The following is a 107906-nucleotide window of genomic DNA, read 5'->3' as shown; positions in this document are numbered from 1 at the left end:
CGCATAAGCATGATAAACGACTTTAAGTGTCTCAATAGAAACACAGTTCCTTAAATGTATGAATAAAGATGATATCGACATAATTTTAGTTTGTAAATAATTCAAATGTGAATCCCATTTAACTGTGTCATCTTCATAAACCCCTAAGAATTTATGAGCTACAACTAAATTAAAAGAACAGTTTTCCACATTTTTGTATCTAATAGAAAATTAAATAATATTTGTTTTTACACATTAAGTTTTAATCCATGTTCTAAAAACCATCGATATCCTTTACCACACATTGCAGAGAAGAAAACATTTCAGTTGTATTATTATTTTTCCTACAGTCACCCGACAAAGTTGGCTTCCTTGTACTGTTCATAGTACAGAAAGCTGCTAATTGCTGCATATTTATACTTTGCCGTACGGTTTATACTTTGCCGTACGGTTTATACTTTGCCGCACATCAGGATTCCAACGAAACAACACAAAACAGTGTGGTTCTATTATGCACGTAATCCGTGTACGCTTGGAAATAGGTTGGCAACACTTAAAGATAATAATACTATGAGCAGCTGATTGACTATTATAACTACGATTTAACCTGTCATTTCGTGTTTATAGTTTCGGTATTTCTGAACTTTCTGGACTTTTCTTTTAAACGTTTTTAAAACATTCCTACGATCTTAATAAACAAGAAAATACCTTTAAAGCATTTTTTTTAGGCGCGGAAACCATTTCAAATTACAAAAACATACGGAACTATTTTCTCAAAACGCGGAGCACATTTCTTGCCGAGGACAAATAGCGGAGTAATACGGACCGCGGGTACTACTTTCTCTAGGGCACCATTTGTGTTGCCAGCTGAACCTAAAAACGTGTTGTATAGTGTTTGAAAGACTAATTATTTATATGCTTTATAGTGACTGTAGGAAAAATATAATGTGTAACACGAGTGAAAAAGGCCTTTGCTGCACTCGAGATCATTCCGCACTCGCCTGCGGCTCGTGCGTAAACATTGCTCTCGTGTGCAGCAAAGTGCCACTTTCACCACTAGTTACACAAATAACTATTTTCCTACAGTTACCTAACAATGTACATGTTCTCTCACTGATTTGAGAAAGCAAAGTGGCCAATTCGCTCATCAGTGAGACAATGTTAACATTGTCTCACTCCAGATTTGCAACGTGAAGGCACGAAATAGTGAGCGCGTAACCTGCAGGTAACGTCGTATGCGAGCGGATATCACATAATTCAACAAATCGCGTCCCTTGTTCGCAAAATCGAGGATATAGTAAAATATTTTATTTTAAGGTCCTAAATATGTTAAGCGGTATGTATTCTTGAGTTTTTAATAAAAAAATTGCATATTTATGTGATTTTGTGTTATTTATAGGACCAAAAATACCTCCTTTTTCCCGGCCGTCCCGTGTCCCGATTCACGTTTTTGACATTTAAAGCTGTATAAAAATCACTTACGGCTTACTAAACCTTCCGAAACGAAATATAAAATGGTCCAAAAACATTGTAGATTACTTTTTAGGATGAATCTTGCCAAGTTTCTATCCTATTTAGTGGTTGTGTCAGTGCAAAGTATGTCCCGACAGTTTTTGTTCCCGGCCGTCCCGGCAACTGTTTTAGTCCACGAAACGACCGTAGGGCAGCGCTAGTCCCCACTCAAGATTTATTTTGGTAGAGAAGCGAGAAGCTTGCCATCTTGACTCTGTGCTCTGCTCTGTGCAGTTGACAAAACAGTTTCGTGTAAATGTTGTGTTTCCACTTGAGGATAAGTTTTCAAAAAGGTAAGCGTGATTTTATTACAATCCAGACCGTCCTGTGTGTTATTTTAAGTAATAGTAACAATTGTATGTAGATTTGTACGTGTATCGATTGTAATACATCACTTTTAAGTAAACTCCTCGCAACCGGCATTTCGTTTGAGGTTAGCCATAGTTTTAACCAAAAACGATGTTTCAATTCCAGACCGTCCCTTCAGAATCAAACCTTGTTGGGGACTGGAATGAATTAGGACGGCCTTGAATCATTTTGCTTATATCGTATATCTTATACAGGGTGTCCCGGAACTCTCTACCAATATTTTAGGGCATTGCTCCTGGGTAAGAAACATACCTAAATATCATATTTAAATTGTCCGGAAGTCCTTAGTTACTCACACAGCCGCCATTTTGTTTTTTTCAGTAATTAATTGTTTTCTAAAGAATGGTTAAACTTACGAAATTGAAACTTTGCACAAACATTTATGACAACTAGACAAAGCTACCAAAAAATTATGACGATTTTTTCTGTTCATAAAACGAAATGGCGGCCATTTAAAATTTTGTTTCTTAAATAACTCAAAAACCATTGATTTTACAAAAATTTTAAATGGCCGCCATTTTGTTTTATGAATTGGAAAAATCGTCATAATTTTTTTGTAGCTTTGTATAGTTGTCATAAATGTTTGTGCAAAGTTTCAATTTCGTAAGTTTAACCATTCTTTAGAAAAAAATTAATTACTGAAAAAAACAAAATGGCGGCTGTGTGAGTAACTAAGGACTTCCGGACAATTTAAATATGATATTTAGGTATGTTTCTTACCCAGGAGCAATGCCCTAAAATATTGGTAGAGAGTTCCGGGACACCCTGTATATTTTGCTTATATTTAATATCAATAAATGTGAGTAATGTTATATTATTATGGTTGCAGTTTTATTTAACAACGCTTAGGACTAAATTATTTATTTATTATTTTTCTTATTTAGGCCTAGAATTTTTTATTTGTAATTTTTTTTTTTATTTTTAAGGTACGCCCGAAAGGTCGTGTGTAGCCTTCTCAATTAAAACTTCTTGTTTGTCTGTGAAATGCTGATAATGATCATTGATAACGCTCGTGGTCGAATTTTGTTTATTAAAAAAAAAATCAAATCACTACGATGACTTTTTTGTGGCAAATTACATTTGAAATCACAATTAGTTAGTTTTTGACGCAACTTTACATATCATTGCAAAATATTTACCGGTAATTGGTTTTATTCAAAGTTATACGCTTATTTACATTAATAAAAAAATACCTATTTGCTTGGATTAATTTATCAATATACTTTTAATACATGAGCAGATTTTTGTGTGAACTTCAAGTTTTTGGTGTGATTGGAAAGAGCTAAACATGTTGTTTTGCAGAAACCCTTTTATATAAAGAAATAATTTTAAGGTAATCCAAGGGCTCCTAAAAGTTAGTTTTCCCCATAAGCTTGTTATTAGGAAATAACTGCAGGTTTTAAGCAAATCAGCTCAATAGATTTAACACAGTAAATCAGCGAATATTGAATATCAAATAGTATCTCTGCAAGACAATAACAATAAGATGATTCATTTATCAATAATGCTATTAATCACGAGCGTCCGCGACAGGCTGATTAAGTATATTAAGTCATACATACATGTTTTATAGGAACTTTCTTTCAAAGATAATATGTACAAATTCAATCATAAAATATTACCATAGTTGAATCCTATGCAGGGTATACTTATGTTTCAGTTTTGAAGAATGGAAAAAGAACCATATCCATTATGCAGTATGCCTAATCAGGCTAATGATTCGGAATTTAAACAAAAATTAAAAAAAGATAGAATTGAAGCATGGAAAAGAAATAAGATTAAACTACAAGAAAAAAAGGAATTACAAAAAGAGAGGAGACAGTTGCTAAGAATAAAGCTTAAAAAAAATAAATGTGAGGGCGAAAATAACTAAAAAAGATCAAACCCAAGTTCATAGTAGCTTAAATGAAAAAGTAGACAGTTTGAAGACCACTGATAACACTAATAATAAAAAGGAATTAAACAAAAAGAAGAATTTGAAGAGTAAAACGCCCCAAGAGAGAAAGGATTATGAACTAGAGAAAAAAAAGAAAGCAGAGGGAGAAAATAAAGCAGGACCCTCAACGTTTAGAGGCACAAAAAACATATGAACGTGAAAGAAGTAGGAAAAGGAGGGAAGAAGGGAAAAAACCTTACATTGGCCAAATGAAACCACGTGAAAAAAGACACCAAAGAAAACTTTGGCGGGAGAGCAAAAGGAGGGCCAAAGAACGAGCGCTGGCTGAGAAAGATTTTAATGACATGTTAGAGGAAAACAGTCCTCCGCCATCACCTGTGCTTATACCACCCGTAGTACGGCCTCAACAAGTAAGTGGGAGAAAACGTCTGAGACGTGATAGAGCAAAAGCAATAAGAAGCTTGGAAAAAATTAAGAATGATCTTAAAAAAAGTGAGGCATTGAAAGAAAAGTGGGAAAAAAAATATTATAGGATGGTTGAAACTAAATCTCCTACCCCCAGAAAAAAGGCAAACCTTATAATACGTCAAGGAATAAAACATATTAAGAAGAAACTGATCTTCGGAGAAGCACTCAAATCTCAATTGAAAGAAAACATTTCAAATACTAAGAGCAATGAAGAAAAACAATTGTTTTACAAGTGTGTTGCCGGAGGGAAATTAAAAAAATATAAGATGCTGGGGGAAGCCAGTGAAATTCTTAAAAGGAGTAGTGAAAGAAAGTACAGAAATAAAAATGATGATAGGGCAAAGGCTCCGAAGATATCATATGACAGACTACAAAGGGGGCTTGCTACAAGTATTAAGAAAAAGAAAATTGTCACAGCATTTTTGGAAAATGAAGAAAATAGTAAAATAGCTCCTGGAAAAAAGGATGTTTTAACAAGAAAAAAGGTTAGAGTTCAAAAAAGGTTCCTCTCTGACTCCTTAAAAAATCTTTACAACAAATTTTCCGTGCAATATGGAACAAACTTTTTATCATACACGACTTTCTGTAGGTATAAACCATTTTACATAGTTGAACCAAAATTGTCAAACAGAGATACGTGTCTTTGCATAAAACATGAAAATATGAAACTTCTTGTTGACAGATTGCTGAAATGCAAAATAGTAGAAAACAAAAATCTTGATATTATATTAGATAAGATTAACTGCAACTCAAACAATTATGACTGTGTCTATGGATATTGCAGGAGGTGCCAAAACAAGGCCATACAATTTGATGATTGCAAAGATCAAGAGACAACCTTTTTCTTCCAATGGACGAAAAAGAAAATCAGTCACTGGAAAAAAAGGGGACAAAACCTCAAACGTTACGATAAAAGAAAAGATACAGTGTACTGTTCAGCATCTGAAAAAAGAATTCAATGCACTATTGCCTCTCTATAACAAACATGTTTTCAACATGAGACACCAATTTCAAAGCCTGAAGTCACTAAAAAACTCTATTTCAGAACACGAGTCAATAATTATCATTGATTTTAGTGAAAACTACGAAACAAAGTACTCAAAAGAGGTACAAAGTGTTCATTTTGGGGGTTCTAAAACCCAAGTAAGCATACAAACAGGTGTTTGTTTTTTTGTTAATAGTTCGACAAAGAAAATCTGCATTAAACAATTTGCTACCGTTTCGGATAATTGCAGCCACAAGGCCCCAGCAGTCTGGGCCCATTTGCTTCCTGTTTTAAAATGGGTTATGACTAACCTCAACCCAAACATCAACACAATATACATTCAAAGCGACGGCCCTACAAGCCAGTATAAAAACAAAATAAATTTGTTCCTTATGACACACTTTGCTGAAATTTTAAAGTTATCAAGCTTTATTTGGAATTTCACAGAACCCGGCCACGGGAAAAGCTTAGCTGATGCAGTAGGAGGCCAGTTAAAAAGATTTTGTGACCAGCAAGTTTTGTATGGAAATGACATATTGAATGCCAAGGATGTATACAACAGTGTTAAATCTAGCGCACAAGTTAATGTTGAGGTTTTTTTAATTGGTAGCAAGGATATAGATGATGTGGAAAAACTAGTCCCAGGTGCGCTGAAGCCCATTCCCAACACACTTAAACTGAGGCAAGTACTTTGGAAAAACGATAAACAAAATAGAATATTTCTAAGACAACTCACCTGCCTCCAGTGCGTTGAGCTTTGCAAACACTATGCCCTTCCTTCCCCACACTACTTCAAAGAAGCTGATCACTGTATCCTTTAACAATTGTATTTTAGTCTAGGTGACTAGACTGTGTTTTTACTCTTATTTTTCAATGGGGCTACTTCTAAAAAAAATGGTTTGGACACATTTAAAAATTGAATATGCAGATAATAAGAAATTTTCAAATTACTTGCAGTTTGAATTTAAGAAGCAGTTTTTTATTAACGTTTACTTTAACATTGTTCTCAAACAGTTGAAGAGAGTATTTAATTTTTTAACTAAAAAAAAATTTTGTTATGGCATTATTTGCATTTAATTTTTAGAGAATATATTTTTTTGTATTCTATTCATCAGGTATTGAGTGTGGTATGATCGACTTTAACTTTTGGTTGAAAAATTGTTATAAAAAAATACTTAGATTTGTGTACTTTCCTTAATATTGGTTTTCAGCTGTTGCGACCACATCAAGGGAAAGACTTCACACATATTCAGATTATGATGAAGATTCTACTCTTGAGCCTATTACACCATTGCCTGATGTCATTAATGATCTTTCCGTCGGGGATTTCATCCTTGTGAGATTTTCCTCAAAAAAGACATTTAAACTCTATGTTGGCCAAGTTATCAGCAAATATGACGATGGTGACTTTGAGGTTAAGTTTTTGCGGAAAACTGTAGGAAACAAATTTGTTTTTCCACAAGCGGAAGACATTGCATCCGTGCAAATCCAAGATGTAATTCAAGTTTTAACAAATTTTGAAAAACATCGGGACATTTATTCTTTTCATGATTTGTCAGTAAACTCTAACATTTACTAATTGTAAATCTTGTAAACAGCCTTTTTCATAATAAAACTTTCTCAGTTTATTTTTTTTAATCATTTTACTCATAACTAAAAATCGTGCTCATCCTTTATACTCCAAATTGATCATGTTTCCAGGCCGTCCCTTCCAAGCCGTCCCTTACCTCCAGACCGTCCCCTTCAATTCCTGACCGTCCCCCTAACTAATATCAACAATTTAAATATTTTAAAGCAGCTTAGGTACGAAAATCATTTTTTTCAATATTGTACTATATGTAGGCTTACTAATATAATGTAATTATGTAACTTTTTCCTTGGGTATTATTGCAAATTAAAAAAAAAAAACAAGTTTTTTTTTCAATTTTAGCTGTGGCACAGTGTCAGTGGGTAGGTACATAATAGTTTTACTTAATTTTTTAAAATTTTAAAGCTAATACACTGTCAAACTGGACCGAAAGTAATATTTAAAATGTTTTAGGGAGAGTATTTACTTAAAATAATATCATGGGAGCAACTAAGCTTGCTGGGGACGGCCTGGATTAATTTGTTACTTTTCTTTCCTTATTAATTTTTTAAGCTTATTCATCGACATGTACTGCGCTGCCCCTGCTATTTTGTAAAAGTATAGTAAAATACCATTCCAAAAATGTATATAAAGCTATGGTTAAGAAAAAAAAAATTCTGGTTTTTAATTTCTCAAAATGTTGCATTATGTGATATTGGCTCATGCGCGCAAAATACATTGGCAGCACTGGCTGTAAATCAGCTGGTCAGCTGTTGTACTGTTGTATTTGTCACTTCACATTAAATGTTATATTAAAAGTTCACTTTTGTGTAAAAATAGGTTATGTTTCTTCACAAATTTATTTGTTTTATGGTAACTGTAGGAAAAGTATAATGTGCAACTCGAGTTCAAAGTACAATTGCCTCACTCGAGAAACCATTCTCTAAGGATTTCTCTCGAGTGTGTCAATTGCTCACTTTTCTCACTAGTTGCACAAATAACTATTTATCAAAGCAGTAGTGTCATCGGCAAAAAGAATTAGTTCTTTATTAATAGCTTTTGGAAGATCATTAATGTTAATAAGAAAAAAGTGGGCCCAATACTGAGCCTTGGGGAACACGTGTGGATATAATTTTCCATGGTGAATAATGTTTGTTGTTATCTTACTAAATTAAAGTTCTTTGGTTTCTTTCAGAAAGGTAAGATTGTAGAAAAGCAACTTCCCCCAATCCCATAATCATTAAGTTTCAGCAACAGGAGTGAGTGATCAACACAGCCAAAAGCCTTAGACAGGTCACAGAAAACACCTGCTGTGGCCCGAAACCCGAAACCTGTCTAATGCCTCTGCAATCTCATTAACAAACTGAGTGAGAGCAGAAACTCTACTTAAGTTTTTTTTTCAGAAACCAAATTGTTTATTGTAAAATAAATTATTACTTCCAAAATAATTAAGTTAACTAGTTTATAGCTTATTACTTTTTCAAATATTTTAGAAAAATTACTTAATACTGATACTGGACGGTAGATATTAATATCTGATTTTGAACCTTTCTTAAAAACGGGAAAAATTTGGGAGTACTTAAGTTGAGTCTGGAAAAACACCATTCTTTAAACACTGATTTATAATAAGAGATAAGGGTTCGGAGATAATGGCAGCAGCAGGTTTGATCAGTTTAATTGAGATTTCGTCCCAGCCTACTGAAATTTTGTTCTTTAGGGAAAGGATTACCTTTTTTATTTCATCTCTATTAGTGAGATTAAGATTGCACAATGAAACCCCACCATCATTGCAGTATGATTTTACAGACAAATGAGTACCATCGACAGAATCCTGTTTACAAATGTCTACAAAACTATACGTCTAGAAACTTGTGAAGACCCTTGACACATATATAAAACATCTTAAACTTGTTACTTATGCTTCTTTATAACTACAGTAGAACCTCTTTAATCCGAACTAATTGGGACCAGGGGTAGTTCGGATTACAGAACATATTGTTGTTTTTACATAAGACTAGCTAAAACATGGCTAAAATTGATCAACATTATTTTGGGAATAGTGAAAAAATGTTTTATAAAGTAAAATACAGTGTTTATTGGTATTTACTCAGGGGAGGTATAGAAGAGGCTACGATGACAGCTGTGGGCTTCTTATTAGCTGAGGGAACGCCATTACCGTAACAAAACTGTTGATAGCCATCGGCCTCGGTGGTCTAATGGTTAGCGTGCCGGGCTGATATTCTGTAGGTCCCGGGTTCGAATCCCGCTGGTAGTGTTAACTTTTTGTCCAAGATTTTTTTATTATCAGCAAGTTTGGTTGGTTTGGTTCGGTTATTACAGTTTAATTTTATTATTAAGTCATTATAAAATTTTAATTGAGCAATTTCTAGTTTTATTTAATAAACAGAATTATTTTTCCGATTACTAAACTTTTGTTATATTATTTCTTTATCAGCAAGTTTGGTTAGTTCGGTTAGGTTATGATAGTTAAATTTTATAATTAAAAAATAATAAAATTGAATTTGAGGCATTTATAATTTTATTTCATGAACAGAACTATTTTTGCGATTAGTAAACCTTCATTGCCAAAGTGCTCTCTACTACAGCGCTGTTCACGGAGGAATTTTGAACTAAATGCCTCATTCGTACCTCCCCTAAGTCAGACCCGTGTTTATTTAATACAGTAGTTACCATGGTGAATAAACAATATTGTAAATTAAATACAGTATACAATAAAGAACTGCTGTACTCTGTATAGAGTACAGCAATAAGGGGTTCGGATTAATGGACGTTCGGATTAAAGAGGTTCTACTGTACACCTTTTGAAGATTCCTGTAAGGGCCATGTCATAAGGGCAGCTTTGTTGTGGCAGGTTTTTCATCTTGTATACGTCAAATCATGGACGTCAAGGGTAATGGACTTTTGGAAGTTATACAAATGTTTTATCTGTTGCAACGGACCCTGTAAAGTCAGCATGAGCGTAAATAACGCATCCAGACCGGTAAACTGACAACAAATATGTGGCAGCAATGACGCCAGTTGCTGTTATACGGGCAGCTTTAACCCGGCAGATCATCACTACCCCTCCACCACCTCCTCCAACCACAACCCGCCCTTGCGGGGCATTTTTTAAATTTGATAGATAAAATAATACTACACAACTATGTCATTTTGTAGTAATATTTTTTTATTACTGCCACAAATTCTGAGGGGTTTAGCAGATAAGCACCTATATTTTGTTTATCATAGACTGTTCTTTTATTATAATGGTAAGAATGTTAATTTAAATGTGAACAGCTGATCTTCCAGTTGAATGTTTTTCTAACACGTTTAAAACCAAGGCGCTAGGAACAACTATTTTTGTTATGAGATTCCAAGGTCTCATATCGTACCTAGCCTGTAGTGCGGGACCCATAATTTGGCTTTTCCCTTAATTTACGACATCGATAATTCGGCTTACAGTTATCATAAAGAAATAAAACTTGTACATACGTATGCATTTTTATTGACAAAACAGCTAGTAAACATGAAATGAACGAGATAAATAGATCTTGTAAGGCACTGAGGTAAAAAATGTTTCCTTTATTATAACACGAGACATCTGGATCTCGTATCAAGAATAGTTGTTCCTAGCGCCACAGGAGGCTTATGAGGTGATTAGTAACCATGTCAACTTGTTGAATGTTAGGATGAAAGGAAACCTAAGAAAGAATGGAAGAATAAAGAGAAAGAATGCCAATACTTCTTCATTGATTTCCATTATGTGTTCTTGATTTACCTTGATATTGTTCTTGATGTGTTCAAATCGGGGTCACCAATTTTAGTGGAAAGAACCACGTTTAAATAGGAAAAATACCTGAAATAAAGTCTACAGATTTTCACTAAATATGATTGTTTTATTTAACATAAACTAGCTGTAACCCGTGAGCTTTGCCCCGTTTAACTTCTTAATTTTCAAGATTATCTCGTTCGCATGGCTCAATCACGTCCTGGTTTAAGTTTTTTCACTACGCTCACTCACCTTTAGGTTGGAGCTCGTTCGCTGCGCTCACTTGCCTTCAGGTTAGCTCGTTCGCTACGCTAACTCGCCTCCAGGTTGAAGTTCGTTCGCTACGCTCACTCACCTTTTAGTTGCAAATTAGCTGTTGTCATAAATGTAAAAGAAATAATAGTGCTGCACCCTGTTGGTAATCCTTGTAACTTTAATGCTATTGAACATCATAGAACAGAACCAACTTGTTTAGTTGAAACAGCTGTTAAGATTCAATAATTCCATTTCTCATTAGGTTAACATGGGAAACTCCAGAGCCACTGGGGCGGAGCCCGAAAGGATTTTTGAAATAAGAATATGCCTATATGTTAATCGGGAATGTGAGCTATCATCATGCCAAATTTCAGCCCAATCTGACCAGTATTTTTCGCGTTCACTTGTCACAAACATACATCCATACATCCATACATCCATACATCCATACATCCAAACTTTCTCATTTATAATATTAGTAGGATAAAAATGAACCACTTTTGTTGGAAAAGCTTAAAAGAATCCTCTTGTTTATTTTTCTCTTCTTAGTAACCAAAAACATCTGTCAGCTGATAAATCTGTCAGCCCACTACAGTATTGTCTAAGCAACATAGTGAGATAAACAGAATAACGCATGTACTTATTCAATTAAAATTACATGTGCATGTAATTCATAACCAAAGACGCGTAAACCTACTAACTTAGTAAGACTTCGCTCAGAAAAAAAAAAAAACGTTTCCCCGGTAACACAGGCAATGGAAATTCCTTCTGGACGAGGTTTTCAATAGGCCTACAACGGAATCATAAAACAACAGAGGTTTCTAAGGCTAAGTGGCACACTGAGCACTTCAGCGAATAAATAGTTTACCAAGATAACTATTCCTTACTAAGACAGCAGTGTCAATTGAGAAAAAGTACAAATTAATGTCACCAAAAATGTAAAACTAATTCTTTATTTGATTTATTAAGAGAGAGAAATAAAGACAACCAGGCTTTAAATAACCGGTATTATCAATTTGTATTTATTTATCGATTGAACATGTAACGGTAGTTAACTCACCACTGTTCATAATATTTGACCCTCCTATTACATAAAAATGTTAATTAATTCATTCTTTAAATGGTCTGAACATTTCTTTTCGGAGAATTCTAATTTAACTATTCTATCAATACCACTTCCTTAGCTGTAATGAATTGTTCAAAATGAGTTTTTGCAAGAAGATTTCATGTAATTCTTCAATTATTCAAAATGTAGTAGCTAAATATAAATAAAACATTGATTTAATTGAAGAAAATTAATAAAGGCCTAATATTTTTCATATTTTTCTACTTTTGGCTGTGTGTTCTTTGTTCTCATATTCCATACAGTTAAGAAAATTGATGCAAATTTATATTCACTGTACTGTATATAAAAAATATCGATTGAGAAACAAATAATTACACGTAATAAAAAATTAGCACTCCTCACTAGTCCGCTGCATTGTGATAGCTGAAAATCGTTGGAATAAAAACCGCCGCTACAAGATACAGTAGTTGGTAAGCATGCAGCGGCTTCCACAGCTGCGCGCGCTGCCGCTTTACACATCCCCACCTAAAAGACGACCAAGTGGGTTGTCGGTCGGGTCAATTGTCGACTAGTTGGATACTCATATTTAATAATTTAGTTTGACAGGCCGGTCAAGGACTGACGATGAAATAACTTGTGAACGTACAGGTTTTCCGTATTTATCTATTTAATTAAAAAAGACGGTCTAGTAATATTAGGCTATAAGAAGAATGACGAAGCACCTGTGCATTTATCTGTAACCTTTGTACGTTATGTGCTAATAAACATGATTTGATTTGATTTGATTTGATTAGTGGCCAAACGACCAATTATCTTGTCGATCTACTGGTAGGCTCCCTCAGCATCGATGTTTGATTTATTTGAAAAATATCAGAATATTACAAACATATTAAAATACACTGAAAAAGGTAAACTGAAACATGGCCACTTACCAAAGCCAAGACGCGACAACCGTCTAGTTCAGTGGCAGTGGACTGCTGCACAATGGCACTGTTACATGCCATTGGTGCAACCATAGAAAAATTTGCTACGTAAAATTTAATCGTAAAGTTCTTCACCGGACAGCAAAACACATTTTGTATGAAAGTAGTTTTACTGTCCAAAAACTAGCTGTTTGTTTTAGCCTTGACCTTTAGACCAACTATCAAGGACAGCCGGGTCTAGTTTTGGATGCATTGCACGACTTCCAAAACTGTTGTGTTATGTGTGGAAATGCGTAAGTAGTTTTAAACATTCATTTCAGATAAAGTCTCGTGTAAATATTAGGGCCAAACTTCAGTTCTAAATAGTTATAAAGTTTCTCAAAAGATAGTGTATTGGACTAGATATTGAATTTACAAAAAGAAATCATCCTCACAATCTTAATTTAGTTGTGTGTTTTGCAGTGTACATGATAATATTAATGACTTTATAATTATAATAATAGATAATAATATAATTATAATGATAGCCTATTAATATTTATTATTTTATAAGTGGGTCGCAAGAAAAATCCTAAGATGGCGGTGGGTCGCCAGACCAAAAAGTTTGGGAACCACTGCAATAGATAATAATAACACAAGTTTAATTGATGAATAGCACAGTGCAGTATTTATTTATTTTTTAAAATATAAATGTATAAAAATTACCTTGTTATTTATTTTTGTGCTCATACCAAAAGAACAGTTGTTATTTCAATCATAAAATAAGCCCTAATATTTGGGCAAATTGTGCTCAATAATTATTGAACATAACATTTAAAAGCTGATCAAATAAATACTTAACAATAACATATACACTTGCAGTAACAAATATGACAAGGATAATTGTCAAATCAATAAGACCGGTGGAATGAAAAGTTTAGACATTTTTCTTGGTGTTGTAATTGACTCAGGACTAGAGAGGTTTGAATGGAAGGTTCATAGATCACCACCAGAAGACTTCCCACTTCCTCCGCTACTTAAGTCAGTCGTGTGGTCCTCCATCTAAAAAAAAGAAAGTGACCTGATATGAGAAAGTAATAGTTATTGTGATAACTATGAAGAACACAATGTATTTAATTGGAAAAAAATGTCCGTACCAAATCCCAGACAATATTAATTATCAGCAATGGCAGATCCTGCTGTGCAGAGGATTATTCAATAATTTTATTTACACGGCATAAGTCAGTTTACAAAATGAAGACTTAATTTAGTACAAGCATCTTTGCAATGGACAAGATAACAAGTATACATTCAGATTACAAGTAGGTACATTATAAAACAAACAATAACTTTATGACAATTGCAGGATTTAACACTCTTAAAATACAAATATGAGGGATGTTTTTTAGGTGTTGCCTTCCGGATTACTTTTAACAATATTATTCTAGAGGTTCAAAACCTTTTGGACAAAATGTCCGTTCATTTTAAACGAGATATGAGGAACGCCTATCAAAACCATCCATCCTCAAACCCAAGTCTGCACTTGCTGATCATCTGATAAATAATAACCACGATGTCTCAAAAATTTACGAAACCATCGATGTGTTACATTTTAAAAACGTTTTTATTAGCTCGCTTTCTTGTCCGGTACAAATTTTTCAATCAATTTTATACTAACTTCCCGATGAGCTAGAGACTTGAAACTTGAAACATAGCTCACAAATGGATGACAATGCAATATTATATAATTTTATTTTAATATTTCCCTTGGGCTACGCCCCATGGGCTTGTTTTTATTAACTCGCTTTCTTGCAAATATTGATACTTCCCGATGAGCTACGGACTTGAAACTTGAAACATAGCTCACAAATGGATGACAATGCAATATTACATCATTTAATTTTCATATTTCCCTCGGGTTACGCCCCATGGGCTTGTTTTTATCAGCTCGCTTCGGCTTTCCTACAAATTTTGATATGAATTTTATACAAAGTTCCCGATGAGCTAGAGACATGAAATTTGAAACATAGCTCACAAATGGATGACAATGCAATATTATATAATTTAATTTTCATATTTCCCTTGGGCTACGGCCCATGGGCTTCCAAATTTTCCATGTTTACATCTTGAAAGAATGTAAATATATCAATTAATTTAAGTCAGCTGTAAATACTTAAATTTGACAGTTCAAAGAGCAGAGGTTAAGAGGTACAAGTTATGCTCCCAAGAGATTCTTTATACAAACAAACATATCAAAATAAAGATGAACAATCTGATTGCAGATATAAAGGTGTTTGTTAATAATGTCAATTGTTATTTATTTTGTATTCTATAAATTAAATAGATTGATATATTTATAGTTAGTAGGTTGGCCGTACATTCAATCTAATACATAATTATATGAAAAGAAACTCAGATAGACCATAGATTTCCCACATGTTTTTTGTTTGGATGCTTCAAATAGATTTAACACCTGTGATACCTGATCCACACACATTAACAACTAAAAAGTAGAAAATAATTTATAAATAAAAAACTTTTTTAAAACAAAATTTTTTAAACGTACTAAAAAGTAGAAAATAATTTATAAATATGTGGAGAGTATAAATACTTTTAAGATTTAAAACGAAAAACGTGGGATGCATGCAATTGATAATAATACATTAGTTCAATAGGTGAAGATAATTCTAAATTATCTATTTCATGCACCCCACGTTTTTCGTTTTAAATCTTAAAAGTATTTATCCTCTCCACATATTTATAAATTATTTTCTACTTTTTAGTGCATTTAAAAACATTTTGTTTTAAAAAAAGTTTTTTATTTATAAATTTATAAAAAAAGAGGTATTTTCCTGCATACAATTGGAGAGTGAGATTTTCAAGGCCGGCAAGAAATCCTCAGGGCCAAATTTAGTATTTTGGTGCCCCTAGGCCCAATAACTTTTCCACCCCCTAGTCTGGTTAAAGTTACATTGTTACATACGCTAGAAGTTGTCAGATTATTATATGGAGGGTTCAGAGCAACATAAGACCAAGTCAATTTTTTATCGATTTTGAGGTAACCATGACAACACATGTCTAAATTCATGTTCTTTCAGTGCCACAACAAACCAAGTCCATAGTAACTCATTTTGCCACTAGAATGCGCACTAATCTGTTATTGCACTGAATTAGATTGCAACATTGTTTCAGATAGAGCAACAGATGACCAAGTGCGGTTTTGAGGTTATGTCAATGTGTAGGCTTGTTTACCTACATTTTGTTTGTACTTATACGTTATTTTAAACTGTTAGTTGATTATTATGAGTGTTTAATTGTATAACAATGGCTTCAGACAGTGAATGGGTTCCTTCTGGCAGTAATTCCAGCTCCTTAGAAGGTAAGTTTTGTTTTAAAATCTTTTGTAACAGTATACAATATCATAGGCTATCCTAATCTTTTGTCTGTGTATTTTTATTATTAAGGTAAACACAGCACCAGTTCTTAAAAGTTATTATAGTATAACTTAGTAATAACTTAGTAGTAGTTATTAGAGTTAATTTGGGGTGTATGCTATTTGCTACACTGAAATTAATACCTTATTGCTCTTAAGAAAATGAACGCTAGCTAATCCCTTAGTATCATATACCTGCCTAATTTTTATAATAATATTGTATTACTGGATATGTTACTTGCTTGATTTTAAATTATGATATTAAAATCAAATATAACATAACACATTAAATGTATAAAAATTAAAACTCAGTGCTTTTTTACAGATGATGTCGAACTTGAGGACGAACTGTATGAAGGGCTGCCCCGGCAATACACTTCCAAATTACCAGTGTCTGCTAAGAAACCACCTAGGCCTAGGCAGCATGACTTGATACCATCTCAGCCCAATGAAATACTACCAGAACCACAGTATGAGGTAGCCGAGAGACCAGATGAACCACATGACATCCCATTAGAACCACAGGACGAGATGCCAACTGAACAGCAAGTCGAGGGATTAGCTGAACCTCAAGACATAGACCTACTACCAGAACTTCAGGATGAGATGCTAGTCGATGACCCTCAGGAACACTTCCCAGAAGGTACCTATCAACCTACCTTTATACTTCGTGGTTAAGTTTACTTACAGTACCATCCTAATTTTAACCTAATCCAATCCGATATCTTAACTTTATGGTAGGCTTATATTTTTTTTAACATGAAAGTAAATTTTAAATACCATTCTTACGAGGCCGTCAACATGAGATACAGTACAATCAGTTAGCCCAATTAATTAATTAATGATCAGCAATATTTTGGTTTGTACGCAAGTAATGTTATGTGGGATTTCTAAAACATTTGTTTTGTTTCAGAAATCCCACAATTGGAGTCGCCTCAAAAAAGAGGTAGAAAGAAATTAAGAAAAGAGAATGAATGGTTGAAAACCAAAGGAAGAAATTAAGAAGTGAGGGCAAATCCTACCTGTCAAGTAGGAAAAAAGTAGTACCTGAAAATATTTTTGCAGCTGTAGACTGCAGTTGTCGGATGGGATGCCTACAAAAGTTTGATGATCCCAAAGTATTGGAGGATTTTTTTTAACACTTTCTGGAAGCTAGGTGATTATTCAAAACAAAACGCCTTTTTGCGGGGGATGGTTGGTAAAAAAGTGCCTTTGAGGGTTCGACCCAGAGATAACAGTAGTACGCCAAAATCCACTTTATTTCAGTACTTTATTCCAACTGGTAAGGAGGACATCAAAGTATGCAAGAAGTTTTTCCTTTCCGTATTAAAAATAAGCTGGGGTCGTCTTTACAAATGCCTCACCGCACAAGAGGCTTTTGGTGTGCTTGATGGTAGAGGTAAAGGTAAACCTATCAACAAGATTGATGATTCAGATGTTGTAGCTCATATAAAATCTTTTCCAGCATACCAGAGTCATTACACTCGAAAGGACAATATTAATAAGAAGTACCTCAACTCTGACTTAAATGTTAGAAAAATGTATGATTTGTATGTAAAAAAATGTTCTGAAGAACACAAGGAACCTGTCAAGCTAAAATATTATTACCATGTTTTTTCTACGAAGTTTAATCTTCATTTCAAACCTCCTGCTAAAGATACATGTAAGGATTGTGATGCATTGCAAATTCAGATCAATGCAGAAACTGATGAAGCAAAAAGCCAGGATCTCTTAACTACGAAAGAAAATCACCTCGTTTTAGCTGAAACTGCCAGAGAAGAGCTAAGTAATGACAAGGCAGCTGCATCGCATGACACCTATGTTTGCACATACGACTTACAAAAAGCTCTTCCTTTTCCAAAATTATCAACTTCAGTCGCGTATTATAAACGCAACATGTACATGTACAACTTTGGGGTGCATAGCTTCAATGTCTCAACAGCCCACATGTATGTTTATGATGAGACCGAAGGAGGAAGAGGGGCAGAAGATATTTCAAGCTGCCTTACTAAGCATTTAAGAGGAAATGCAAAGGAACATAAAAATATTGTTCTATTTTCAGGCAGTTGTGGCGGTCAGAACCGCAACATAAAAACTTCTTTAACCATGTTGAAACTTGTGCAGGATCCAGCGATTAAAGCAGAAAAGATAGACCTAAAGTACATGGTTCCTGGACATTCATTCCTCCCCAATGATACAGATTTTGGGATGATTGAACGAGCCAGTAAAAAAAACACCAAATATGGGAGCCACAAACAAAAAAAAGGGCTACTGATGGTGAAATTGTCAACTGGTTGAAGCTTCGATGGATGAGGTTTGAAAGAAGTAAACCTTTTGAAATACAGTTCAAGTATTCAATCAAAAAGGATGCACCGTTTAGAACCATAAATGTAAAACAAGTAGAAGGAAATAAAAAAAGGAAGAACGCTAAGCCTCAAAAAGGACTCAAGATGAAATCACTTTTCGAAGTAAAACAAGAACCCCTCTATCTTAATCGAAGAGCGATTACTGTTGCAAAGAAGAATGACATGCTGTATCTTCTACAGTTTATCCCAGGACGTCATCATGGTTACTTCAAAAATCTTCCGGTTGACGTTGCAACACGATCCCAACGTCCAGCAGACATCAATGAAGAAGATGATGATAATGATGAAGTTATATATGAATAAATTTACTGAGTTAACTTTTAGACTTTAGTTTTAATGCAATAAAACGTCTTTTTCAACTAAAATGTAGGGTCTACTTAGTTCTTGAACTTATAAAGAGGCCATTTTAATTTATTTTTATGGTATTTAAATGTTTACGTCTTTTTATAACAATAAAAATAAGTTTTACAAAATTTATTGTTTTTATTTATAAACAATAACATTATAAACCCACATGAACTCTCAAAGCAACAATAAACCAAATCCAGTACCAAAATATATTCAGAGCAATAACGGACCAAGTCCTGCATACCAAGATTATAACTTTTTTTTAGGCTGTATTTTTTAAATAAAAATGTTTTTTTATTTTGTAAAAACCTAAGTTAAGGTATGAACAATATTTCCTTTTTTAGATAATTTCATTATGTGTTGTCATGGTAAAGTAATGAATTTTTAACTTTGAAGTCATTTTTCTCAAAACTTACTTAGTTGGACTTGGTCTGTTGTTGCTATGAACCCTCCATTACAGCTAGTGAAATAATTTGAATCAGCTGTTATATATTTTTCACCACACTATGATGTTTTTGGCTGTATTACATACGTTAATTTGTGGCTGAAAGTTACGTTTTGCTGGCCATGCCAGCTGTCATCGTAATTTGGGGACCGAGCAGGTTTTTACAGGCCGGGGCCGCAAAATCAGCTGTCCGCTTACTTACTTAAAACATGAATGCATTTTAAATACACAATCAAAATCTATAGCATTGCAATAGAATTGTGTTATTATCACCGTTGCCTAGCAAATTTTTATTTTGCTGATTCCTCAAATTATTTCTTCACATAACCTTAAAGTTGTAGATGTGTTGACTATATTATAGTCGTGAATAGTGGTAATAGGGTATAGTGTGGTGAAAAATAGCGTTCGTACCACGGGCCGAAATGGTTTTGCAGCTCTCGATCGATTTAAGTTCGAGACGAAGTCGAGATAAAAACTATCTCGAGCCGGCAAAACCTAATTTTCGGCCCTAGGTACGAAATATACTATTATTCTCTTTGTACTTGATGTTTCATTGGTAAGATACAGTTATGGTTTAAATGCTTATTGTTGTGAGTTCAAATTTGTAAATTAAAGTGTGTTGAAAGTAATAGCTATCTGATTTAACGTTTTTTAAAGCTTTTACCAACATACATAGAATTTAATCTAATATTGACGTGAATTCCAACACTTACCTTTGATAAAATCATATCATGTATATATGTTAATTGCTTAAACACCACTCCACAATGCAACTAATTGTATAATTGTAAGTTTTTTTTAATTACATGGTTCTGGCCTCAACCAAATGGCGTCTTAAATACTTTTAAGCAGTTTTATGTATTAAATAGATAGCTTAAGTTTGTGGTCCACTGAATTAAAACGATCTTACTCGCAGAACATTCCTGTAACAATAGGAGTCATTGCTGCTGCGGCAGTGGCTTAGAATTTCAGGCCCAAAAACATGAACTCCGTACAGTATGTGATATCGTTGATTAAACATATGTGGTGAGTGCACCAAAAACCTGTTTAACTTAACACCAGCTGGACAATGGTTTATTTTTATTAGTATAACTGATTTATTTTTGTTTCCATAGTTACCAAATGAGTTCATTCCTGGTTTATGTACTTTTTACACTGATGTTTTTTCATTCCAATTAAATAATATTTTGTGTAAGTTTCTTTAATAATTTTATCGAAAAAGTAATTAACATAGATAAAGAAGAACCTACTTCTTTAGTGGTGACCCCGACGTGATAATTTCTTACCAAAATTTAGCAAAATTACAATACAATGTCTACTCAAGAAGGTAAATCCCTAGAACAAATTACTGTAAAGATTCCACAATTTTGGCCAGCAGATCCTGAGCTGTGGTTTGCGCAGGTCGAGACCCAATTCTCCTTGGCTCAGATCACTTTTGATGAAACAAAATTCTTTTGTTTGTGGAAACCTGGATACTAAATACGCTGCTGAAGTGAGATATTCTTACTAGACCACCAGCCAAGGGGGAATACAAAAAACTAAAAGCAGAATTAGTTGATACAACGCCTAAGCTCTTCACAGGAACAGAAGACCGGATGTCTCCTAAAACATGAAGAGATGGTAGATCGAAAGGAAATACGAAAAACTAAAAGCAGAATTAATTGATACAACGCCTAAGCTCTTCACAGGAACAGAAGACCAGATGTCTCCTAAAACATGAAGAGATGGTAGATCGAAAGGAAATACGAAAAACTAAAAGCAGAATTAATTGATACAACGCCTAAGCTCTTCACAGGAACAGAAGACCAGATGTCTCCTAAAACATGAAGAGATGGGAGATCGAAAGCCCTCGCAGTTCCTCGGACGTCTTCACTAAAGCCATATTAGCAACACAAATGTCATCTGAGCTTGATGCACTAGCCGAGTTGGCAGACGCCGTGCTTGAAATCAGCCTGCGCATCAAGTTACAGAAACAGCTGTCCCTACTAACAGTCCCAACTCCATGGAAGCAATGATGGAGCGACTGACGATCGTGATGACATCTAAAATGGGTGAATTCGTAAGCACTCTTCAGCACTACATTTCAACCATCAAAGAAGATCTGCGGAGTAATCAAAATCGTCACCCAATATGGAGTTCAAGTCTGGTTCGGCAATCAAGATCACGCTCCAAGAGCATGACAAGAGACGATGTATGCTGGTATAAAAAGCGATTCGGTAATGCAGCAACTAAGTGCACCAGGCATTGCAGTTTCCAAGCCAACAACTCGGGAGTCTCTAATGGCGGCCAGCGACTCCTCCGATCTACAGACATCTTGCCGCCTCTTCGTCACAGAAGAGGTAACAAAACAACAGTTCCTCATGGACACTGGAGCAGATGTTTGTGTCCATCCTCGAGAAATGCTTTCAGATAAAATAATCAAATCTGACTATACAGTTACGCAGCAAACAACACTGAAATCGCCACTTACGGTTTGTATACCTTATCTTTGACCTAGGTCCACGTCGAGCTTTTGTGTGGTGTTTTATTCATAGTGGATGTTGCCAAGCCTATTATTGGGGTTGACTTTTTTCATCACTATGATCTATTAGTGGATATTCGGCGTCAGTGTTTGATTGATCAGGTAACTTCTCTTGTTTGCACGGGTCACACAACATGCTCCAATTTGGTAAGTGGTATTAAAGCAATAAATGCAAACCAACCAAATGTCTACTTGCAGCTCCTCCAAATGCATCCCTCATTCAACCGGCACGTAGACCTGTTCCTGTTTAACACCAAACAGAACACCATATCCAGACAACTCCAGGACCACCAGTCTTTAGCAAACCCCGTCGTCTAGCCCCGGGGCAGCAAACCCCGAACAAGTTAACCCCTTCACTACCAGGTCTCACAACGCCTCTCATACAACTGAGTGTGAGGGCCGGTAGGCAACGTGTTAACCCCTTCACTACCAGGTCTCACAACGCCCCTCATACAACTGAGTGTGACGGCCGGTAGGCAACGTGTTAACCCCTTCACTACCAGGTCTCACAACGCCTCTCATACAACTGAGTGTGAGGGCCGGTAGGCAACGTGTTAACCCCTTCACTACCAGGTCTCACAACGCCTCTCATACAACTGAGTGTGAGGGCCGGTAGGCAACGTGTTAACCCCTTCACTACCAGGTCTCACAACGCCCCTCATACAACTGAGTGTGACGGCCGGTAGGCAACGTGTTAACCCCTTCACTACCAGGTCTCACAACGCCTCTCATACAACTGAGTGTGAGGGCCGGTAGGCAACGTGTTAACCCCTTCACTACCAGGTCTCACAACGCCTCTCATACAACTGAGTGTGAGGGCCGGTAGGCAACGTGTTAACCTCTTCACTACCAGGTCTCACAACGCCTCTCATACAACTGAGTGTGACGGCCGGTAGGCAACGTGTTAACCCCTTCACTACCAGGTCTCACAACGCCCCTCATATAACTGAGTGTGACGGCCGGTAGGCAACATGTTAACCCCTTCACTACCAGGTCTCACAACGCCTCTCATACAACTGAGTGTGAGGGCCGGTAGGCAACGTGTTAACCCCTTCACTACCAGGTCTCACAACGCCCCTCATACAACTGAGTGTGAGGGCCGGTAGGCAACGTGTTAACCCCTTCACTACCAGGTCTCACAACGCCCCTCATACAACTGAGTGTGACGGCCGGTAGGCAACGTGTTAACCCCTTCACTACCAGGTCTCACAACGCCTCTCATACGACTGAGTGTGAGGGCCGGTAGGCAACGTGTTAACCCCTTCACTACCAGGTCTCACAACGCCTCTCATACAACTGAGTGTGAGGGCCGGTAGGCAACGTGTTAACCCCTTCACTACCAGGTCTCACAACGCCTCTCATACAACTGAGTGTGAGGGCCGGTAGGCAACGTGTTAACCCCTTCACTACCAGGTCTCACAACGCCTCTCATACAACTGAGTGTGAGGGCCGGTAGGCAACGTGTTAACCCCTTCACTACCAGGTCTCACAACGCCTCTCATACAACTGAGTGTGAGGGCCGGTAGGCAACGTGTTAACCCCTTCACTACCAGGTCTCACAACGCCTCTCATACAACTGAGTGTGAGGGCCGGTAGGCAACGTGTTAACCCCTTCACTACCAGGTCTCACAACGCCCCTCATACAACTGAGTGTGAGGGCCGGTAGGCAACGTGTTAACCCCTTCACTACCAGGTCTCACAACGCCTCTCATACAACTGAGTGTGAGGGCCGGTAGGCAACGTGTTAACCCCTTCACTACCAGGTCTCACAACGCCCCTCATACAACTGAGTGTGACAGCCGGTAGGCAACGTGTTAACCCCTTCACTACCAGGTCTCACAACGCCTCTCATACAACTGAGTGTGAGGGCCGGTAGGCAACGTGTTAACCCCTTCACTACCAGGTCTCACATCGCCTCTCATACAACTGAGTGTGAGGGCCGGTAGGCAACGTGTTAACCCCTTCACTACCAGGTCTCACAACGCCCCTCATACAACTGAGTGTGACGGCCGGTAGGCAACGTGTTAACCCCTTCACTACCAGGTCTCACAACGCCCCTCATACAACTGAGTGTGACGGCCGGTAGGCAACGTGTTAACCCCTTCACTACCAGGTCTCACAACTCCTCTCATACAACTGAGTGTGAGGGCCGGTAGGCAACGTGTTAACCCCTTCACTACCAGGTCTCACAACGCCCCTCATACAACTGAGTGTGAGGGCCGGTAGGCAACGTGTTAACCCCTTCACTACCAGGTCTCACAACGCCCCTCATACAACTGAGTGTGACGGCCGGTAGGCAACGTGTTAACCCCTTCACTACCAGGTCTCACAACGCCCCTCATACAACTGAGTGTGACGGCCGGTAGGCAACGTGTTAAAGCTAGGCAAAAAAGAATTTGAGGTTATGGTTCAGTTAGGTATAGCTAGCAAAACAAAAGATTGGTTAATAACTTTTGTTTTGTGAAGTGAGGGTGGTAACAGTGTCTTGGCAATAACATTGACATGTGCATGCTTCCCTATTAATTGGCTCTAATCACTGCCGAGCAGTAGCTTTGAGCCGGCATAGTGGCAGTGGTAACACGATGTGTACCGCTCGAAAACACCCCTCCAGCCTTCTACCTTGTTTAAGACCAATGTTGTAACAAAGTTGATGTGTAGGCCTAATGTTGAAAATAGTTTAACTTAACCAAACAATTATTTCTTCTAATAATCTTCAAAATTAGAATGCTTTATCAACCAGATTTTTTTCAAAATCAATTCGCAAAATATGTTAGGTTTTGGCTATTAATTTTTAATTCTAGATTTCCCCCCTTAACAGTGCGCCCCCTGGGGACTTGCGCTCATAGGCCCGGGCCTATTGGGAAATCCGGCCCTGGAAATCCCCCCAACACATTCTCAACAAAAACATGTCGTTGAGTCAGACATAATTTACGAAGCAGCCTCATTCATAGAAAGATTATCAGATGACAATGGAGCTGATAACAATGCGATGGGTAGGAGGGGAGGGGAAGAACAATGGTCAGTCTAAAGGCCTATTTTGTTTGGAGCGACGGTAGCAATAGTCGCGCAGCGATTATTGCTCAGCTACTATCGCTGTTTTGCTTAGAGCGATTGGTTTTTGGCTGCCGCACGATTTTTCATAGTTTACTTGAACACCAGCGCTCACAATAGTGTAGTCATGAGTGTGTGTTGCAACCTTTTAGCGAATTTCCCATATAGGGAATAAGCTATTACCGTAGTACTCATGGTAAGACCTGGACGCGGGACCGATTTTTTTTTTCGTTTTGAGGTCCCTAGAGGCCAAAAACACCATCCGTTCAAATTCATATATATATATATATTTATATATATATATATATATGTGTCCGTTAGCACGATAACTCGAGCAAAAATGATCCGATTTTGATGAAATTTGGTATAAACGTGTAAACCTACGTTTATTCGAACGAGTTCGCGATCCAGCATGATCGGACCATGGGAACGGGGGTTTACGGGGGGTTTTATGGGGTAAAAATAGGTTTTTCCCATTTTTGACCCAAAAAACATAAAATTTAGCAATTTCTTTCCAAACCATTTTGTAGAGCTTAAAAAAACAAATAATTTAGTATTTTGAAGCGTTATTATGCGCCTAATAGTTACGGAGAAAATTCCAAAAAATTGTAAATTGAAAATTCCCATGTTATTCTTATGGAGAATAAGTAAACTGTTGTAGTTTGCTTGTTTATGAACATATTTTGATCAAATTTGGAAAATGTTTTTATTTCTTACTAACTATTAACATTTTACAAAAAAAAAACATTTTTACCCTCTCTGATGCAGCAAACCTAAGTACTTGTTAAACTAATTCTATTTAAATCGGGAATAAATGTTATATTTGTAAGTAGACATTTCAGTGTAACAAATCAAATCAGTCAAATGGAAATTCGCTTAGTCTGCAGGTTTGCTGCGGCGGGGGTATTAAAATATCTCCTCAGTGAGGAGTTAGAAGAGGAGGCTCTACTCAAAGTTACTGTTCCAAGAACAGTCAAACATTCTATATTTGAATCTCGAATAGACGAGTGATATCTAAAAAAATTAATACACAACCATTTGCGCAACAATAATGCAAAGTTTTCTGAGTTTTTTTCGAATAGATATGCTGCAGTAAGTGTAGATTACAACGTTGTTAAGAATTGAAAAACCTATAAAATGATGTGCCACTTGACATATGTTGCTATTTAAAAATTAAGAAAAATGGGCATTTTAAAATTGTCTAAAATGACATTTTTGGGAATTTTTATTATTTAAAAAAAAACTTTATGTGTAGCATATCACAGTAAAGCTAATTTCATAACGAGTAAGAAAATTCAATCGGAGAAGGGCTAAGTGCATTGGTATAGGAAACACATACCTAGTATTAACAAAATAGGCCTATTGATTTTGTCCAAAAAAAAAAACTGCCTCCACACGCCTATTAAATACCTTTAAAAAATGGTTTATCACATGACATATTATGTTTAGACTTGAAAATTCCGAGATTCGAACTAGTGACCCTCAGTTTTTGGCACACCCTGTGTTAATGAAAAAAGTTTAAAATATTTTTACATAATGTAATGATTATTCCTTGGGGTCGATTTAGTGGAAAATAATTTTATTTAATCCTTGTAGGTTAAGCCGTTTTTCCTTAATCAATTTGAGACACCTCTCGTGGGACACCCTGTAATCGCACCAGTCGTGGCGTGATTATCGCTCAGACTGGTACCTGGGGCAGTCTTTCGCGACTGTAGCTAGCGACTCTTGTGATAGTCTCCAAGCAAAACAGGACAACGCAAACTCCGTCAGAACTGTGCCTGGCTACTATCGCCACACAATTATCGCTGCAATCGCTCCAAGCAAAATAGGCCTTTAACCTACACCCTGATTCCGCAGCTGCACTGTGATCATTATTGTTGTTGTATGGGCCAAACTGTGTTATTCGTGATTTCTGAAAATGTATGTTCGTGTCTCGTGTTTGTGTTTTGAAGACTTCCTGACGACCTCCTAGGAGCGACAACACGTCTTAAGGCTTGACAATGAAACCTTGAGTGTCAAAACCGGTCACTATCCAGGCGACCAAGGGATTACGTTGGCAACAAAAAGGTATTTAACCTCTAAAATAGTATTAAAGGAGTGGTATAAAGGCGATAAAAAAAGAGAAGTACAAAACTGTTTAAAAGTAATGCGTTTTCTAGACGGAAAAAGAAAGTATTAAATAATTTGCATTTGTTTCTAGAGAAAACTGAACATGATAATTATATTTTTACGTTTCCAAATTCCCATAATTTTATAATTAAGTGTCCTGAACACGTTTTGGTAAAAAAAGTGTTCCAAATTCCCATTTTGATTTATTTTTAACTTGCGTGTCCACCAGAATTATTTTTACTAGATATATTGTTGTGATTATACTATTATGTTGACTAAAGTATGGTTTTACAATAAAAACTAGTGCTCAATTGATGAGTTGTTTCATGGGTTAATAGCTGCTTTAGGACTAGGACTACCTGTTGTTTGGTGGTTTATGTTTTTTGGGAATAAAATCCATTATTTAAACAACCATGCACTCACCCCAACAGACATTTCTTCCTCTATTTCACTTCCACTGCCAGAACAAGATATGTTTGTACCTTTGCTGGCTTTTTCACTGCCAGATGGGAGGAAATCTTCTTCATAGTTATTTTCTGTACTATCTTAAACAGGTAAATGGAAAAAATAATAATAAAATTAAATTCACTATAAAATAGATTTTGGTTCTTGTGAACTTGAATACAAAGCAACATTTCTATAAAATATGTCAATAATGGTTAACAGTTATTGTACCCTAGTAACTAGAAGAAAAAAAGACATTTTCTTTTGGCAGTGGCTATTCGCACGTCAGACGTGCGCCGCTACCACGCACGTCTGCTCCAAATGACGTCACATTACGTTCCTAATCTAGTAACTGTTATAGCTGTTTGGGAACAGGTTGCACAAAAAGATATCCTAGTACTGTATTAGGAACAGGGAGCGAGCTGGAGTAGTGGTTAGAGTGCGGGACTTCAGTCCCTGAGGTCCCGGGTTCAATCCCTGCCAAGTCACCAATGGATTTTATACAAGTGATAATGCCGCAACCCCTAGGTCTAGCCTGAAGTAATGTGAAAAACAATCCCAGGCTCGTGTCTAGCGTCCTAGGACAAAAAAAAGTATTAGGAACGGTAACGGTAGTAACTTACCTCATATTAGCCGGAATCGAAATGGATGGGATCAACTTCGTAAAGAGAAAGGTAAACGAGTTTAACAGAGCCAAAGAGGTTATAAGCAATCAAAAATATAGGTGCTGGTCAATAATAAGATGTTTATTAGAAATACACATTAGAAGATTCAATATAGGAATCGTAAAAGACTTAAGCCTAGCCTGATGTTAGCCTACTTTACCTTTACCAATCAAAGGCTAGGCATATAAAAGGTAGGGCCTAATATTGGTAGACCTATGTTGGCCTAGATATCCCAGAAGTAGGCTAGGCATTGGGATAAAATATTAATAAGTATTAAGTTATTTGACAATTCTAATTGATCAAGTCTACCGACTGGTGTCTACAGTCGTATAACGATAAGTACGCTAACTTACTCCCATAACTTATTAGGTATTTATTCCGTATAGGTGCCTCCAAACAAATTTTTAATTTTGATATCTTACTTTATTGTTTTTTACCTCCTGAATCCAAATATACCATTATTTTTCACCGCTGATGAATATTTCTCAAGATATCACCGTAAAAACAAAAACATACAACATTACAATAAACAAGGTAGGATGGATAACATTAACAAGTGGAATGAACTGTGGGTAACTAAGCCTACAGCTGACTATTTTCAACCACACGACAAGCAAGGTCAAGTGAAGAGAGTAACATGGTTGATGAGAAGAAGAACACCGTTGATTAAACATGATAACATCGTTGTAGAAACATTTCAAGTGATTCTATAGTCAATAATGTTTTCTATAATAGTAATTTCGTCACATTATGGAGATATATATGGACACTGGTGGACTAATTACATACTGTAGTTGTTATTTAGGTATGTCAGGGTGGTAGGTCGTGCTGTATGTGAATTGGTGACTGCATTAAGTGTTTTGAAGTTAGGTTGGATTAGGAAGGTAAAGTTTAGGTTATAATGTATCGAGTTGTTAGTTTATGTCGCCTGCAGACTGTTTTTGTAAAATTAAAATCCTGAGAAAAACACTTCAAATAACTATTTCAAAAATGCTTGCATTATTAGTGATTTTGGTTTTCTTTATGTCAATGTTTATGTTTCGTCAAGACCTGTAAAATGATACCAAACTCGACTATACTTGTAATTTGAAAATTTTGAGCTACCCCCTACCCCCGCTACCCCCCTAAGGGCAAAATTTTCAAAATTGACCATAATTATTGTAGCCCCTCATATCTAAGAAGGTTGCCGCAAACCGATTTCAATATCTCAAATGGTTGAAAAGTTAAGTGGGGGTGCAAGTTACTTTTCAGCCACCCTGTATATACCTATAAACAGAAAACCATAAGGTTTAGTACATATAATTATGGAAACTTTTTGCTTATTTTCATATCATGTAGGCCTATATTAAATAACACGTTATGATATCGGACGGTTTTTCCAAACAACCTGTAAAATGGTTAATGGATTGCAGTTATTTATTTTATATCTCTAAGTTGATAAAACGAAACTCTATTTTATGACAATATTTTATTACCTTATTATTAACTTATTTTATCACTTAGGAAGAGTGTTGTACTCTATCGTGTTCTATCGACTGTCAGTTTATTGGACATGTTGTGGAATCGAGTAGTGCGGTTGAGTAATTAATGAGAGATTTTAAGGAGTGGGATAAAAAAGTGTTAGGCTAACTTAGATTAATATCATGGCAATCATGGTGAAACGGGCAAACAATTCACAGTGAAGCGAGGGAAATGATAAGATCAATAGGCATGGTGTGTTGGTTTACGCCTTGGGTTTACGCATCCGCTGGGAGTAGAAGTAGTATAGACAACATTTTTAGGGCGACTAGTAGCAGATCACCAAGCACCGGGCTGTGGTGGGGGCCCCTCCTGGCCGTGGAGGCGGTGGAGGGGCCACGCGCAAACAAGTCGTGCGCTTACAGTAGTTGATTTAAATCTAATTAATACAATAACCATCTACTTAGTACAATCGGACCAAGGGAACGGGGGTTTATGGGGGGTTTTATGAGGTAAAAATGGGTTTTTCCCATTTTTGACCCTAAAAACATAAAATTTTGGAATTTCTTTCCAAACCATTTTGTAGAGCATAATAAAAGAAATAATTTAGTATATTGAAGCATTGTTGTATGCCTAATGGTTACGGAGAAAATTCAAAAAAGTGTAAATTTAAACTTCATGTTCATGAAAACTGTTGTAGTTTACTTGTTTATGGATATATATGTTGATCAAATTTGGCAAATTTATTTATTTAATCCTATACTATTGACGTTTGGTATAAAAACACTGTTTACCTGTTTATTCCTCGTAGCAGCAAACCTAAGCACTCGTTAAATCTAATGTTATTTAAATTGGGAATAAATATGTCTTATTTATGGAAATATTTTAGTTTTTAGTAAATATGTAATATTTACTACTTCCTATTTATTTGATTTCTTGTCTTTGAGAATCGACTGGAGCAATTCAGCCTTGCAAAAAAATTATGGCCAAGCGTGTTTTTGTATCTCTTGCCTTTATTTAGCGGGGTGAGCGAAGCTCTTATACTACACTCCTGCTTTTGTTTTAAAAATACTTCTCTTGAACGGCTGAAGCGATCAGCACGAAATTCGGTACAGACATAGTAACCAACAATGGGAAGGTATAGATCTGAAATGGTACAAATCGGACAACAGGGCTTTCCCTCAACAAATTTAAACTTTCAAAAATTGAACATGGGCCTTATGGGTTAATTGGTTGCCATGTCTGTATTTGCAAGATACTGTAACAATAAATACCCCCTGCCGCAGCAAACCTACAGACTAAGCGAATTTCAACTTGTCTGATTACATATTTACTAAAATATTTCCATAAATAAGACATATTTATTCCCAATTTAACTAACAGTATCTGGGTACCGAGCTTTGCTCGGGGAATATCGTTAGTTTACTCTGAAAGCAGTCTTAGTATTGCCGATACATTAATCAATTCCCAAACTCCACACTGCTCGCCTTTACTACTTTCTTCACCACTTCCTACGTCGAGGCTCTGTTTTCCTCACTTCCCATAGCATTTTAGGATTGCAGATACATTAATGTAATTGCCACAGACAGTCCCCCCACTCTGTGATGCCAGCCTTTACTACTTCCTTCACCACTTCCTACGTCGTGGGCCTGTTTCCTTCCCTTCTCATAGCATTTAAGGATTGCAGATACATTAATCTAACTGCTACAAACGGTTTCCAGTTCCCACACTCCACACTGCTCGCCTTTACTACTTTCTTCACCACTTCCTACGTCGTAGCTCTGTTTTCCTCCCTTCCCATAGCATTTTAGGATTGCAGATACATTAATGTAATTGCCACAGACAGTCCCCCCACTCTGTGATGCCAGCCTTTACTAATTCCTTCACCACTTCCTACGTTGTGGGCCTGTTTCCTTCCCTTCTCATAGCATTTTAGGATTTCAGATACATTAACCTAAACTGCTACAAACGGTTTCCAGTTTCCACACTCCACACTGCTGGCCTTTACTACTTCCTTCACCTCTTCCTACGACGCGGACCTGTTTCCCTCCCTTCTCATAGCATTTTAAGATTGCAGATACCTTAATCTAATCGTCATAAACAGTTCCCACACTCCGGACAGCTCGCCTTAACTACTTCCTTCACCACCTCCTACATCTTGGACCTGTTTTCCCCCCTTGCCATAGCATTTTAGGATTGCAGATACCGTAATCTAATCGTCATAAACAGCTCCCACACTCTGGACTGCTCACCTTTACTTCTTCCTTCATCTTTTCCTACGTCGCGGACCTGTTTCCCTCCCTTCCCATTGCATTATAAGATTGCAGACACCTTAATCTAATCGTCATTAACAGTTCCCACACTCCGGACTGCTCGCCTTTACTACTTCCTTCACCATTTCCTACGTTGAGGACCTGTTTCCCTCCCTTCCCATAGCATTTTAGGATTGCAGATACCTTAATATAATCGTCATAATAAACAGTTCCCACACTCCGGACAGCTTGCCTTGACTACTTCCTTCACCACTTCCTACGTTGCGGACATGTTTTCCTCCCTTCCCATAGTATTTTAGGATTACAGATACCTTAATCTAATCGTCATAAACAGTTCCCACACTCCGGACAGCTCGTGTTTACTACTTCCTTCACCACTTCCTGTGTCGCAGATCTGTTTCCTTCCCTTCCCATAGCATTTTAGGATTGCAGATACCTTAATACCTAATCGTCATAAACAGATCCCACACTCCGCACTGCTAGCCTTTGCTACAATGTATCGAGTAATCTTCAGTTGCTCAATAGTAACAACTGATGTTTTTCCTTTTGTACTGTATTTTGTAATTTGCTAGTATACTGTGGTTAGATGGCTATTACAAACACATGTTACAACTTACAAGTCTTTTGTTTACATATTCCTTTTAAAATTTGTCCAGTGATGAGATCGTACCCAGGACTTTTCACGGGGTTAATTTCCTTAAAAATTATTCTTGAAACCTCTGAAGGAGTGCAAGATTTTATAGCCAGAGACAACTGATTTGGTGCATCCAAAAATTCGTAAATTTCACTTTCGTCATTGGGGGTTTCGGAGTAATAGGCTTAAATACTTCAGAAAAGTAATCTTCAAAAACCTTAGCTTTTTCTTCAGGGGTTTTAGCCCAGGGGTCAAGTTTCCGAATTGGAGGTACATGTTAAACTGGACGTTTAATATATTTAGTAGACTTCCAAAGAGAATACTCGGTTGCTTCAGTTGGGGTTAGATTTTTTGTAAAATCGTGAAACCATGTATTTTTCAGTTCCACTAAACATCGTTTTAATTTCTGAGCTGCACGATTTAGACGAGTTTTGTCAAGAGGGTCACGTGAATTTTGCAAAATTCTCCGAAGTCTACGTTTTTCTGCTACTTTCTTCTCAATATAAACGAGGTGTTAGCCCGTCCTACGTACGGGAATTCAGTAGTCAGTTAAAACCGTGCACAATTCAGATCAGCTAGTTTATACATATAAAGACAAAGTTTCTTGCAGTTCTAATATGAAAAATCATCTTGTAAACAAATGTTGTGTGACCAAATATGTTTTGATTCCATCATAGGCCTATACGATATGCATTTTAAATCCGATAATTTTACAATAAAACAGCAATTCTGCAATTTCTACGATGTGAAAAGCGTTGAAGTGAGATTTGCAGCCTACAGTAGAGAGAGTAAAGTATTATATTGTCTGTGGTAATAGTCAATTGAGAAGTGTATAGACCTAGTCAACGATACCACCTTCCATAGCATACCTGCCTCTTCCATAATTATTATCACTACAACTACTATACACAATTTCCAGTAGGTCTGAATAGAAACTACCTAAAATAAAACGATAGTATCCAATAAAATTCACAGTACACATAATTTAACTTTGGTGTCCAACATCAAAACTAATCGTCACACCTATCCTTTATGTCAATGTCACTGCATTAATTGCTAAATAAATAAGCGTAAACAAAGAAAAACAAAAACAATAACAGTTTCTTTTGAAACAGCTGTTTGGTTCAAATAACATTCATTTGAAAAAAAGAACTGGTCACATGTAGCAGGAATATAAAAAGTAAACACGCTAGTAAAGCTAATGACGTAATTGTCAATGTTTATTATCCATACCGTTATCAGTTCTATCCTTGATAATTACCCACCCTCATTGAATAAATGTACATCGTAATTTCCCATATTAGTTCATTTAAACTACAATATATTCATAGTTGAAATAAAAGGGATATTTTCACGTTTGGGGGCGCTGATATAGGCGCCCCCAAACGTAACCACAACTGAACACGATTTCATAAAAGGATGGTTTGTCTAATTGCAGTATCCTAGGTCAATGTTGACGTTGTGTTCAATCTATGTCATCCATCTGTTTATCTTTGTATAAAACCCGGCTGAGGTTGTGGTGGTAATTTAAAATCGTGATTCCTGATTATGCTTTATCTTCTTTATATGACATCAATATTTCCGGGCCTAATCCAAACAAAGTTAAAGCAGACAAACATTAATTGTAAACAAAAAGCTACCATGAAGAATTAAAACATGTAAACATTGTTATTTTTCTAATCTTTCCTTGAAAAGTGTAGCAGTAAAATAATTTGCATTTATCCTTTTTTTATTAAGACTCGTGTACAAAGCCTCGATTTGTACTGTGGTTTAATTAATTTTGGTTAAAACTGTGGTATAATTATCTCTACTAATCTTACTTATTTCCTATGATCAATGACAAAATAAGAGAACCTCATAGTTCCATAGTTTATATTTAACCAGCTGTTAGTTAAAACAAATTATATTGCTCTAAAACAAATCGAACATTACAAAGATTGCTTTAAAAAAATAATTTGAACATCCTAGTATTTTACTATGTATATTTAATTAATCTGTCATCCTCTTACAGAAGAATTGAACGTATCAATGATTAGCATTACACATAGTATAAATAAGTCAACCCTAAGTATGTCTTTACATTTTTATCCAAATGCTGAATTTGTGACACAAAAGCTGAATGTTTACAGCTGTTATGTTAAGCAAATTATTTTATGCCAAAAGCTAGTTTAGAATCTTAGCGTCGGCTGCTAGACTTTTTCAAAATTAAAACTGAATTTCTAAAAAACTGGGGCCCTAAACTAAAATTATGGCTTCGACATTCCCTAGTTCTCAAAATTATCTTTCTTTCAACACAAAAATCATGAAAATCCGTCGAATGGTTGATTCAAAATCGTGAAATAAAAAAACACTGTTTCGTTTTAATATTATAGATTAAGTAATTATTTGATTTTGAGACACAGATTTTAGATTTTGGTGTTGCTTCCCAGGCTGATTTCTGTATGGTAGTGTTAAAGTCATTTATTGATTCTTCAACATCATGTTCATTCCGTAACGGGATTTTAAGATCAATACTGTTATTTACAAGGGTCCTAAAGTAATCCCAGTTTGTATTCTTATTCCACAACGACGGGGATTTTTCCTTCAAGCATATACTAGTGCTGTAAGTTATGATTACAGTGGAGTGGTCTGCAGAAAGATCAAGGGATGATTCGATATTCGTGTAATTCAATTGTGTACCTTTAACTACAACAAATTCCAGTAGGTCCGGTATTTTATTTCAGTCAGTTGGCCAGTAAGTAGGTAAACCTGAAGATACACAATCCAAATTCATTTCTGTTTTAGCTCTGTAAAGAGTTTTACCTCTTGGAGTTACTAGTCTCGAGCCCTAGTGTGTGTGTTTAGCATTATAGTCCCCACCCGCAATAAATGTTGGACCAAGTGTTGATAAAATAAATTCTGTAAAAAAAAACCTTTTTCCTTGTTATTTAATTCAACGGGTCTGACTAAGGGAGGTACAAATGAGGCAACGATGACATCATAGTTTAGCTCAAAATTCCTCCGTTAACAGCATTGAAGTAGAGAGCACAGCGTGTAATTTTTACTTCACTATTAGGCCTAGTTAATTATAAAATTAAGAAAAATTCTAAAATTCATCTTAAAATGTTTTAATTATTAAATTAAACTGTCATAACCTAACCAAACGTGCTGATAATGAAAAAAATCAACTGAAGGTTTACTAATTTAAAAAATAGTTTTGTTCATAAAATAAAATTATAAATGCCTAAAATTAAATTTTATAATTTTTTAATTATAAAATTAAATTGTCATAACCTAACCAAACCAACCAAACTTCCCCTGATATGAAAAAAAATTGTTGACAAAAAGTTAGTGCTGCCAGCGGGATTCGAACCCGGCACCTTGGGAGTATCAGCCCAACACGCTATCCACTTCACCACCGAGGCCGATGATTGAATTCTGTATCGTTGCGGTAATGGTGTTCCCTCAAGAGGAGATGTGACAGCTGACGTCATCGAAGGCTCTTTTGTACCTCCCTTGAGTAAATACCTAATTCAACCAACATGCTTACTTAGCAACCCATAAGACTAATGTTAAAAAAATGTGACTTTCAGTTTCATTTTTCTAAGTACAATAATTAGATTTTTGCTGGCAGTTCTAACTGCAGTAAACTCGTTTTTAGGCCAGACAACATTTGAAGAAAATCGTCGAAGCCGTTTTTGAGATCATTGTGCAAACATACATACATATATACAAGCAAACATTGCTCATATTAGAGTATAGGATTAGATTTAACGAGTGCTTAGGTTTGCTGCTACGGTGAAGGTGAACAGTGTTTTTTGACCAAACGTCAATAATATAGGACAAAATAAATAAATTTGCCAAGTTTGATCAATATATATATCCATAAAAAAGTACACTACAACAGTTTTCATTTTCTCCATAAGAATAAGATTGGAATTTTAAATTTAAATTTTTTTGAATTTTCTCCGTAACCATTCAGCCTACAACAATGCTACAATATACTAAATTATTTTTTTTAAGCTCTACAAAATGGTTGGGAAAGAAATTCCAAAATTTTATGTTTTTAGGGTAAAAAATGGGAAAACCTCATTTTTATCCCATAAAACCCCTATAAACCCTCATTCTCATGGTTCGATCAACCTGGTTCCACGAGCTCGTTCGAATAAATGTAGGTTTATACCAAATTTCATCAAAATTGGATGATTTTTGTTCGAATTATCGTGCTAACGGACATATATATAATATATATGAATTTGAACGGATGGTGTTTTTGGCCTCTGGGGACCTCAAAACAAAAAAGTAAATCTAAATCGGTCCCTGGTCCAGGTCTTACCATGAGACCTACAGTAATAGCATTTTCCCTATATGGGAAATTCCCTAAAACAATTAATTTCAAGGGGGAAAAATCAAAAAAGTGTTATTTGAAATTTGTTGTTCCCTATCAAGCAGAATCAAGTTCAGAAAAATAGAATAGTAAATAGTTTTAAAATAATATTTTTCAGGCCAGGCCCAAGGAGACCAAGTTGTCAGGGTGCGCCTGGCCTGTACAACTAAAAATTGTGACTTTTTAGCTATTAATCATTTTATCCCTCTGAACTTGTAGTACTTTGGTAGGTTTAGATGATTTTTTTTAAATTTCAGTTTGAAAATTAAAGTATAAATTTATAATAAAAATACAACAGATTACTGGGTAAAAAAGGTGTTTTTGTAACAAAATGTTATTAAGTTATATTATAGATTTTATTTTTGAATAAGACCCATAAAACCTATTCCTAATGTTGTGTACTTATGGTAAATCCTGTCTATATTTACAAGAAATTGTCAGAAATATTTCTTTATGCAGACTTACCAGATCCCAACTCTAAAAGGGCTTTGATATCGTGTGTTACTGGTTTGGCACTTTTGTTGATGCTGAATTTATTGTTTTGGTTATTTTGTGGGAGACCAAGGGGCGGCAGTCCTCCCAGTGAAGACAAGGAACTTCCATTTGGCTTAAGACTGGAAAAAATATACAACATTTATGACTGGAAAAAATATACAACATTTATGACAGTACACTAAAGAGTCACAAGTTATAATGATTATAAACAGTGCTCAATTTGTAAAAAATAAGGTGTAACCTATTTAATGTGATCTTTACCAATATAAGTTTGTTTGAATTAGAAAAATGAATCCCACCAATGCTGATACAATTACTGCAAGCTTACTACAAATATTTAAATCACACGGCATGCCAAAGAAAATTCACTTAGATAATGGTCCTCCATTTGATAGCCACAAATTTGTATTGTTCACAGAACGTTATCAGATGGGGCATGTAACTTCATCACCCAACTATTCCAGATCTAATGTTATGATGGAAAGGGCTACATTGACAAACGCTAAAATTAATGTTGATAAAAACTTAAGACAGACACCAAAGGAGATTTGAATTTAGCCATAATTGACTACAACAACACTCTTAAACTTAATCTAAAATCACCTACCCATATGTCAATGGGAAGACTTTTGAAGACAGTTAGTATTATACCTACAGAAACACTGAAACCTCTTTTTGCCACGAATGAAACTCTTTAATTTCCTTTATTCTGAAACTGGCTGCTGTACCCATGCTTCGCAACAGAAAGATGTACGATACTGCTTAATCCAAACACTTGTTAAGTAGTTTGAATTTATATACAAACAAAAAGCCATCAAATTTATACAAAAAAATATAACCTACATTGTGATTGTCCTACTGTTTACATGAAAATATATCAATAACCTTATTTTCATAACTTACGGTTATAGAATACTAGTGAACCCATTCGGCTCAATGGCTCAATGCGCCGCAAAATAACATATCAATTTAGAAAACAAATTGATTGTGTAATATATTGACTCTATGTCGAAAATAGAATACAGTAATAAGCCTAAGAAGGAAAACAGTCTAGCCATTTTCTAGCTGTATGGGTCTTATACAGGTTGTCCCGTAACTCTCTGGACACATGTATATAGCATTATTGCTTGGGTCAAGACAAACACATTTCACCATAGGAACATGGGTCTGTGGTGCCTAGTTTTCCGTCTGTCTGTATTTATGTGTTTTTTACATAAAAATTAATAACTCCTAAACGGTTTAAGATACAGCATTGATATTTAAAAAAAAATCACTAACCATTTCAAAATGGCAGCCATTTAAAATATTTGATGCCAAATTTCACGAAAACCGTTAACTTTACAAACAAAATTGCAAGAGACAAAAAAGTTAGTAAATTTTATGTAGTTTTCAAAGATACGTTATTTGTTAAGATTGGATAAATAATAACAGAGAAATTTCTTCTTTTCCAAATGCATGACCACTTTTTTCCATTTAAACAATGCTCAGGGCGGCACTTCCATAAGGGCCAAGTGGGCCGGGCCCACCCAAAATGAACACTAAAGTATATTTTTAAATTCTTAATAGGTTATTTGGTTGATATTATTCAATAAACTGTGATGTATATTAATTTTGAACTTTCAACGGGTCATAACTTTTGTTGAAATACAATGCAATCATCTCGTAACACATTGGAGGGCCACGGATTTCGGGCCCTTCAAGCCACCATAAGAAAGTAATGGACAAGGCAACGCCAGCTGGCGGCGCTTGACTATCAGGGAACAATGCATTGGCATATGGAGCAGAAGGCCGATTTGAGCTGGCCCACTGGTTGTTGATTCTCAATATTATCGCTGGGAGTGCTGAGCGCTAGTGTAGCTTTGTTTACATCCCGCTTCCTGCCGCCCTTGTATGTTGTACACCAACCGGCAAACGGGTTGTAGTTGTATGAAATATATTATGAACTAATAAGTGAACACTTTTATTCAGTTTTGTGATATTAATACAGATTTAATATTAATATTAATATTAAGTAGCCATACTACATTTTGTCGGTTATAGTGGTCATTTAAATTTAAAGGCGTGATGATGGTGTGAAAATGTTATTATGAAGTGGGTGTTCGTGGTTCAAATGGGTTTAGGCCTACTTCAACGGTACTGCAGTCTTCAGAACTGTGAGTTATTAAAAAAAATGCAGTTCTTGCCATGATTTAAATTGTAAATTTACAGATTAATTGTATGTTTATAGAAAAAGATAGTTTTGAGCAGGCCAATGCCTATTAGTTTTGAATAGTTTACTATTTCAATAACATTTTTAATAGTTTAGTTTCCACTTTTCCAATTTGTGTCTTGGCAATCTACTGACCCCTATATTTCACATGAAGTGGATGATCAATCTTGGATCAATCTTGATCAATCAGGGATCAATCTTGGGGCCTCTTTTGTTCCTCTGTTACATTAACACGTTCGCTGCTGGCGTTGTATTTTTACAACGTGCCTACCCGGCGCCAGGAGCTAGCGTTGTACATATACAACGCTGTGTCATTGTTGTTTAACGTTTCCATGGATCAGCCAGCTTGTCACGAGCGTCCTATATTTCTTTGCAGCTCGTGGGGACGTACTTTTCTGACAATAAAAAGTATAGTTTCCCAAAATCCCCACCAGGGTCGTTTAGAACAGGGCTTTGTCCCCACCTCTTTTCTGCTAGATAGCGACACTACTTTACCGACTGCAACCTGGGTAACGCTACTATCTATCAGAATCGCTTGGTACTATGTCCAAAGCCAGTTTTATTGCAGAACATTGCCATCCAGTATAACTACTGTTGTTTTTACTGTAAATCAGTGTGTCGGCAGCAATGTTTATGCAGCGACAAGCGTTAGTTCAGCTCCTGGCGCCGTCCCGGCATCTAGCTGTCAGCAGCGAACGTGTTAAGGGGTTACCAGAGATGATCCCGGTCAGTGATGGATCTATGTGTCTGTATGCTGATGACTCTAATGTTTTGTTTTTAGGAAAATCCAATTTAATTATTGAAAAATCCTCAAACAGGAGTCTCCTCTCTATAAAAAAGTTTTTGGATGAAAGAAATCTGCTTATCAGCACAACAAAATCAAATCTAATATCCTTTTCAACTAAACAATCAATAACAGCATTTGAACCTAATATTTTTATAAAAACAGACAAAATTGATCAGGTAAACCAAACAAAGTTTCTGGGACTGGTTATTGATGAAAATCTATCTTGGGATTATCACATAAACTATGTAGTAAATAAATTATCATCTGGCATTCATGCCTTGCGGCTGATGTCCAAGGTTTGCAACTTGGAAACTCTTAGGATAATCTGCAACAACTAAGGCAAATTTGGATAAAATACTTATAAAACAAGAAAAAGCTATTAGAGTGATCATGAAATTAAAAAGAACAGATTCAGTTAAAAATATCTTTCCTGAATTGGGTGTATTAACAGTTTACAGTTTGTATATTTATGAGACAATAATTTATGCAAAACAATTTCATTTATTATCCACTGCAAGTAATAGCCCAGTCAATGAATGCAATAAAACAGCCTTTTTCGCAACTAAATGGTGAAAAGCTGGATTTTTTATATGTGATAGAACCACATGAGAGGTGTATTTTCCCAAAAGTCCCCACTTCTACCCCTTGAGCTTTCCCCCCCACCCCCCTCCAAACATAGAAATTGCAGTGATTTACTTAATTGATCATAATTCGAATGTTACGTAAGCTATCGAGCTGCAATTTGTTTTATTTTATTTCTGATTAGTTTTACTACAACTTTTGTATTTATAATATTTTTCTAAAACCAATACTTAGGGAGATATAAAATTTAAACTTCGTTAAAAGCTTTGTTTCAGAGTGCAAAATCTTGTTTTTCTCTATGTATACTTTTAAATATAAATAATACGCAAATATGGTTCAAACAAAAGTTTTAGTACGTTTTTCAAGGTTTACAAATATATTATTGGTTAGTCATCTAGGTGACCGGGTGAAGAGCTGAGCGTCGGCAAAGTGAGCGTGTGCGCGCTAGTTGAACACCTCTGCGCTGCGTCATCGCATCTAGCCCAGCCAATAAACGCACCAACTGCCTTTTTCGTTGTTAAATAGTGGAAAGCTGAGATTGTTATATGTGATGGAACCACTTAAGACGTGTATTTTCTAAAAGTTCCCGATTCTCCCCACCCCAACCCCCCCCCCCAAAACCCCCTCAAAACCTGGAAATTACAGTCGCTCACTGTACTGGATATAATTCAAATTCTACGCATGCCATCGTAGTGAAATTTGGTTTGTATTTTTTATAATTAGTTTATCTACAACTGTTGTACTAAAGATTTTCTTATAAAACTATATCCACAGAGATATAACATTTAAACTTTTTTTACAATGTTTATGTTTAAGAGTACACAATTTTGTTTTACCCTCTATATATTTTTTCCCAAATAAAATACGCAAAATGTTTCAAACAAAAACTTTAGTATGTTTCTTAAGGTTAATAAATATATATTTGATTAGTCATCTGAAAAAAACTGATGTAGTGTGGGGCGTCGGCATTGTCGGCAAAGACACCGGGTGCAGGCTTCCGCGCAGCACAGCACCGCCCGTCGATGCGTCGCGTCATAGGCACCGACATCGCTAAGTTCTCAAAGGTTTTATACAAATGCTATGGCCTTGTACTTTTTAGTTTACTACCAAAACAATCTGTATCCAAGCTTAACCGTTAACAGTAAAAACAATTATTATTTAGATGGAACCCAATAATATTTGTATAACCAGTTTTGGTTCAGGTAAATTAATCTCTACCTACTTACTTGTTATACTTGCAATACTTTTAATACTTGATTTCTTCATATTTGACCAACGGAAGTTTGATAGATTGAGGTATAGAACACTAGGCCTAATAAACACTTTATAAAAATCACTATAAACATACTCTTTGCTCTTCCTTACGTTACAATGTGCTTTCCATTATCTACCACCAATGGGACTCGCTTTGTTCCCCGCTAGATTTATACTAACTGCGCCTCGCGGTCAGTAAAGATCTAAATAGTAAACTGAAAAAAATACTAATTAGATGAAACCTAATCATTTGTACATTTCTTAAATTTATTGTTGGTTTTAACTCGCTTATCATTTAAAATAATAATTTATTTAATTATTTCTGTCAATGGCTAAACCTATTGACAATAATATACATGGATACAATATTACATTACATAAAGCTGGGTAAGAAACATACTGAACCCAATGATGAGATGATCCAATTCGCCTAAGGGTCTGAGGATGATTGGAGTGTCGAATCGAAATCGACGACCACTTACCATCTTTTATGTATATTTACAGTATTGTCAGTAACATTATAAGTGTAAATTTATGTTTTAAGTGTTAGACTATTAGACGTATTTTCTTTTACTGTATTTACTTTCCAATTAATTAATGTAATAAGGCATATATCCAAAATGTATAAATAAGTAAGTAAAAAACTATTTGTGTCCCCATACATGCAGGCAAGACTATTTACGGGATACATACAGGCAGATTATTCAAATTTCTTAACATATTGTGTAGATGTGTCAATCAAATTGAGGTTTTTTCGTAAAAATTGGCAGCAATGTATTACGAATCTGCTTTACGGCACTAATACGTGGTCCAGATCAATCATTTTTAGAGACTCTATACTGTGACTCTTGGTGAGGTTCTGTTCTCTAATATTTTATTGTTTTCATGTTATCTAAAAGATTAGTCAGCATAATAGTTCTTTATTGGTTTTTGGTAGACATTATGCAAACGTTTAACATCGCTAATAAAGATGGAGGCGCTTATTAAGTGTTTTAAAATCTCCTCTATATAGACTTAATAAAAAAGTTAATTTTAACATTGACTGGTTTTAATTTGTGTTCCTTACCATGGTTAAAATGGCTTATAAATACTACCGACAGTTTTCTACGTTGTTCGTGATATTATTTTAACACAGGCTTACAACTCATGGCAGAGCAGCCATATTTTATTTGCTAGCGGGAAGCGTGGAGAGAGGGACATATCAACGATAGGACGCAGTTTGTATAAAGGATTAGTGAGTCGACGAAAAATTTTTACTGACCGTGAGGTGATTCATTTAGTCACGGTTTAGCTTGGAAACAGATTGTTTTGGTAGTAATGTAGGCTACAAATGAGGAAGTCTTAGGATTTATATAAAACAGTTGAGAACTTAGCGGTGCCGGTCCTTATTAGGCTATGTATCGACGGGCGGGGCTGCGCGGATGCTGATGACTAATCAAATATATATTTATAAACCTTAAGAAACATACTAAAATTTTTGTTTGTAACATTTTGCGTATTTTATTTGAAAAACAATATATAGAGGGTAAAACAAAATTGTGTACTCATAAACATAAACATAAAAAAAAAAGTTAAACGTTATTTCTCTTTGGCTATAGTTTTATAAGAAATCTTTAGTACAACAGTTGTAGATAAACTAATTATAAATAATACTAAACCAAATTTCACTACGATGGCATGCGTAGAATTTGAATTATATCGAGTAAAGTTAACAACTGAGATTTCCAGGTTTGGAGGGGGTGGGGGGGGGGGAGATTCAGGAACTTTTTGCAAAATACACGTCTTAAGTGGTTCTATCACATATAACAAACTCAGCTTTCCACTATTTAACGACGAAAAAGGCAGTTGGTGCGTTTATTGGCTGGGCTAGATGCGATGACGCAGCGCAGAGGTGTTCAACTAGCGCGCACGCGCTCACTTTGCCGACGCTCAGCTCTTCACCCGGTCACCTAGATGACTAACCAATAATATATTTGTAAACCTTGAAAAACGTACTAAAACTTTTGTTCGAACCATATTTGCGTATTATTTATATTTAAAAGTATACATAGAGAAAAACAAGATTTTGCACTCTGAAACAAAGCTTTTAACGAAGTTTAAATTTTATATCTCCCTAAGTATTGGTTTTAGAAAAATATTATAAATACAAAAGTTGTAGGAAAACTAATCAGAAATAAAATAAAACAAATTGCAGCTCGATAGCTTACATAACATTCGAATTATGATCAATTAAGTAAATCACTGCAATTTCTATGTTTGGAGGGGGGTGGGGGGGAAAGCTCAAGGGGTAGAAGTGGGGACTTTTGGGAAAATACACCTCTCATGTGGTTCTATCACATATAAAAAATCCAGCTTTCCACCATTTAGTTGCGATAAAAAACATTTATTGACTGGGCTATAAATATAACACACGCTTTCAAATTAACCTTCCTAGACATAATTTAGAATTCTATACCAAAAAACCTTCATATGCAGGCTTAAAATTTCTTCAAAAATTACCGATTTCACTTAAAAAAAAAAAATAATACAAACAGATTCAAAAGCCTACTAAAAGACTTGTTGATAAGAAACCCATTTTATTCCATCAAAGAATTTTTAAATTGTAATCTCGAAACGACCATTTGAATTCCAGATACTACCTAGTTTTACTCTGACGTAACCTTCTAAGATTTTGTGATTTTTTAAAGTTATAGCACTCATTTTTTTAATTACGTAAGCCGATTCTTTGCGTCAAAATTGTGGGGGACTCGGAAGTCGTAGAACGACGGGAGAGGGCTCAAATTAAAGGTCTCGATCCCGTGACAGCGGGAAAAATAATGAAATTCCCATCATTTAACTCAAAATTAGATATAACGTAAAATGTTCTCCATAAGAATAGCATTAAAAGGCATTTCCTACTGATTTTTGTTTACTTCAATACAGCTGATCGTGATTCATCATCAAGCCAGTAAGCAATATTACATTATTTTGGATTACTTATTTGCCAGTCAATTCTGCAATGTACTGTATACTATATAAAAGCAGAAATAACATTACCTATAATAATTAAGACTTTTTAGTTACGTCTCAGAATGTTGAAATCAATTATTTTACCGTGCAATTTGTGCGTATGATGAGTAGAAGAATCTTGGGAGATGACTCATATCAAAGGAATTGAACTTAGAATTGTTTTGCCCTTAGGGGTAGCGATAGTCGAGTTTGGTATAATTTTGTAGGTCTTGACGAAACATTACATTTAACATAAAGAAAATAGAAATCGGACATTTTTAGCTGCCATTTTGTTATTAATGGTCTGATTTCTATTTTCTTTATGTTATTTGTTATGTTTCGTCAAGACCTGTAAAATGATACCATGTAAGGTACCAAATTTTAAGGGGGGTAAAAACGTGCTGCGAATAAATTAACACCAGAACTTACCCAATTTTAATCCATAATAGCCTACTCCTAGGCCTATGTGTTGGCCATAGCTTGGGCTATGGGCCAAAGAACGTAGGCCTCTTTTTAATCACAGTGAAGTTCATACACACGTTCACCATATATATTTATCCATATTAGCACTCCACTTTGCCAAATAAAGCTAAACCGGCCAATTTTACAGATATTTATCACTGACGACGACGACACCTCAAACTGGTGTTTGTTGATTGACGATGACAGACGATAACTAGACCGAATCCCCGATCAGCTGTTGGCTAGTTTCCAAAATCACCACCGGAGCACTTAAGCCGCGGCCGAGGAAATCGGGATTTGAGCCGGACAAGATTTATTCGCTGTTTGACCACCGGCTAGCTCACTAGAAGCCTCTTTACGAACTACGAATACGACGATTTTACGATTTTACTACGAAGGTTAGCTAGCGTACTAGTTAGGCCCTTTTCACGTTTTACGTTATTTTCATTTCATGCAATTCTTAATCTATTATTCATATTCGCTGTATTAAAGTCCCGATTCGAATTGTCTAAATTTAATAACTTAACTTGAGTCCTGACCCGCCAGTTCCTGCCTGCCAGTGACTAGCGGTGGCTATCGTTTATTTAATTTTGATTAATTAGTTTCGAAATTACGATTTCTCCGTTCGCTTAACAAATAATTATCACGTCTAAATTATATCTCGTTTTCACCGTTTTAATACCTCGAGACTTGTCGTCTAAGTTCTAAACCCCTTCTTTGGCGGGTGAAAGAATCAAGTCTTGGGAGCAGCTGGTTTGAACAATCAAACAGCTACGAATATTAATATTAAATCTATTTTAAATTATCCCACGATAAATTCTCCATTCGATTATATTAATTAGGCCTGACGACTCTGTAGGAATTGCTTTTTATACTATATTCGATTTTATATTATTTACCAACATCTTTAGCCAAATAGTTTAAGGTTTAATACGAGTAGTTATATCAAATTGGCTAAGATAGAATACTCGTCGGCCCTACAGAGTCATTTTAAAAGTTAGGCAAAATTCTCCAAAACACTTTTATGAAGGCTGGGATGATATAGCTCCAACTGGGCGTCTGCCCAGTTTATTCCCCCCTAGAATTTTGCGTCACAACCAAACTCGACTATACTTGCTATTTGAAAGCTTTGAGCTACCCGCTACCCCCGATACCCCTAAGGGCAAAGTTTTCAAACCTGACCATAATTATTTTAGCTCTTCATTTCCAAACAAGTTGCCGCCAACCAATTTCAAATATCTCAAATGGTTGAAAAGTTAAGGGGGGTGCAAGTTACTTTTCAGCCACCCTGTATATATTGTATGGGTTGGTTTCTGCCTTTTTACCACATCTTGGAGATTGTACTTAGGTGTGTTGTACGTAGACAATATTCTTTGGCGTATTGCATCTGTAGACGATACTTGGGTTGGTGTTATTATTACAATGGAAAAAAGCAAGAAATTCTAGACAATTTGATACACTAAAATTAAACTTAACTAACACTGTGCTACATTTCTTGAGCAATCATTGAAAGAGCTGATTTGCAAACAATGGAAACATAGAAAAGTTATAGAACACAACCAAGTAGAAGAAATACAAATAATGTTTTTTTTTATATTAGACTTTATTTTAATTTATTTTTAGTTTCAATGTGTAAAAGTTAGTCCTTACCATAATTGACCAAAACAAAATACTTGATACAAGCTAGTGTAGCTGGGTTGGCAGAATGGTGACCAACCTAACAGAGAAACTACAATGGCCAGTAGTGTTGGCCGTACAACCTGAGAGGCACGGCGCTGCGTAAACAATGACAAGCTGACTCAGAAACAGCTGAGGCCAGCGCTGCTGGCCATTCGAGGGCAAAGGGTTAATAACACGTACGATGCTGATCAAGAAGTTTTTTTTTAAGGTTTAAATCAGACAGGAAACACAACTTACTTTGTTTGCATCAGTTCAAGTCTGTCGGGTTTCTTGAGGTGATTCTGGAAAGGAGGAGGTGTATTTGAAGACAGTAAAGGTTTCCCCTCAATGTTGAGAGGATGACTCTCAACAGTTTTAACTGGATTGTTGATGGCACTGTCAGGCTTTGTTACTTGGTCGGTACATTCTTCAGCACTCTTTTCATCTTTTGTTTTATCCTTTTTGCTAATGAGGTGGCTCTAAAAGAGAAAACCGATCATGAGTACAAGTGCTAAAAGAATGGAATTTATATTATTCATTTGAAAACAAATCAATACAGAGTACATTCTATCTTACACGTACATGTAATATATTACATTGGTATTGGTTTGTCTTGGCAATATGTATAATCAATCAGGTGATGAAAAGGAGCTCTTGGTTAATCCTATGACGTCATATCACGCCACCCAGGCCCACTTTTATAAACGGGCAGACTGGGCATATGCCCAGGGGCGCCGGTGGTTGGGGGGCGCCCGAGGGGCACCCTGAACCACCGCCCGCACACTATGAAAAATAGGGTTTTATCAGCCGGGGTTTCAAAAATAAAATGGCTGATTTCAACTTCTAGTTAAGTGATTTTCCCTTATTGCAAAAGTAAATAAATACAACTAAATTGAAAACTCGACCTTCAGGTTATACCTCGTGTAGTCAGGGAAAGGCAGGAAGCAGTGTGAACCGGGCGCACTCACTCACTATACTATCAGAGGCAGGGAGGCCTGCATGGTGGAAGGAAAATACATACTAGGTACATAGTAGGTGTGCTATTCCCATCATATGCTGACGTCACTCAGATTGCAAACACTATTTTACCATTTAGAAAAATAGTAAAACAATAACAATTAAATCAAAACAAATATATACTTATATGGCAATACATCAGCTGATTTTTTGTTTTTGGGTGACGTCAGCAAATTACGGGAATAGCATGTAGGGCAGCTGTAGTCTACAGGCCTACGGTTGACGTGCGCCCCTCCTCTCCCTCACAGTCCCACCCCCATCCCCACAAGTCCCAACACAACTACCAACTACCGCGCGGCGCCAGTCCAGTGCGAGTACAGTAGTACTCCTCCCTCAGTAGTCAGTAGGTTGTGTTCGTGTTGTGCCTGCTGCACAGTCGTCAAATCAGTCACAACACAACCTAAACTGTGACAGTCACTAGTCAGTGTTGACACTCACACTGCAGTTAGTGAACCAGTAATAAATAAATAGAGAAGTGTTGATACAAGTAAGTAGGCCTATAAAACAGTGAAAAATGCATAAAAAACCTAGTGCAGCCGAGAGCCGCAAGCGGTTGGCTCAAAGAAAACAATCTCAAGAAACAGTTTTAAAGGAAGTGAAATGTATTAACCAGTATTTCCATTGATACGGAATTGTAAAGTCCCTCCCGAAACAAAACTGGTAAAAAAACACGCTAATGTATAAATATATATATGCCATATTTTTCCCCAACACCTCATGGCCTATAGTAGAACCATGGAAAAAACATACACTCCTTAGTGGAATCTCATTCAATACGTGTGTAATACAATGAACTGCACACTGTATTGTACTGAACAATTAATCAAATCACTGCGTGCATTAAGCTATTGGCGCGGGGCAAGAGGCATTCGCATAGCAACTACTGTCAAGTTTATTGCACTCACCCCAACCCCCAACCCACCTGCAGTTAATTTCGGCGAACTGATGAGTCAACCCCCCTTCCCTCTTCCCCTCTCTACAATGCTGTGGTAAAAACCTTTATAGTTTTATATATATGTATATATAAGGGGGGGGGGGCGCTGCTTTGAGTTTGCCCAGGGCGCCACTGACCCTTAACGCGGCCCTGACGCCACCTTTTCATACGCTACCTAAATCCCCTCTCCTCTCACATCAGTCCACACCAAGTCTTAGTCAGGTAAACACTTATGTATCCATGCGGCCCTCGAGCAGTAAAATGTAACTTGTGTTATTATTCACAAGAACCTACCCCAACTCCCCTAATATAGTTCAACTGGCGACAAGGATGGGATACCTAATACAAAAAGGGTTTTCTCTGTAACATCCTTTTTTCAGCGGACCTACATAACCGATTTTTACGATTGAGATGTCATTGTAAAGCTTATGATCAAGCGGAATTATGAATGGTAGCTAAAAGGGTAATTTCCTTCAGGGCTTCTTCACCCTAGTGTTTATTCATAATAGTTGAAATGTGGACACAGTCAGATTGTAAACAAGAGACAAACATAGCCTACTTTTAAATTCTTTATAAAATATTAGTACCCTTTTGACAAGTTTAATCATGAAAAATTAGACGAAATGTGGGTAACATTTGATGTCAAAATATCCAGCCAAAATCCAAATCAAAACAAAGTAACAGAACCTCAGTTCTTAGAACTGAAAACAAAACCAACATCCGTTCAAAATACACTGAACAAACATCCTCTCCCACGGCTTTGATAGTTACTGCAACTTTGCATCCGCTCGTCAAAGATAGAGAGACAGAAGACAGTCTGCAATACTTGCTCTTTTTGACAGCAGACCATCAAGTCCACATGGACTATCTTGACCAATCAAAATCGAAAATGCTGTCTTGTCTCATTCTACCACTAATGGCCTACTTCAGTCGCCAATACCAATAATCGGGTCGCCGGAATTTTATCCCCCTGGTCAAAGCTGACGTAGTAACCTGAGCGCTCAAAAGTTTGTTCGCGGGCGCTATTTTACCCCCGCGGATTCGGAAGTCTAATGAAAATAGACAGAGAGTGATTAATTTGATTATCAATAAGAACTGGAATTTTACCCCCTGTCCATATAACTAGCGTTTAGACAACTGAAGATGTACAGGCCGGATTTTTACCCCTGGAATTTTACCCCCAGATTTTTACCAACCGGAATTTTACCGCCTGGCTGGATTTAAATTATTATTAATGATAGATTTTTTTATTTATGTTTTTATTTGATTGTAAACATATTATTATTAGATAGCCTATCATAATTTATTTATTTTGTAATCTTAACTTAGTAAACAGAATTTGCTGTTTAATTTTGATGTTCGGGATTTGCGTTGTAGCGTTATGTGTAACTGACGGTGGGGTAATGTTGGTGATCAAAGCTATGTAATGACGGTGGATGATGCAATAAGGTACTGTGAGACTAATTTAAGCGGTTTTCTGATTCTGGTTGTTGGCCCTTAGAGTACAAAGAAGATTTTGAGTTTTTTCTAGGTTTAAAAGAAGGTTATTTGAGCTGAATCACATCTTAGCTTTATCTAGAGTTTGTTCAATTGTTGATTTGAGATGGTCATAATCTGAATGGACACTTAAAAAACTAGTATCATCAGCAAATATAATAGTTGATGAGTTGGTTATATTGCTAGCAATATCATTAATTACCAGAATAAAAAGTAGTGGTCCAATCACTGAACCCTGTGGCACTCCGGTGTTCACTTCAGAACAATTTGACACATTACCACCTGCATCAACATATTGACTTCTCCCAATCAGATATGATTCAAAGAACTTGAGTTGAACACCACCGATGCCATAGTGATTAAGCTTATTTAAAAGAATTTGGTGATCAACACAATCGTAAGCCTTGCTCAGATCACAGGCATTGATCTGGGCAAGACTTCCGTTTTCAAAAGCCAAAAGGATCTCTGAGATCATTTCTTCTAGGGCATCAGTAGTAGACAACCCTTTACGGAAACCAAATTGGGAATCAGACAATAATCTATGGATATCTAAAAATTTACATATCTGAGTTTTCACTACCGCCTCTATAATTTTTCCTATGACAGGGACTAAAGATATTGGGCGGTAATTTTTCATTTGAGACTTATCACCTTTCTTGAAAATTGGGACAACTCTAGAATTTTTTGGGAATTTGGAAAGCTACCCTCAGCAAGACAACAATTGATGCAAATAACAAGTGGCGTCAAGATTGCTTGTATTACATGCTTTATAACACTTGTTGAAAGCCCGTACACATCTTTACTTTTTGAAACTTTCATTTCCGAAACAACTCTGAGCACACTTTCACTGGTCACCATTTACCACTTGAAGTCGGAGCTGGGCCTTCTCACATGTTGAAGAAAAACTGCTGGTGCCACAGGCGATGGCTGGATGTTGTTCCTCGCCTCCTTGACAGATTGAATGAAGAAGTAGTTGATATCTTCGGCAGTGATTGAAGCATCACACTCCGGTTTCTTCTGTGCTGATACCCTCCGAATTAATGTCCAGGCGGCTTGGCATTTGTTGCTTGAGTTTTTAATATATGCAGCATTAGCGTTCCGCTTAGCTTGATTTACATGAATTTTGTATTGGCTCCTAATGCGTTTGTAAGCCTCAAAAGAAGTTTGAGTTTGAATGTTCATGTAAATTGTACGGTAAGCCATAACTTCCTACTTCAACCGAGTTAACTCAGGAGAATACCATTCCTTGGTTTTTGTGGAGCTCGATGGTTTCTTCTTTTTTTTGAAGATTTAAGTGGGCAAGCTTGATTAAAAATCCCAATCATTTTAGAAAAGAATAGGTCGAACCGGTCTTCAGCAGATAAATTGTTTTGACACAACAGGTTAACCCAGTCAATATTGTACAAAAGTTCGAAGAAGTTGTCAAGAACTACTCGAGGTTGCCCCCAAGGTAAGGTTCTTTCTCCTCTCCTCTGGAATTTGGTAGCAGATGACCTTGTAAGGACCCTCAATGAAAGTGGGGTTTTTGCCTCAGGTTACGCTGATGATGTTGCAATCCTTGTGGTTGGAAAATTCCACGGAACCATAACTGACCTTATGAATAGAGCTTTAAGGGTGGTGGATCGTTGGTGTCAGGAAGTTGGGCTCTCTATTAATCCCAGGAAAGTTGTAATGGTACCCTTCACAAGAAGGAGGAAACTGGATGGGATTGGCCCACTAAGACTGCAGGGTACTGAAATAGAGCTGCAGAATCAGGTGAAGTATCTAGGTGTAATTTTGGACAGATTACTTCACTGGGGACCACATCTTCAAAAAGTTATTGAACGTGGCAAGTGGTCCCTCATGGCATGCAGGCGGATGGTAATGATAATGATAATGATAATTTATTTGCACATAACATACAAATTTGTGAAAATCACATGTACAGGTGCTTCGTCTTGTCTCTTAAAAATTGATTCTCAGTCCTTAATTATTCTAAAACATAAATTGGTTCCTAAGATGTTGATCACAGTCTTAAATTTAGTGCTACAATACAACATGAACATATTCAAACATAACAAGGTATAAAATTTGCAAATCTATCGGTAACAAAATGGTAACAAAAAATTAACAGAGAATAAATATATGAACAATAATAAGGTTTTTGACAAAAACAAATAATTCCCGTAAGTGTTTGAATGTGATAAACATATGAAAGTAGATAATATAAAACAACAAAACTAATACTAAATGACTAGAACCACTAGATTATATTTCAGTATCATTCAAGAAATCTTGAACTTTGTAGTAGGCCTTTCTGATCAATAATCTTTTAACATTCTCTGAAAAATCTTTCTGAGACGCTTCTTTCATGTTGTTTGGTAATTTGTTAAAAAGTTTCATTCCCATGTAATAAATACCTTTTTCTAGAGCAGTGGTAGAGTGGTGTGGATAAACCAGTAAATTTTTATTTCTTGTGTTGTAATGGTGTTGGGTTTTCTCAGTTGAGTACCATGTTAGGTTGTTCTTTACGTGGTTTAAAGTTTCATAAATATAAATACTTGGTACTGTAAGGATTTTCAAATTTCTAAATAGATTTTTGCATGTAGAACCTGGCCATGTTAAAGTCATTATTCTCAAGATTTTCTTTTGTGCTGTTAGTACTTCTTTAGAAAATTCAGTATTACCCCATAACACTATCCCATATTTTATTAATGAATAAAAATATCCGTAGTAGAGTGTCATTTTAGTTTCAATACTTGTGCAATGAGTTAGACAGCTCATGTTGTGACATATACTATTTAACTTGTTGCATAGCTGTGTCGTATGTTCCCGCCAATTTAAGTTCTGGTCACACACAACACATAATAACTTTACTGAACTCTGGCATTTCACATCATTACCACTAATTCTTAGCTTCAACTCTCCTTCCCTACTCTGTAAGTTTCTAAAATGAACTAAACTCGTCTTACTAGTATTTAAATGAAGGCAATTAATAACAAACCAATGCTCTAGATCTTGTATCGTAGCCTCTGCGTTCTCCTTTATATCTAATAAATGCTTTCCTTTTATGAGTGCTGTAGTGTCATCAGCAAACATGATTATTTTGGCATTTACATTCTCTGGGAGGTCGTTGGTGTATATAGTAAATAAAACTGGGCCTAAAATTGAGCCTTGTGGCACTCCTGTTACAACTGTGTCATACTCAGATTCATATTTATTGTTTTCTATTATTATTGATATTTTTTGCCTTCTTCCTGTTAGGTATGATTCAAACCACTTCCAACTCGACCCTCTGATCCCATATTTAGTTAATTTTTTTAAAAGGACTGCATGGTCTACACTGTTGAAAGCCTTTGATAGATCACAGCAAACTGCATGAGTCGACTGTGATCCATCCATGGCCTTATATATATCATCTGTTAGTGATATTAGTGCTGAGTTTGTTGAGTGTGACTTCCTAAAACCATGCTGACTGTTTGTAATTAATCTGTTTGATTCTAAATATTCTTGTAGTTGTGTGTGTACCACCTTTTCAATTATTTTAGAAAACACAGGTAATAGTGAGACAGGGGGATAGTTTTCAATTAAATTTCTATTTCCTTTCTTAAAAATTGGCCTTACGATTGAAGTTTTAAGGTTTGTTGGAAATTCACCAGTTTTTAATGATTGATTTATTATTTTTGTAAGTGGTGCAGCTATGTACTCTTTACAGTCCTTAATTAATCTAACTGGAATTTCATCCCAACCTGTTGATCTCTTGTTCGATATTGACTTAATAATCTTTAATACATCTATCTCTTTTACTTCTTTAAATGTAAATTCTGTATTCTCTGGGATGGCTACCTTACTACAGCACTCAATTGCTCTATGTGGCAAACTTTGAACTTTCAGTTGTTGTTTTATTTTTAGGTAATGGTTGTTAAAGTAATTAGGAATAGAATAACTATGGGGTTGTTGATAGTTTTTCCGTCAATTAATATTTCTTTTATGTCATTATTATTCTTTTGTATCATTCCCAACTCATTCTTTATTACCCTCCATGATGCTCTACTCTTACATTTAGATCTTTTAATAAAGTCATCATTTGCCTTACGTTTAGCTGCCCTTACAACTTTTCTAAATATTCGTCTATATATCTTGTAGTAATTTTGCAACTTGGCACTTTTATTAATCTTTATTTCACTGTGGAGAAGTCTTTTTTTCTTACTTGAAATTCTTATACCTTCTGTTATCCATTTTATTACTTTACCATTTTCTTGCCTCAAATGTTTTACAGGAAAGGACTCATTCATATTTAACATGAACTCTCTTAAAAAGTTATCATAATTTTCATTTGCTGACTTGTTTGATTCTACCTTCCAATCTGTTTGCTTTATTGACTCTTTAAATTCGTGAATAGCCTCTGGTGTAAATCTTCTCTTTAGGGTATACTTTTTATTTTCTACTTTACATTTAAAATTGGGTATTTCAGCCCAAATGGCACTATGATCAGAAAGGCCTATGTCCTCTACCAAAATGTTTGTCAAAGTGAGTTTTTTATTTGTTATAATATTATCGATGCAAGTATTGCTAATGGGTCTAGTCACCTCTTTGATATTTATTTTGAACCCATTGAAGTTTATTACATTATAAAATTCCTTAGACTCTACACTATCTAAAACGTTAACATCAGTCTGTTGCAAACAATACATTGACCTTTTTCCTAGATTTAAACATTCTAAACATAGACTGAAGCTTTTTAAGAAAGGTTCCTAGGGTAAACTTATATGGCACCCTGTAAAGGGATATAATTATAACAGGCTCTGAAAAATTTAATATTTCCACTACTGAGCACTCAAAATAGAAATCTGCATTTAAAACTTTTAGATCATCTCGTACTTTACAATTTATTCCTGAGCCTTCTTTTAATAAAATTGCTGTTCCTCCTCTTTTGGCAGATTTTCTAACATAATAGTCTACCAAATAGTAACCTTTAACTTTGTTTAACATGCATATATTTTCCTCTGTCAACCAGTGCTCATTTAAACATATTATTTGGGTATTTTTACTTATTTTTTCTAGAATTAAGTTTAAATCATCAATTTTGTTTTTTACACCTTGAATATTTAAATGCATTAAAAAAAATTGTTTCTTATCTCTACCTAGTCTAAAATTATGTACATAGCTACCTAACCTATGATGGTTGGTGTTGTCTATTGGTCGTTTCCCTGTATTATTCTGCTGGTACCTCCCCTTTCTTCATGTGATTCGTGCTGTGTTGTGGTTGGCTGTGCTGCTTGGCTGATGGTCCTCCCAAGGATACTGGATTCCGCAGGTGTGCTGGTTTCAATTACTTCACTGTTCTCCACTGGCTTGGTGATCAGCTTTTGTCCAGTCCTCTCCTCTGCAGGCGTGTCTGATGGTGCTTCGTTGACTAGGTATATTTCTGGTTCTGATGAGGTGACATGTGCTGTATCTCTCAAAATACCTAAAGCTGTTTGGTATATTTTTTGAGCTAGCCATTGTTTGCCCATTTTATTTAAGTGTTGTCCATGGCGGGTGTGGAATTGACAATGAGCAGAACTTACTTCGACCAGTGTTACGTTGCTGTTTTCTTCACAAATTGTTTTATAAATGCTGTTGGTTTTTTTAATTTCTGTATTGACACAAGACCAATTTTCCAAGTCATGTCTTTTGGGGATTTCAACTAATATTATTTGTTGATCAGAATATTTTGAGACTGTCTCTCTAATTTTAATTACAGCTCTCTGTGCTTCATTTCTAGCAGTGTCGTTAGAGCCTGCAATAATGACCAAAAAGTCTTTATCATTTGTCTCTTTTTCAATATTATCAGCAATTAGAATTTGGTCAGCACATGCACCTGGTCGAACAAATCCTATGGCGTCAAATTCTGATATAGGCTTACTGTTGTTTAGATAGAAAGCAAGGTCTCTCCCATGGCTGTCGGCACATACAAGTAGTTTTGGCTTCTTTCTCTGATTTTTCCTTTTCTTGTTTGTCGTTACAGGCTTGCTAGGTTCATCTTGGATGGGGGTTTTACTCTCAGCATCAGGAGGATCTTCTGAAAATATGCTAAATCGGTTGTTTAGAATAATAGTAGGTGTGCTCGTAGCTAGTTTTATTTGAGGTTGAGACTTCTGTTTTTTGGTATTTTTTACCATTTTCCAATATTCATTTCTCTCTTGGCTAATGGTAGGTGGAACATGGGGGTTACAGCCCAGACTCTTGCACTGGCTGTATGTATCTGTTGTCCGACCCGCCCTTACATATGGTTCGCTTGTGTGGTGGCCAAAGATGGAATCTACTGCAGCTGCCAAAGCTTTAGCAGGAGTTCAAAGGCTTGCTCTTATAATGATAACTGGGGCAGTAAGTAGCTGCCCTGGAGCAGCTCTAGATTGTCTTCTTGATATGTTACCTATCGACATTTTCATTAAGGTGGTAGCAAGAAAAACAGCGCTACGCCTTGGATGCGAAAACTTATGGGTGACCACAGGAAACAATAAAGGGCACTCCAAAATTGTTCAGGTGGTACACAATGATGAGTTGGACCTACCTTCAGATCACATCTTAAAAAAATACTCCTTTGGAAAGCCATTCAAAGTACTAATACCAGATAGGAAGGATTGGTCTGGCGGGAAAGGGCCCATCCCCACAGGTGATTTAGAATGCTACACTGATGGTTCTAAGATCAAAGATGGGGGCACTAGAGCAGGTGTGCACTGGATAAACGAAGGCACTGGCATTTATCTTCCTATGGGGGTGTACCCAACTGTTTTTCAAGCGGAGGTCACTGCCATCTTGGTTTGTGCTCGAGAACATCTTAATAAATAGATCAGAGACAAAACAATCAATATCTATACTGATAGTCAAGCAACCTTAAAAGCACTAAACTCTTACGAATTCAACTCTAGGCTCGTGTGGGACTGCCTTGCTTCTGTGTCTGAGTTGGGTAGGAGTAATGATCTTACGCTCTGCTGGGTGCCAGGACACTCAGGCATGAAAGGCAATGAAGCTGCTGACAGATTGGCAAATACTGCCTCTGCGACAACCATGATAGGCCCACAACCCTTTTGAGGCATTTCACGAAACAGTGCATGTTCTTCGATTGCGTCACGGGCCAAAGAAAAGCATCGTTAACGCTGGGTCGACACTCCCCTTCTTAGGGTCAGCAAGCTTATTCTGTTTAGGCCTTCTAAAAAGGTTGCCTCCGACCTTTTGAGACTAGATAGACGAAGAATTAAATTAACTGTAGAACTGATAACTGGTCATGGGCGATTCAGGAAACATTTACAACGGATGGGCTTATTTGATAGTGAACCGATCTGTAGGCACTGTGATAGGTCATAGGAGACAGCCGATCACTTACTCTTTGACTGTAACAAGCTCTCTGATGCTAGAATGACAACTCTTGGTAATCTGGCTAGAGGAAGATATCTTCCTGAGGATGAACTTGTATGGAAGTTACAGGCATTCATTGGACACCTTAATTTGTAAGGTCAACAAGAAAACAATTGTCTGGGGTGCGCAATAATTCGATTTCGGATGAAGTGCTTTAAGGTCTTGACCTGCCCCTGTTAGATAAGATAAGATAAGATAAAAGTAGTAAATCAGTCATTGCAACTCAACGGCAGTTCCGTGCTTTTATTTATTAGGACATGGAGAGGTTCCATCATGATTATCTGTATGGATAACACAATTAAACAGATTATTATTCTAATTAATCTGTAGGGATGAAAATTATCCTCAAAATTTGTGTAACTGAGCAGTCAGACATGTTCAGCAAGCCGCTGGTTTTAGGGCGGGCCTGCGAGGACTGTTTTCCACAGCAGAACGAATTCTATCGAATGTTAGTTGTCTGGCGTCCGATCTGACTTTGGATGGACTTACAGCTTCCTTTTCAATGTAGAAGCCGCTGTTCTAAAGTTAGGAACCCACCGCATTATTGTGATACGCAACGGAACTTATTCCATGTCGCTTTGATTGAATGAATGCATGAAATTGCCGATGCTGCTGAGTTGCAATGAATGAATTCAATACTTTTTAAAAACAACTCCATAACAACCGCACATAGCTCAGGCGACCACTGCTCTATGACAACAAAAAATGGCATTGTGTAGGCTTTCCAACGAGCCTACTTCCACCACTCTCAGACGACCTGTCGCTGAACAGTGCTTTGCAGAAAATGGATCGGTGTTTTTGCCGCACCCTGTATATTTACAAGAAATGTTGATTATATCAAACTGTTATGTACATTGTGAGTATTTCCATACTCTTTGAGTCGACTATTTAAGTCATCGGGAATTATGACTGTTATTCGTTTTAAATTAACGCCTGTAATACTTCGCAATTGCTCAAATTTGAGCAACAGGTGCACTAGTATATAATTATAGTTGAATAGATTTCAGAATAGGGCTGGCCTGAAGAGGTAGGGAATGCGATTTTGCCACATCGTTGTTGGCTGGTGAGCTGACTTTCACCTTAGAGCCTAGCATTTCCCTGCTTCTAATCTTTCCACTTGTAGGGTGGTTCAACACAACAAATAATTAAATTTTTTTCTTGGTGTTATCGGTTAGCGTTGTTATATTTTTATACATATCATTTTTATTTTTTTTTATTTTTTTTATCATTCTTTATTCACTATACATAAAATAATATGTATTGAATAGAGTCAAATAGGCTATAAATACATATAACTACATATTACAAAGTGCTTAAAGTATATTACTAAGATTTACTGTAGGGAAAAAAATAAATTGATTGACCTTTAAAAAGTTGATTAATCTTTAATTAACTAATGTATGGAAGATACATTCATCCCATACATCATTATGGTTTTGGTTGTTTGCACAATTATCTTCAAAATGGCTCAAATAGCTCCTAGATTTAACATAACATTAATAAATACAACATGAAAATAGAGTTGATAGGGCCACATGTCTCTCGAAATATGTTGCCTATAATCATATGTTTACCACCTATGATTTTTAAATAAATCGCTGTCATAATAACATTAAATTTATGTGGCCAAACAACTTTTATAGCAACAACTTTTTTTAGCAGTTATAAAAATCTTCTAAAAATGTTGCTCAGCTTAGGGTTTAACCATAGATTAAACATACTCCCTTGGGGAGTATGTTTAATCTATGGTTTAACCCTCCAAGTGTCCATAGTTTAGGCCTTAATGTCCACCTATTTTTGGCGCATTTGCAAGGTTTTATTAAAACGGATCTAAGCTTAAAACAATGTTAATTCTAATGTTCTATATACCATTTTGTTTGGAAAATCATGGGCTTCAATATCATACATAAACATAAGGAATATTTGTTTCAAAAAATTTTTTAGGTAAAAACCATAGCTAGGAATCTGGCTGATAATTTACATCAATATCACTACCTACTTCTTCAGGATCATCAACCAGCCCTTCAAAATCACTTAAATCTTCTTATAATGCACCACGTATATCACTACTTTTGATTTTTAACACTAAAACAAATGATAAACATAATAAAACACATCAGTCATCGGTCCGAGGATAACCAAGCTGTTTACGAATACGCACGTCAGCTGTCTGCTACAATTACGATCGGCTCGGAGAACATACAGCGCTGAGACAGACCTCTGGAGAAAGCTTAGAATATAACGGAAAGAACGATACCTAACTCGATCCAGTTCAATCCGATTCAGTCAGTCATAGAATTACTGGTAGGACTAATTCATGTATTGATAACATATTTTGTACTATCAGCTCCGATAACTATTACACTAGTGTAATTAGCACTGATCTATCAGACCATGAGGTTCAGTTATTATGTATTCCTTTAAGTAAAATTTTAATTAGCAATAAAAGGTCATTAGGTAATGGGAAACATAAGAACAGAAATTTTTCCAAGGAAAACATCCATAAATTTAAAAATCATCTGGCATCTCAGAATTGGTATTTTTTAACTGATTGTAGTTTACAAGTTGACACTGCATACAAAATGTTTTTGGAAATTTTCATAAGTTATTTTGATGACTCTTTTCCATTTCAGACCTCGAGGAAAGCTAGGAACTTTAATCTTAAAGGCTGGGTTACTAAAGGTATTCAGGTGTCGAGTCAGAAAAAAAGATATCTGCACAAACTCAGTAAGATCAACAGAGACCCAGAGTTTCTAGCATATGTTAAGAAATACAAAGCAATTTTCAAAAAATGTGTTCGATCATTAAAACTTAATTACAACAATAGTTTTATAGAAAAATCAAATAACAGAACAAAGGCTGCATGGGATATAATTAAAGCTGAGCAAGGCAATAGTAAAGACAAAACAATCACATCTATTCATCATGGAAACATTACATATAAGAAGCCTCATGATATTGCAATAGTTTTTAACAATTTTTTTGTAAATACATGTAATAATTTGAACTTGAGTACAGATGTAGATGACGTAAGAGCCTTCCTTGCGAATGTGAATACTCCATTAGTAAATATGTCTCATTTTAAGAAAACAACTTCATCTGAAATTTTTAATGTCATAAAAAGTCTTAAGTCTTCAAAATCGGCTGGCTGGGATGGCATTCCATCTTTTTTAGTCAAAGCTTGTTCTGATAAACTCTGTTATCCTTTATCAATTCTTATTAACAGATCTTTTGACCATCATAAATTCCCGGATATACTTAAATATAGTGTTATTAACCCTGTTTTAAAAAAAGGGGATTCTTCAGTTTTGGACAATTATCAGCCTATCTCCATCCTCCCTACTTTCTCTAAAGTATTTGAGAAGGTAGCTTTAAACCGATTATCTTATTTTTTTGAGAGCAATCACATATTTTGTGAAAACCAGTTTGGTTTCAGGAAGGGTAGAAATACAACTAAGGCAATTTATGAGTTTGTTTCGGGCATTTCGGAGGCTGTTGATAGATCGCAGTACACAGTCGGAGTGTTCTGTGATCTGTCGAAGGCCTTCGACTGTGTTGACCATGACTTGCTCATGAAAAAATTGAATCACTATGGGGTGAGTGGTAATGCACTTCTCTGGGTTCAGTCCTATCTGGATAATAGGAAACAATCAGTCAAAATAAATAATATTGTTAAAAGTAATTATTCCATTGTTAAAGCTGGTGTCCCTCAAGGATCAATTCTGGGACCATTCCTTTACTTAGTCTTTGCTAATGACCTACCAAATGCAGTTCATAACTCCAAATTAATAACATATGCAGATGATACTACTCTTTTATGTAAACACCCCATCCGGGTTAATTTATTTAAAATGCTAGAAAATGACTTATCTGCTATGAATTCTTGGTTTAAAGCTAATGGCCTTCTTTTAAATAAAAATAAAACTTTTGCTATTGATTTTCATTCCAACTACTCCAATTCAAAATACTCTGATGACTCTTATGTCAAACCCTTATTGCAGACAGCAGATAGTTATAAATTCTTAGGGTTACACGTTGATCCTTCTTTGAAGTGGGATGAGCATGTAAATTTTTTATCAAAAATTCTCCATAAAGGTCATTTTCTAATTCTAAACTTATCAAAAATCCTGGAGATAAACATTTTGAAAATGGTTTACTATGCATATATCTATTCAAACTTAACATATGGAGTGATATTTTGGGGCAACTCACAGTCTTCTCCAGCAATATTTAAGATTCAGAAAAGCATTGTCCGTGCTATGACAAATTCCCCCTACACTGCATCATCCAAACCAATTTTCAGGAAACTAGATATTCTGCCTTTACCTTGCATTTTCATTCTACATACCCTTCTATTTGTTAAAGAAAATTTTCACAAATTCACTCTTTTAAAATCTACACATAACTATCCTACACGTAATTGTAATCTTTCTTTGCCGATACATCGAACAGCAGCTTTTGAAAAGACACCATTCTATACAGGCAGCCGATTATTTAATAAACTACCTTCTCATATTTGCAATGAATCTTCTGCCAAAGCATTTAAAAGAAAACTTGTTAACTATCTAAAGAGCCATATGTTTTATTCAGTAGAGGATTTCATTTTATATAGTAATAGTGGTTTGTAAAATGGTTCATGTGGGGAGTTTGTTTTCTCATTATGTTTAAGTTACATTAATTTAGTTTTAAACATTTATGTATCATATTTTTGACATGTCATCTACCATTGAGGAAACTCCTCTGTATATGGTGTAATTTGTGACAATTTACATGAATAAATGAATAAATGAATAGAGCCTTCGCCGTAAACGATGTTCGTGCGTCGAAAAATCGACGTGTGACACTACACAAAGTGTGTAGCGCGTCGATTTTTCGACGATGGACGCTTGGAGGGTTAATATATGAAATAAAATTAACATTGAATTGGGCACGTAAAGGTCTGACTTTGTGATATCGTAAACGTTTCACATGTATTGTACTCGTGGTCTTCCACGTCCCTTACTATTGTCCGTATTTATTTGGCGGAACACAGCTCACAGGCGATTTCTTGACAAAACAAGAGGATATACTCTAAACGCACAGGTCTGCTGTTGGGCAGAGACTGAGTGCATAGCACAACTTGGCAACAGTAGACAGTTTTCTGAAACCTGATTGGATGCTGCTTGCCTTCGCCCACCTGACTCGAACTGGTTTTGGTCCTATTCTGTAATCTTTTCAACTGTAATAGTTCTAGTTTATTTCAGTAGACCAAAATGACAGTGTTTTCAAGCCTCCTAGCAGTAGGGTTTTACCAGCTTATAACAACATATGAAAGACTAAAGAAATGCACAATGCATTATTTGTACGGTACTTTACAAGGGCTGCACTTTAGTTCACGTCCTACACTCATTCGAATGAATATATCAATCGATATATCGATTATTTCATTTGATATATCAAGTTTGATTAGTTGGGTTAGTACCTAACCTAACTAACCGAATTAAATAATCAATATATCAAAATTGTTCATTCGAATGAGTGTAGGACGTAAACTAAAGTGCAGCCCTTTACAAGTTTAAATACCTTAACTTACCTCCTTTGATGAAGAAGTCAAAGGAAAGAATTGTTTTGAATCTTGTAAAACTTGAGCAATCAAAGGAGATTTTTTACCTGAAAAAAGTAAGATTAGCACCTAGGATAGATTCAAGGATATTATTAGTTTAAAATATTAGCCAAGGATTATTTGTTAACTATTATTAGTTAACGGTTAACCGTTGCTGATACCTTTTATTTTACTTTACAACACTAGCAACGGACCAATGAGATTCAAGGATTGAGAGAAAAGAAGTGAAATTGTAATGCTTTGAACGTCAACTTTTCAGCTACTAAGACAAATTTAATTGTTAATTCAATTTAATTTGATAGGCAATTATGAATGCTACGGTAGTAAAAACTATTCTATAGAAACTATCCTGCACTCAAGATTGGACAGTTAAGATTTGTGTTGACTACAGATTCTATTTTTTGACATACCAGAATTTCCATCACAGCTCTGTCTCGTTCTTTGTGGTGGATGACCCGGGTTACGGATTTTGTTAAGCCATAGTCATATACTCATATCCATCAGGGATTAAAACTTATCCATCTCTCGATGTTGTCAAACGGTTAACACACTTAAAACATGAACAAACACAATACTAACACATAAACATGAAATAAGACATCTAGGCCTAAAATGTAATACTGCAAACAGGACATTCTTTGACGGTCGGTAATAGTGCACTGCCTCCATAACAAAAGACAAGTAAGAGCTGTGACAATATAGTATGTATCAATATTATATAAAACAGCTCTGGTGGACAAATACAATAGTAGTTTACGCAACAATCACTTAAAGACAACTCACGCAAGTTGCATACACCACTATACCTAAAACCTTTATTAATTACAAACAATCACTACTCGTAACGTCTAAGAGAGGTTATATTTTTGTTTAAAACATCTCATTGCCACTGATAATAATGCAACGACTCATTGTACCAACCACTTATTAACAATTAAATTTGTCTTAGTAGCTGATAAGTTGACGATCAAAGCATTACAATTTCACTTCTTTTCTCTAAATCCTTGAATCTCATTGGTCCGTTACTAGTGTTGTAGAGTAAAATAAACGGTATAAGCAATCTGACACATACTTACTTTCTCCCATACACTTGTCAACAACCTTTATCATGGGTAAGCGGTCGCGATAGCTATGATATTTTATAGGGAAAACATAAACATAAAAGTTGCAAATAACCTTTGAACCATAATTGTTACAGCAATGGGGAGTTGCAATATTTGTTTAGAAATTTTACGGTCCAACACACTTTAAATTTTAATTTAATCAAAACCATATTTTTTCTAAAATCCTATTTTTGTTATTTTATGGGGGTTTTATTGGAAAATAACAAAAGTTGCAATAACTTTTGAACAGTAATTTCAACAGGAATGAAGGGATGCATTATTTTGCTTAGAATTATTAAGACTATAACAGAAGAATTTCAATCAGAATCAGTTTTTCTTCAAAAAATCAATTTTTTCGTTTTTTAAATGGGTTTTTATGGGAAAATAACATAAGTTACAATAACTTTTGAACCTTAATTTTTACAGAAATGGGGGGTTGCACTATGTTGTTTGGAATTATCTATATATTAATAGTAAGTATTACCACATACTAATTTCAATCTAAACCGGTTTCTTTTGAAAATATGATTTTCTCTTATTTTATGGTTTCTTTTATGGGAAAATAACATAATTTGCAATAACTTAAATTTAAAAGGCATATTTAAATTTTGCAGAATTTAAAAGGCTACAACATACTAAATTTTTATCAAAATCGTTCGGGCCATTTTTGAGAAAATCCAATTTTTCCGTTATTTTATGGGTTTTTATGGAAAAATTGACATAAAAAATCAAAATTTCAAAAAAATTAAAAAACGCCTGGAGATACCATGGATTAGTACCAACATACCAAATTTAATCAAAATCGGACTACAGGTGTGGTCTGTAGCTTTGTACACATCCAGACACACAGACACACACACACACACACAGACATCACTTCAAAAACCACTTTTTTGGGTCCAGGGGGACCCAAAACAGGTATATCCATTTAAAACTCAAACTCGAAAATTTAGACGAAAACAATACATTCTCCATATAGGCTACTATGGTATAGGGGGAGAAAGTTAAAAAAACTTACATCTGTTAAAGAGCTAATTTAGGATTTGGAAAAGTTATTTAAGTAAATTATATTCAATTTGAAGCAGTTTTGTTACAAAATGTTATAGACTATCACATATTTACATTATTAGGTTATTTAAAAGTGTTCTATATTACATTATATTGAATTAATTACCTATTGGTCTGCTTGGACAATTTTTACACATGGTTTGGAAGAGAGAATTAACTATTATATTGACATACAGATTTTAAAAAATATGGTGGAAATTGAATTATTTTATAGACAAATATCATTGGAAATATACTGAATAGTTACATGTTATTCTTCAGTTTATTATAAATTGTTAACATAACTTAAATCATATTAATTTATTTAACTATAAAGTAATAAACATTGTCATGTGATTTAAGTGATTTTCAAACTTACTGATACAACAATTCACACTGGAAACAGTTATACCAAGGCCCCACTAGAAAGACAGGCCATGCTGCAGCGCGGGCAGCGCAACACTACGTCACAGTGGTGGATAGTTGTACTAAACTCTTACCATTAAAATCTTACAGACAGCCAGCTTGTTTATTTACCTAAAACATATGGGAATGGCGATGGCAATGAATTTATCAATGAAATCTATCTACTAGTGTGACGTCATGGATCCTGCAGCATGGCCTGTTTTTTTCTAGTGGGGCCTTGGTTATACTTGCAAACAATTGTTTTCAATCAGTGAATTCAGTGACCAGAACAGTTATGACTTGCCAACAGATGTTTTCCTTTTCAATTAGTGGTTTTGTTCAGCTGAAACCATCAACTTAACAAGACAACAAAACAATCCACCGAGTTATTGTTGAAATCAACTGGTTGTTCTATCAATGTCTGTACTACTCTGTTCTTTATTTATTTAGCAAAGTTTTAGTCCCAAAGAAAACATAACCACAGAGAATGTGCACCAAAAAGGATTTTCTAACCTGAACTCAACTTAAGATCTTGAGCTAGCTTATCCCGCCCATTGTATTCACAACTTTTAGCAGTTTGAATTTCTGGTTCAAAAACTCTTGCTGTGAACTCAAGACCAAAATATTCAAGAAACTCTTGTATCAGGTTTACTATTGTTTTCCCTTCTGGAGTTGCTATGAATTCCTTCAACGGTTGGTTTGAAGCAGAAAAACTCTTTCCCTGGAAAAATTTGAAATAATGATCTACAAAATACTATACACAAAACATGTTAACAAAATAAAATCAACTACAATGAACAATTAGTAGCCTACATAACAACGTTAACTCTGATCAGAGGCCATTAAAGTTTATCGTTGCTTTTTTATGAGAACTGACTTCTTCTGTAGACAGTATGTAAATTATTGAAATGAAAACAATTAGCATTTACATTAAAATGAATAAAAAATTGTGTTATTGAATGTATTGTAAAAGTTCCTTTATAAAACACATTAAATACTTTTTATAGCAACGTGCCCTGAACTTGCATTTGTGTCCTTTCCATATCACATATCATTTTTATCATCTTTATTATTTATACAGATCAATAGTCCAGTCAGCAGGTAGTTTTAGATGGAAAAAGGTCGGAAGTTAATGAAACTTGGGAATGTTGTTGAGGGATGATAAATCAACATGTTCCCAAGTTTTGGACCTCGAGGACCCTGTGGAAAAAAAGAGGGCGGGGGAAAAACTTCAAAATTTTTGACAATTTTTTTCTTTTATCTCAATAACTTTTTTCTCTTACTTCCTACCGAAAAAGCATACCCTAAGATTTGTTGAGCGTTCATTTTCCTACAATTCTATATTTCAAACATGTTTGTACGATAATTTGTTACCGAGCAATAGTAATTTATTTTAACACGTTCGCTACCACAATTATATGGAATTTACGTTCACATAGACCAGCGACGCAATTGTGCGTCGACTTCTTTCTCACAATAGACCACCGACGCATATTTGCGTCAGCTGGTCACATTGAAATAGACTAACGACGCACAGTTGCGTCAGTGTTCTAATGTTATTAAACAGCGTATTTCTTAGCAACGGTCTATTTTAAAGCCCTGATTTTATCATATCGGTCTAGAGGGATATCTGCCGCAAATGTGCGTCGCTTGGTCTGTGGATATGACGATTGGTTACGTCACACAACAGTTGGCAACATTGTTGTTTACATTGTGTATTCCGCGACATCACAGAACAGATGTAAACGTTCTAACTTTTGTACCAAATACAAGTTTTATACCAAAACAATTTTTATTTGTTCAAACTTTTCCTTCAAACAACCAAATTTACAACGACGCTTACGTGCGTCACCTGGTCTATTGAAACAAAAATGTTATCTTCTTAACTGGATTTCATTAAATTGACTGACCGACGCATATATGCGACGTTTTAAAATTTGCTAAAAAACGATAAATAAAAATAATATTTATTGCTTACTAATTCACTTAAGGTTAATATGAAGTCAATTAGTCCATTTCAACGATATTTATCTTTTGGTCTGTCGGCAATGTTATTCCTATATCACTTGGTCTGTAAGCAACGTCATGATGATTCCTTTTGGTCTGTAGGAGTGACCGGACCGACGCAAATGTGCGTCGATCGGTAGTAGACGTGTTAATGTACTTTTTAAAAATCCACCAAAAAATGTAAAAAACCGAATTCTAACTTTTTTTTCTATTACACACAAATTATCAAGAAATTTTGTAGTAATTATGGTTCCTAGTTATAAGAACCATCTCTGGATACCCCCCGTATCCCACCTACCCCTCACACACCTGACCAAGGTGGCTATCCCTACACCCCCCCCCCCCCACGGTTTCACACTACCTACGGGGTTTTTCACTACGTATTATAGAATATTTCACAATTGTAATTGATTAGTATGCATGTATCCATACTATCACCATCACATCCATCAGTCTGCAAGGTCGTTAGATGTTTCTTTTCTGTCTTCACTCATTTTTGCCTTATATACTCTGACGTGTTGCCGCACTGCCGCGCTTTGTAGCTTACAGTTATAGGCTATATTAGTTTTAGTCTCGTTTGGTTGGTACCCTACCTGTAATGCTCTTCACGCAGGCTATGAAGAGCTATGGAGGACTCATTCGTGGACGATTCTTTGCTTTCTATAGGTACATTGGGCACGCTATGTCTTCAACGCATTTGTGACCAAGTAGAATTGTTTGCTGATGTTCGCTCAGAGACATCTGAGCAGCATTTAGACATGAGACCAACCCATGTAGTGAGAGATAACATGGACATTGATAAACTGCTCTTTGAGCACATGAATCATTGGTCATGACGAAGTTAACTGTCACTTAGCACAGGAGATAGGGATATCATGCATGAAGAAAATGGTGAGGTTGAGAAAATGGTGAGTTCGAAAGTTTTGAAGAATTTAAACTTAAACAGAGGGATAAGGTCGTGACTCTCACTTTCGTTTCATGCTCGTTGAAATTGCTGGTAAAAAACTCACTGTCGATCCTCTCACTCTTTTGAAGTGTGTCTGCATCAGAAAAAGATCTGAGCATTATATAAATAAGCTCTTTAAGTTTGAACTCGACCCCTTCCCTATATCAATCTTTACCGAGGAAGGAATGCGCAAGGGAACAAAGTCTGTAATGTACACACTCTTCATTTCTATAGAGAAAGTAAACCTTGTTAACAGGAAATGTAACGTAATTAATGGAGGATACCTAAAGGTATCCTCCCCAAAGGATGGAGGTTACATCAAGTTGTGTGGAACAAAACTCCTACAACCACGTTTGAGATGCTGTGCTCTACCTACATCAACTACGTGCAGAAACACTTACGGGGCCAAGTGATTGTTGTATTTTATGGATATCTCTATAATGTTGGATATCCCTATAAAAGCACCAAAGCCGCAGAACGATTTCACCGTACTGCATTAACAGTCAGCAACCAAAGTCGTGTTCTCCTCGTCTACTGAGGTGACTATACCACAAGAAAAGTTCTTAACAAACGATAACAACTGGAACGCATTTATTTCTATATTGATGACACCAATAGCGGATGCTAGCATAGAAGTGAAGCAAGCATATGAGGACGCCTACGTGATGATCGTCAACACTGCCATATCCAAGGCTAGCGAATTCGACAGCGTCGTTATTAGTCTACTTCTCAAGATGTATCTATATATTAATTTGAAACTGTTTTTCTTTGTGACAGCTAATTTGAGAGAACGGCTGGGCGTAGAAACTCGGTAGAGGTTTCTAAAGAAAGGACTTGGTCTGTAGATGAGCCATCAAAAGAGAAACGAGGTAAATTCCCTTGGGGCTCTGCCCCAGTGGCCTTTAAATTTCCATCCCATGTTATTCTTATGAGGGAATAACAGGTTTTTGTCACAGCTAATTTCAGAGAACGGCTGGGCGTAGAAACTCGGTAGGGGTCTCTAAAGAAAGGTCTTGGTCTGTAGATGAGCCATCAAAAGAGAAACAAGGTAAATTCCCTTGGGGCTCTGCCCTAGAGGCCTTTAAAGTCCCCTCAGCAGATTTGTTTACATTATGACCATAAGTAAAATTTTACACTACTTTTTAATGAAACAGCTGTTAATATTTAAATTGTGATTCACTGAATTTGTCAAAACGAAGTATTTGCAATGGTTTTTTTCAGATTTTAAAATTGATTTTCTTCTGCATCGTGTCATGTTAAATTGCAATATAATGTTTTATTACCAAATCAGTGGAAAATCCTAATATCGCAGTAACTCTTAAAATTATTTCTTACGGAGTTAACTTATGTCTATTGTATGGGTTGGTTTCTGCCTTTTTTTACCACTTCTTCGAGATTGTAAGAATAAGAATATCTTTATTGTCATAGCAGTCAGCCTCTGAAGAGAGTCATCAATTGTTTTGGCAAGCCCTGTGCAACTGACCTGTGTGACAAAAATTTAACTTTTCAAAAATCAAAGAGTGGAGCTGGAGTATATGGACTTGTCACTAAACCACAGTATTTTATGAACTCTAATAACTTTTATAATTATGACAGAATTTATGACGCAGCTTTTAATCAAATGACCCGTCACTTTAAACAAGGCAAATTCAAGACCCTCATATGCTCCCCCATGGGCTGTGTGGGTGATTGTATTCGGCCTTCACACTTTATCTCTAATTTCACAAACTTTGTCAACAGTACTGGAGCCTCAGTGGTTATAGTGACTTCTAATGACACCTCTAGAAGTAGGCTACGGAATGGAGTGTCACCTGCAAAATTTGTTGAAAGGATGAAACAGCTGATTGGATTGGACAACAAAGCAACCTCACAACCCTCCTCCCCGCATCCAGAAAGCAGCACAATTGATCTCTGCTCTACATTGTTTTACCCGGAGACACAATCAGCAGCGGACACTCCTCATGAGCTCCCACTTCACCTGACACCAGACATAAACTTGTCTGTTATCTCTGAAACATCACCATGGCGAGGATGGTCGACACCAGAGCAACGTCCTGTCACTTACACATTGCACGGACAACCACAGAAAGATGAGATATGCCTGACTTCTACTAGTCCAGTATCTTCGCAATCACATCAGCAGCCCGTCCTAGCCCCTGGCCATCTCCAATACAGCGAGGCGGTGAAGTGTGTGTCAAGTGAAGTGGAAAAGCAGAGTAACCGTGCCAGTGAAAAGTGTAGTCTAAATGTAAATAGTTCTCATGTAAATAGTAGCTTTGATGTAAATAGTATAATTTCCAATAGTATTCTAATGAACGATCAAATCTGTAATCCTGATGTTGCACAGCTTCTCTCAAATGGCTTAAATAGTTTAAACTGCAATCTTTCCAAAAAACTTCCAAACACATAAAACAACAAAATCCTACTACCGCATCAATGTTCCGTCAAAACAATAAAAGTAAAACAAACTGCAATCAAAATAGTAATAACAAAATTAGTATCCTACACCAAAATATCCAGCACCTACCCTCCAGACTAGACATGTTGTCTATCTTACTAGATGAAATTAAAGTGGATTTATTAGTACTGACAGAACATAAAATGAAAGAAAATGAAATAAATCGTTTGAATATAAAAAATATGACAGTTAAATCTTTTTATACTCGAAAATTAACATGTGGAGGTGGTGTATTAATTTTGGCCAGATCAGCACTCAAAGTAGAAACTCTTGAATTAACAGAAATAACGAGTTTGGTTCAAGACAAAGAATTTGAGTGTTGTGTGGTTAAAGTACGAGCAGGAAAATATTATTTTATTTTAGCTGGTATTTACAGAACTCCTAAAGTGTGTTATGACAAAATATTTTTGGAAAAATTTGATTTACTATTGGAAATTTTAAATAGAAATTATAAAAACATAGTGGTTGTTGGAGATGTGAATATTGATGTGTTGGAGGAATCAAAAAATAAAAAATTGTTGTTTAATGTTTTAAACTCTAACCACATAAAAGCATTGGTGAATTTCCCAACTAGAATTTGCAAAACAAAGAAGAGTGCAATTGATAATGTTTTTACTAATATAGCCAAGAGCAAAATAAAAGTTTCAGGAATAATTACTGAATTGTCTGACCATGATGTTCAGCTGTCTGTAATTACTGATAACAGTATAGAAATTTCAAAAATCCAAAAAACAATTGTAACATACCGTAGGAAATTTACTGATGATAGCATTGCTCAGTTTTGTAAACTATTAGAAAGTGAAAACTGGATTAATGTGTTTAATGCACCTGTTAATAATAAGTTTGACGTTTTCTTTGATATAATTAAGTATGATTTTGATGTTTGTTTTCCTAAGGTTAAAAGTAGATTAACCAGAGGAAATAGTAATTGGATTACAGATGAAATTATAAATAAAAGAATAGATATTTTAGATTTGAGTAATACTGCTAGGAATGTTAAAGATAAATCATTTCAAAATATTCTGATAAAAAAAAGAAAGAACTAAAAAAAGAAGTCATTGAAACTAAATGTAATTATTATCATAGCTTATTGGAAAAATCACGAAATGTTAGTAAAACTACATGGGATATTGTAAATAGGGAAGTTGGAGCAAATCAAAAATCAAGGCATGGTGAAAGTTTAAGTTTACCATATATTAGGTCTGTCACCTCTTTAATGATTACTATACAATGATGGTTGAAAATGACATATTGCCCAAACTAATATCTTCTACTGGTTCGAAAAATATTATTTCACCCTCCCAAAAATTGATATCAAAATTCAGTCTTTCACCAATTACTTATGAAGAGCTGGATAACATTATAACTTCTTTTGATAATACATTTTCCACTGGCTGGGATGAAATACCAATGCCAATAATTAAACAGGCACGTCTATATATATTATTACCATTACTACATGTTATAAACTCTTCTTTTATCTCTGGACTTTTCCCCAAAAAATTAAAAAAATCAAAAATTAAACCTTGTTATAAAAATGGTAACCCAGAAGAAGTGTATAATTACAGACCTATCTCATTGTTATGCTCATTTTCAAAAATTTTTGAGCGAGTTGTGCATATACAACTTTCAAAATACTTAGAGGAAAATAATTTATTAGATAAGGAACAATATGGTTTTAGAGAAGGAAGGTCCGTGATTGACGCAGGAGTCGATTTCTGTGAATCTATAATTAATTCAATTGATTCAAAGGAAAAAGTAGTGGGAATATTCTTAGACTTAACAAAAGCCTTTGATAGTGTCTCACATGATTTACTTCTTGAAAAACTTAAATATAACGGTGTAAAAGGGAGAGCTTGGCGTTGGTTTGAATCTTATCTTACAGGCAGGCAGCAGTATGTCACAATTGATCACATAAATAGCCATAATCAATTGATTACTTACACTTCCTCAACGAAAATTGTTAAGTATGGTGTCCCTCAAGGATCAATATTGGGGCCCTTATTATTCTTAATTTACTTAACTGACTTCCCCTCATTGATAGAATCTCCCAATCGTGTTTGTTTATTTGCTGATGACATCAATATAAAAATATCCGGAAATTCAAATGCTGATGTGGAAGTCTCTTCTTTTGTTGAGCTTACCAAATGTAACCAATATTTAAATGAAATCAATTTATTACCGAATACAATAAAAACTAATTATATACATTTTTCTTCAACGAGCAAAAATTCACCTGAGTTTAATATTTTTATGGATACAATTTTACTAAATGAAGTTAAAACAATAAAATTTCTTGGATTGCATATAGATGATAAATTCAACTGGGACAGTCATGTTGAAAACGTTTGTAATAAAGTCAACTCAGGCATACATGCATTAAGACAGATGTCAAAATTTAGTAGTTTAAAAACCTTAAAAATAGTATATCATTCCTTAATTGAATCACATATTTCTTTTGGGTTGTGTCTTTATGGGGGCACATCAAATTTTAACCTAAATAGCATTCTAGAACTTCAAAAAAAAGCAATTTGCATTATGTTAAAACTTAAGTCAAAAACATCCGCAAAAGAGCAGTTTAAAGAAATAGGAATTATGACTGTTTTTAGCTTATACATTTATCAAATAGCCCTTTATATTAAATCAAACCATGAAAGATTGCCAAAATTGAACTCTTTTCATACATATTCAACCAGAAAAGGTAATGAATTGGCGTTCAACAGACATAATTTATCGGTTTATGAAAAAATTCCATCTTATAGTGGTGTTAAATATTTCAATAGCTTACCTGACAATATAAAAAATATAAGTAATTTTAATTCATTTAAAAAACGTTTGAAATTATTTCTCACCAACAGACCCTTGTATAAATTAGAAGATTTTTTCCAACTTCCTGAAATTTGATTTTTTTTTTTTTTTTTTTAATAACAATGTTCTTTGTAAGTAGTCTTAAGTTTAATATTGTGTTTTTATAGCTGACTCCATTCTGTACAAAATGTGCAATATGAATAAAGTTATTTTGATTGATTGATTGATCATTCTGATGTACGTAGGCGTGTTGCACGTAGATGATATTCTTTGGCGTATTGAATCTGTAGACAATACTTGGGTTGGTGTAATTATTATTACAATGGAAAAAAGCGAGAAATCCTGGACAGTTTGAAATAGGCCTACTAAAATAAAACTGAATCAACACTGTGCTACATTTCTTGAGCAATCATTGAAAGAGCCGATTTGCAAGCAATGGAAACATAAGAAAGTCATAGAACACAACCAAGTAGAAGAAATAGAAATAATGTTTTTTTTCTTCATTTATAATCGTTATTATAGAGAATCTAACGCCGCTATGAGTGGGAAACATTTGTAGAAAACTCTAAAATACCCCCGCCGCAGCAAACCTGCAGACTAAGCGAATTTCCATTAACCTGATTGGATTTACACTAAAATGCCTCCATAAAAAAATAGCACATTTATTTCCTATTTAAATAGAATTAGTTTAACGAGTACTTAGGTTTGCTGCAACAGGGAGAGTAAAAAAGATTTTTTTTATAAAATGATAATAGTTTAGTAAGAAATAAAAGTATTTTCCAAAATCGATCAAAATATGTTCATAACAAGCAAACTACAACAGTTGACTTATTCTCCATAAGAATAACATGGGAATTTTAAAATTACAATTTCTTTGAATTTTCTCCCTAACAATTAGGCGCATAATAACGCTTCAATATACTAAATTATTTGTTTTTTTAAGCTCTACAAAATGGTTTAAAAATAAATTGTGAAATTTTGTGTTTTTAGGGTCAAAAATGGGAAAAACCTATTTTTACCCCATAAAACCCCCTATAAACCCCCGTTCCCATAGTCCGATCATGCTGGTTCGCGAACTCGTTCAAGTTTATCCCGCCTTACACCTTCAAACCAAATTTTATCAAAATCGGACAAAAATTACTCAAGTTATCGTGCGGATGGACACATATATATATATATATATCTCTATATATAGATATATAAAAATTTGAACGAATGGTGTTTTTGGCCTCTGGGGACATCAAAATGAAAAAGTAAATCGGTCCCGGGCTTAGGTCTTACCATGAGACCTACGGTAATAGCTACTTCCCTATCGCTAAAAACAAGATCAGCTTTTGAAAAAAGATAAGATATTTACAAACAGTTTTGATTATATCTAACTATTGTGTACATCGTGAGTATTTCCATAATCTTTGAGTCGACTTTAATAAAGTCATCGGAAATTATGACCGTTATTCGTTTTAAAATAACGCCAGTAATGCTTCGCAATTGCTCGAATTCGAGCAACAGGTACACTAGTATATACTTATTCTGTTTACAGCATTATGAACTAACAAAAATATCGTCTTTCTTCATAAAAGTGGAAGAGGCAGATATTCCAATGTCCTCTACTCTCCAAATTGCAGCTCCTTTCCTCGACGCGGTCACAGAATGCCATGCAATAGCATAGCAACGCTGGTGGCGCTGCCTACGGATTGACAGGCAAAGCTCTCTCAAAACACTTAATGCTTTTTACCATGTGGTTGGCATTCTGGGTTATAGTAGTACGTTTTCTGTGACGCGGTGGTCATGATAACACCTCAGCTCATACCAACATTCTGAATATGGTTGGTTTTCATCGGAGTGGAAAACTAGCTTTTGATAATTCTGGTTGGGTTTGGGAAGGGTGGCTGGTGGGGTTGGGTGAGTGAGGGGAGGGTCCAGAGAGGGTGCTTATAACTTGAAACCATAATTACTTAAAAATGTTGTGATAATTTGTGTTTAACAGAAAAAAAATTGTTAGAATTCTGCTTTTTTACATTTTTTGGTGGATTTAAAAAAAATACATCAAAATAAAAATACTATTGCTCGGTAACAAATTATCGTACAAACATGTTTGAAATATAGAATTGTAGGAAATTGAACGCTCTACAAATCTTAGGGTATGCTTTTTCGGTAGGAAGTAAGAGAAAAAAGTTATTGAGATAAAAGAAAAAAATTGTCGAAAATTTTGAAGTTTTTCCCCACCCTCTTTTTTCTACAGGGTCCTCGAGGTCCAAAACTTGGGAAAATGTTGATTTATCATCCCTGAACAACATCCCCAAGTTTCATTAACTTCCGACCTTTTTCCATCTAACACCTCTTTTTTCTACCTGCCGACTGGACTAAAGTAGGCTTACAGTAAACAAGATTTAAACAGTGTTACTAATATTACATATTATTACATCATAATAATATTATTTTTAATCACTAATCTATATCTATCTATCTTTTATATTTTTAAAAACTTGGTTTTTCTTTTCCGACTAGGTTTGGCTCTTCAACCCGACCGATTTTCATGATTGAGATCTTGAATTGAAGGTGTGCACGTACAGATTTGCCATCAAGCATCGGCATATAATTATCTATATAGTATCACTTGGTTTATGTTTATACGTAAACGAAATTTGCTCCCCATGTACCTATTTCTTATGGGAGTTAAATTTGGTTTCTCTTTGTCGAGTTCGTTTGACTCTTCTACCCGAACGATTTTCATGATTGAGGTCTCTAATTGAAGGTATGCACGCACAGATTAGCCATCAAGCATCGGCATATAATTATCTATAGTATCACTCAGTTTATACGTAAACGAAATTTGCTCCCCATGTATTTCTTATGGGAGTTAAATTTGGTTTCTCTTTGTCGAGTTCGTTTGACTCTTCTACCCGACCGGTTGTCGTGATTGAGGTCTCAAATTGAAGGCATCTAGGCCAAGTTTTCACATAAAGCATGGGCAAATATTTACCTACTGTATTACTCAACCAACACACATTTTTTTATTTATTTTCAAATTCTTACTCACAATGTAAAATTTACCTTCACCAGTTATAATTATATAATACTATATATTTTAGTTTAAGAACCTTCAGTGCAATACTGGCTTTCATTTAAGCTATTATCAAATCGGACGGGTTTCAATCAAACGCAGGGTGAACAACCAACATAAAAATTATTTTCATAAAATATTTTTATGATAAAAAATCAATAGCTCCAGTATTGTTTATGTTTTACTTTATGTTTTAGACTCAAAATAATCAGTAAATCATAGGCTTTAATAGGAGCTATTGCCCGTTTGAATCAGTAAAGCTCAAGATACTGTATTACTCAAACAAAATCATAAATATGATCATTTCTTGGATATTATATTTATTTTAATGCTGCCGAGAAGCTTGGGTCCTCTAGTCTATACAGGGTGACAAAAAAGTCTGGAAAGGGCTTAATATCTTTTCATTTAAATTTGTTAGAAAATTCAAACCTTTCACATCAAGTTATATGTATAAAAACTACTTTTTGCAAGCATTACCATTTTTGTACCTTCACCAGGGGACAGCCCATGAGGAGTAGGTACATAATCTTTAGTGTAAGTATAGGTTGATATGCACATCATTTTAAAGGTCTATTCAAGTGGAGTTCATTGCCGGAAACCGTGTCAAAAAAGGTTCATCCGTTACAAAATGGCGGCAGTCCAAAGTTCTTGTAGAATATACCTGTGCAGGCCTTAATGGTAAATACTCATAGTCAACATTAGCCGGGAAATCTGAAACGCGGTTAAATTTGTTTTGAAGATTGAATAAACTTAGTCTATGAGCTAGTTGGATCTAAAATTAAATTTCTGCTCCCAAGCTAATGTTTAATACGAGTATTAACCAATACTAAGGCCTGTGCAGGTATATTCTACAAGAACTTTGAAGAGCCGCCATTTTGTAACGGATGACCTTTTTTGACACGGTTTCCGGTAATGAACTCCACTTGACTAGACCTTTAAAATGATGTGCATATCAACCTATACTTACATTAAAGATTATGTACCTACTCCTCATGGGTCGTCCCCTGGTAGAGGTAAAAAAAATGAAAATGCTTTGAAAAAGTAGTTTTTATACATGTAAGTTGATGTCAAAGGTTTGAATGTTCTAACGGACTTAGTTAAAAAGATATTAAGCCCTTTCCAGACTTTTTTGTCACCCTGTATATAAAATAGGCAAGCACGATTTTTGTCGGCAGAGCTCCTCTGTGGTTTCTCAGCCAATTTTGTTAGTTTATGGCTCATTGGAAAGATTTCATGGAGTAGATGTCATATTATAAGATCTTACATGTTGAAAAAGTCCCATGGGCTCTGCCCAAATCTTCCGCGGACAAGTAGACATGATCATTGACTGCCGCAGTCACGGAAACGTCATCGTCATCGTCCAAGATCGCGAAAAAATCATGGGCATTTACCACACCCGTTTAAACATCATCGTCATCTCCTGCGGTCACGGAAACGTTATCGTTGTCGTCCACGATCGCAAAAAAATCATTAACATTTCCTGCGGCCGTGTAGACATCATCCTCGTCTCCCGCGGAAACGGAGACGTCCTCGTCGTCGTCCGCGATCGTGACAAAATTATGATTATTTCCTGCGGTCGTGTGGACATCACTATTGGCTTCCGCGGTCACGGAAACGTTATCGTCGTCTCCCGCGATTCCGGAAACGTCATCGTCGTCGTCCACGATCGCGGCAAAATCTTGAACATCTCCCGCGGCCATGTAGACATCATCATCATTGTCTTTTGCGGTCACGTAAAACGTGATCGTCGTCTTGCGCGATCGCAGCAAAATCATGAAAATTCCCGACATTTATATTAAAATAAAGACTAAATCCTGACTTTTCAAGACCATTTTGAAATTCAATACTAATTCCCCACCTTCCCGTTTTTCCCGACTACTACCGGTGATTCTACCGGCAATAACCAAAACTGGGTTTTGGGCTGGTATTCATGATATTCCAAAAATTATGGTTAATGACTGCCTGGCCGTCACAACACACACAGTACAGTAGTTCTTGATCAAACTTTGAAAGAACAGATTTGCAAATTATGGAAACACAGAATATTCATAGAACGCCACCAAATAGAAAAAGCAGATATAATGTTTTATTAAGAATTTTACTATCGTTATTAGCCTACATAATGAAGAAGAACACAACATTAGTTCCTACAAACGGAATGTTAGCCGAAATGTGACCGTTTTTTAAGGAAACATGGACTTTGTAAACATTGCAGAGGACACCCATCTAAGACTAAATAAAACAGATACTTCAAGGACATTTAATCTTCCACTAAAGTCAAGTGATTTTAGAAGAATATGACTACTTTAAAGAAACCTTTACTAAAACTATCATTGAAAAGGATTCAATTATAAAAAAAAAAAAAAACACCTGAACATCAGACCACTAAAACACACTTCATCAAAACCAGTTATGACACAGTAATGACGTAAACATTGAGTAAGTACAATTTCATCAATTGTTAATTTCTGATTTTCACACTCAACTTGCCGTACTCGTTTAATGTTAACTAGTGTACATGTTGCTCGAATTCGAGCAATTACAAAGTATTACAGGAGTTATTTCAGATTGAATAACAGTCATATTTACAATGAGTTTAAAAGAGACAACTCAAATATTACCGTTGTGTAACTCAGACCCTGTTTATCTTCGTTATTGATAAACCAAAAGCATTCCGGACGGTTCTCTCCTTTTTAAAATGCCTCGCTGTACAGGCAACACAGGTCATTAATAGAGGGCCAATTGAGAACGAAAAGTCGTTTTGGGGTAGTGTTAGGGCCACTGGTTAGGGCGCATTTGTAACCAAATAGTTGAAGTTGTCCAGGTTCACGTTCAGACTGTGATGAGTTAAGCCTAATACGCGCCACTGATCTGTAGCTGCGGTCGTTATAACGATTACGCCTCCTGTCTATGTTTCGTTTTCGTCGCGTCGGAGACATTTAAAAGAAAAAAACAACAACAAATGAACAAATTATAGGTACACAAAAACACTATAAATGCACAAATTTAAGTTAGAATCATGCTAACCCGATCCGTCATAGCGACACAAAACAACGATAAATACACAAATTTAAGATAAAACCATACTAACACGATCCGTCTTGGGGGTTATGTTTACACAAACTCAAATAGTAAACAAATGTACTCAATGCGTTTCATTGAATTGAAAAATAAATAACAGCAATTAAATTATACAGCTGATCAAAATGTAAACAATTATGTTCCTCATAAGGATAACATGGGAACTTTCAAAGCCACTGGGGCAGAGCCCAAAGGACTTTTTCAAAAATGTAAGGCCAGTTTGCAAATCTACGCGACACGCTCTTTCCAGTGAGACGTCAATGGATGAAATCGGTTAATAAATGGCGGAGGAGTTCAACCGACAAAGTTTCATGTAGCGTATTAATTATATAGATGTCATTGACTGCTGTTGAAGGACATCCACTACAAAGGTCATCGTCAATGCTTTCACGGCCCTCACAAAACAGTTTTTGCCACTCATAAACTTGACTTTTCTTCATCGCCTCTTCTCCATAAGCTTGAATTACAGTAGACTCCCTCTTATCCGGACACCTTTTAACCGGACATCGGTTTAACCGGACTACACTCGATGGAAATGACATCTCTTTATCCGGACAATTTTTATCAGCACATTGGTTTAACCGGAGATCAGCAGGAAGTGGGCGGTACTGAAACGACTGTTCTCGTGGGAAAGATTTGAGACCAGTGATCACATGTCTAAATACAATGCTCTCCTAAATTTAAGTCGAATATCACCGTAAACGAGTCCGTTTTAATGAGTTTTTGGGGACGTCGGCTTAACTGGAAAAACTGTTATCCGGACTGGCCTCGGTCCCGAGGAGTCCGGATAAGAGGGAGTCTACTGTACCAACTCAAGAGTCTCACTAGGTTTTTTTTTAAGTAAAACACAGAACTTAATGTTCGCTCGCTGTTCGTGAAATGCTATTTATGAATGCAGGTACATGACTGACAGTAAACGACAATGTAGACTTGCAGGTAGTGATGTGGGCCGGGTAAATACCCAGTGGGTAGGTAAATATAAATTGGGTATTCACCCCAGGCCCGGGTAAATACCCAAAAACTGGGTATTTATAATTTTTATTAAAGTTAGAGAAGATTGAGATGTTTTTTTCTAATTATTACCCTGTAAGGATAGTAAAATGATGATAAAATGTGTTAAACAAAATTTCATATCGTCACTACTAGCATTTTACTTCTGGATATAATCGCCATAAATACCCAGGTCTGAGCAAAAAGCATAATCAGCATAAAAACTCTGGTCACATGGTTGCACTGGTCCTGACTACTTATGATTTTTTTTAATTTCTATGATAGATAGATAAATTTATTTTATTGAAAGTAAAGATAAATAATTTGTAAAGTAATTATTATTATTTAGAAAGACAGGACAATTTAACCTAGTAGTGGCCTATGTGTAAACAACTTAAGAAAATAATTAAAATTCAATCTGTAGGATGGCAGGATTTAATAATATTTTTGTTCTAGATCTTTTGTTGGTATCAATGGTATCAAAATAAAAAAACTAATTTCATAAACTTATGATACAAAATATTTGAATCTATAGCACAATAAATCTTTCAAAATTATATTAAGTTAGACCAAAAAACAGGAGATATATTTTTTTAGTAGGTTTATCCAAATATATTATTGTTTCCAACTAAGCGGTAACACAGAAAACTTTAATTACTTTTAGTATCCTGCCATTCCGCCTATGTCAATCAAACTGACTGTTATATTGTGCAGTGAATATACAACGTAGAGTAATCATATTCGATCATACTTTTATAAAATCACCAGGGATTCAAGATGTTTTGGTATGTAGGCTGCTGGATATATATTCTTTTCATTATAAGTACTGTAATTAATATGAACGCCAGGGGAATACCACAAAGGCGGGAACTGTTCATAGGAATGACAGTGCGCGTAGGAGAGCAAGAGTAGATAATGACGAACTTAATCAAGATATGTTACAACCCCTTTTTAGGAGACCCATGGTAGACGAGAGAAATGTAAAGATCCATGATGCAGGATTATTGGACCAAGAGTGCATTCAATGTAGTGCTCTTCATTTTAGAGAAGAACTAACGAATAATCATTTTATGACATGTTGCCATAACGGACTTATTAGCCTTCCTCAGTCAAAAACTATTGTAGAACTTAAAAGTTTGTTTGAAGAGAGCCCACAACTGTATAAATTCATTCGACAATGCAACAGTGCGATGGCTTTTGCTTATTTTTCAGCCAGTAAGAAAGATATTCCAGGAAAAGGACCATACTGTTTCAAAATTCAAGGACAGATTTATGGTTCAATCTCAGATTTGCTGCCTCAACATGATGAAGACCCCGTGTATGGCCAATTGTACATTATTGACACATCAACAGCAACAGAAATTCGTCAAAGGCGTCGAGAAAATAGTGAATTAAAACCTGAAATATTGTCAAAACTAGCTGAAATTCTATTAGAAAATCCATTTGCACAAATTTACAAAAGAGCTTCGGAAGAAATGGTTGTACAAGGTGACAGTGAATTAGAACTTAGGTTTGTAGACAGGATAAATATGGATCGTCGTAGGTATAATAAGCCTACTGCAGATGAAATTGCAGGCGTCTTCAATTCATCTGAAGGCGAACCTCCAATGAATTTTTAAAATTCCAAACAGGGAAGCTTTTATTTATCCTCATTAACCACAAGACCAAAGCTACCTTAGTAAACCAGTATTTATTCACAAACAATGATATGTTTGCTGCCTTTTCATGTTAAACCACTGGAGTGATTCAAATTATTTATTGAAAATGACATCAACAAAAGCAAACAAAGAAGAACAACAAACTGGTTTTTACAGAAAAGATATGGTGTAGGGATGCCTATTCTGACACATAGATAATGTTATTCTGAGTTTGTTTAAATACCGGTATTGCAAAAAGTTGTTTTATATTTGAGCTCTTTAGGGACTTATGTCCCTACAAGCCACTAGTTCAGTATTTAGTTATGTGTTACCTGAAATAAAAATGAATTTAATATAACTATTGGTTGTACTCAAAACGTTTCTGGGAGTACCGTAAACGTAAAGATCAGCGGAACCAGTGAGAACGGCCCGCGGCGCAATTTATAAATAACCTCTTTGCGTTACTAATTACTCCATTACACACGACTAGAAAATGTTATTTGAAATTGCTTGGTTATATGCTGAAGATCATCTCATTAGCTACAATTTTCTCGCTTTAAGTTTGCTTCTGACCAAAAAATAAAAAAAATCCTCGCTTAGTAACTTTTTCATGTCAAGGTGTGATATTTGTTTAACATTTTTAGTAGTTAAAATTCTAATTACGATTTAAATAAGATTATATTTATACTGTCAGATTCTGCAGTTAATGCAGATTCCGAATATATAACTTTAATAGCAGTCAACCTTTTGTATGCACGGCCAGGAGCGTATTAACAACCGCGTGCACGGCTTGAGGAACTGACATATCTGCGTTGGGTCCCCCATAGTGGTGGAGGAAGGTTACCGAAACGGCGCGCTTTTTATCCCACATCTCCTATCTACCCGGTGTTCCAGTTGTGTTATATACTTCGATGACTACGGCTTGTCAGCTATACCCCCACTAACGATATGAGGAGTCATACCAACTACTGCAAGGCGAATTTCCCGCTTGCGACCCCGCTAAATGTCTACAGAAATTCATTCCAGGAACTTTTGACTGAAGTAGTATTTATTGTTACCAGGTTAAACCCGTCGAAATCGATGGTTACTTTCAAGATTTTGCTAATTCATCTACGGAAAGTTAGGTGTAGTGGAAAGTGGAATAGACTTGAAGTGAAATTTGGTTGTGCGCCTTCTTTGGCAACAAATAATGCAAATGTCATAGCTATGCAGCATTTCCAAAAAGCAAAAAATACTGTAAATTGGCAGTTACGTAAATATTGACGTTTACATGCATTGTTAAACAACATATTTTATAAAGGATGATGTGATCTAGTTTAAAAGGAATATGACCTTTCTGTCATGACAGTAGCTGCATAAATAGTATTTACTCTTTGTACCTTTTTTTACAGCCAAAATGTCGTGTTATTTTCAATCATGTTAATAACCCCAGTGGGCCACGGTCCGTAATATAGGCCACTGCAAATAATTTGTCAAGATAGGTACCATTTTAGGCAAGGTTTCTGTGTTTGGGTTATTAGACACGATAAGAGCACAATAATCTTCTTCTGCAGATAAATAATCTGCTGGAGAAATATAAGCCGAATTATAAATGTTACAATGCGAGTTCGAGCAGTATTTTTTAGGCTGCTGCACAGTGCAATTTAAGAATATATTTTTTAGAGATAAATTAAATTGTTTTTGTTGCTGAATAGCGCTAGTAAACATGCACAACCCATTTTGTTATTCTAATGACATTCAAAGGCTATCTAAGAGTTCAAATTCTTTTTGTATACATATCTATATAATGTGTTCACTATGCTGAATGAATACATCGAAGTAACCTCTCTGAAAAGTCTGTAGTAAATTGCAGTTTTAGCTTAATGACTTTCTAAATCATGCACATAAATATTGTAAAATGTTTATCCAGTTGCTGTAAACTACTTTTAATTTTACAAAAAATGGACACGGCTCAAGTGGGCAACGTGCCCTTCTGCACTTGTATTATTTTGTATTACACAATCGAAGATTTTTCCAATAATCTTATCTAACAGGGGCATGTCGAGACCTTAAAGCACTTCATCCAAAATCAAATTATTGCGCACCCCAGACTTGCTTTCTTGTTGACCTACAAGTTAAGGCGCCCAATGAATGCCTGTAGCTTCCCAATTAGTTCATCCTCATGAAGGTATCTACCTCTAATCATATTTCCAAGAGTTATCAATCTAGCGTCAGAGAGCTCGTTACAATCAAAGAGTAAGTGATCAGCTGTCTCTTCTGACCTATCACAGTACCTACGGATCGGTTCACCATCATATAAGCCCATCCGTTGTAGATGTTTCCTGAATCTTCCATGACCAGTTATCAGTTCAACAGTTAATTTAATTCTTCGTCTGTCTAGTCTCAAGAGGTTAGAGGCGACCTTTTTAGAAGGCCTAAACAGAGTAAGCTTGCTGACCCTAAGAAGGGGAACATCGACCCAGCGTTTGCGATGCTTTTCCTTGGCTCATGACGCAATCGCAGAACATGCACTGTTTCGTGAGATGCCACAGAAGGGTTGTGGGCCTATCATTGTTGTCGCAGAGGCAGTATTTGCCAATCTATCTGCAGCTTCATTACCTTTAATGCCTGAGTGTCCTGGCACCCAGCAAAGTGTAAGGTCATTTTTCCTACCCAACTCAGACACAGAAGCAAGACAGTCCCACACGAGCCTGGAGTTGAATTCGTAAGAGTTTAATGCTTTTAAGGTCGCTTGACTATCAGTATAGATATTGATTGTTTTGTCTCTGATATCTTTGTTAAGATGTTCTCAAGCACAAACCAGAATGGCAGTTACCTCCGCTTGAAAAACAGTTGGGTACACCCCCATTGGAAGACAAATGCCAGTGCCTCCATTTGTCCAATGCGCACCTGCTCCAGTGCCCCCATTTTTTATCTTAGAACCATCAGTATAGCATTCTAAATCACCTGTGGGTATGGGTCCTTTTCCGACAGACCAATCCTTCCTATCTGGTATTAGTACTTTGAAAGGCTTTCCAAAGGAGTATTTTTTGGACATGTGATCTGTGATTGGAATTCATCATTATGTACCACCCGAACAATTTTGGAGTGCCCTTTATTGTTTCCTGAGGTTATCCATAAGTTTTCACATCTAAGGCGTTAGGCTGTTTTACTTGCTACCACCTTGATGTAAATGTCGATAGGTAGCATATCAAGCAGACAGTCTAGAGCCGCTCCAGGACAGCTGCTTACTGCCCCAGTTATCATTATAAGAGCAAGCCTCTGAACTCCTGCTAAAGCTTTGACAGCTATAGTAGATTCCATTTTTGGCCACCACACAAGCGGACCATATGTAAGGACGGGTCGAATAACAGATACATACAGCCAGTGCTAAAGTTTAGGCTGTAACCCCCATGTTCCACTTACCATCCGCCTGCATGCCATAAGGGACCACTTGCCACGCTCAGTGACTTTTTGAAGATGTGGTCCCCAGTGAAGTGATCTGTCCAAAATTAGACCAAGATACTTCACCTGATTCTGCAGCTCTATCACAGTACCCTGCAGTCTTAGTGGGCCGATCCCATCCTGTTTCCTCCTTCTTGTGAAGGGTACCATTTCAACTTTCCTGGGATTTATAGAGAGCCCAACTTCCTGGCACCAACGGCCCACTACCCTTAAAGCTCTATTCATAAGGTCAGTTATGGTTCCGTGGAACTTTCCAACCACAAGGATTGCGACATCATCAGCGTAACCTAAGGCGAAAACCCCACTTTCATTTAGGGTCCTTATAAGGTCGTCTGCTACCAAATTCCAAAGGAGGGGAGAGAGAACCCCACCCTGAGGGCATCCTCGAGTAGTTCTTGCCTCGATCGTGTCATTATAGAGTGAGAGCCTAACCTTCCTACTGTGAAGCAAGGATTCAATCCATCTACATATGATACCGTGAAAACCTCTTGCTCTCACCGCATTAAGAATCGCTGGAGTACCAGTATTATCAAAAGCACCCTAAGCACACTTTGATCATCAAAATCTTCCAAAAATGAGGGAGGAGTTCTGTTCACAAAAATCGGCTTAGCGTATTATATATATATATAGATGAACAACGTCAGTATTTCCATAAGCTTTTAAATCTTTTAGCGTTAAATCTTTTAAACTCATAGAAAATGTTGATTGTCATTACTTTTAAAATAACTCCAGTAATACAGGTACTTGACAATTGCTCGATTTCGAGCAACAGGTATACTTAATATTTAATATGCTACATGGAAAATTTGTTCCCGATAAGGCTTTTTTGGTTTTAAGACTTACCCCCTTATTATATATCAAAACACGCATCAGTGTGTGCAGATTTGCAAACTGGCTTTATATTTTAAATTAAAGCAATAAAACCCTAAACAGAGGAAAAAAACACTTTGTTTGCATTTGTTTACTTTTCTAATTTAAAATTCAGATAAACTACAAGTTACAACTTGTAACTTTTAATTTCCACTAGTGCAACCTGTTGCTCGAATTCGAGCAATTACCCTCACCCCAAAAAAAGACCTACCGCGTATTACAGGCGTTATTTTAAAACAAATAACAGTCATAATTTCTGATGACTTTAAAAGATTCGACTCAAAGATTATGGAAATATTCAAGATGTACATAACAGATCCATATAATCAACATTTCTTGTAAATATCTTATCATTTTTCAAAAGCTGATCTAGTTTTTAGTTTTTTCTACAAATAGCCTTACTCATAGCCGCAATAGGTTGTCCATAATAACGATTATAAATATAAAAAAAAACATTATTTCTATTTCTTTTCTTTGGTGGTGTTCTTTGACTTTCCGGTTTCCATTGTTTGCAAATCGGCTCTATCAATGATTACTAAGAAATGCAGCGCAGTGTTAATTCAATTTTCTTTTTAGTATATCAAACTATTCAGGCTCTGGCAGCTTCAGTCAGTAAATGTTTGTAGCAAACTGTGCAATATTAGCACACTTGTTTGTTCTTCTTATCACTTCTGACAACAGCTGGAGTTTCATAACTGTTTAATTTGATAAAAAGTAAAAAGTATTTTTTAACATTCAAGTTGTTTCTCTTTATTCTATAACTGTTTACAATCAATATCATTGCTTAATTATTATTGACAACATATGTTAAACAAATTATTTTAAACAAAGACTTTTAAGTAAGTAATATACAAACATCTCCCTTTTTTAGCCGTCTTGACTGTCCTTCTTTTTTAACATAGATTTAATTTTTCTTATATGGTGTGTGTTTCTTCTTAAAACAACATTACTTTCTAATTTTACCAAATAAGAACGAGGTTCCGGTAATTTTTTAAAAATCACACCAGGATTCCAAAATTTGGTTTTAATATCCTGTACTAAAACCTCTTCTCCAACTTGGAATTCATCTTCTTTTTTCAAGGCTGATCTGTTATACATTTGTTCTTGATACCTTTTGCTTTCATTTATGCTTTCATGTACCTCAAAAGAAACTGTTTTAGGCTGTAAATAACTGTTTGGTATAGGTAGTTTTGATCTTATGTGTCTGCTGTTTAAAAGCTGAGAAGGTGAATAGTCCAGGTTTGCAACAGGTGAGTTTCTATAATTTAATAAGAAGAGTTCAAAATCCTGTTTACTTTCAGCACTCTTCTGTAACATTTTCTTTACAATTCCTACAGCCTTTTCTGCTAGTCCATTACTTTTTGGATAGTGAGGACTTGATGTGATTATTGTAAAATTCCAATTTATAGAAAACTGTTTCATTTCATAGCTATTAAATGGTTGATTATCAGCCACCAAATACATAGGGATCCCATTTCGACTAAATAGCTCTTTGAATTTACCAATTATTGTATTACTGTTTTTACTGTTCAACTTAAATACATCAATCCAACGTGAATAAAAGTCAACAGTTACAAGATAGTATTTACCTGCATATTCAGCAATATCAGCTCCAATCTTGATGAAGGGTATTTGAGGAACACTGTGAACTTTTAAAGGTTCATTCAATTTTGAACGTTGGTGTTTCATACATATAGAACATTGAGATACTGTATTTCTTATGTCTGATGACATTCCTGGCCAGTAAAAAAATAAATTGGCAGTTTTCAATATTTTAGTTGTTCCCAGATGAGTCTCATGCAGGTGTGACAGCATAAATTTCCTCAGTTTACTTGGTATTATAAGTTTGTCATTCAAATAGAGTAATCCATCTTGATGAGTTACATCATTTCTCATATTGAAATAAGTCTTTAGATCACCATCATTAACAGATTTTGGCCATTGGGTTTTACAAAATTGTATAACTTTGTTTAAAACATCATCATTTCTTGTTTCCTCTTTAAATTCCTCAAGTCTTCTATCACTAAACTTCACTTCAGAAGATTCAATACAGTGCACAATACCATCTAAGGGTTCATGCCATTCAACCTCATCTTTAATACCATTCCGAGATAAAAAATCTGCAATATGCATGTTTTTTCCTGGCAAATATTTTAGTTTAAAACTGTATATCATCAATTTAAGTCTGAGCCTTCTTATTCTGTTATTGACAATTTTAAACAATGGCTTATTAAAAATTGACAACAGAGGTAAATGGTCAGTAAAAATTGTTACATTTTCATTTCCATATATATAGTTGTGGTATTTCTTGCACGAAAAACAAATAGCTAATAATTCTTTTTCAATTTGAGCATAATTAACTTCTGCTGTGGTCAGACTTCTAGAAAAGTAACTAACAGGCCTGCCATTTTGCATGCAACAACACCCTACAGAATCCTGTGAAGCATCACATTGTATTTCAATAGGAAGAGATGGATCAAAATTCCCTAAGACCTGATTACTACAGAGTGATTGTTTGATTTTTTCAAGAGCATTAGAATGATGTTCATACCATTGCCAAGGAACATTCTTTTTTAGTAAATCTCTAAGAGGTGATGCTATTGAAGCCAAATTAGGGACGAAATTTCTGATGTAATTTACCATATCTAAAAATCTTTGTAATTCTACCTTAGATGTAGGAGTTTTAAAATTCTTTATTGCTTCAACTTTTGAAGGATCCGGTTGCATCCCTTGTTCACTGAATATAGCACCAATATACTTTACCTTATTAACACAGTATTGCATTTTACTATAGTTAAATCTAATATTATACTGTTTTGCTCTTTCCATTACCTGCTTTATAATTTTATCATTTTCCTCTTTAGTATCAGTAGCAATGCACAAATCATCAAAATAGATTGAAAGACCTTTAATATCTTTGAAATATTTGTGTACCAATCTTTGAAATATTTCAGGTACACAAGAGAGGCCAAAAGGTGCCCTCAAAAATCTGTAAGTTCCAAAGATTGTGCTGAATGAACACATTTTACTGGATTCTTCATCTAGTTTTATATGATAAAACCCGTCTTTCAAATCTAAAATTGTAAAGTATTTCTTATTACTTAAGTTTGGAGCCAAGTCCTCTAGCAAAGGAATTGCATACCTCTCTCTTATGATATATTTATTAAGTTGTGTAGGATCAATACAGATTCTTAAAGATCCATTTGGCTTTTCTAGTACTACAATATTATTGACCCATTCAACCGGCTCTTCAACTTGCTTAATAATTTCATTGTCAACCAGCGAATTTAATGCCTTTTCAAATTTATCTTTAATTTTGTATGGTATTCTTCTAGCAGAACTTACTTGTGGTACTGCATCTTCCTTTAATTTTATCTTACAAATGTCAGGGAAACAACCCACACCATCAAAAACATCTTTATAATTGTTATAAATTTTTAATTTTTCTTCATCTTCTTTTACTGATAAACCATTAGCAACAGTATCTACCTTCTTTATTAAATTTAAACTTAGACAAGATTTCAGCCCTAGGATTGGAGTACATTCTCCACTGACCACTACTAACTTTACAACATCCATTTTATTTTCTGTCTCAATCTGTGCATCTATGTATCCTACTGGATTTATTTGAAACCCCCCGAATGAAATTAGTTTGTTTAGGTTTTTCTTCATCCTATTTTGTAGTTTATTTAGTTTTACAAAGGAATATGGGACAATGTCTACTTCAGACCCAGTATCAAGTTTCATTCTTACATTGAACCCTTCAACTTTAACACTTTTATACCAAGCTTTTTCTTGATTACCAATGGAATCAATTACACAAACTGTGTTAATCTCATAGCCTTGGCAATTAGGCACAAAAGAACTACTACTTTGATCAGTTACTTCGTTACATTTCTCATTAGAAAGAATATTTAAGTTTGTCCTACACATACTTGCAAAATGATTTGACTTTTTGCATTTACTACAGATTTTACCCCAAGCTGGACATTGTTGTTTTCCATGACTACCACCACATCTGTAACATTTAAAACATCTTTTACCTGTTTGGTCCTCCTCCAACTTACGTGTCCCAGCAAAGGTTTTAGTTACTTGATGAACTTCTTTCTTCTCATCATGAATATTTGTAATTTGAAGTACTTCTTTCTTCTCATTGATTTCATTCATATTTTGTTCAGTTAACTCCATCGTTTTGCAGGTTTCTATTACCTTTTCCAATTTTAGATCTTCTCTCAAAAGTTTTTCTTGGACATTTTTTGAGCTTAATCCCAGTATTATCTGAGCTCTCAACAGTTTTTCCTCTTGTTCTTCAAATTTACATGGTTTGACTAAATTTTTTAGGTCCGAATAGAATTTATTAAATGGTTCATCTTGTTGCTGCTTTCTTTTGAAAAACTTATAAATATCCATGATTTCATTCCTCCTTGGCGTGCAATACTTCTCTAGTGTCTCTAATATCGTTTTTACTGTTTCTGGTTCATCTTGTTTGAAATCTTTATAAATTTTCAATGCTTCTTTTCCTAGTAGGTTTTTAAGCCTTGCTGCTTGTATAGAGTTAGGTTTCTTTTCGGTTTCAGTGGCTATAAAATATATCTCCACTTCTTCTTTAAATGTCCTAAAATTTTCCTCCAAGTTGCCTTCAAGGCTTAGGATATCCGGTTTGTTAAATTCCATTTCTGTGTATATTCTTCTGATATAATTCTTAATCAAATCTTTACCGACTGCGCCATGTTTAATTTGATAAAAAGTAAAAAGTATTTTTTAACATTCAAGTTGTTTCTCTTTATTCTATAACTGTTTACAATCAATATCATTGCTTAATTATTATTGACAACATATGTTAAACAAATTATTTTAAACAAAGACTTTTAAGTAAGTAATATACAAACAATAACAATGTTTGTTTCCCAAGTTAATCTTATGAAGAAATGCAAAACTTTAAAGAGCCCCAGGGCCTAACTCTCTAATTACCATCCAGGAGCTGCAAATACCCTGCATCTGTACAATTTTTATGGTTTTAAGGACTGGATCATCGGTTGATGATATATTCATGTCAAACTTTAAAAAGTAATAACAGTGACATCTGCAAAAGCGCTATTCTGAGTTCACTAAAGGAATATTTTATTAAAGTGGACAATACCATAAAAAGTGAAATCCAAATTTTTAGGCTCAATAATTGATCAACATCTAAATTGGAATGAACACATTAATTATTTAGTTGGTAAAATTAATCCACGCTTGTTTGTTTTGATCAATTACTTATCTATGTGACAAAGCTGTGTTAAAAATAATACACTCATATCGCTTATAGAAATCATAATTTATGCTGGGACAGCACAAAAAATTTGAAAAAGATGTTGAAAAACTACAAAAACAGGCCTTTAGAGTTATTGAAAATTTTAAGGATAAGAAGTCAGTAAACAAAACTTTAAAGAAATGGTAATTTTTGCAGTGTATAGTTAGTATATTTTAAAAACTATTCAGCATATTTGTAAAGATAAAAACGCTGAAGTATTCCATAAATTATACAATACAAGGTGGAACAATCTTACTGTAAAAAGTCATCATTGGCTAGAAGTTTAAAAAATGAAGCCTTTGTACTCGTATATCGGCAATTTATTTATAAGAAATTTGCCTGCCTCACTAAAAAAAAGATCAAAACAACACAGCATTTTTAAAGAAACCAAAATAATTTTAACTAATCTGGCTCCCTATAGTATAGATGATTTTCTAAACAAAAAATGTGATAGCTAGCCATTCTAAAATAATTGTAAAATTTTATAGTTAACTTGTTTAGTTCAAATTGTATAAGCTTGCCTAATTTGTATAATAGCTTTGACACTATTTATGTTTAAATTGTATAAAGTGAATAAAGATAATTTGATTTGATTTGGTAGTTACTTGAAAAAGGTACCAGGTTAAGGAGGGGTTTAACGTGTATACATTAGTGACGATTGTTCTCGGCAATTGCAGTTCCCCCGTTGACTTTCCTAAAAGCCTTATCACTAATGTGTACACGTTAAACCCCTCCTTAACCTGGTACCTTCCGGGTCTCCTACGACACCAGGTAGGTCTTAAACTTTACAACTTCGTAATGCTAACGCAAGACATGAGAAGGCATAATCAATGAATGTCAAAAAAATGTGCAAATATTAATAAGAACTGAGTCAAGGTCCAATGATTTTTACTTCCTAAATTCATAATGTCCACCGTCTCTGTTTTTAGACTAACAAGACACTTGTTGCCTACCTTTGTACCATATACAATACACAGAAACAATTTACAAAGTAACACTAGACCAACCAAAGCCTTCGTGCCCTGGCAAAGCTTCAAATACTTTGATGCCACAAGGATTGTCAGATAATCAGAAACAGTGTAAATCCTAACCAACGTATTTTCACAGAGAAGTCGAAAGCAGTGTATTTCAGCTTACATACATTTTTATCACTTATCTAAATATTTATTAAGCTACTTTAGTAACTGAATGGATTCGTGATTTGTTCATGCAAAAAGGAAGTTAAATCTTATTTTGTGCGAAATCGCACAGGTAGGCTACCCCTAACCCCTAGTTTCTAATAATAGGCTAACTCTTGAGGGAGGTGGACAAATTGCACTAGGGAATAAATGGGCATGTTGTTTATGAAATCTGTTAGACTTTCTTAAAATATGGTGGGTTATCATAGTTTCAATTATTTAAGGGATACCTTGACACAATCTTTTACGAGCAAACAAAGGTCTTTCTCATATGATTTTGATCAAAAATGTTTTTGCAGATTGAAACATGTGTACAAATCCCACAGTACCAAGGTCACATCAGTGTTCTCCAATCTGCACCTGTGGCAATGCAGGCCTGTTTCTGTCCGCAATAGATGGTCTTATATGAAAACGCATGTGCTTGCTTATTTTAAGGTTAGTAGTATAAATACCAATGTACAACATGACACTTACCTTGAAGGCTTCGTGCTCTTCTAACACCAAAAAGACGCTAGCTCTGAGTTCTGCCTGGTTACAAATTTCACATAAGACTTTTTAAATATTATCAGTGTAGGTAATGGGTAAAATTAATATAAAACTACATTTTCTTTCATAGCCTATTCCAATAGGTAGGGTCTACATTTTCATTTGATTCATATAGTCTCATCATAGTCATAAATACAGGATATGACCTAAAAAAAATTGCAAGAAAACATTTTATGGTTTTATTTTGTAGTGTTGGGTGTGCAGAGTGACATACTAAAAGTTGGCCAAAATGGGTACTCGGAAAACCCCTAAAATCTAGATTACAAATGACAGCTTTTTGCAAAATTCAACAAATTTTGAAAAAAGTAACCACTTGCACTTTTATGCACATTTTTTGAGAAATTGACTTGGAACCACCACCGATATTTATTGGGTGATTAGTACTTTATTTCAATAGGGAACGCGTTTTTGGCCACCATCTTCGATCTGCCATATTAGATATAAATACAACTAATGTAATAAACAATAGACAAGAATTCTTTATTCATTTAAAGGTGTCATTCATAAAAATAAAATAAAATGCTACACAAAGAAAACAAAAATACCCCCGCCACAGCAAACCTACAGACTTAGCGAATTTCCATCTGCCTGATTGGATTTTCATTCAAATGTCTCCTTAAAAATATCACATTTTATTCCCTATTTAAATATAATTTGTTTAACGAGTACTTAGGTTTGCTGCAACGGGGGGCTGGGGTAAAAAGTGTTTTTTGTTGTAAAATCTTAATAGTTTAGTATGAAATGAATGTATTTACCAAATTCGAACAAAATTTGTTCATAAACAAGCAAACTACAACAGTTGACTTATTCTCCACTAGCAGAGTACCCGTCCTTCGTACGGGGTTGTCATATAAGTTTAAAATGCTTATTGCAGTTGTACTCAAGCTTTGCGTTTGCAATGGGGGAGGACAAAGCTTGATAAAATTTGCTTCTTTAAATTGACGGTATACTAATGGTATTACACATCTACCATAGCCATAATAGTCCGGTAATTAAAGATAAAAATATAGTGGAGGTTCAACAAAATTGTTTCAAAAGGTTTTTCAACGGATTTCATTACTTTTATACCTCCACACAACACAAAAAAAGTCTACCAAAATCTGACTTGGGGAAGTACCTAATATTAGGGTATTTAAATAAAAATAATAATTGCTCCAAAAAAAAATAGTTTAAAACATTTTTGCTAGATATAGTGTGTAGTATATCTTTTAATGTTTACAAGGGTGGGAAAACTAAATCTGCAACTTAAAATATGATTTGACCTCATTTTAAAAATAAGTAATGATTTAATACAGCTACCGAAAGCTTCTTCTGCAGGTTTTATTGTCCGGGAACATTCTTCTTCCTACAGTCACCCGACAATGTTGGCTTCCTTGTTCTGTTTATAGTACAGAAAACTGCTAATTGTTGCATATTTATACTTTGTTGTACGGTTTATATTTTGTCGTACGGTTTATACTTTTGCGCACATCAGGATTCCAACCAAACAACACAAAACAGAGTGGTTTTATTATGCACATAATCTGTGTACGCTTGGAAATAGGTTGGCAACACTTAAAGATAATAATACTATGATCAGCTGATTGACTATTATAACTACGATTTAACCTGTCATTTTGTGTTTATAGTTTATGTTCTATTTTCGTTCTACGCTTGGTGTGAACACAACCTGAAGTGTAGGAGATGAATAAGGGCCTAACATGTTTAAAAATAATAAACTCAGTGAAAGTGATTGTGAATATAATGGTAGATCAGAAATAGCAGGAACTGAAAACGTGTTTCATTAAACCTGTTACCTGAAAAATAAAGAAAGAAGTATGAACGAGCGTATGAACTGTTTTCCTTTTGGCGCGTAAGTAAGAAAGTTACAAAACTGCAAGAAAATGTTTATTGGCATATTTTGAAGAACAATCTACTTGTTTACTATGTCTTTATACTGGTCATAACTGTTTATACCTGTACTCTTGAAAATAAGTACGGTAACACTTAAAGATACTACGATTACAATCAGCTGATGCAGTATTTCCCATTCTGTTCATGGCTTGGGTTTAACCTAACCATGAATAAGACCATAAATAAGACCAATTATTTATATGCTTTATAGTGACTGCAGGAAAAATGTAATGTGTAACACGAGTGCAAAAGGCCTTTGCTGCACTCGAGATCATTCCGCATTGCTCTCGTGTGCAGCGAAGTGCCACTTTGCTTACCAGTTACACAAATAACTATTGTGTGTCCAATAATGAAATAAAAAAAATATTTTTTTCATAACATACAGCCTAACTTTTAGTATCAAAACAAGTCAACCCTTTTAATAATTATCCTTAACTGGATGTTTCCCGTCAATTTTATGTTTTCAGTTTTAGTTTTAAAACTTGAATTAAGTAATATTTAATTGAAGTAATATTCCAACTGCGTGAAAACTGTTTGAATTAATAACAACCCAAAAGGTAAGCTACAATTCATTGGATTTCTAAGTAGGTCTTTGCGATTTTATTTAATTTTAATTAAATATTTAGACCTATTATAAATGTAGTTTCTAAGGATAAAAATAAAATAAATAAATAAAAATAAAATAAAACTCTTGCAGATAACACGGCGGAGTCAAAGGCAAGATACCAACTCCTAAATAAAGAAGTAAACAAAACACTAGGAAGAGAAAAAAGAAAGTATGTAAACAACACTCTATTACGAGCAGAACAGGACTGCAACCAAAATAACTCTAAAGACTTCTACAGAAGAATTAGGTTTTTCCAAAAAGATTTAAACCAAATGTAATAGTTGTGAAAAATTGAAATGGAATAGTAACATGTGAGCCAACTGAAGTTTTAAAAACTTGGAAAGAGTACTTTTGTGAACTATTGAACTGCAATGAAGATGAAGCAAGGAATATTGAAGATGAAGTTTTGGCAGAGGAGGAAGAAGATCAAGGAATCAAAGAAATTCCTTGTGCTGAGCCCACAATACAAGAAATAAAGGATGTTTTAAAAACATTAAAAAATTGCAAAGCTCCTGGTGAAGATGCGATCCCAATAGAATTAATGAAAAATGGAACCGAAGAACTTTTCATCCATCTACACAAACTGATTCTTCAAGTATGGAAAAGCGAGAAAATGCCAAAAGAGTGGACTGAATCAGTAATAGTCCCACTGCACAAAAAAGGGGACAAACTAGAATGCAAAAATTATAGAGGTATATCCCTTATAAATACAACATACAAAATACTATCTAAAACTTATCTTAAACAGACTCAAATGCCATTTAGGAGAAATAGTAGGAGACCACCAAGCAGGTTTTATGAAAGGGAGATCAACAACAGACCAAATATTTATTCTAAAACAAATAACCTCAAAGTATTAGGAATACAACAAAGATATATAATGTAATGTTTGTTGATTTTAGCAAAGCTTACGACTCAATAAACAGACATAAACTGTGGAAGATGATGAAAAAGTATGGATTACCTAATAAAATTATTCATTTGGCAAAAATGTGTTTAAACGAATCCAAAGGGAAAGTAAAAATAGGGAAAGAATATACAGATACATTTAATATAAATACCGGAGTGAGACAAGGTGATGGTCTATCGCCATTATTATTCAATATAGCACTAGAAGAAGCTCTCAAGAAAACAAGAAATAGTGAAGGAGGGGCAAGACTTACTGATAAAATAAACCTTCTAGCATTCGCAGATGATGTAGCCATTGTAGCTGAAAACAAAAATAATCTCAAAGTGCTAACAGGAGTACTAATTAAAGAAGCAAGAAAAGTGGGTTTACAAATAAATGAAAACAAAACCAACTACATGAAAATAAGTAGGCAAGATGACGAGGGAGACCACTTAGAAGTATTAAACTATAGGTTCCAGAAAACTAGTATTTTTAAGTATTTGGGAGTGATGATCACAAACAATAATAGAGAAGAAATAGAAATTCAGAGCAGACTCACAGCAGTAGAAAGATCATACTGGAGTTTAATAAAATTATTCAAAAGCAAACTGCCATCAAAAACCACTAAAATAAGAATGTATAAAACTATAGTGCAACCTGTATTGCTATACGGGTCAGAATCTTGGTCTTTTACCAAAAAATCCCAGAAGCGCCTTATTACTTTTGAAAACAAAATTTTGAGAAGAATTTTTGGACCAGTAAAAGAAGGAAATGCATGGAGGATAAGGAAAAATAGAGAGTTAAAAGAATTATATGGTGAACCAGATATTGTGGGAATAGTTAAGAGTAGGAGGTTGAGATAAAGATTGTTGTCAGCAAATACACATGAGCCCGATGATAGTGTTGTGTCATGGCGAGGAAGTGCCGCCATTAAATAAGCACTGCCCGTACTGCCTTGTACGATAGGGCTTGGATGCCCAAAGGCTAGGAGAAGGACACTCTGATCTAACACCAAGGCCAGGCCAACGTCTTAAAGCTGCAGTGAAAGCAATTGGCCTAGGAGAAGAAGACTCTGATCACAAACTCCTGGTCCTCCAGGTTGGGGGTTGAGCGTTGGGCCAACAACCCGCCTCGGAAAAATCACAATGTTACGTATCACCAACAACAAGCCTCGGAAAATGGACAGGATTTACGGATAACGGAACGGACCCCTCAAAAATCACTTCGATTTGGTTCATGGAACATAAGAACCTTGGCTGTGCCAGGTGCAAGTGAAATACTCTCAGAGGAATTGAATAAATATAAATTGGATGTAGTTGCTTTACAGGAGACAAGATGGCCGCAGGCAGGCAAAATAAACACAAAGCATTATTGTATATATTATAGTGGCTGTGATGAAGATAGATATTATGGTGGAGTTGGTTTTGCTGTGAGTAAAAAACTAGCTAAATCTGTGATTTATTTTGAGGCAGTGAATGAACGAATGTGCAATATTAGGATTAAGGGTAAATTTAAGAATATTTCCATTGTAACTTTTTATGCACCTACTGAAGATAAGGACGAAGAGGAGAAAGATGACTTCTATGAAATGATGGAGCAAGTGGTAGACAAGTTACCAAATTACAATATGAAAATTATAATGGGAGATGCAAATGCGAAAATAGGAAAAGAACCTATATGGAGAGAAGTCGCAGGTAAAGAGAGCCTACATGATATAACAAGTAGTAATGGAGTAAGATTATGCAGCTTTGCAATGGCAAAAGACCTCAGAATTATGAGTACGTCCTTTCAAAGGAAGAATATACATAAAGAGACTTGGATGTCTCCTGATGGGAGAACCAGAAATCAAATCGATCATGTGCTAGTAGATAATAGAAACAAGAGTAGTGTGTCAAATATAAGGAGTATTAGAGAAGCTGAATGTGGATCAGACCATCATTTAATACTTGTCAAACTCACTCAAAGAATATCACTGGAGATAAACCACAGCAAACAAGTTACAGAAGTTTTAGCAGTAGAAAAACTAAAAAAGCAAACCACATTAGTTAAAGAATTTAGGATCAAACTACATAACCGATTCCAAGTTCTAGGTGACACGGAAGAAACAGAGATTATGGAAGACATAGAAAATAAATGGGAAACGTTCAGAAACAGTATACTTAACACAGCAAAAGAAGTTTGTGGTAAAAAGAAGAGAGCAAGGAAGAATCCATGGTTTGATGGAGAATGTGAGCAAGCTATACTGGAAAGAAGCGAGAGGAAAAAGAAGTGGTTGAACAGTAAGTCTAACGAAGATAGAGAAGAATATTTTAGAGTAAACAAAGAAACCACAAGAACCCTGCGTAAGAAAAAGAGAGAGTACTTGAAGGGATTACTAGAAAAAGCAGAAAGAGATCAGAGAGCACAAAATGCCAGAGACTTTTATAAATGTGTTAGGCACTTCAGAAGTGGATATACAGCAAATGCATTTGGCATTAAGGACAAAGAGGGCAATATTTTAGTACAGAAACAGGAAGTGACCAACAGATGGAGAGAGCACTTTGAGGAGTTACTAAATGGGGAAGAAATTGACAATAATGAAGAAATCCCCATATACCATGATGTACAACCTCTTGTTGAGAATCCAAGTATTGAAGAAGTAGAACAAGCATTAAATTCCTTAAAGGATAACTAATCTCCTGGAGAAGATGGTATAGTAGCAGAATTATTTAAAAAAGGTGGCAGGACTACACTAGAAAAACTCCATGATATAATATGTAGAGTATGGAACGAAGAAAAAATGCCAAAAACATGGAAAGAATCTATAATAGTGCCAATATATAAAAAAGGAGAAAAGGAATATGTGGAAATTACAGAGGAATATCTTTGCTCAGTCATGGATATAAAGTTTTATCAAAGATTATTCAAAAGCGACTCGAGGAATACACAAGTAGTATAAATAGAGGATCACCAGGCAGGATTTGTAAAAGGGAGATCTACAATGGACCAGATTCACATACTTAAACAAGTTATTAGTAAGCACTGGGAATACAATAAAGAAGTACATGGGCTTTTCATTGATTTTTCGAAGGCCTATGATAGCCTTGACAGGGGAAGAATATATCAGCAGATGGAAAAGTTTGGGATCCCCAGAAAACTAATAAAACTAGTAGAAATGTCCTTGAATGAATCAAAATGCAAAGTAAAAATAGATGGAGAGTTATCAGAAAGCTTTGAAGTAAGAACAGGCGTAAGGCAAGGTGATGGAATGTCACCTATACTATTTAACATAGCCTTAGAAGAAGCCCTCCAACAAGTAAGACAAACAAATATAGGTTTAGAAATGGGAACAAAAATAAACATCCTAGCTTTTGCGAACGATGTAGTAATTCTGTCCGAAAACAGAAATGACCTAGAGGAGCTAACCAGACTGTTCATAAAAAAATCAGAAAAAATGGGCCTAAAGATTAATGATGAGAAGACGGGAAAATATATACACTTCACGAGACAGCCAAATGAAGTGAGGACAAATGAAATTAGTATAGATGGACATACTTTTGAAGTTGTTGAACAATTTAAATATCTAGGGGTAATTATATCAAGCAGCAATAGTGAAGAAATTGTTGACTTCAAAGATTCTCTCACATAAACCGAAAATAAAAATATATCATAGTATAATTCGACCAGTATTAACATATGGAGCTGAAACTTGGATTTTAAATAAAAAAGAAGAAAACAAAATGATTGTTTTTGAAAACAAAATTTTAAGAATGATATATGGACCAATACAAGAAAATGGAGAATGGAGAAAAAGGCATAATAGGGAGATAAGGAATATGTACAATGATTATGATGTAGTAGCACACGTGAAAGCAAGGAGAATAAGGTGGGCAGGACACGCACTACGGAGAGAACGAGGTTCACTACTAAAAGAAGCAAGTATAGGAAAGCCAGAAGGGAAACGACCATTAGGAAGGCCCAAGAAGACATGGTGGGATAGTGTTTCCAAGGACGTCAGAGAAGTGGGGGCAGAAGTGGAAGAGGCAGAAGATCGAGAGAGATGGAAAGCAGTTGTTGGTGCGGCCAAATCCCGCCTTGGGCATAAATGGCCATGGGAGTGAGTGAGTGTGAGGAGGTTGAGATGGATGGGCCATATTAACCGTAGAAGTGAGAGAGAGATGGTAAAGATGGTACTCAGAGGTATACCAGAAGGAAGGAGACCATTAGGTAGACCAAGAATGCGATGGGTTGATGAGGTGACGAAGGACTTGAGAGGAAAGGGAGCAGACTTGGAGCTGGCAGAGGATAGAAGAGCTTGGAGGCACATGGTTGGCGAGGCCAAAAACCACCTAGGTTTCCAATGGCCACAGGAGTAAGTAAGAAAGTAAGTAAGTAAGGATAAAAATTAATCAAACGTCTGACACTCTTTTGAATCATAAAAAAACACAGTCTCTAAAACATAAAATGTAAGCTATGACATTTTTTGCCATGCAAACCCTTAAATTTAGCCTTAGAAGCTATTCTATGCCGCATAAAACCATATTTTAGAGTACCGGTACTCACTATTCAGAATGTTTATGTGAATTTTAAAAAACATGTTTTTTCTTGTTTATGTTTACCCAATATTTTAATGTTTCTTAGGAGTAGATTTATCAATAGAATTCATTGGTTTCGATAACATTTTCTGTAGGCCTAGCACAAAACTGTACAATACGTCTAGCCTATATCGGTTTGGTCAATTAATTAAGACAGAGAACCTGACAAATATGTCCCAATACACAGTAAAATATGGCATGAGATTAAAAATTATAAAATCAACTATTAAGTAGGCCTATTAAATAATGGCCCAGGTTTAAGAAGGATTAGGCCTATAGTGATATGATAATTTTAAATGCAGATTGTCTTTTATTTCGCTTTTATTTTAATTTTTTTTTTGCTGGGTTACATGCATGTTTATTTACGATGGTTTTCAATATCTTGAGACGAATAGGTCGTGCAAAAATTATTAAGTATAAACTAAATAACTTAGCATCAATATTTTAGCATGATAAAATGTTAAATTGAGTTTATATCATTCTTTTAGCGAATTTCCCTATAGGGAAGTAGCTATTACCGTAGGTCTCATGGTAAGACCTAAGCCCGGGACCGATTTACTTTTTCATTTTGATGTCCCCAGAGGCCAAAAACACCATTCGTTCAAATTTTTATATATCTATAGAGATATATATATATGTGTCCATCCGCACGATAACTTGAGTAATTTTTGTCCGATTTTGATGAAATTTGGTTTGAAGGTGTAAGGCAGGATAAACTTGAATGAGTTCGCGAACCAGCACGATCGGACTATGGGAACGGGGGTTATATGGGGTAAAAATAGGTTTTTCCCATTTTTGACCCTAAAAACACAAAATTTCACAATTTCTTTTTAAACCATTTTGTAGAGCTTAAAAAACAAATAATTTAGTGTATTGAAGCGTTATTATGCGCCTAATTGTTACGGAGAAAATTCAAAAAAATTGTAATTTTAAAATTCCCATGTTATTCTTATGGAGAATAAGTCAACTGTTGTAGTTTGCTTGTTTATGAACATATTTTGATCAAATTTCGAAAATACATTAATTTCTTACTAAACCACAGTACCTTTTAATATTTTACATTAAAAAAACTTTTTTACCCTCCCTGTTGCAGCAAACCTAAGTACTCATTAAACTAATTCTGTTTAAATAGGGAATGAATGTGATATTTTAAAGGAGACATTTTATTTAAAATCCAATCAGGCAGATGGAAATTCGCTAAGTCTGCAGGTTTGCTGCGGCGGGAGTATTTATTACATGTCTTGGTCTTTACTTTATAATATCAAGTAAATCATGCATATTGTGTAAAAACCGGCAACGGCAACTGCCGTGTCGTGGTGTGTGTGTAAGCAGTGTTCCATTTGGTGACACAGGATTCCAACTCCCATGACACCAGGGCGGCGCAGTGTTGGTGTCGTGCCGTGTGAAAACGGCCATTAGGCTACAAAATGATTGAGGGATCTTTGACGGTTTAATTAATTGATAGGCTACCTATAGGCTATTGATTGTTATAAACTTAGGCCTAAGTACTTCGATATTTTCAATTGGTAATATGGTGGCCCAGATAAGAAACTGCACGATTTGTTTAGCTGATTGCTGTGTGAGTAACTATACACAATATGTTAATGTACCTAATATGATAAAGACATTAGGCCCTATGCTTGAAACATTTGTTGAGTTAGGTTAGTTTAGGCCTATTTATTTTTTTCTATCAATCATGAAAGCATTGTAGGCCTATGGTAATGGAAAGTAGAATAATCATAGTTTTGGTTCGATATTACAGTGGAGTTGAATATAAAAAGGGTAGGCCCTACAGTTTCTTAAATGGGCTATGCTAATATCGATTGAAACTATCGAATTGAAAATATTGATTAATAATCGATATTTTTAAATATATTTATTATCAAATTTAACTATCATAACCTAACCTAACCAACCAAACTTGCTGATGGTGAAAAAATCGCACGAAAGTTTACTAATCGAATCGATAGTTTCAATCGATTTTAGCATAGCCCAGTTGAGTTAAGAAACTGTACCCTTAAAGAGTAGGTCGAGGCTGTAAACATATTAATATTTTAGAAGTGAGCTTGACAATGGTTTTATGGCTTAGTTAGTTGTAGGCCTAGGTGCACTTACAATACTCGAAACACAAAAATATTAAAACCTGTAGGCACTTACTTACTCTGATTTTAGCTAACACTCCCGAGTTTTCAAGAGTTTGTGCGACTAAATCACTTAACTCTGGATCTCCTTGCACAGACATGATTAATAACCTATGAAGAGGCAACTTCTATAATATGTAAGAACTGTTAAGATAAAAAATAAACAAAGTTATTCAAACTTATAAATGTTATTTGAAAGTTGAGTATCGTTCAAGTTAAGTATTGTCGTCGTCTGCTCTCCAGTCTCCACTCCATAGAGATTTTTTTAAATAACTTCAAAAAGGACAAGCGTGCGGAGCTAAAAAGATCATTTATTTCAACTTCACAGTAGTAATTGAGGCCAATGAGGCAATGAGTAAGGACTTAGAGTCATGCAAAATAAATATTAAAAAGCTACAATCCGCTCTGAATATCAAGGACGAAAATAATTCTTTGAAAGAAGCTCTATCCAATAGTGAAAACAGAACCACGTTTATTGTAAATGATAATGACAAAATTAAAAACATCACCAGCAATATGAAAGGTCCGTGAAGTTAGCCCCCCCCCCCCCATAAAAGCACTAACAATAAAACTAGTATTAATGGTTAGTGCTTCGTTAGTGCTGGTTAGTGCTTCAACTTCCACCGTTAGTGCTCTTACGGTTCAGGAGCTACCCCCCAGTAGTAATATGTGAGCACTAACTTTCAAAACTGTAACAACGGTTAGTGCTTCGTTAGTGCTGGTTAGTGCTTCAACTCCCATCGTTAGTGCTCTTACGGTTCAGGAGCTATGACCAAAAAACTGTGGGTGGGGCCAACTTCACGGAAGTTAGCCCCCCCAGTAGTAATATGTGAGCACTAACTTTCAAAACTGTACCAACGGTTAGTGCTTCGTTAGTGCTGGTTAGTGCTTCAACTCCCATCGTTAGTGCTCTTACGGTTCAGGAGCTATAACCAAAAAACTGTGGGTGGGGCCAACTTATATCTTCCCTGGGGAAATATTACCTTTTATTTAAAGCTTTAAAAAATGTGTGGAGTCTAGTTGATATAATTGTGTGGAGCTGTCTTTCATTCGCCTTAAAAATCTAACCTCGGAACTAGAGCTTTTCATTAAAACTCCAGGAGCATTCACTAACCAGCGCTGACCATTTACAATATTTGGAAAGTTAGTGCTCACATATTACTACTGGTTAGAGCGGGGGGCTAACTTCCGTAAAGTTAACAACGCAACAGTTTTTCTAGTTACAGCTCCTGAACCGTAAGAGCAAACGATGGGAGTAGAAGCACTAACCAGCAGTAACGAAGGACTAACCGTTGGTACAGTTTTGAAAGTTAGTGCTCACACTATGGGTGGGGGGGGGGGGTAGTGAGTCGGTGGCTGAGTCGATAGCGTCGCGGACTTCGGATGTCGTCGGTTCGGATCCTGGTCACTGCCACTAAAAGTTATCAGTACGGTTCACCTTTGTACCGGCTCACCCCTTGCTTTGCTGTAAACGTTCCAGCATGGGCGCTTAGTCTATGTGGACGGGCAAATGCAAGGTTAAAAGAGGCCGCCAATCTCTTTAAAAAAAAAAACTTCCGTGAAGTTGGCCCCACCCACAGTTTTTTGGTTACAGATCCTGAACCATAAGAGCACTAACGATGGGAGTCGAAGCACTAACCAGCACTACCGAAGCACTAACTGTTGGTACAGTTTTGAAAGTTAGTGCTCACATATTATTCCGTGAAGTTGGCCCCACCCACAGTTTTTTGGTCATAGCTCCTGTACCGTAAGAGCACTAACGATGGGAGTTGAAGCACTAACCAGCTCTAACGAAGCACTTACCGTTGGTACAGTTTTGAAAGTGATTGCTCACATATTACTACTGGGGGGGGCTAACTTCCGTGAAGTTGGCCAACTTCCGTGAAGTTGGCCCTACCCACAGTTTTTTGGTCATAGCTCCTGTACCGTAAGAGCACTAATGATGGGAGTTGAAGCACTAACCAGCTCTAACGAAGCACTAACCGTTGGTACAGTTTTGAAAGTTAGTGCTCACATATTACTACTGGGGGGGGGGCTAACTTCCGTGAAGTTGGCCCCACCTACAGTTTTTTGGTTATAGCTCCTGAACCGTAAGAGCGGGAACGCGCCAAGGCGCCACCACGTCAACCCGCCACCAAGTCAACCCGCCATCAAAAAGAAGAAGAAGTTTGAGGTGGCGGGTTGACGTGGTGGCTCGTTGTCGGGGTGGCACGTTGACTCTAGCGTGCACGACAACCCACCACCTCGGAAAAATCTGTGGTGGCTGGTTGTCGTGGTGGCACGTTGTCCTGGTGGTGCTTAGACATGTTCATACACGTCAAACAGCCACCTCTTTAGTATGGTGGCGGGTTGACGTGGTGGCTGGTTGACGTCTACGTGCGAGGTGGCGGGTTGACGACACCAAACATTGAGCGTACACGACAACCCGCCACCTCATAAAATAGTGATGGCGGGTTGACGTGGTGGCACGTTGTCGCTTACATTCGAGGTGGCGGGTTGACGAGAGTTAACATGGGGCGTACACGACAACCCGCCATCTTTGTTGGCAAAAGCCGCTGTTGTCTGTGTATTATAAAATGCATCACTTTTTGCAGTTTACCTGGACTTGTGTTATCTAGTTTACTGTTAAGTTAACTAGACATTAGTTATTGTGAATTAATTAATTTTCTAATCGTTTTCCTAAAAAGATCTGCCATATAAATAAAGTACACGCGCATCCACGCAAGACAATTTTTCCTTTTAATCAACGGTTATTGTTAAAAAAAAAAATTGTAAGATAAACTCACTACAAATTAACGACTTATACAATATTTGTTATGTTTTCGCATATTTTTATTGAAGACAAAAACATGAAACTTTAATAATTTTGAAAAATAAGTTATTAGTTTCTTAGGATTTGTTGTAGGTGTATACCTGGTATAATACCCATCCTTATTTTCTTTTTCAGCATTATGACAATGAATTACAAAATAAGTTACCTAACAACTTAATCAATTAATTGTAATTCACGTGTGTATGGCCTAAACAAAAATTATGAAAATGTATTGTTCGGTTGTAATTTCTCTTAAAACCGTATTGTGGTCAAAATAATTATACATTCAACCAAAAACATAAAACAAAATATAACAGACTAAAATGTACTTTGTGTGGACTAGCGCGCACCTGTTTTTCTAT

The 107906-nt window shown here is 35.6% G+C and overlaps 2 protein-coding genes across 3 annotated transcripts; one reads left to right on the top strand and one right to left on the bottom strand.

Moving 5' to 3' along the window:
- The first annotated feature begins 5131 nt into the window (after nt 1–5131).
- LOC128982935 (uncharacterized) lies at nt 5132–6803 on the top strand. Its single transcript, XM_054402019.1, has 2 exons — nt 5132–6020; nt 6422–6803. Exons 1-2 carry the CDS (start codon nt 5222–5224, stop codon nt 6787–6789), a joined length of 1167 nt encoding a protein of 388 aa, XP_054257994.1. The 5' UTR covers nt 5132–5221; the 3' UTR covers nt 6790–6803.
- A 6637-nt stretch (nt 6804–13440) lies between these two features.
- LOC129004245 (centrosomal protein 43-like) lies at nt 13441–104975 on the bottom strand. Of its 2 annotated transcripts, XM_054432738.1 has the most exons (8): nt 104753–104975; nt 94557–94610; nt 66817–67024; nt 63719–63795; nt 47577–47797; nt 37348–37496; nt 27466–27587; nt 13441–13831 (listed from the first exon to the last, which is right to left on the bottom strand). In XM_054432738.1, exons 1-8 carry the CDS (start codon nt 104831–104833, stop codon nt 13766–13768), a joined length of 978 nt encoding a protein of 325 aa, XP_054288713.1. In that variant the 5' UTR covers nt 104834–104975; the 3' UTR covers nt 13441–13765. The 2 variants fall into 2 exon arrangements, with proteins under 2 accessions (XP_054288713.1, XP_054288721.1); XM_054432746.1 differs by lacking the exon at nt 27466–27587.
- Nucleotides 104976–107906: the final 2931 nt, after the last annotated feature.

The sequence above is a fragment of the Macrosteles quadrilineatus genome, unplaced genomic scaffold, assembly GCF_028750875.1.
Source record: "Macrosteles quadrilineatus isolate MER2022 unplaced genomic scaffold, UCM_ALF_1.0 Scaffold_1__1_contigs__length_201487025, whole genome shotgun sequence".
Lineage (NCBI taxonomy): Eukaryota > Metazoa > Arthropoda > Insecta > Hemiptera > Cicadellidae > Macrosteles > Macrosteles quadrilineatus.
Note: the sequence above shows the minus strand (reverse complement) of the source record. Positions and strands in the feature narration are given on the sequence as shown.

Excerpts from the sequence above, each read along its gene's own strand:
- LOC128982935 (XM_054402019.1), top strand. The coding sequence starts at position 5,222 with ATGAGACACCAATTTCAAAGCCTGAAGTCACTAAAAAACTCTATTTCA. Across the intron at positions 6,021-6,421 it reads CTTCAAAGAAGCTGATCACT|CTGTTGCGACCACATCAAGG; the intron begins GTATCCTTTAAC and ends ATTGGTTTTCAG.
- LOC129004245 (XM_054432738.1), bottom strand. The coding sequence starts at position 104,833 with ATGTCTGTGCAAGGAGATCCAGAGTTAAGTGATTTAGTCGCACAAACT. Across the intron at positions 67,025-94,556 it reads AAGAGCACGAAGCCTTCAAG|GGAAAGAGTTTTTCTGCTTC; the intron begins GTAAGTGTCATG and ends AAATTTTTCCAG. Across the intron at positions 63,796-66,816 it reads AGATCTTAAGTTGAGTTCAG|GTAAAAAATCTCCTTTGATT; the intron begins GTTAGAAAATCC and ends TACTTTTTTCAG.